Source organism: Caretta caretta, chromosome 17 (genome assembly GCF_965140235.1).
Source record: "Caretta caretta isolate rCarCar2 chromosome 17, rCarCar1.hap1, whole genome shotgun sequence".
NCBI lineage: Eukaryota > Metazoa > Chordata > Testudines > Cheloniidae > Caretta > Caretta caretta.
Window position 1 is genome coordinate 1,408,202 of NC_134222.1, and position 112,469 is coordinate 1,520,670.

Here is a 112,469-nt window from a genome sequence, read left to right on the forward strand (position 1 = left end):
TGGACTACTGTGAAAAAAGTTAAATATGTGTTGTTTCAGAGTAGCAGCCATGTTAGTCTGTATTCGCAAAAAGAAAAGGAGGACTTGTGGCACCTTAGAGACTAACAAATTTATTTGAACATAAGCTTTCATGAGCTTGCATCCGATGAAGTGAGCTGTAGCTCACGAAAGTTATGCTCAAATAAATTTGTTAGTCTCTAAGTTCACTCACAAATTTAATTAACGCATTATTTTTTTAACGAGTGTCATCAGTATGGAAGCATGTCTTCTGGAATATTGGCCGAAGCATGAAGGGGCATACAAATGTTTAGCATATCTGGCACGTAAATACCTTGCAATGCTGTCTATAAAAGTGCGATGGAAATGCCTGTTCTCACTTTCTGGTGACACTGTAAATAAGAAGAGCGCAGCATTATCTCCTCTAAATGTAAACAAACTGCTTTGTCTTAGGAATTGGCTGAATAAGAAGTAGGCCAGAGTGGATTTGTAGGCTCTGAAGTTTTACATTGTTTTGTTTTTGAGTGCAGTTCTGTAACAAAAAACATCTATATTTGTAAATTGAACTTTCATGACAAAGAGATTGCACTACAGTACTTGTATGAAATGAACTGAAAAAAACTATTTCTTTTGTTTGTAATTTTTACAGTGCAAATATTTGTAAGCAAAAAATAATATAAACTTTGATTTCAATTACAACACTGAATACAATATGTATGAAAATGTAGAAAAATATGCAAAATATTTAATAAATTTCAATTGGTATTCTATTGTTTAACAGAGCAATTAAAACTGCGATTAATCATGATTAATTTTTTTAAATCATAATTAATTTTTGAGTTAATTGCGGGAGTTAACTGCAATTAATCGACAGCCCTACAGAATTTCTCTGGAAAAAATACAAAACATTTTCAGCATGATTAGTACAGTGATTAAGAAAATGGAAATAAGCCAGATAAGATACTGGCATACCAGCTAAGGAAAAAAAAATCAGAAAGCATTTGCAATGCTGCATAACTAACAGGTAGTTGTTATTTTTCCTTTTTGTAGGTGTTTGTATTCATCCTATATATTTGTTCTTTAATAAACAGTGGTAGACCTTTCTACTATTTGTTTACAAACTCCTAGGTTTATAAGCAGAAGTCTAGATCATTCTGTTTTGGTGATAAAACTGGAAAGGGGAATTAAATCTATTATCAATTAATATTTTAAACAACCTTCTATTTTGCTAGCTCTACCGTTGGTTTAGGTATTCGGTATTCAGTGCAATTATAGTCTGGAAGTCCACCCTCTTTCCCAAGGAAGATAAAGGGTCTGCATGCACACCATATTGGCCCCTATCCAACAAAGGATAGGTTATAGTTGTCCCATATTGAAGCATTTACCCTCAAGACTTTATCTACTATATACAATGTGGGGTTTTTTTTTAACCAATTTTAAAAACAGGTGTGCAACTTCCACAGAATAAACCATTACACATGAGTGGTTTCCTGCTGCAACATTAATTAGTTGGGAAAAAGCACATACACTACTATCCCGAAAGTGAGTCATTTAATGACAGACAGCACTGAGAGCTCCCCTACCTGGACATTCAAGAGACTACGGTGTTTTACGTCTAACCACACTCGGCCAATGTGCTTTTAAGCTTTCCTTGGTCTGAGTAGACTGTAGCATGGTCTCTTTCCTTAGCACCTCTGGTACGCTTCCTGGGATAGGCTTTCTATTACTCTTCATGGAAATGGGACATTGCAGCCCAGCTGTCCTACGCCCCAAGCAAGGACCAGTGCTGACTCCCCAGTAACTTAAACACACCCTTTTCTCAGTGCCCAATCCTTGTGGACACTCTAGGTTTACAGTTCACACCTTTGGGAGCATATGATAGTTGAAGCAAACAGACACACAGATTTTGGAAGGGTTCCAAAACTGAATAACTTTTTACTCTAGCTGGCATAAGAAATATACTGATCTAGACAAAATAAACACCTACACACATTTCCCTGACTCAGTTTCCTCATCACTCTTGAGCACTCTTTGGGTTTAGGTCAGAATCCCCTAGGGAGTTCAATTTCCACCCTCCTGCACATGACTTCTCTGAACTCTCTCTCTCTCCCTCTCCTGTGCAGCCAGTTTCCTTCTTCCTCAGCTGGGTCCCATAGTTAAAAAGGGCCCCACTATTACAGAAGCAGGTTCCTCTCTCTCCTGTCCAAGCTTCCTTAATCTCTGTGAGTACCTCTTCGTTGTTCCCTCTCTCCCCCCATTCCCCCAATCTCGGACGCTTTGTTGCTTTTTACACCAAGCATTAACACCTGATCTTGGTTCTGCTTCTGGGGAAATTCCACTGCTCCAAACTTCCTCCCTGCGGCAAACTTGGTCTGACTGGTTTCCCCTAGGCTTCAGCCATACCATTATCCTAAGGCAGGGGTGCCCAGCCCATGGGCCATACATGGCCTCTGCCAGAGCATTTCATGAGGCCCACCACAGCCTGCTTCAACACAATATACTAACAGCAAATTCATTAGTATTTTGTCATGTTTACATCATTTTAATTTATACAAGGAAGGTATGTAGAATCTGTTTGGCCCACGCAAGGTCAGGTTTATGTGGCCTTCCTGTCTGGGTAATAAGGTTGGGCACCATTGTCCTAAGGTACACCCCCTCAGCAGTTAATGACCCTCCATTGTCCGTGGTCTGGAAGAGACCCAACCCCGACAGAAGGTGATTGCCTCCGCAGACACTCAGGCTTTGTCTACACTGTGGCTGTGCTGTGTAGCCACACTACCACCAGGAGAGAGCTCTCCCAGCAATAAAACAAAACCACCTCCAACGAGGGGCGGTGGCTTTGTTGCTGGGAGCGTGACTCACGCCCATGAAGCGCTGTTCACACCAGTGCTTTTTCTCACTAAAACTTTTGTCGTTCAGGGGTGTATTTTTTCACAAATGCCAGTGTAGACAAAGCCTAAGACATTCAACAACCATCACTCATACATTCTGCACAGGGAGATGTCCCCTCCCCCAAATTGTCACGCAGTGGTAAAGTTTAAATAAAGAAATGTTTGTTGGTAATCTTGGCAGTGCCCCTTTAATAAGTAACACGGAGCATAATAAGCAATATACTTTAAAATGCCAGAGCATGTTATCTGGTATAATGCATAGAGATGAGACTCTTTTTAGTCATCAGAGAAGCTTCAGACAACTTTCAGAGTTGACTTAATTTGATCTACCACGACTGTATTTTACTATTATTCCTAGATTTTAATTTCTTTTAATGCAGGAAAAGCTTCTGTTACTTATTTGCAGTATTACATAGATTCGAGTTAAGAGTTAAATTAATAAATTAGGCTCCTGGCCACCTATGAGAATTTTGTTTAATTGTACTTTTTTGCCTGTCAGAAAGGGATAGACAGAGGAACTGTCTGTTAATGTTCATTGTCTCTCTCCCACATAAACTGTTTATGTTGTCCATGAAGGAATTAAAAATAAATCTTAGCACTTGCACAGAAGTTTACATTTTCAAAGTGTTGTTTATATCTACTAATCCTCCCATTGCTACTGTGAGATGGCTAAATAAAGAAAAGGGGAAGATTTACTGGCACAAATTTGGCAAACGTTAGTAACGAGATGATAGGCCTGTGCGTAAGTTCGGCTGTGTCCACGGTACGGACCTTACAGTGACACGGCTATATTGCTGTAGCTGCACCGCTGTGAGGGCTCCCGTGTATGCCAGCAGGAGAGAGCTCCTAAACCCCCCACGACAAACGGCAGTAGCCATGTCAGCGGAGATGCTCTCCTGTCAACATAGCACTGTCCACACTGGCGCTTTTGTTGGTAAAACTTTTGTCGGTCAGGGGTGTTTTTTCACAGATTCCATTGTTTTTTCACACCCCTGACCCACAAAAGTTTTACCAACAAAAAATGCTTGTGTAGACAAAGCCTTAGTAACTAGGCTGAATTTTCCGGCATATCTTTCTAAATTCTGTATGAAATTTAATAAACTTGAGGTAATACCAATTATGGCTCCCTTAACTGCAGAGTTAATTCAAATTAACACTGCTTTGGCTCTGTCTGCACTTTGAACCGGGGTGTGATTCCCAGCTTAAAGCATACTTACGCTAGCTCTCATCAAGCTAGCCTACTAAAAACGGAGTAGCCACAGCAGGATGAGTGGCAGGAGGGGGACAGCAACCCCAAGTACATACCTAGTGTGTCTGGTGGGCATGCACTAGCCCCTCATGCCACTTATGCTGCCGTGGCTACATGATTATTGCAGTGCTAATTCAACAAGAGCTAGCACAAGTATGTCTCCTCGAGCTGGAAAATCACACCCTCGCCTTAAAGTGTAGACATACTCGGGCTGAGAGCAGCCACACTGCAAACCAAGGGAGATGCAGGGAGCGATGGGATTAGCAGCCCAGAGAGATCGTGTTAGCAGCTGGTAAATTGTGCTCATGTGGGCTTTAGGGAAAGTCTACTATACTACAAACAGCATTACAACCACACTCCGATTTGGCTGTCTACCAACAAACACAAAACACTGGAGTTACAGTAACATGTATTCATGCAGTGCTGTTCTGCTCTCTCTGCATGCTCCATTTTTATAAGGAGATTGTAACCGATAAGACTAATGTTTAAAGAAAGGAGCCAGCAACGATAGGGTTCTGGAATGCCTACTGTATTCTTGTAACAGTTAGCAATGGGGTGACCCAGCCTACAGAGATTAATAGATTCCACATTGTTTTAGAGCAGGGTTCTCAACCTTTTTCTTTCTGAGCTCCCCCCACCCCCCAACATGCTATAAAAACTCCACAGCCCACCTGTGCCACAACTGTTTTTCTGCATATCCAGAAGATTAAAAGCAAGAGCCAGCATTAGCAGGTAGCAAGCATGGCAATTGACCAGGGCCCCAAGCCCCATGAGGCTAAATTGCTCAGGCTTTGGCTTCAGCCCACAACCCTAGGCCACAGTGCGTCTAACACTGGCCCTGCTCTCTAGTTTATTTTGATGGACCCCCTAAACCCTGCTTGCCACGGAGCCCCGGTTTAAAACCTACCATCCTCATGGAGCAAACTATTTTGGACTTGACCACCTTGACCCTTTAATTTTCAATAAAAAGAAAAGGAGTACTTGTGGCACCTTAGAGACTAACCAATTTATTTGAGCATGAGCTTTCGTGAGCTACAGCTCACTTCATCGGATGCATACCGTGGAAACTGCAGCAGACTTTATATACACACAGAGAATATGAAATACCACCTCCTCCCACCCCACTGTCCTGCAGCAGGACAGTGGGGTGGGAAGAGGTATTGTTTCATATTCTCTGTGTGTATATAAAGTCTGCTGCAGTTTCCACGGTATGCATCCGATGAAGTGAGCTGTAGCTCACGAAAGCTCATGCTCAAATAAATTGGTTAGTCTCTAAGGTGCCACAAGTACTCCTTTTCTTTTTGCGAATACAGACTAACACGGCTGTTACTCTGAAACCTGTCATTAATTTTCAATGTGAGCTAATATGAAATGTCATATATTTGCTGGAACTAGGCAACATATACCCGTGCACTTATCTGACTGCTTTTATACGCAGATGATCATCAGAAAAAAGTTGAACTGTAAAATTATATATTTTTGTACAGGAAGTTCAGAAATAAAACATTGTTTCCTCCACCCTGCTCTTCCTCAAATCAAAATGCAGCTGGTACACAACATGAAACAGGAAGGAAGAAAAGAATCAGTTATGAAGTACTCCAAGCTGCAGAAGGCCAAGAGCAGCAGAAGCAGGAAAGAAGAGGTCATTATAAAAATGGACACTCACTTCCCTGCAGTTGCTAAATAAGTTACTTTCATAAAATGACAGAATTGATTAAGGACAAAACTTGGTTTTGGGAATTTTATTTTGTAGAGAGAGGGAGAGGCTTTGCCTTAAGAGTTCTGTGTGTGATTCATTTAGTCTCAATAACTGATTCAACATTTAGAAGTTGCATAGTTTAACCCTTAAATATCCTGTATTTGAGAACTTGTCCAAAACTCTTATTTTAAAGACTGACTAGTTTCTGAAATACACCACCTCACAGCTATTAGAAATTATTTACACGTGTATCGTTTCCCTGTGCGGAACAGAAAGTGGCAGATACAAAGCATAGGGACCACTGACAGCACAGAGCATGAAGGAATTCTGCAATCTATATTCCAAGTACCAAAGTCTCATATTAAGTAGTTTGTTCTCGGAGTTCCAGGATGTAAATTCTAATCTCTTGCTATGCCGGGTTTATGTAGTTAAGGCATCCTCAGTTACTCTGACAAATTAAAATGTACTACAGCGGTTAGATAGTCAAACAAAAATGGATTGTTTTAGCCTAACTGTTCCAAGAAATACTCAACTTCACTGCAGTTTATCCACCATTTCATGAGCAACACTGTTTGCACTAGGCCCAATAATGCTAGGATTAACATAGCTGGAAATGCCAAGAACTGAAATTAGTTATCCCTCATATTAGATAGGGTCAAGACTGGTGCCACACACCCACATACTGGCTACTTCAATTTCAGTTCAGAGAACCGAGACAGCCACTACAGCTGTATGCTAAATTCTGAATCTGATTCTACATGGTAAGCATTGCAGATTGCACAGGAGAGTATCCTGATGTAATAGAAAGGGAAGCTCCCAGTTCTGTATAATATACTCAGAATAACCTGTACCACAAAATACTCCCACCAACCTGATGTCTGAATCATTTTCCAGGTTACTGGTTTCTGGAGGTTACTACCCTCTTTTCAGTTACCATATTTTATTTCAAGTTTCTTTTGTCTTTCCTGTAATTTAAGCAATATTTAATCTTATTTAAAATGCATTTGTATTGCCACACCACTATTTTTGTCTTCAGATCTCTAACCAAATACTTGGAAAATAAAATCTTTTTCTCCAAATATTTTGAAAACTAATGCAGTCTTGCAACTATAAGTTTCAAAGTCCTTTTCAAAAAGTGAGTTAAAATAGCTTCAGGTACAACATATGCAACAAAAGTCCCCTTGCCAATTTTTGAGGTTATATACTTAAAAAAATGTCTTCCCTCTTGTTGTGTAGGAGAGCCACTCAAGCAAAAATACAAACTAAATAACTGTTCTTAAAGTACGGTCAAATGTAGGAAAAAAGTTTAATTTATAGTAATCTTAGGTAATTTGTAACTATATTAGGTAAAAATATTCACTTTAAAAAAAAAATTGTCTATATCCCTTCCAAAAAACACCCCACACACAGACCAAAAAACAGGCAAACTACAGAGGAAGTTTTTTGCAATTTTAAACCATTCACATACATGACCTAGCTGTTTCCTCACCAGACAGTTGATCATTCAGATCTTTTTATTTGACACACATTTTGCCTTTATTTCCTTTATTGTTCTTACTAATTGACATTAGTCCGTACTTGAACGTATGTTCCTCAAAACCCTCTTTTCCATGCATTGTGAAATGAAGATTCAGTGCCAGTGGAAACCCTAAAAAGAAAAGGAGGACTTGTGGCACCTTAGAGACTAACCAATTTATTTGAGCATAAGCTTTCATGAGCTACAGCTCACTTCATCGGATGCATTCAGTAGAAAACTTTATAACAAGTGTTTGCTGTGTGGTGAAGTAAAAGGGTTTATTTATAGTGTACTAGTGTCTGACCGACTTCCCTTTGTATAAACCGTACACATTAATAGGCAAATAATGAGATCCCCAGGTTAACTCTAAGGCTTGAGGATTTAATACAAGGACTAAATATTGAAGCAATGTTGTAATGTTTTGAAATAATCAGTTTTAAAAGCCAGTGTCCTTACCTATGTTACTATACTATTACCATCTGAGATTATTAAAACTCATTTTTTAATTTACTTTTCTTTTGTGCTTTGTAATGCTTCCATCATTAGTTTAGTTTTCTGGTAGTTATACATTAACAGAAGACTGGGCTGCAAATACTGTAACGGAATGTTTAAATCCAAACAAGTCCCAGCTCTTCATTAAAAGGTTTCATGCTAAAGCGGAATAATACATTAATCATACAAAATACCAGCATTCAATGCAAAGAACCAAACCATTTTTAGGATCAATAATTTACCTTTAATTTTTTTAAACATTTCGCAGTTTGTTACAAGAAACAAAATATTTGCTAATGAAAGATACACATTTTAACCCCTTTTCCAAAATAATAGAAATATTTAAGCATATTCCCTAACCTAAATACTGATGACTGAACTGGCAATATTAAATAGCTCTGAGTGAGCAAATTCACTCACTATTTTGACTCCTTGTGTTCATTACTTCTAACATCTACACTCCTACCCCCTATAGGGAGTCCTTAAAATCATATTCTAATTTTCTTTATTCTGAATTATTCTCATCTGTCTCCTCCCCCGCCGCCCACAATTCAGTCTCTGCAAACAAATAAAGCAAACTAAGTGCTCAAACCAATGCCAGTCAGGTGGATTGACTGCCAGGGCTTAAATTCTTCATGGCAACTTGCTCAGTTTCTCTCAATTCCAGAAGGAAAAACAATCCTAATTCTTCCAACCCCAGGTTCTCTGCATGGCAGTGCAATGCGTTTCTACTAAGTGAGCTACAGTGGATGTTCTTACTGCAAACTGAAGACAGACAACTAACAAGATACAAACATTTATAAAATAAACTTGATAAAAATGTTGCTAACATTATCCCAATGGAATTATGCCTACATTTTTACTTTCCTTCCACCAAAAATATATTTTTATTTTATAAATACATATTTTAATAGACAATCCAATCTGATTTTATGCAAAAAAAGTCACATTCAGATAGGTATTCTCAGTGTAGCATTAAAGTAAAAGCAGACATTACAGTAGGAAGGCATTAGCACAGTGATTCTAGGGAAGTGTTCACTAAATCATATAAATGGATCTACAAACGTACAGTACCATCTGTTTAGACTATGCCATGATTCAGAAGATAATGCATCTGGCATTTCATGCCCAGCATATCACTCTTGTGTTTGCATGTTGATAAAGAGCTGTCGGAGACTTTAAGTATAAATCTGATTTTAAAATTAAAAACATTTATGTAAACTTCACTAGTACTTACATTTGGGGTTCAGAAAAACAACTGCTAACAGAAGCTATGAGCTAAGGTTTTCCTTTAACAGAAAAACAGTTAAAGCTGTCAGGACCTTACAGTTCTTAGTTCCAGTTAACCAAAATCTACCGTGTAGTTTCTCAGTTGTTCCACTTCTGTTTCTTTCAAGTGGTAGCACTGGTTCCTGGAATCCAGCTCCTAGTCAGACCTGGTTAACTGGAGCTATTTGCCAATTCAACTTTTCACAGAGATTACAGAGATTTATCAACAGATTATTTTTACAATACATACGAGGCATGGAGGTTGAATGTCAGGAGCACCAACGAAACGATAGGTGCTGTTCAACCAAAAACAAACAGTTTCTACCAAGTGTTCACAATTTAAGAGGATAGTTCAATAGACACCCCTAGACATGCACACTCTTCAACAGTGTCTTTTATAATAGTACAGGGTCTTCAAATTTTACAACCAAGGGCAGCACTGGCCACTTCCCTGAGCCAAAGGATTGCATCTAATGGTCATAAAATGGAGCATGTTGCACTTGTTTTCTTCTTTAAGAAAGGTTTGACCCATGGAGACCAGGTTCTGACACACAGTGCTCCATCCTTGATGCAAGTGAGTAGGCAGTTTGGATTAAGATGAAGCTTGCATGTTGGAACTTTTAGCCTGTATCTCTATATTAAAGATATGTGCAGTTGCAGGTTGCACTTTTGCTACCCTGTACGAGCATTTTCAGTGGCTGACAGACAAGCCAAGCAGTTCCATCTTACTGATCTGCTCATACAAGACTTTTTATTACAAAAGAGACTGTGAGCAAGAACATTAACATAACATCTTGTTTTTAATCTTGAAATGAAGAGACTGCCTACATTTAATCAGGCTCAAAAATCCTCCCCAGTCAACAATGATAATGGAATAGTCAATTAATGCACAAACCATCTCACAGCATAAAGGACATATACTATATCTGCAGGAATCTTTTCTCTTGATCATCATTGGTCCAAGGCCAGAGCATATAAAAATGTATTGGTCTTGAAAGCATTTGTCCTGTTCCAACAATATGTTTCTAGTCTAGCAATCTGTGAAATATTGGACCATATAGTAAAGGTATTAATTTAATGTTATTTTTGCTATTTGAAAACCTCCCTATATTTCCAAGGAACTTAAATTATAAAGATCTAGAAAAGAGAAAGTCTAATACTTTGTCCACTTAGAATAACTAAATTGAGACATAATTGATTTCCTTATTTCAAGAAGAGTTATGTCAGTACAGGTCTGACTAGATGATTATGAGGGTCCCTTCTGGCCTTAAAGTCTATGAACGTTAGCAACAGCAGGAACTCCTACAGCATCAAACTTCACTTAAGTGAAGCACAGTGCAGGAAAATATTAACGTGTTCCCAGAGAGTACTAAGGGTTTTACAAAGTTAATTCAACAAATAAGAAAAGACATGATCAATATATTAATAATAAGGAACATCTAATCTCAAAGCTGGTCATCTTGATTACCCTCTTGCTCTTTTATCTCGCTTCAGTTCCAACATTTAATAGCCAGTGGCTTACAAATCAATAACATTAGAGATAATCCTTTATATCATTGCAAACTAGGGTCCCGACTCTCAAATGGTACTGTCATACATGGAATTCTCGATACAGTGGCTATTAAAATCATATGTGGGGCTGGCGAAGAGGGTAATTAGAACACCCCAATTTTAAGAACATTTTTGTTAGTCTCTAAGGTGCCACTAGTATTCCTTTTCTTTTTGCGAATACAGACTAACACGGCTGCTACTCTGAAACCCAATTTTAAGGTGTACTGTCTTGGCTTGACCTGCTGGGTGTAAAGTGAATGCAATACCTATCTGGAAAGCTAGGATTTCAGAGCCTGGACACAAAGGTAAACCCAGCATGGATTAATAGTCAATACAGAGTAAACAGCTACAGGGAGAGTAGCTAAGAGCCTTTTGGAAACAATGAATGAAAAATGTTTTAATTTCAATTCTACCTTTTGCCAAAAATAAGGCATCAGTTTTTAAAAGAAGTCATGGGCCTGATTCTAGAAGGGTGCCAAGTGCTTTTAATTCCCATTCAAACCAATGGTAGTTGAAGGCACTCAGCATCTTATAAGCATTTGGTTTTAAAATGATCTCTTATAGACAGTTTCTTTCATATGTAACTCTGCTTCTTCATATCTCAAAAAAAGTGACCCATCTTAAGATCAGAGGAAAGATTAGAAGTTTGTTACAAAATAAGCCCCAGAAGAAGGAAAAAAAAAAATTTTTGTCATAAAATTGCACTAAAACGATGAATATATTGGAAAAGCTCCTACTAGATTTTTCATGTATATTTCACAGATACGTGCAGTATAATTCGATGGATGTTGCATCAATATTACACAGCATATTTCTGCATGAGTAGCCAGAGTAGAAATGGAACCTGTCCATTAGCCAAGGCCTTTCTTTTTCTTTTTGTATTAATCTTAGATTATTTAAAAGTTGGAAACAATTTATGACAGCATACAGCTCTCTAGGTGAAAAACTGTTTGCAACTACAGAATGACAGTTACAGTGGACTGTAAAATTCTGTCTTCATAACACTTCTAGAGAAAGCTTCATACTGGTCTAAAGAATTCATAACTGTATCTCAGGCTGTCTTGTAACATTAGCACTTTGACAGTTTTTTTTCCACATTTGATTTTTGAAAAGAATAACTTAAAAAGCAGCCATTGAAAACCCAAAGCCAAAAGATAATCAAGTAATTTACTCCATTAAATGGCTGAAAATTTTTCTCCTCTATTTTAAAGGATATCAGCATTTTTATTTATAGGACTGGGCAAACTAACTAGCTGTTAAACATTTCTACATAAATCATGATTTTTTTCTAGCCTGAAAATATAACCCCCCTGAATATGGGTCATGATCAGTTTTCCAAACTAGTCCCAGAATCTGGTCATGAATATTTCATTCTTTTTTTACACTTAGCCTCTCACTTGCAATAAAATGCAGTGTACCAAGAAGCTCATTCTGTAACTTATTGCACTTCTGGGAACGAAGTACCTTTTCTCTAGCTTCTTGTTCCTATGATTTGATAAAAGCAGGCAACCCCACAGCATATTTTGTTTAGCCACTTCCCATTTCAAAAGATATAACATTTTTAATCCTATAATCAACTAATACTTCAAGTTTCAGAGGAACAGCCGTGTTAGTCTGTATTCGCAAAAAGAAAAGGAGTACTTGTAGCACCTTATTTATTAAATAAACCAATTTATTTAATTGGTTAGTCTCTAAGGTGCTACAAGTACTTCTAATACTTCAAGGGAATCTTTAAAAAGAGCAACAAGAGGTCGCAAAAAGAGAGTGTGAAAAGCAGCTGGGGACTAATGAATTTGAGTGTTTTCCAAATGGCTTGTTACAACATCACATACCAAGAGGATCCTTGAGATGACAACCCAATATATGAAAAGATAAGCTAAAAGGTGACATGGAACTGACACCACTTTCACAGCAGTGGACTGAGACATTAAAAGATGACATTTTAACTCTCTGCTCCTGGAACATGTATGTCTGCCAATGCTGGACAGGCACACTTGCTGTATGTAGCTGTTATAATTAAGCACAAAAGAGGTTAATATGGACAATGAATGAGTGATGGAAGATATTAGTATAGGGGAAGTATATGAAGTAATGGCTAAAAACACTCTACTGTCTCCAAATAACAGTGTATTTTTTATATATTAATACATATCGACTATTTCAAAAGCTGTTCAATATTTCCATGAGTTTGGAAAGTCTCTTGATTTGTAAGACGGTATAACAGCCCTGATGCAAAAAAATACAAAACACAATTTTAAATTGTCCAACGTTGTTTGCAAACTGTTTTTCATTTTTGGATGATTCACTGTGCTAAGATACATGGCTGATCAGACTTGAATATAAAAATAATTGGGAAAATTCCTTATAACCATCTTAAAATGGACAAGTCAGCCCTGGGCTGATTTTGCAGTTAGATACAATACAAAGAAGCGGTCATGACGACAGGTCTCATCTGGGTAGTATTTGCTGTTTTGTTATAGCAGTGAACTGTGTACACACACTTTGGCTACAGTTAATTTTTTAAACTAAGAATGATCTGTGTTGTGTCCCCACCTGCTGCAGTTGCCTCAGAAAACAATCAACTGTCCAACATAAAAAACAAGCCAACCAAGAGCAAACAGTGACCCTTAGTATTATCACAATCCCACTGATGGCAGCTTTCTCAGACAAGGCCTCCCTTTTCAGGTGATGGACGGTTACATTTGGAATAGTTTGCAATTTTCTTGGTTGACTAGGCTGTGACTGGAGGAAAGGTGTTAGTAACAACTGGAAATGGTATTTTAAAAAATTGTTACAATCGGATCTGTCTGAGGCTAATGTATAATGTTCCACTTAACTCACAGAATTAGACATAAAGAGAATGTATTCATAGAAATAGCTATAAACTGCAAAGCTTAATTCTTCTGATACCAGTGAACCAAATTTTTTGAGTGAGGGTTTCATGACCATAAGTCGCCTGCAAACAAAAGGAAGAAAGCTTTCATCCTTGCTTCTGTTCATTTTGGACCTTTTAATTGATTTTTATCTATTCTAATGTACAGTAGAGCAGATTCTCTCTGATTCATTAGCTTGCTTTTGCCTCTCCCCTCCACTTCCCTGCTCCAAAGAGCAGCATACTATGAGAAACTTGGGCAAAACCGTTCTTAAACGCCTTATGCGGGACTGGAAGGGGCGCAATCATTTTGGCTAACCTATGTTGTACACTGACCGTAGATGCACAGTGTCAAATTTACGCTCTCTGAGACATTAATAACTGGCCCAAAAAATTTTGGACAAAAACCAAACACACTTGACCATAAAATGCTTCAAATTCAGACATAAAAAGAAAAACCAGAAAGTCCATTCGCTTGAATCACCTTCGAGAAACAGAACTACTTTCCTCTGACAACCCTACTGAAGCATCTTGTCTCTAAAGGTAGCTAAAGAAGAAATCTGATTCAGGGAAGAAAAGCTTACACCAGGTACAGGCTGAAAATTAACTGCCTGATAATGCCAAGCTAAACTAAAAACATATCTACTTTCTTGACTGAAAGATTCAACAAAGAACACAGAAGCTGAAATGAAAGAGGACAACGCTTGTGCGGACTTGCAGACCCTCAATAATAGGTTTCTAACAGAGGCAGAAAAAAAGGGCAGTTTAAGACAGACCTGTCATTGAATTACTGTCCTTCAGGGTGAGTTTCATTGTTTCCAGGATACCTTACAGGAAATGTTATGTGGAGGTAAAACATGTGCTGAGTTATAGATTTAGAGAGGTGCTCTCTCTCTAAAATCACACTTACATTTTGTTTCTCAGGATTAAAGACAAGACATTTTTATGTGGATGTACAAATGAAGTTAGGATTAAAACTGTGCCCTTTGAAGCATTCATAAACAGAATCAGATAAAGATATGCATCTCTGTATTTGCATTAGACTTCTGCTTGTTCACAGGCTCTTCCACCCCACATTCTAAGAGAGAGTAATTGTACAAAGAGAGGCTTAATAATGAAAACATGGATCTGGAGAATTTGGGCCCAGAATTCCTGGATTTATACTAACTGGATGATATATCAGGACATTTTTACACAGAGCTATTTAAAGAGCCTCAGACTCTGGTGACCAAAGATCACTCATTGGAGTGGAACTGTGTTTAGAGTTCTTGAAGGACTGGGTTCTGCTTCAAAGCTCAGGGAAGATGAAAGACTTCAAGTTTAGTCATGAAACTCCTACAAGCAAAGAGTCCTTGGTTCATGGACCTGTGCTCAGCTGACCCTGGAAGTCAACTGCAGGAAGGTGGTAGAATCCCTGACAATTTCTACAGGAAAGGAAAGGCCAGCACGGCTCTGCTGTCCACTCAGTACTCAGGGTCCTCCACTGTACGAATAATCTGCCTTGTTGTGCATCACCAGCTTGTTGTCTACAAAGTAGAAACTGTCCGACTGTGTCTCATAGGGGTGAAGGATCATCTCTCGAACTGCAAAAGAAGTTGCACATTGGTAAATTTTTGTTTTTACCTCACACAATCGATAGACTGTAAATCTGGTGTTTTCTTCAGCAGTTATACCAGGATGTATAAAGATACAGTTTACATGGTTGTTCTGGTAACAACTAATGGCCATCCCGAAGCAAGTGACCAGGAGAAATCGTACTGTCTAGGTACTTACCTGCCCTCCATAATAACTAAGCGCCTCATGCGTAGGGTGCTGAGAAAAATCAAGGATTTGTTAAAGAAAGTTCACAGCAGTGTCATGGGTCCGGTACTGATTTTCATGAGATATGCATGGAATACAGTCAGCAACAGGTCACTGCTGCATTCTTTTGTATAAAACCGGCCACTGAGTCCCTCATGAATTGCTGCGATTTATTCTGGTGGCTGCAAATTACGATCTCCCTCTCTTCCTATCTCAAAAAGGAAAGGAGGACTTGTGGCACCTTAGAGACTAACCAATTTATTTGAGCATAAGCTTTCGTGAGCTACAGTTCACTCCATCGGATGCATACTGTGGAAAGTGTAGACGATCTTTTTATACACATAAAGCATGAAAAAAATACCTCCCCCCACCCCACTCTCCTGCTGGTAATAGCTTATCTAAAGTGATCACTCTCCTTACAATGTGTATGATAATCAAGTTGGGCCATTTCCAGCACAAATCCAGGTTCCCCCCTGCCCCCCCCCCACAAACCCACTCTCCTGTTGGTAATAGCTTATCTAAAGTGACCACTCTCCTTACAATGTGTATGATAATCAAATAAATTGGTTAGTCTCTAAGGTGCCACAAGTACTCCTTTTCTTTTTGCGAATACAGACTAACACGGCTGTTACTCTGAAATCTTCCTATCTCCTAGTTTGTGCCCACCCATCTGCTCAGCTGCTCACCTGCAGACGGTTTTCTGGAACATGAGCAGCCACAGCGTAAGTGGGGAGGTGAAGTGTGCACCAGCTGCCAAGTCCCCCCAAACGGCTGCAATTTTCCCATCAGCAGGCACTGGTCTCATGCTCAGTGTGACATCAGAACAGTAGTTTGGGGGGATTCAGTAACTGGCGTGTGTCTCCAGCTCCCCACTCAGGCCGCTCACATTCCAAGCAGTGGCCTTGCATAAAACTAGCTACCAAGTGTGCAGCAGATGAGCCAGATTGGTGCCCGCCCACCCGGCAGAAGAAAGGAAGAAAGGGAGAAAAAAATCTGCAGCTGGCTGAGGAAATGAAAGCAGTCGGGGGGGGGGGGGGAAAGCGATTTAGCAGACGATTTTACACAAGGCAGCACTGCTCCAACAGGAGGCTGCCACACACCATGAGCTGCGCCAAGCACCAAACTGCATATGCAGAGGCCCCCTCTCTGCTGTTGGAAAAATCGCAGTACTGGACTACTTTTGTGATTTCTGCACAGTCCATCGAACTATAGTTTCTCAGGGCCCTATTAATAAGCATTAATGTGCTTCTCCTTGCAACACTTCTGTGAAATGGGAAGAATCATCTCCATTTTACTGATGGGCAACTGAAGCACAAAAAAGCGAAGTGATTTGCTCAAGATCACACATGAAGTCTGTGACAGGGCAGGAAGTGAACCATGATCTCCTTGGGTTCTAGTCTAGTGCTTTAAGCATAAAGCCTTCCTTTCTAAGCACAAGGTTTAAAAGGGAGCCAGGGGTGAGGGGAGCAGAGGGGTGCTACGCTCAAAAAGTGACTAGGGACATGCCATTCTTACTCAGAATTTGCTTCCTGTGAGCACGACTGACACTCGAAAGTGGATACCATTCCACAGGCAATACAGAAATCTCTTCATATTAAGGTTCCACTTACAAGCTTTTCAATAAGCGACCGGTAGATGTTTTAATAAATGGGTAAACAATTATTAGTGTCGAACAGGTTGCTTATAAACACTTTCCACTAATATGCTGATAACCACCTATATATAAAACATACTTCTCAGGCCTGTTACATGCTGACATCATCTATCAATCATTAGACCCTGCACAGCCTGTTTATAACTGAAATTAATATAGCGCGACCAATACATCTACAGAAGAGTGAGCACTCTCTCTGTTGATCGTTTTCAGCGATGGTAAATTCTGAGTGCAGAATCTTATCTCTGAAGAAGAGGTAGAAAAAAAAATACTGCTCAATTTTTGAGTCCTAGGTAGTTTGCAGAGCTGGCATTTAGGCAGAAAAACTCAAAACTTGGCACATTTGACATGACTGTTGTTGAAAGAATAAACATGAAGCTACAACCCCCTGCCCCAGAGTTACTCTTTTGCTGATAGCCAAAGCCCCAGGGACTTGGGCCAAATAATTTACATCTAATGTGCAACAATCCTGATTTCTACAGCTCAGCTGCACTAAATTATACAGCAATGTTAAGTGATTTTGTAATTACTTAGGTCTTCACAGTTTGATGGAAATAATTCTAAAAATGCACCACAAAACGAAATGTTGTAGCCGCATCAATCCCACAATATTAGAGACACAAGATGGATGAAGTAATATTTTTCATTGGACCAACTTCTGTTGGTAAGAGACAAGCACAGCCATTTCAGCGGTGGTTGTACATCTGGCACAAGAATATGATTTCTCTATTAACACTGATGCTTCCAAGTGTTTTTTGTACTCTCCCATTCCCACTTCACAATAAATACATAGCTCCATTTGAGATGGAGTCCTCCAAAATACCGCCGTTTATCGTCCCTCCCTGGCAACCCATTGACTGGAAGAACTTACTGAGATCCTCCGAGAGCTGTGGGAATTCATAGATGTGTTCACAAGTGTTTTTACTGCTGGGGATGCAGAACCCAAATTCAAAATCAAAGCTCTTGAGCAGCTGATCCCGGAAGTAGTGCCTCTCAATCATGCGGAAGTTATTAATAGGCTTGTCCCCTACTGTGAACTCTACCCTGCAATGGAGAAAAAGGAAGATTGAAACAGGGAGTTTTGTTCCTGGCCAAAAGTTTGCTGCTCACCACCATGCACAACTGTGTCCTTTTAAACAATGCTGAAAATCTTAAAGTAACTGCTCCTAAAACATGCTTGTATAAAGGCACACAGTGTGATGCTACAAATCAGCCAGGAAACAAAGCAATCAGGATTACACAATGCACACAACTATTTTTCCTGCACAGAAGTGAAATACAAGTGTGAATTTCACAGTTTAAATCACCATCAGTAGAGGAAAAGCTGCTCAAACATACTGCATAAACAGCAGAGCATTCAGCACAGCTTCCTTGGTATAGGTGGATTTTTTTCAAAAGCCATTTTAATTAGGGCTCTCAAGCAATTAAAAAAATGAATCACAATTAATCGCACTAAAACAATAGAATACCATTTATTTAAATATTTTTGGATATTTTCTACATTTTCAAATATACTGATTTCAGTTACAACACAGAATACAAAGTGCACAGTGCTCACTTAATATTTATTTTTGATAAATATTTGCACTGTAAAAGAAAGAAATAGTATTTTTCAGTTCACCTAATATGAGTACTGTAGTGCCATCTTGATCATGAAAGTTGAATTTACAAATGTAGAATTATGGACAAAAAAAACTTGCATTCAAAAATAAGACAATGTAAAATTTTAGAGCCTGCAAGTCACTCACTTCTACTTGTTCAGCCAATTGCTCAGACAAACAAGTTTGTTTACATTTGCAGGAGATAATGCTGCCCACTTCTTGTTTACAATGTCACCTGAAAGCGAGAACAGGTGTTCACATGGCACGGTTGTACCTGGCATTGCAAGATATCTACATGCCAGATGCACTAAAGATTGATATGTCCCTTCATGCTTCAACCACCATTCCAGAAGACTTGAGTTCATGCTGATGATGGGTTCTGCTCGATAAACCAGAGCAGTGCAGACCAACGCATGTTCGTTTTCATTATCTGAGTCAGATGCCAACAGCAAAAGGTTGATTTTCTTTTTTGGTGGTTTGGGTTCTGTAGTTTCTGCATTGGAGTGTTTTTCTTTTAAGACTTCTGAAAGCAAGCTCCACCCCTCATCCCTTTCAAATTTTGGAAGGCACTTCAGATTCTTAAACCTTGAGTTGAGTGCTGTAGCTATCTTTAGAAATCTCAGATCAGTACCTTTGCGTTTTGTGAAATCTGCAGTGAAAGTGTTCTTAAAATGAACACCATGTGCTGGGTCATCACCCGAGACTGCTATAACATGAAATATATGGCAGAATGCAGATAAAACAGAGCAGGGGACATACAATTCTCCCCCAAGGAGTTAACTCACAAATTTAATTAACGCTTATTTTTTTAAATGAGTGTCATCAGCATGGAAGCATGTCCTCTGGAATGGTGGCTGAAGCACGAAGGGGCATACAAATGTTTAGCATATCTGGCATGTAAATATCTTGCAATTCCAGCTACAAAAGTGCCATGCAAATGTCTGTCCTCACTTTCTGGTGACACTGTAAATAAGAAGAGAGCAGCATTATCTCCTGTAAATGTAAGCAAACTTGTTTGTCTTAGCGATTAGCTAAATAAGAAGTAGGCCAGAGTGGACTGGTAGGCTCTGAATTTTTACATTGTTTTGTTTTTGAGTGCAGTCATGTAACAAAACAAAACAAAATCTACATTGTCATGAAAGTGCAACTTACAAAAGAGACGGCACTACAGTACTTGTATGAGGTGAACTGAAAAATACTATTTCTTTTGTTTATCGTTTTTACAGTGCAAATATCTGTAAGCAAAAATATACACACACTTTGATTTCAATTACAACATGGAATACATATAAAAATGTAGAAAAACATCCAAAATATTTAATAAATTTCCATTGATATTCTATTATTTAACATTGCAATTAAAACTGCGATTCATCGTGATTAATTTTTTTAGTTAATCGCGATTAATCAACAGCCCTTATTTTTAATGCTTTTTAATGGTGCTAGATGAAGAGCTCTAAACTAGAAACTCACATCCTCTGTCTACAAAACAATCCCAGAAGAGAGAGAAGCAGGAGAAGCTTCTGATCACGGCTCCCCACTGTGCTTCTATCCTGACCAGGGGGCATGACCACGTAGGGTTAAAAGGAAATTATTCATGTAGGCTCAGCTGTATGCAAGGTTGGCACACTTTACCCTGAGTACAATCAGATAGCATGTCCCCCCCAAATGAAAGTGAATATTTATTGCTTGAGCAGAGTAGCAGGCAATAGGATGAAGAGGTTGGCAAGCAACTTTGATTCTTTGTCCCAAACAGTGGAGGTGGATTCTCAACCACGGCACAGCGTTGGGGGTGCTTGTTTCAAGACTCTAGAGGCAGAAACCTTCACTTTGTTCCTAAACCTTCTGCCTCCAAGTTCTCATTCTTTAAAATTCAACCTTTAATTAGCATTAAATCAGACACCCTAAGAGCAGCAAAAATGCTGTTTGTCTTCTTTAAAAGTTAGATTAATGCAAACCCCTTATTAGAATAGCCCTGCTTTGAAACTGGAAGAGTTTCCCAAATTCCAGTCTGACATGAATCCAGATGAGTGACTTCTACACACGCGAAACATGGGATTGGTACTGAAACAGCAGCTGCTGTTTATTTAATTAAAGTATTGTAGACGTGATGCTAGAATACTGATGGGCATGAAGCACTTTGCTGTACTAATTTATACGTAAGTGAACATGGAGAAAACAAGGAAAACAAAAGGATCAGACACAGCCTGTTCTTCGAGTGATTGTTCATGTCCATTCCAAGCAGGTGTGTGCACACCGAGTGCACGCCAGCTGGAAGATTTTTCCCCTAGCAGTGTCCGTACGGTTGGCCTGGGCGCCCCCTGGGGTGGCACCTTCATGGCGCCCAATATCGAGCCCCGCCGACCCCCACCCCCTCAGTTCCTTCTTACTGCCCGTGACGGCTAGCTGGAACTTTGCTCGCTCTTGCAGCAAGCGCCTTAGCAGTGTTTTTGTTCTTAGTTTCAGAGTAGTAGCCGTGTTAGTCTGTATTCGCAAAAAGAACAGGAGGACTTGTGGCACCTTAGAGACTAACACATTTATTTGAGCATGAGCTTTCATGAGCTACAGCCCACTGAATGCATCCAATGAGGTGAGCTGTAGCTCACGAAGGCTTATGCTCAAATAAACGTGTTAGTCTCTAAGGTGCCACAAGTCCTTTTCTTTCTGTACTTATCACATAGGTAGTAGTGTTTGGTAGATCGTTAGTTTCCCCTCCGGGGGTATGCCCGGGTCTCCAGGGTTTAAACTGAGTCCTGTGGCAAGTTTATGCCCAAGAGTGATCCTCACTCATCCTGCCTGCGGTGCTTGGTGAGACTCACCAAAAGGACAAGTGCCGCATTTGCAAGAGTTTTCCGCCCAAGAACCTTTAAGGACAGAGAGCAGAGACAAACTCCTGCTCATGGAGGCAGCTCTGAGACCGCAGTCCGACCCGGGACCCAACAACCCGGCACCGAGCACGTCCTCTTCGGTGTGCAGCACTCTGGCGCCAACGGCGTGCGAACTGGGCCAGACGAAGGACTCTAAAGCCCACCGGCACCGCCACTCTTAGGGACATAGGGCGTTGGCATCAGTTCGGCACTGTTCTCCGTTTCTGGTGCCAGTAAAGAAGAAGAGGCCAGTGAGGGGCCAATCACCCCCCCCCCCGAAGCCTAAGGGGCCAGTGCCGTATGCGAGTGGCTCAGCACAGACCGCTTCCACCCAGGGTCTAGTCGACTCCTGCCCCGGCCGGGGTCCAGTCGAGGCCGAACCTTCCTCAGTCCCTGGACCATCTGGTGGACATACAACCACCATCAACGCCAGAGGCGTTCGAGGCGGCAATGGACCTGATGCGCCTCCCGGTGCCGGCCTCCTCCCAAAGGAGGGACAAGTCCCCGGCGACCGCACGGCCCGTTTCACTCCATGGGCAAGCCAACCATGATGGCTCGTCGGTCTCCATCTCCGGCACCACCTGCACAGACGCAGGAAGCGCGCCGCCCCCCGGAGTCGAGTCATTGTTTGTTGGCGATCCAGGGGACTGCTCCTCCGTGGTCTTCTTATTCGGAGACCTCGGAGTCGGAGGTAGACTCGGCTCGATTGAGCAGATCGCACAGCAGAAGATCCCGGTCCCGGCGCAGTCACCAATTATACCCGGCACAGCGGCAACAACAGTGGCAACCACCTGCTCAATGGCCCTTCTGGACACCCTGGGCGTACCATCAGAGCCAGGGTCAAGTCCATGGTCCACGCTCCAGAACGGCGTCGGCGTCCTCGGCGTCATTTGTGCCACAGTCAGTGCCGGCACAGATGATGATGGCGCCGCCCTCGACTGGAGTGGCCCTGCCGACTCACATGATTTCGGCACTGATGCCTCAGCCAGCCCCGGCTCCGGCTCCCCAGCTGATGGCACCGGTGGAAGCCTCAGCTCTGTCCCTACCAGCCTCAACGGTCTCGGTCCCACCAGTTTTACCTGCCCTGGCTGCAATGGAGAGTTCTTCATCGGCGCCGGTTCCTCAGACAGAGTACCACATGCCGAGGGATGCTGGGGGGCTGAAGGCAGTGAACTGGGTCCACCTCCGGTTCTCTCTTCCTCATCTTCACCCGACGAAGCGGTCGTGGGGACTTCACCGGCCCCAGCTTTGGAGGACAACCAGGTTCTTCAACAGCTTTTGAAGTAGGCCACCCAAAGCCTGGGGATTCAGGCAAAGGAGGTAGAAGACGACTTCGACCCGGTCATTGACATCCTGGCTCCCTCCGGCCCATCCAGGGTTGCACTGCCATTTATCAAGTCAATAACTGAAACATCTAAGAACTTGTGGCAAACCCCTGCTTCTCTGGCACCTACAGCCAAGAAATCTGAGTGCCGCTACTTTGTTCCCTCTAAAGGGTATGAATACCTTTATACCCACCCTCCTCCGGGTGGTCGACGCGGCCAATCAGAGAGAACGTCAGGAGTTTCAAGGCTCCACCCCTTAAAACAGGGATGCCAAGAACCTGGACCTGTTTGGCCGGAAGGTCTACTCCACAGCAGGTCTACAGCTTCGATTAGCCAACCAACGGGCCATAGTAAGCCTCTACGGACATAACACCTATTCGTCCATGGCAAAATTTACGGAGCTTCTGCCCCAGGAAGCTCAGGGGGAGTTCTCTGTGCTCATGGGGGAGGTGAAGTTGGTCTCCCGAGCGTCTTTACAAGCGGCCCTGGACGCGGCAGATGTGGCCTCTCGTACTTCAGCCACAGGGGTGGTCATGAGGAGAGGCTCCTGGCTACAGGTCTCTGGTCTTCCCCACGAGGTCCAACAGACCATTCAAGACCTTCCCTTCAAAGGTGTAGCTCTCTTCTCCGAGAAGACGGATAAGAGACTTCACAGCTTGAAGGACTCGAGGGCTACCCTTCGTTTGCTGGGGCTTCACACGCCTGCTACCCAGCGCAGACAGTTTAGGCCTCAACCTGCTCCTCGTCCTTATCAACCCCAGAACCGCCGGGACGCTCCACATAGGCGGAACAGGAGCACTCTGAGGAGGCAACGTCCTCCCCCTGGGCAAAACTCAGGCCAGCCTAGGGCCCACAGGGCTCTAGACCACCCTTTTGAGGGTACGGTCGAGGACAGCTTGCCAGTTCGACCTTTGGATCCTTCCCATCTTACTTTCTCATCCCGTCTCTCCCCTTTCTACCGTGCCTGGTCTCAAATTACTTCGGATCGCTGGGTGCTCCGCACAGTAGAGGTGATATTCCATCCAATTCTGTACCCTCTGACCCCCCCCAACCCCTTTCAGGGACCCCTCTCCCGAGCAACTTGTGTGTGAAGTGGTGCAGTCCCTCCTCTTGGTAGGGGCAGTGGAGGAGGTTCCTCAGGAGCTAAGGGGCAAGGGTTTTTACTCCCAGTACTTCCTAATACCAAAGGCCAAGGGGGGGGCCTCAGACCCATACTGGACCTGCGACAACTCAACAAGCACGTAAAGAAACTCAAGTTTTGCATGGTCTCGCTAACCTCCATTACCCCTCACTGGATCCAGGAGACTGGTACGCCACCCTCAACTTGAAGGATGCGTATTTTCATCTCTCAATAGTCGCACATCACAGACGCTACCTCAGGTTCGTGGTGAACACAGGCCACTACCAGTTTGCCGTCCTCCCATTCAGACTGTCGACTGCCCTGCGAGTATTCACAAAATACATGGCAGTCGTCGCGGCGTTCCTGGGCAAGCGCCAGATACAGGTCTTTCCATACCTCTATGACTAGCTGATCAAGAGTTGCTCGAGGGCCCAGGTGGAGGCTCAGGCCGAGTTTATAAGGAGGACCTTCCTCAACTTAGGTCTCCTCCTGAACGAGGAGAAATCCAATCTGTCCCCGATGCAGAGGATAGAGTTCATAGGCACAGTCCTGGACTCTACTCAAGCCAGAGCGTACCTCCCGGAGGCCAGGTTTCGCTCACTTCAGAACATCATACAAGGCCTCGGACAGTTCCCCACGATATCTGCAAGAAACGGTCTAAAGCTGCTGGGACACATGGCCTCCTGCACTTACGTGGTGCAGCATGCCAGGCTCAGGCTGCGCCCACTCCAGTCTTAGCTGGCGTCAGTGTACCGACCAGCCTGAGATGCGTTGGACAGGGTAGTAACCCGGCCCCGCCTGGTACTGGGCTCCGTCCTACGGTGGCTCAACCCTTGAATGGTTTGCACAGGGGTACCTTTTGCCAGCCCTCAGCCCTCGCTCACCTTGGTGTCAGATGCCTCAGATCTGGGTTGGGGAGCTCACCTAGGGGACCTCAAGACCCAAGGCCTCTGGTCTCTGGTGGACCTCGCTCTTCACATCAATGTCAAAGAGCTGAGGGCAGTGCGTCTGGCCTGCTACACTTTCAAAATGCATATAACGGGCAGATGTGTTTCAATCCTCACGGACAAAACCTCTGCGATGTTCTATACCAATAAAAGGGGGGGGTGCACATTCATTCCTCTCCCCTGTGCCGAGAAGCCTTTGCGCTGTGGGACTTCTGCACAGAGCACTCGATCCACCTGCAGGCCCCATACCTCCCACGGGTGCGAAACACGCTGGCGGACAGCCTCAGCCGCACCTTCAATAGCCACAAGTGGTCCCTTTGGCCAGATGCGGTGAGCTCAATCTGCCGGTTCTGGGGCTCTCCCCAGATAGACCTGTTCGTCACTCCGGACAACAAGAAATGTCAGACATTCTGTTCTCTAGGGAACCATGGTGATGGGTCCATGGGGGACACCCTCCTTCTCTCGTGGGAGGGCGGCCTGCTATATGCTTTCCCACCCATCCCGCTAGTCCACAGGCTGCTCCTCAGGATCCGCAGGGACCGGGCTCGAGTCATACTAACAGCGTCGGTGTGGCCGCGTCAGCAGTGGTTCACCTCGCTCCTGAAAACGTCCTCTCACCTTACCACTGGTTCCTGACCTGATCACACGGGACCAGGGCCATCTCCAGCACCCAAATCTGGAGTCGCTCCATCTTACTGTCTGGATGCTCCATGGTTAAGTGCCACAGAGCTCTCTTGTTAGGACCAGGTCAGGCAAGTCCTCCTGGGTAGTAGAAAGCCCTCCACCAGGGCTACTTACCTGGCCAAGTGGAAAAGGTTCTCCATCTGGGCAGAGCAACGTAGTTAGACACCGCTCCTCGCCCCCATGCCATTTATACTGGACTACCTCCTGGACTACCTCCTTCACCTAAAGCACCAGAACTTGTCCCAGTCATCAGTAAGGGTCCACTTGGCCGCTATCTCCGCCTTCCACCCGGGTTCAGACGGTCTCTCGGTCTTTGCAAACCCTATGGTCAGTCGTTTTCTCAAGGGTTTGGACAGGCTCTTCCCACACACGCATCAGCCTGTCCCTGCATGGGACCTCAATTTAATCCTCTCCAGGCTTACAGGCCCGCCATTTGAACCTCTGGCCACCTGCTCCCTGCTATCTCTCTCATTCAAGGTTGTGTCCCTCATGGCAATTACCTCGGCCCAACGGGTCTCAGAGCTCAGGGCCCTCAAGTCTGAGCCCCCTTACACAGTTTTTCATAAGGATAAGGTTCAGCTGAGGCCTCATCCAGCTTTTCTCCCGAAGGTTGTCTCCCATTTTCCCATGACCCAGGACATCTTCCTCCCAGTGTTTTGTCCCAAGCCACACTCCTCCGATAGGGAGCGCAGGCTGCACTCACTGGACGTGCGTAGGGCCTTAGCCCTCTACATAGAGACAACTAAGTCGTTCCAAAAGTCCGTCCAAGTCTTCGTAGCCATGGCAGACAGAATGAAGGGCCTTCCGGTATCATCTCAACGCATATCGTCCTGGATAACGTCCTGCATTAGGGAGTGCTACCCTGGCAAAGGAGCCCGCTCTGCAGATAACTGCTCACTCTACCAGGGCCCAGGCCTCCTCTGTGCCATTCCTGGCACAAGTCCCTATTCAGGAAATCTGCAGGGCAGCCACGTGGTCCTCGATACATACATTTACATCGCACTGTGCAATTACACAACAGTCCAGGGATGATGCAGCTTTTGGGCGAGCTGTGCTCTTTTCTGTGGATAACTCCCCACCTCCTGAGCTCTGGCTTGTGAATCACCTGCTTGGAATGGACATGAACAATCACTCAAAGAAGAAAAAACGGTTACTCACTTTCTCATAACTGCAGGTTTCAGAGTAACAGCCGTATTAGTCTGTATTCGCAAAAAGAAAAGGAGGACTTGTGGCACCTTAGAGACCAACCAATTTATTTGTATGCATCTGATGAAGTGAGCTGTAGCTCACGAAAGCTCATGCTCAAATAAATTGGTTAGTCTCTAAGGTGCCACAAGTCCTCCTTTTCTTTTTTCTCATAACTGTTGTTCTTCATGTCCATTCCAATACCCACCCTCCTACCCCTCTGTCGGAATGGTCGGCAAGAAGGAACTGAGGGGGTGGGGGTCAGCGGGGCTTGATATTGGGCACCATGAAGGCACCACCCCAGGGGGTGCCCAGGCCGACCCTACGGATGCTGCTAGGGGAAAAATCTTCCGGCTGGCGTGCACGCAGCGCACACACACCTGCTTGGAATGGAGATGAAGAACACATCTCGAAGAACAACCGTTACGAGAAAGTGAGTAACCGTTTTATCCAATATCCTGCCGGCAATCTCCGAGGAGAGCAGAAAGGGGCCTCCCACCCAACCCAGAAGGGAAACTGTGGGCATCTCAGCCAAAACCTGCACCTCTCAACACCCCACCACAGATACATTGCTACCTGTAAGGGAAGGACACATTTTGAGCGAGCTAGGCTCAGCTGGAATAAATTAATACACAACCAATTCCCTGCACCAGTTGTTTTTTTCAGTTTCAGGATATGCCCCCCACATACATGCACATCTGCACTTTACAATGTAAAAGTCAGTGGCGATATTCCTCGACTGAAGTTATACAGAAAAACCTGTTTTACTGGTGCTGCACATAAGCATCACTTATTGACCTGCACCAGGTCCTACCCAACCCACCAAAGGCAATGCAATGGTGCAAATGCTGATGTGCTTTAAATGTTCTCATTGGAATTCATGATTCCATTCGCATCCATGGAGTGATGCTGGGAACGAGGGAGGCTGCAGAGCCCTCTTTCAAAAGCTGAGCAACTGGGACAGCAACTGCCAAGCCACACTTCTCCAAAGAGCAGCTGGGATACCTGCATGTAGCCTGTTGGTTCTGCACCGCCGCATGAGACCCTAGTGTTAGTCTCTTAGGCCCCATTTCTTGATATGGTACAAGCACTGGGCAGGTTGAATGTTCAAACCTCAAGGTGTTAGGAGATCCTCGTCACAATCAGCAAAAAGCCCCTACGAAACTGACTTAAGTTGCAAACCTATCTGGTACCTACAGCAAACTAAAGTCACTTTCACCCCAAACAGTAAGAGTGCAACCGATTTCAGTACTAGGAAGAGCAGCACAATACCCCAGATACTTACGTGGCTCCAACCTGCCGAAGTCTAAGGAAAGCTGGAGTGAACTGATAGCGAACAAACCGTCCGGCATTAGGGTCAACATCCTTTTTATCACCATGTTCACGTTCTGGAATGGTACAAATCAAATCTTCATAATTGTGGACTGAGAAACAGGAACCTAAGGAGAGCACCTTTATGTGGTACCCTGAAGTCCGCCCTCCCCCTCAGAGATCCTCCATTCCTGATACTGCCTGTCTCCTCAGTTTGAAAGCCCAGCCAAAGACTGCATAAGATGTTTGTGGACAAGTCAGGCAAACTCAGGCACTGAAAAGTTAACTATCTGCAGACAGTGGCTAATGTTTACTTACCTACTAGGGGTCCTGTGCTGTGTATTTTCTGTAAAGAGCTTGGAGAGCTTCAGGTGGAAGGTAATACACAAGTACAGATTTAATAATTTTATTAAGGTAATGTTGAAGAAAAAATGGCTATGTTCAGTATTACACATCTACCCTAAACACTTCCAGGTCACTGATGCTATGTCAGCTAATCTATTTGCTAGTTTGTATCCCTAACGAGTATGAATACATCCAGAAAACTAAAGACAGATCTACCACCTGTCTGCTTCTTGAGGGAAATGTAGTGACAGAGATAGAGTCCACCTTTGCAGCAGGAATTTCTTTGTGAAGGAATCAAGTCAGTTGGGGCAGTAAAGAATGTGGGGGGCCTCTCTCTGGATCTCCTCAACACGTTCTCATTATTGTATTTTGGTTCTTCAGAGTTGATTTCATCATGGGGCTATCAGTGTGGGGCTGTAGTGTTGCTTCAGAGCCATAAAGTTTGGCTCTTCAGCTCTGTCCTTCTCCTCATGCCATTCCATAGGGATAGCATCCCTAGCAGAAAGGGGTAATGCGCACACTGGATTCCAGCTCTATAAACATGGAAGAATCTGAAAACAGTTACACAAAGTAAATGTTTGCAGAAGAACCTGGACAGTGGAGGCCAGATCACTAGCTTCTCTCTCCCTCTCTCTCAGGAGTTGGCTCACAAGTATAAGTCAGTCATACAGTTTGGAATGACTGGCAACCTCTGCTCAATGGAGACTCGCTGCTGGAACAGTAGGAGAGTTGAAGGCAAGGACCCAGGTGATTTAACAGTGGAAAGTAAGGCCCAGAACTGGAACCACCACTGGGGCTGCAAGTGTGTTAGCAAAGACACATATGGGAAGCTTGCACACCACCCCTGCCTAGAGTCAGACATAAGAAGCCTATTACTTTCCACAGCACCAAATTCAGTAACATTTGGAGGGCTTGGGGGAGGAGCAATAAACACACGATGGGAGCGGACATGCAGAAAAGTCCAGGAATGCTAGATTTCCCAATTCCCATTTTCCTTCTGAGTGGGCACAGACTTGCCACTTCTGCCACATCTGCTGTTGATTCTGTCCCTCACAGCATTAAGACTGCCCTGCAGCCAAGCACAGCAAATCGGCCTGCCTGCCACTTCTGAACAGCTCCCTCTATTCACTGGCTGCTGGGGAAACTGTTTACAGGTTACGTTCGTTCTCTGTCACTGAGCAGGTAAGAGCTTTACATTCAGGGAACAATATTTTAAGTTATTTATATGACTGAAATATAAAGGATTTGTTCCTCAAATGTAAACGTTGATCTCAATCCCAGCTGCAAAGTCATGCTGCTAGCCAGGGCTGCTCTACCCTGGCAGGGGGAAGGATGGATCTAAGTTACGCCATTTCAGCTACGTGAATAATACAGCTGAAGTCGACGTACGTAGATTTACTTACTGCAGTGTCTTCACTGCAGTAGGTCGACTGCTGATGCTCCCCTGTAGACTCCACCTACGCTTCTCACTCCAGGAGAGCGCTCGGTGGTCAATTTATCGCATCTTCCCTAGACGTGATAAATCGACCCCCACTGGATCAATCACTCCAGAGGCGAGAGTGTAGGCAAGCCCCCATTAGTGTCCCAACTCTTACACTTCTGTGTCAGTAAAGATTTGAGAGTGTTTGGAGTCACTTTGCTGTCTCCTGTAGAGCATAAGAACGGCCACACTGGGCCCGACTAGTGGTCCACATAACCCAGCATCTTGTCTTCCAGCAGTGACTGGTGCCAGGTGCTTCAGAGGAAAAGAACAGAACATGGCAAATATCGAGTGACCCATCCCGTCATCCAGTCCCAGCTTGTGGCAAGTCAGAGGTTTAGGGACATCTGGAGCATTGGATGTGTCCCTGACCATCTTGGCTAACAGCCATTGATGAACCTATCCTCCATAAACCTGTCTAATTCTTTTTTGAACCCAGTTATACTTTTGACTGCAGGACACTGAACGAGCCATTTCAGCTCTGTGCTTCACTTTCTCCATCTGTAACATGAAGAAAAAACTCCATTTCACGTGCAGGGAGACAGAGGTTCAAAGGGACACAACTTAAAATATAAGTCATGCTTCTGTCTGAATTGTCATTATCATTTATGGTTACAAGTAACACCAAAGAGTCGACAGAGATTAAACAAACCTGAGTGTTTCAGTTTGCTTACTTTGTGCCTTTGATAGTACTTCACATATACTCAGGTCCTCCTCTACAGACAGAGTCTCCCTTTGGAGAAGTGTCTCTTCACTGCTGCTGTGTGAAAGACATTTTAAGCGATAGGAAAATAGGGTTGTGAAACCACAGAAACTGGCAGGGGCACTGAGAAGCTGGTGTCAAATCTGAGACTACTGCTTCCAATTACGCGAACCAGTGTCACCAGGACCTCATACCGCCACGCTCTCATTTATGTGCGGCATCCACCTGTTGCCTCTTGTCACATGTAGCGAATTAAGAACACTGTGGAAGGGACCTGCTTTTTTATCATGTCCGTATTGGCACAACGGGCACTGATGAAGGCGAATGCCTAGAGCAGGAGAGGGCAATCTATGGCCAGCGGGACGGATCCGTCTGGTCAGGGCTTTCAATCCAGCCCGCAGGATTGCCAGCTGCGGTGCAGCGGGGCTAAGGCAGGCTCCCTGCCTGCCCTGGCCCCGTGCCGCTCCCAGAAGCGGTCGGCACCATGTCCCTGCAGCCCCTGGGGGAGGGGGGGACAGAGGGCTCAGTGTGCAGCCCCTGGGGGAGAGAGGACAGAGGGCTCTGTGCGCTGCCAGGCACTGCCCCCCGCAGCTCCCACTGGCCAGGAATGGGGAACTGTGGCCAATGGGCGCTTCGGGGGTGTTACCTGCAGGCGAGGGCAGAGGGCAGCATGTGGCAGAGCCGCCTGTCCCATCCCACCCCCAGGAGCCACTGCCGGACATGCTGGCCACTTCCGGGAGCAGTGTGGGGACAGGGCAGGCAGGGAGCCTGCCTTAGCCCCACTGCACGCCACTGCCACCCCGAAGCTGCTCGAGGTAAGTGGCACCGGGATGGAGCCTGCACCCCAACCCCCTGCCCTGAGCCCCCTGCCACACCCCTCCTGCACCCCAACCCCCTGCCCCCCAACCCCCTGCCCCAGCTCTACATTCATGGCCCTGCATACAATTTCCCCACCCAGATGTGGCCCTTGGGCCAAAAAGTTTGCCCACCCCTGGCTTAGAGGCCCAACTTCGATAGGAAGATCATTTTCCTTGAAGTGACTAGATTTCAAGTTGACAGTGTCTCTTTGCTATTTGGAAAGTGCTTGGAGTGAAAGAGGCCGGAGAAAGGCAAAGGTTATTTCTGAAGAAAGGTGTGAAGTGGCATTTGTTTATTAGTGACAACATTCTCTGCACTCACCTGAGGCAGGTGGTTTGGTGATTTCAAACAGTACCGTGCCAGACTCCATGTCTCGGATTTTAAACCTGGTGAAATCTATCTTGTACACATTTTCCTCAGGAGTGCACAAATAATCTGTGGAAGGAAAGCAAATTCAGTAAGGAAAGGGTGTGTTGCATTGGCTTGGACTTCAGACTGCTCTCTGGGATCACAACCAGCAGTGGGGGTGGCCAAATGCACCCCAAAAACCCCTTTTCTTTAATACAGAGCTGCAGCCTACAGAGGCTACAATTCCCAGTTTGCAGCACTCCATGTTGATCCAAATGGAAAGATGAAAAGATGGAAAAATGCCTTCTCCCAAGGCATGGAGGAGTCATTGCCATGCCCTGACCCTGGCCCTCCACCTTCTGGATCCCTTTTCATCCAGGGCCCTGAAAAGCAGGCAGCAGTCGATCGAGCTCTGGCCTTTTCCGTTTAAGAAGTCTGCAAGAGTGCAAATGCTAAACAGCTTCGCAGGCACTAAGCCGACTTCACCTAAACAGAACAAGTATTCCCAAGACACAATACTGCCTCACCTCGCCATTCACACTAGTCTGGGGGTGAGTTCTGCTACCTTTTCCTCAGGCCTCATGAAAGCTAATAGCAACCGGCCTGCAGCTATTTTTAACTAGAGGTGGATCTTGACTAGACTGTGGTCTGCTAATGGGGCCCTTTCCTGAGTCAATCACTGCTAAATTCTGTGGCTGAACACCACTCTTTCCAACCCTTGTCTTGCTTTGTCTTGGGACCAATTCCAACTCCCTGCCACTAGACAGCAACTTTACCTTTGTGCTGGGTGCGGGAGGGGAGATCATTAGTCCTGTGGTTACTCTCCATGTTACAGAGGCACAGAGCAAAGGCAGCTCTGAAAACCTATTTTATGCTGGCAAAATCTAAATTAATTTAGACCACCAATATACATAAGTGAACTTAGCTTGTAAATGCATGAGTGAAGAACAGTGTCTGGGGCATTTCTGAGAGACCTGCTCTAGAGCAGTGGTCCCCAAACTGAGGAGCGTGGAGGAATGTTCTCCACCCCCCAGGTCAGCTCCACCTCCTCCATCCCCAGTTCTGCCTTCAGCCCAAGCTCCTCTGCTGAGCTAACTGTGCAGTAATGGTGGTGGTGGGGGGGGGGGAGGGGCGGCGGGCAGACAGATTCCATTACTAGTTGCGGGGGGGGGGGGTGGGGGGGAAGTGACAGGAAAAATTTGGGCACAACAGGTCTGAGGTTTGAGCACAGCTGGAATCTAATTCCTGAGTTCTAATCCCAGCTCACCACTTAGTGGCTGTGCCTGCTTCCCCACTTCTAAAATTGGGATCATATCCACCTCCCAAGGGTGTAGTAAGGGTCAGCTAGCTAAGGACTTATCTATACTTACATTGGGAGGTCTAGGTTGGATATTAGGAAACACTATTTCATTACGAGGGTGGTGAAACACTGGAATGCGTTACCTAGGGAGGTGGTGGAATCTCCTTCCTTAGAGGTTTTTAAGGCCCGGCTTAACAAAGCCCTGGCTGGGATGATTTAGTTGGTGACCTCCTGAGGTCTCTTCCAACCCTGATATTCTATGATTCTATGAATGCTGCAGCTGTGTGCTAGTCCATAGTGAAGACTATGCCTATGTCGATGGGAGAGCTTCTCCTGTTGGCACTGGTACTCCACCTCCTGGAGAGGTGAGACCTATGTGGACGGGAGAAGCCCTCCCTCCCATTGACATACTGCTGTCTACACCAGAGATTAGTTCAAGTGTCGCACAAGGGAGTGGACGAAGTTATATCGACATATGTGTGTAGTGTAGTGTAGACAAAGCCTAACACATGTGAGGGAATTACTGTAGGTTTCAGACAGGAGGAGCGTGCTTTAGAGGAAGCACAAATGAAGTGCGTACACTAACTACTACGTTGGGCAAATCCTTGGATAGAAAATGACCGGTGTGATTCAAGACTGCCCCAGTACATTAAGAATGTGTCTTAAATCAAGCACATTGTGACTAGCAGGACAGAAAGATATCCTATGATCTCTGCACAACAAACTGTACCAGAAGCCAGACCACAAAGCCCTCAGGCTGGGATTTGCAATCACAGGAACTAGATCCCAGCACTCTAGAGCAGACACAGACATGTGTTTGATCATTCCCAGGTTGCTAGCCTGTACCATGCATGTAATCTGCGGTTTTATGTGACTATTTTCAGCTGTTGTGTTACTGAAAGTTAACTGCACATGCTGTGCCTTTCCTCTTCCAGGAGCCTCTTTGCAGATGCTCTATCCAGAGAACTGTCTGAGCACTCAACAGCATAAAGAACAGGAGCATTAGACTTACCCTCCACAGGATTTTACTGTGGGGTGCCATCACCAGCAGACAGTGGAAGTTCATAGGAAATGGAGTCCGTTAGGGATGCTATTAAGCACAAAGCTTTCTGTTGGCATGTGGCAGTGACATTTCCCTCTCAGAGTATCAGCACAGAACAAGTGGAAACACTAACAGCAGCTCTTTGATTGTTGGTTTGGCCAAAATAATTTTCTTCCTATCCAAGAGCTGTGCAGAAGCTCAACTATGTCAGTCATTGCTGGTTATCACAAATCTAGCTGAGGCCCACTGCTGAGAGAAGAACCCTATTAAAGCAAAGCACTCTTTCAGCTGCATAAAACCCCACATTTCCTGGTGACTCTTGAGGCAGAGATAGTCCAGGCATTTAAAGCAACACTCCATTCTGGACTCCAACAAGGAAACCTTAAACTTGAATACGGGGAATGTGTCATGTGAAGATACATGAGGGTTAAGGGTCAGCGCAGGGCCAGGCCAAACTGTTAGCAAGGCTGATCTGGCTGGAACATTCTAGGATACTTACGTAAGTTAATTTGTGCCCCATAGGCACATATTAATATCACTTCTGGAGGCTACTGCTGCCCACTATCAAAGGCTGTGCACCTAATTGCAGAGAGAGGCAGCTGCTTCTGAAAGGTGTAAGAGCCACAGTCAGTAACATGATCAGACCACATGCTCCAGACAAGTGAACTACTTGGTAACAGTCTGGAAGGGGGAGGGGGTGCGATGTGCAAGTCATGTTTGTCCACAAGTTAATAATTAACTGTTTTTCTTCTGCAGAATTCTTCCCCAGCTAGCACCATGGCAACAGTTATCCCCATCCTAGGCAGCGGTGGTTGCTATAGTAACAGTGTCCGTGGATCACCCAAATGAGAGCAGAGCTATGGGCAAAGAGCTACACAGAAGGCCGAGTGCTGGCCACTCTGTCTCTCTGGCACTGAAAAACCTTCACCACCTTTTCCAGCTCTGCGGGGGAAGTCTTTGAAACACCCTCATCTTTACCAGTACTCTGGTATCTAGCTGGACCACCCTCAGGCAGGTTAGCTGCCAGGGTGAAGGTGGGATTTGGTGTAATTGGTAACAGCTTTCCTGCCCTACCCCCTAGAATGGCATTGTCCAGTCTCCTAGTGGAGACGCACGCACTTGACGTGGTATCAACCCAGCTCCTCTCAGGGTCTGCACGGAGATATTTGCCTCCTCCAAGTCCTGCTCAGAAACAGGCTCTTTCCCAACAGCTCCCATTATTAATGATGGAGACACTTGCTAACTGCACAAACACTGCCTCCTCTCCCAAGGCCTGCTGTATTTAAGAACCACCTAGGACATTATGTAAGAAATGTGTTGTCAGAGAAGGAATCCAGCACCTCATGTAAACCACTGGTGAGACCCTACCCTGACCTTCTCTTTACAGATAAATATTTCTACAGAACCAGCAGAAGCCCTGTCCACAGCCTGCAGCCACAGAGTCTGAGCTTCGCTCACCTGCGAGCAGAAGTGTCAGGGTGCCAGAAGGCCAAGGTCATACCTAACTAGCCTAGGACAGAGCAGCCCTCCTCTCTACAGAGGTAGAACTGGAGACTACAGGGTCCAACCTGGCCTGCTCCACCACATTGAAGGGGGAGAAATGGCCACAGGCAACTTTGAAGAACTCTGTACGTTGTATTTGGCCTACAGTCTGACACCCAAGCTGTAGGGTACTGCCTCTGAGTCATCTACATAAAGTCTTCTCCCTCCCACTTAGTCACTTCTACCAGCTCCACCTCAACCTGTGTGGCTCTACAGGGGGAAGCATCACAAACTGACCAGAATCAGCGACTCCCATTTATAGACAGTCCGAGAGAAACATCTGCAGTCTCACTGCTGAGCGCTGACCACAGCTTAAGGCCAAAGGACCACGGCTAGAACCAGGCTCCGAGTCCAAGGCCTGTAGAACCAGAGGCAGCCCAGGGGACCAGCAGCGCTGTCATCGCCACTAGAACTAAGCTCAACTCCTGCAGCATGGTTCAATCAGCGGCCAGAGCCTGGTGGGAGAGGAAGAGCCACTCCTCCGGGGAGCAGCATGAAGTACGTATGTCCCAAAGCCCCACGTCTGAGGATGAGGGTAAAATGATCAAACTGCACCAGAACGGGCTTGGTGCTGAGCCAGCACGAAAGCCCAAAACAACAGGTGGCAGGGTGAAGGGACGCCAGCGGGCCAGGCAGCCCCACATGGAGGTTGTGTAAGAATAAGCTTTATATAAACTCAGGTAAAACAGAAAAATGTTTCTCATTCATGACTTTGCCTCTCCAGAGCCCCCCGTAAGGGCGAGATACATGGCCTTGGAAAGACAGGGTGGGAACACAGGCATCCAGAGACGTCTCTTTGGCTGGCAATCCACATGCTCTCAGGGTCTCCAGAAACAGAGTCCCATCTCGTCAGAGGAGAAGAGCCCACATCCAGGAATTCTTCACACAGCGCTTCACAAACTTCAGAGCCAAAATATTTAATTGGAGGCTTCAGTGCCCCCTACCAAAATAAAAGTCTTTGACTCCTTAAAGCCAGTGGTCGAGTATCCCGTCCCGTCTCTGGCACGGTTCATTATTTGGAATAGGACCGGGCAATACAGTTTGTGCTCCTGTGCCAGCAGCACCTTCTGCCCAAATCCAAAGGGGAAAATCCCCAGGGCAGCATGGTCCTGCGGTGTCGGCAGCCTCGGCACTTCCATGTGGGATTTCATTCTGATGTCAAGTGCCGACGCAAGAGGAGGCCATGGCTGGCTATCAGGAGAAGATGGCCGTTTTCACACTATGTCCTAGGGAATCAGCCCACAACTCGGAGCATTTGCATGTGCACACAGCACAAGAACCTGTACACTGCAACTAGAAGGTTGCAGACGGCCAGGAAATACTACAGTTAGGGGCCCAGCAGCAGTGATAGGCTGGCCATGTTGCAGGTCCTACGTGTTTTGGAGGATGCATTTTATGACCCCAATATATTGAGCTGCATATTTAACAAGAAAAGAATCAGCCCTTGAATATGTGCAGCATAGCTGGGCCAATGCTGCTCACTGCATTGCCAGTCTAACGGTACCAACTCAACATCGCATTAGCAGGGTTTTGCACCTAAACTCCTAGCTTTAAAATCCTGAGCTTGTCGGTTGCAAGGCTTACAGATCCCCAGGCCATGACCTGCAGAATTTGCAAGCTCCTTTCTCTACAATACATTATACAAGCTCTGCTCGCTTCATAATCAGTAGATAAGCTCAAAGACACAAAATTATAATGGTTTAGAAATAAATGCAGATCGAGTAACATACAGAAGAAGGGGACTGCTCATGCATCAAGCTAACTGGTGTCTTTACACAAGATGAGAGCTTCCAATCTTATCTGCAAGACAATTCAGTAAGTCTTTGCTACATGTAACAGATGAATGGCTAGACACACAAGACAGCCCAGTCACCATCAAACTTCCAGCTGCAAGCTCCTCTCCTTCCTTCTACAGAGTAGGGAATAGATAAATCACTGAAAGAGAAGTTCAGTGACTTTTGCAGTCCTTCCCCTTCCCCTGGGAGCAGGGCAGGATTGAAAAATTGCTTTCTGCCTTGCTTAGGAAACGCCAGCAGAGGACGCGCACTCTAGCCTGTAACACACAGATCCTGGTGTAAAGTCAGATGTCAGACATCATTAATGGTGAGAGAGCTCTTGCATCTTTGAGAAGGGAAGCAAAACAACCCCTTTGGGAATGACGGGTGTCTGGTGCCATTGCCCCTCCCTGCCCCAATCCCATGCTGGCAACCAGTCACCACAAGTCAAACCCGAATAGCACTCCTCGAGGCCTGAGTTATAAAATCCTGCACAAGTCACAAGTGAGATTAAATTTGGGGATCTCTTCTTGATCTAATGTGAGTGTTTGTCTTGATTGTTGGTTGGTTCTGCCTGGGTTGAGGAGACGTTCAGACAGCAATAGCAGCTGCCGCTCAGTCGCTGGCTCCCTCTGGAACGAGGAAGGGAGAAACACAAAGCACTTGTGAACCAGAGTTCACCTCTGCAGCAGAGGCTAGAAGAGGGTGTTCTACCGGAAAGCCCAAGGCTGCATGGGAGCCAGCGGCAAAAGAGGCAGCATTAACTTGTGTCTCTAATGCTATTCTGCACATCGGAACTGCTGGCAGCCTGTATCCAGAAAACCCCCAGAGCAGCAGGGATTTCAGCGCCAGGGGGGCAAGCCTGGCTCGTTGGAAGGAGCAGAGTCAGTTTCACAATGGCAGTTCAATGAAGCACATACACATTGTGAAGCCAAGCAGGGCACAGCTTCTGCATCCCCACTCAGCCAAAGCGCTGCAGCGAGCAGAGGAGAGACACACGTCACTGCCCATCCCAAGGAAGTGAACTTGGTACCCCTTCCCCACCTCACCCGCAGACTCGGTCCGGCTCGGGAAACCAACCAGGTGGGGACTGGAACCCTTGCAAGCCTGAAGCGAGTGCGCGGAAGGAGAGCATGTTGTTTTCCTCCTATTTCTTCAGAAAGACGCAGTTCCCCAAACAGTGCACGTGCAAAGGTGGAGACACACAGCCTCACTGCACCAAGACAGTGATGTCCTCCTGCTACCCATTGAGCAGTGCAGAAAAGAAGGTGACTGAGGACATTGCACAGAGGACAGGCTACCTGGCATGTCTGTACATCCCAGTGACTAGCGCGAGAGAAGCCTTAGAGCCCACGGGGGCGTGCCTGGCTCTGGAGGGAAGTCAGTGGGCCGGGCAGCAGGTGGAGAAGCACTGGTCAAATGTAAGGGCATTCCACGTGCTTTACACACGGAGACCCATGCTGTCAGCGAAATGGTCCACAAGGGGAGGGTAAAAGCCCCACAAACCACCCTCAGGGCAGCCTAAACATGAATGTTCCCTCTCCCATGGGCGAGCTGAGGACGGGAACTCCAGGGAGGGGGCTTGGATGGAACGACCCCATGGCAGAAGCAAAAAAGCAGGAAAAGATAGATAAGCGGGTGGCTGGAGCATCTGCCTGGGAATGCTGCCAGTTACCACTTGGTCCCGTCAGAGGGGCAGCCTCATCCCCATCAGAATGCACCTGTCTCACGGCAACAACCAGGCACAGCTACCTTCTATCCCTAAGTAGCTAAGAACAAAATGGCAATAGACAAGTTAGTATGTGCAGCTACACAAACACTGCCTGTCCTCACCTCCCCTGGGCAATGGTAACCTTGCTCCGGTTCTCATTTCAAGAGACACACTAAGAGCCCTGACGAGGGCACTTCTGCATTCTCTAAGAGATTTGTTCCTTTAGTAACTACTCATTTTAGTCAAGTGGGTGCCATAAATTAGCATGAAAGGCCCCGGCTCCCAAGTTCAGCCTACTGTGCTGGTGAGAGCATTTCCTCCAGCATGCACTTCTCAGTGGGAGAGGGATGGGATTACACAGCATTCAGTGCCAACAGTCGGGGGGAGAGAGTAGAGAACAAACATGGGGCCTCAAGGTCAGCCAAACAGACGTAATTCTCCCATAAAGCCCTGCAGATCACCAGAGCACATTGGCAGACTGCCTCCATTCCCAGCCTGGTGAAAGGCCACACTGGACTTCGGCACCAGCCTGGCCAGAGCACCTTTTATTGGGGCAGCTTCAATGAATTAGTGGGGATCAGGTTCGGGGGGGAATGCTCCCAGCAACCTCCCACTTAAGATCGGGGCCACGAATTTACAGTGCCCTCCATGGGGGTAAAGGGAAAATCCTCTAGCCTCACCAACATTTATTTATAGGCATCTCATCCTTAGAGCATCTGAGCTCAGCTTTGGCAGATTTTATTCTAAGCCTTTAATTGTCTGGGGGTGGGGGAGGGGAAGCAGAGTGCCAAAAGGAGGAGGAAGGTCTTAGAATCTGAGAAGGGCCCTTGGCCATACAGACAAGGGAGGCAGCAGCAGTCACCTGGGGTGAGCCTGTCTTGCCATCAGGAGCTGGAACAGAAATCGAGAAGAGGCAGGAACCCCCTGGCTAGCACATGGCTGTTTCCTAACATGCTTTAAGAAACCAGGTCAGAGGCTATTTCGAAACCTGCTCCCAAGAGGTAAGCCAGGTGTAAGACGCAGACACTGATGCTGGACTGCTTGGAGCTGGCGATTAGGAGATTATCAGATTGGAGATTCTCAGGAGGAGGGGGGCAAACATAGCACAGACACACTGAACATGCAGGCTGGTGACCCAGGGAAAGGCACCTTCTGTCTCCCCAGCCCAGAATACACCCCCCCCAACTCCACGGGAAGGGGGTGACTCAGAGCACTGGGGTACTCCTGGCATCCAGAGCAATGCAGAACAAGGAAGAGGAAAGAAGACTCACCAGATGGAGCAACATTAAAACCCCCTAGAGAAGAGGGCAGGGGAGACCAAGGAGCAGGATCCTAACAAAGCCCTGGAGCAAAACAATGGGTCCTAGGTGGTTCCAAGCCTCTTGTTCTGGGCTGGGCTGAAGGCTGCCCTGCCACTTGATTCCTCTTGAGTTTATTGTCTTGTAGACAAGTGCGCAAACACTGCCCTGTACGGGTATCTCACGCCCTCCGCCCCACCCCAAGCCCATGGCAGCCCAGGGAGGGGCACGTTTCAGTCCCACATGGGGTGGGGAGCGTGAGGGAAGAGGAACTGACAGATGTTCTTGGGAAGCGTAGCGGGAACGGGGATGGAGGAAGAGGAGGATTTTGAGAGGAAAGGGAACCAGTGCCGTGTCCCAGCTAGCACCATGGTAAGGAGGTGGCATCATGGCTTCCCGGGGGACCAAATCCTCACTCCGGCTCCGTAAGAGCAGAGCAGCTGCTGCAGGCTTCCTGCGGCTGCATGTTTCGTGGCACTACCTGCTTGAGAGTACCCTTGGGCCTGCAATTCCACTAACGTTCCTGATGCACTCAGTCCTCCCTGGGGTTTGTCTCAGCCCTTCTGCAGCACCATATAACGGCAGCCCAAGAGATCCCCCCCCAACCTCTGCAAAAGGCTTTGCTGGCCTTACAGCTACGTCTACTGGACCGTGGACACACCAGGACATGCCAATCTCACCCACGCTGGTTTCGATGGAGGCCCCGAAGACGTAGATTGTGGCATTTCTCGTCCAATCATTCAAGCAGCAAGGCCTTGCCCAGGCAGTGGGCTAGTGTGCGCCAGGTGGGGTGAACCGGGCCTACGGCCGGTTTTGTGGGGGAGACACACAGCTTCACACACCACTTGGAGGGTGTGTTCAGTATTTGTCTGAATAAAAATCCCTTCCCCTGGATTCATAGCTTGAGACCTGTAATGTCTCAGTCCTGCCAGCTTCCACGGAGTCTTCCAGGCTAGAGAAGGCAAGCCCTGAATTACTAGTGTAAAGAACCTGCAAGAGAGGGCCCCAACCAACCAGACACCACAGTCCCACCCAGGGCCCCTCCCCACGTCGCCCCTACCGCTTAGGGCTCATCTTCACTCGAGAAACAACAACTAACTGACCCTACATCTCAACCCAGGAGTCCCTAAACCATGCCTCAGTCGTACTCTGAGCCCTACTGAGTCTGCTCGGCTTCCCCAGAGGGGAAATCTGAAGGGACCCCGCACTGCGTCACGAATGCTCCGGGTGGGGATGCTGTGGATAGAGTTCAGGCTCATGCTACGCCAAGCAAGGTACAGCAGTCCTCCAAGGGCTATCCCACAGTGCCCCAGCCAAAGGGCCTCTCTGAAAAACTAACCTCCACTGCCAACGGTCAGGCTGGCCTGACACCACCTCCCTGTATTTGCTGCCCAACAGCATGCAGGCGGGCCTCTGCTACAGGCTCCCTAGAGGTCAAATCGCCTCTCCCAGGAAGACGCTGCCAAGCCAGGCTTGACCACAAGCCCCTTACACAGACACGGCTCACTGGGAAGGAACAATAGATTAACAAACCAACGAACAGCAGGAAAGCAACCCTAGCGACTCGCCATGCTGGAAATACAGCGTCCCCTGCCGCCACCAACCAGGTTTGCCGGGAAAGGTGCTGCAAAAGACAATGCAGCAGCAGCCCGGACAGCCTGTGATAGGGCACAAGGCCAGAGAGGACAAGATGCTACGACCACCACAGAGAACCCGTTTTACTGACGAGTCAGACCCTTCCAAGTGCCCTTCGGGGCCGCAGTCAGCCAGCCCAACCAATTCCTCCTGGGCAAGCTCGGTTTGTTAAACTGACCGTAAACCTGCCAGCAGAGACGCGAGTTCGCCTGCCTATTCCATAGAATGCACCATGGTAGCTAACAAAGTCACCAGTGGATGATCCCCAAGACAGACAAAGCCTTAGACCTTCACTTGGAAGAGGTGAAATGCTACAGAAGGGAACTAACGGCACCCTGCCTAGATACACATTAGCCCCTGCAACCTGTGTATGCACCCGTCTTCATTATTCCCAGCACCCTGAGCACAGTAGAGCTAGGGTGTCCCCCACAGGCATGGACACCTTTCTGGGCAGACAGCATGGGAAGGGCAGTGCCCTCCTGACTCCTTGGCCAACCCAGGCTGTGTTCCCAGAGCGGATGTCGGCCCTAGATTTACAGAGGGACCTTTCTTCCCCTCCAGCTGCGCTTGTAATTAACTGCAATCTGAAATTAGCTTTGCCCTCTCCCTGGTAATCCCAAGTTAATCAGGCTGCAAGGTTTTCCTCTTGTTGTGAGTGTGGCTGTAAGAGCAAGTGACAAATCCTGCTAATAGCAAAGCGAATGCTACACTCGCCTTCTGTTTAATCCATCTAGAGCTATGCCAGAGGTGAGCTCATGGAGGAGACGTAACTGCACCCTGCATTTTCCACACTGCCAGCCCTTGACAGCTCTGGTGCAGGGCAAGGCAATGGAACTTGGGGAGAGTTTCACATGAAGAGGGCACAACACACCCAGGAGAGTTTGGACAGCATCTTCCTCCCTTAAGCTTATTAGGGGCAGGGAAACATTGAGAAGACAGGCCAGCCAGATTTCCTGGCTTCCTGCATACATCAGCAGACAGAAGAAGCTTCCATGAATTGGAAGCAAGTGTTCCTTTGCCACAGGGTTCACCAAATGTTGTTCACAGCACCTCTCACCACAGCCAGCAGCTGCCCTGAGCCATATAAAAGATTTACCAGTGTCCCCTTTGGGAGCAGAGACCTCCTTCCACCCACGTGTGGTTCCATAACAGGGCTCCCACAGTGCACTCGTGGCCGGCTCAGCACTAAGCCGGTTTCTAATGTCAGTGGGTATTTCTGTGGTAATTGCTGAGTAACCAGCCTGGACGTTGGAGAGAGCAGCTGTTCCTCTTACATAAAACCACTGCATTTTAGACACCGAGTTCTGACGGCTCCACCCCCAAGCTGCCAGCTCCACCACGCCAGCCCCTTCCTGGGGGGTGTTTCAGTGCCAATCCAAAGGGCACTCAAGTCTGAGGGCTTGGAAGAGCAGCACCATGCATCCTGCATTCAGACTCATGATTTTTCCAACCCAGGGGCTAGGGATTCCGAGTTCAAAACACCCGCACACAGCAGCTGGGAGAAGTCCTGGGGCCTGCTTCCCGCCCCCAGCATCACAGGACATTAACGCTCAGGGCCCTGGAGAACTGGCTCTTCCAGCCTTTGCCGTGGCTGGCAAATTTCACAAGTGCTTCAGGAAACCCGGCAAGTCTCTGCACAAAGCCGAGTGGCCAGGGAACGAACAAGAAGGGGCATTGCTGGCATGCGACCACAGAATTCCAGACATGTCGCCTAGTCTCTAAAGCGCGTGTCACTGCAGCATCTCAGCACCTAAGCCAGTCTAGCCCATGCTGGGCCTGGACCCGTTAGAACCGGGTTAGCAGAAGACTTCTTAGCCTTGCTCTGCCATAACCAGCATCCCTCAGCACAGCAGACGAGCGAATCTCCACAGGGCACAATGGAAGGCCCATGCTTGGACCGGATCTACCCCAGGCTATTCACGCTGATAATGGCTCTGTCCCAGGTGAAAGGCTGATGCTCCGAAGTGCCCCAGATGAGGAGGCATTTCAATCATCAAAGGGTTTGACTTATAAAGGCCTGCACAGCCTCTTGCTATAGCCAGCAGTCACCATCCCCACACCCCCGACCTGCACTGCCTGCACTCGGACCAGCGGGCCTTGGGCCTCGCCACCGTCTCGGAGAAACAAGAGGAAACTAAACTGCAAAGCACTGAAGGCCCCATAGCCCGAGGTACATTTGTAGCAAGGGATAGCTCAGTGGTTTGAGCATTGGCCTGCTAAACCCAGGGTTGTGAGTTCAATCCTTGAGGGGGCCATTTAGGGCTCTGGGGCAAAAATAAGGGATGGTACTTGGTCCTCCTGTGAAGGCAGGGGACTGGACTCAATGACCTTTCAAGCTCTATGAGCCAGGTATAGCTCCACATATATATATATATAAAATGCCTAATGACAGCGTGTACTGTGGTGAGTCAGATCCCAGGGCCACAACACCGCAGACAGAGCTCCAATGGCCAGACCAACACTGTTTCAAATGACTTCATGGAACAGGAACTTAGGCCCTCAAAGGGGTGGAATCAGTTCAGTATTTTTCCCCTCTGGAATCTGGCTGATCACGCCATCTCCCCCGCTGCGGCTCAACACTCCCCCCAGCAAAGCCATTGCGACTCACACGCATTAGCAAACATACGTCACTGGGCCAGAATGGAATTGTTCCTTGCTAGAGTCACTTGTTCTCCTGACCCTGGAGCTCAGGCCGGCAGAGCCCTGTTTGCTGACCTCCTTTCTGAGGAGCAATCCCCATTATCTGGGCCCCTTCCCTGTTTTAGGGCTTGCTGGGCCCATCCCGTTTGCCAGGGCCAAGCCATGCACCACATGCAGGATGGTACCCTGGCTGAGCGCCCCAAGGCCAAGTCACCGCATCCACAGGATATTAACAGAGTATGGGGGCTGGGGGGGAAGAGAGACAGCCTCATGCTTCAGGGTTTAAGTCAGTCACTAACTCCTAGGGGTTAGGCTGAGACCTTCACAGGACAGATTATCCCACATCTCTCTACAGGGGGTTAGTTCTTGTACCTTCCTCTGGAGCATCTGGTGCTGGTGACTGGGTAACAGGACACTGGAGGAGACAGACCCCAGGTCAGGTCCAGTCTGGCTCCTGCTGCATGCGCTGGGCCTGCATGAACACTGCACACTTCATGGACTCCCTGGGTTTGGGATTTTCCAAGCGTTACGCTAAAAACATGGGAGGAGAGTTCACCTAGTATCTAGAGTCAGCTCTGGACTGGGACAAGCACCTAAAGCAACAAGGCTGGTCCACGGGGCCTAGGGGAGCTTAACTTGAGAACAGCTAGGACAGGAAACAACTGCGAGCACTTGCGTTTCATGCTTACCCTCAGAGGGCCAGAGGAGCCCAGAGTAAGTTTCCCTGCCAAACCGGCTCACCTCAAGAGCCCCACCAGCAGGAAAGGGCTGAGGCTGGACAAGCTGTCAGCCTCCCTCCCACAGCCAGTGCTCCTTCCCATCCTTGCAGCGCCTTGCACAGAATGGCTGGATGTTTTCAGCATCTGCTGAAAAGGAATGGGCCCTGAAAAGCGCTCTTCGAAAAACCATCCCTCTGCACTTCCGGGGGCCAAAGGATGGTACCGCAGGCAGGAGCAACGCACCAGGACCTGAGTCTGCAAAACCACTACATTCCACATGTGCCTTCACTGCAGCCCCAGCCCTGCAAAGACACTGCCCAGCACGCTCCTTAGGTGCTCATGGCAAGGCCTGGCACCAGCCAGCTACAATATTAGTCCCACATCAGATCAAATGGCGCATTCACACAAACTGGGGTCAATCTGCACAGCCTAGCGATGAAGAAACAAGGCCCTGGAAGTGAGGGTGGGCTCCTGCCAGACACAACACGCCTCCGGAGCCAGGGACGGGACCAACCATGCAGCAGTTGAGCTTTTCCTCTCAAGCTGGAGCACCCATCCTGCCACGTGCGCAGTGACAGCACCCTGAATGGGAGCCAAACGAGGGAAGGGGAGCCTGTCGCGGAGTGTGGGGGAGTCCAGGCCCTGCACCCCTCTTCCTGGGATCCACTGAGACTCTCAGCCAGCCAGTAAAACAGAAGGTTTATTGGACAACAGGAACACAGTCCACAACAGAGCTTGTGGGTACAACCAGGGCCCCTCGATCACGTCCTTCTGGGGGAGCAGGGAGCTTAGACCCCAGCCCTGGGGTTCCCTGTGTTCCTCTCCCCAGCCTCCAAACTGCCAACTAACCCCACCCAGCAGGTTCCCTGCTGCAGCCTCTGTTCACATTCCCGGGCAGAGGTGTTACCTCCCCCTCCCCCTCCTGGCTCAGGTGACAGGCTCTCAGGTCTCCCATCCCCAGGGCACATTCCCAGGTCAACACTCCCCCCTCCCTGCTGAGTCACTTCGTCACATCTCTCCCCCCTTCGAGACTGAACTGAGCGGGGTCACTGTGACCAGTGACCTGGGGAAGTTCGGGGCCCCCTCTCCGGGACAGCGCATCCGCTATCAGGTTGGCACTTCCCTTCACGTGGACCACATCCATGTCGTAATCCTGCAGGAGCAGGCTCCATCTCAGGAGCTTGGCGTTGGCTCCTTTCATCTGGTGCAGCCAGGTCAGGGGCGAGTGGTCGGTGTACACGGTGAAGTGCCGCCCGAAGAGATAGGGCTCTAGTTTCTTGAGGGCCCACACCATGGCCAGGCACTCCTTCTCGATGGCCGCGTAGTGTTGCTCCCGGGGTAGCAACTTCTTGCTCAGGTACACGATGGGGTGTCTCTCCCCCTTTTCATCCTCCTGCATTAACACCGCCCCCAGTCCCGTGTCGGAGGCGTCGGTGAACACCACAAAGGCCTTGTCAAAGTCCGGGTTCGCCAGAACTGGGCCACTGACCAGAGCCTCCTTCAGCGCCCGGAAAGCCACCTGGCACTGCTCGGTCCAGACCACCTTGTCTGGCTTCCCCTTCTTGCATAGCTCAGTGATGGGGGTGGCTATGGCGCTAAAGTGGGGCACAAATCTTCGGTAGTATCCTGCCATCCCAATAAAGGCTTGGACCTGCTTTTTGGTGTGGGGAGCGGGCCAGTCTCTGATCACCTCCACCTTGGCTGGTTCCGGCTTTAGGCGGCCGCTCCCCACCCGATGGCCCAGGTAAGACACTTCCGCCATCCCCACCTTGCACTTCTCCGCTTTTACAGTCAGCCCAGCCCCCTGGAGTCGGTCCAGCACTTGTCTAACCTGGGACACGTGGTCCTCCCAGGTCTGGCTAAAGACACAGATGTCATCAATATACGCCACGGCAAAACTCTCCATCCCCCTCAGGAGCTGGTCCACCAGGCGTTGGAAGGTGGCCGGCGCTCCCTTGAGGCCGAAAGGCAGGGTCAGGAACTCATAGAGCCCCAGAGGGGTGATAAAGGCCGATTTCAGTCGGGCATCTGCATCCAGCAGCACTTGCCAGTAGCCCTTTGTAAGGTCCATGGTGGTAAGGTACCGAGCTCCTCCCAGTTTGTCTAGGAGCTCGTCCGGCCTGGGCATGGGGTAGGCATCAGATACAGTGATGGCATTGAGCTTCCGATAGTCCACGCAGAACCGGACCGACCCGTCCTTTTTGGGGACCAGCACCACCGGCGAGGCCCAAGGGCTGGCAGATGGCTGGATCACCCCCAAAGCCAGCATGTCCCGGACCTCTCTTTCCAGGTCCTGAGCAGTTTTCCCTGTGACTCGGAAGGGGGAGCATCTTATCGGCGGGTGCGACCCTGTCTGCACCCGGTGGACAGTCAGATTAGTGCGTCCAGGCTGGTTGGAAAACAGCTGTCGGTACGGATGCAGCACCCCCCTGACCTCAGCTTGCTGGGCAGGGGTTAGCTGATCCGAGAGGGGGATTGTTTCCAGGGGGGAACCAGCTCTGGTCCCAGGGAATAGATCTACTAAAGGGTCATCTCCCTGCTCTTCCCACTGTCCACACACGGCCAACACCACATTCCCCCTGGCATAATATGGCTTCATCATATTCACATGGTACACCCGGCGGTGGTGCGCCCGGTTCGACAGCTCCACCACATAGTTTACCTCATTGAGCTGCTTGACGACCTTGAAAGGGCCCTCCCAGGCGGCCTGTAGTTTGTTCTTTCTCACAGGGATGAGAACCATCACCGGATCCCCGGTGGCGTAGGCACGGGCCCTTGCCGTGCGGTCATACCAGACCTTCTGCTTCTTCTGGGCTCTGGCCAGATTCTCCCTGGCCAGGCCCATGAGTTCAGCCAGTCTCTCTCGGAAGATCAGGACATACTCCACCACTGACTCTCCATCGGGAGTGGCCTTCCCCTCCCACTCGTCTCTCATCAGGTCCAGGGGGCCCCTCACCCTCCTTCCATATAACAGTTCGAAAGGCGAAAATCCGGTAGACTCCTGGGGCACCTCCCTGTACGCGAACAGCAGGTGAGGTAAGTACTTGTCCCAATCCTGCGGGTGCTGGTTCATAAAGGTTTTCAGCATCATCTTTAGCGTCCCGTTAAACCTCTCCACCAGCCCGTTGGACTGGGGGTGATAAGCTGAGGCCCAGTCGTGCCGGACCCCACATTTCTCCCACAAGCACCGGAGCAGGGCCGACATGAAGTTGGAGCCTTGGTCTGTCAAGACTTCCTTGGGGAACCCCACTCGGCTGAAAATGGTCAGGAGCGCATCGGCCACGGTGTCTGCTTCAATGGAAGCTAAGGGCACTGCCTCGGGGTAGCGGGTGGCAAAATCTACCACCACCAGAATGTATTTCTTCCCCGACCGGGTCGTCCTGCTGAGAGGCCCCACGATGTCCATGGCCACCTTCTGGAAAGGCTCCTCTATGATGGGCAAAGGTCTCAAAGCCGCTTTCCCCTTGTCCCGGGCCTTCCCCACCCTCTGACAGGGGTCACAGGATCGGCAATACTGCCGGACCGTGGTAAAGACCCCGGGCCAGTAAAAGTTCTGTAGCAACCTCTGCCGGGTGCGCCGGATTCCCTGGTGCCCTGCGAGGGGGATGTCATGGGCCAGGTACAGGAGCTTGCGGCGATACTTCTGGGGGACCACCAGCTGCCTCCTGATCCCACAGGACTCTACTTCCCTTGTGGGAGCCCATTCTCGGTACAGGAACCCCTTCTCCCACAGGAACCTCTCCTGGCAGCCTCTCCTCATGGTTCGTACCACACCGAGGTCGGCCAGGTCCCTGAGCTTCCGCAAGGAGGGATCTTTCCTCAACTCGGCCTGGAACTCAGCGGCTGGGGAAGGGATGGGGACCGGTTCCCCCTCAGTGGCCAGGTCTGAGGCCTCAGCCTCTCTGAGCCGTGCCCCTCGGCCCTCCCTTCCCACCAGGGTAGGGTCCTGCGCCTCCGGTGCGGTACCCTCCCCGAGGTCAGGGAGCAGTGGCCCTCGCCGGCTCTGGCTACGGGTCACAACCAGGGCGGTCTGGGGCTTGCTTGGCCAGTCCTCTAGGTCTCCCCCCATCAAAACTTCAGTGGGCAAATGGTGGTGTACCCCCACATCCTTGTGGCCCTCCTTGGCCCCCCATTTCAGGTGTACCCTTGCCACGGGCACCTTAAATGGGGTCCCGCCCACCCCTGTCAGGGTCAGGTAGGTGTTGGGCACCACCCGATCTGGGGCCACCACCTCGGGCCGGGCCAGCGTCACCTCCGCGCCCGTATCCCAGTATCCATTGACCTTCCTCCCATCCACCTCCAGGGGAACAAGGCACTCTCTCCGGAGGGACAGCCCCGCGCCCACCCTGTAAACTGAGCGCCCTGAGTCCAGAGCCTCCAGCCCTCTGGTGGAGCTGGCCTGGGGTACTCTTCCCTCCTGAGCAGGTGGTAAACTGGTAGGCCCCCTTTCCTGGGTCGTCTGCCCCTCGTCCAGCTGGGTCCCTACCCAATTAACCCTGGGTAGGTTGGGTCTGCTCAGTTTGTCCCTGAGCCCAGGGCACTGGGACCGTATGTGGCCTCTCTGGCCACAGTGATAGCAGCTCAGGTCACGTTGGTCCCCTCGAGCGGGTCGGAGGGGCCCGACGCCAGGCGTTCCCCTTGGGAGGGGGTTCTCCCTATTTCCCCGCTGGGAGGCCCCCTGGTGACTCTCTCTCTGCATCGGGGGGGGCCTGTTCTTTTGGGACTCCTCCCCGCTACCCCCTGACCGACTGTTCACAAACTCGTCGGCCAGCTGCCCTGCGTGCTGGGGGTTCTCGAGCTTTTTGTCCACCAACCACAGCCTCAGGTCGGAAGGGCACTGTTCATACAGTTGCTCCAGTACAATTAGGTCAAGCAGGTCCTCTTTAGCTCGGGCCCCAGCTGTCCACTTGCGGGCATATCCCTGCATCCGGTTGGCCAGTTGTAGGTAGGTGACCTCAGGCGTTTTACGCTGACTCCGGAACCTTCTCCGGTACATCTCGGGGGTCAGCCCAAACTCACGGAGCAGGGCCTGTTTGAACAGTTCATAGTCCCCTGCCTCCGGCCCTGTCATCCGGCTGTACACCTCCACGGCTTTGGGGTCCAGTAAGGGGGTGAGAAACTGGAGCCTGTCTGCAGGGTCAACCCTGTGCAGCTCACAGGCATTCTCAAAGGCCGTCAGGAAGCTATCTATGTCCTCCCCCTCCTTCCGCTGGGCCAGGAAGCACTTATCAAAGTTCCTTGCAGTCTTGGGTCCCCCCTCATTCACCACAGCCGGGGCCCCACTGCTCTTCAGCCTGGCCAGCTCCAGTTCATGCTGTCTTTGTTTCTCCTTCTCCTGACGTTCCCTCTCCTTCTCCTGACGCTCCCTCTCCTTCTCCTCCTGCTCATGTTGACGTTGTTTCTCCTCATGTTGACGTTGTTTTTCATGATCCTCCAGCTCCCTCATTTTCATCTCCCTCTCCCATTCCAGCCGCCTCCGCTCCAGGGATGGGGAGCTCCGCCGGGAGGATCCCCTGCTGGGTGCTGGGGTCAGGGTGCCCTCGGTATTTGCTGGGCTTCCCCCAACCCCTCCCCCAGGCATAGGTAGGAAGGGTCTCGGGATGTCCTCGGCAGCAGTCTGACCCCTCCCAGCCCGGTCAGGCCCCGGGGCCCACGCTGCGTCTGCCGGGCGGCTCCCCTCAGGGACAGGGATCGGGTCATCCAAGCGATCCCTCTCCTCCAACTGGGCAATCAGTTGTTCCTTGGTGGACCTCCCGATGCGCAGCCCCCTCTGCCTGCACAGCTCCACCAGGTCACTCTTAAGGCGTTTAGCGTACATCTCCCTGCTGGCCACTCGCAGGCCGGGCAGCTTCCCACGGTTTCCAGGAAAAGCCCTTAGTGTGCCAGTCCTTCTTGAGGTCACCACCTCTTTGCCAGGGTCGAGCTGCAGACTCCTCCGCCCCTGGGACCGCTCGCTGCAATCCCCCGGGGGACCCTGTTACTGCAAAAGTCTTTCTCTCTGGTCACACATTCCCAGGGGTTAGCCGCCCCCCGAAACCGTCTCTCTCTGAATCTTCAGCACGCCTGGTCCCCGTCAATTCCCCTTCGTTTTACTGTTCCCCAGTCACTTACTGCAGGAAGCGCCGTTCACGGGGTGCAGTAGATCCCACCGCTGCCACCAGTTGTCGCGGAGTGTGGGGGAGTCCAGGCCCTGCACCCCTCTTCCTGGGATCCACTGAGACTCTCAGCCAGCCAGTAAAACAGAAGGTTTATTGGACAACAGGAACACAGTCCACAACAGAGCTTGTGGGTACAACCAGGGCCCCTCGATCACGTCCTTCTGGGGGAGCAGGGAGCTTAGACCCCAGCCCTGGGGTTCCCTGTGTTCCTCTCCCCAGCCTCCAAACTGCCAACTAACCCCACCCAGCAGGTTCCCTGCTGCAGCCTCTGTTCACATTCCCGGGCAGAGGTGTTACCTCCCCCTCCCCCTCCTGGCTCAGGTGACAGGCTCTCAGGTCTCCCATCCCCAGGGCACATTCCCAGGTCAACACTCCCCCCTCCCTGCTGAGTCACTTCGTCACAGAGCCACTCTCTCTGACTGTTAGCAGCCCCTGCCTGTCTGCTCTGGAACATGCCACCAGTATGCAAGGTTGGGAACCCCTGTGCTGTGCGGGGCCAGGGGAAGCCGATGGACACAGGGAGAATACGCCCTCTCTACACACTGATGCATGGTGTCGAGACGGGAACGTGCACATGGCCCACAGTGCAGCAGGGTTCTGGCACGTGGACACCGGGGGGATGGCAGGGGAACATTCTGCAAAAGTAAAGCTCTCAAGGTCTCCCAGGGACCTGCTCAAGAAGCATCAAGGGACAAGGCCATTGAAGGAGGTAACTAAACGGTTTGTTTCTGGGACTGCTGTCCCGTAGTTAGAGAAGGTGACTACAAGTGTGGGCTCATCATTCTGTTCCCAGCTTGATATGCAACCTTGGGCAACTAATTAAAACTTCCCAACATTGCACTAGGCTGCTAGATCTGGGAGAGAAGAACACTTTACAAGCGCCAGTCTACAGGGGGAAGGATCATTTATGTTAGTGTCAGATTGCAATATATGTTCATGTGTATTCCCTTTAAAACTCTACGTGAGAGAGCATGCATGGACATGTCAACCACAGATACACCCAGACGTGGCTACCAAGCAGCAGCACCAGTTACATGGCCTATCACAAAATATTTTAATGCTTGTCCAAACACCAGCACACTTATCTGGAGCAACTATATCGGTGTTTGCCAAACCACACAATGCACTTCATCCTGCATGGCACAGCTGCTCTTACCATAGGACGCGAGAGCCGTCCTCTGTGCACAGCATGAGAGGTCGGAAAGTCACCCACAGCACTCCACCCAAGTGTCTTAGCTGGGCACTGGGGAGGAACCTTTCCCCCAGTGCCGCAGAGTGTTAACAGCCACGCCCCAGAGGAGCCTCGAGACCCCAAATGCTCCTCCCGCAAGAGCAGAGGATGTGGGCAGGACCTCTCCTTGTCCCTACCCCCTACTGCCCAGGGAGCACTCACAGGGGATACACCCCACCCCCTGCACAGCCTCCCAAACCCTACTTCCCCAGAGCCATTGACAACACTCAGGTGCCGTTTTAGCGCCAGACTCTTCAGGGCTCCTGTTCCAAACGCCATCAGCCAGGCACAAGGCTTAGCATGGAATACCAGGAGTAAAGTGGCAGATTCTTGAAATTACAATGTACAGCCGAGATCAGTAGCAACGTAGCGATTGTGAGAAATGATTGTTTTCATTTCTTGCAAAGAGAGTGAAGCCCACCTGAGCTGGGAAACAGCACACCCTTCCCTTGGGATCAGCCTCCAGCAATGCCATCATGAGCCCCACTGTGCCCCCATTCTAGCTACAGGTGTGGGGGTGGCCTAGTCCTGCGTTATAAAACCACTCGCACATTGGCATTAGCTGGCCCCCGTGAGGCAGAGTCAACAGAAGCCAAGGAGACCGAACCCCCAAGTCCCATCACAACATGCTTGAGGCGTGCTGATGGAGAGCACAGTAGCCTGTTCCTCGGAGAGAAAATGTCAGTCAGCAGGGCTAATAATTCAGTACCTTTCCCCAGCTCTAATGGGGGGGGGGAAGAAGGGGGGGGAGGTCCTTGCAAATCTGTTCAAGGGGAGACCTGGAAGTACTCCCCTCCCCAGAGGCCCCTGCTAGAGAGACCTGCAGCCCCATGGACCCTCTCAGTACATGGAGGAACAGAAGCTGGGACAGCAGAGACTCCCTTCCACAGCCACAATCTGCCCCCTCCTCTTGCAGCAGTGACCCACCTGGGGCGTGACGGCTCCCAGCAAAGCCAGCTGTGCGGGAGAGGAGTGTTTAAGCACAGACTCTTTATGATAGAACCATAAAATGATTCAGCAGGCTCTGAAAATCCCACCTGAATCTATTTTAAGAGACAGTCCTGGGTTAGGAGCTCAGCAAACAGTGTTTCATTTTCAGCTCCTGCCCCTCTTCCCCACCCGAAGCCGAGTGGAAGACAGGGCAGTTACTCCAGCTGCCCCCGTGCAGAGACCTCCATGCCTACGCTATAAGAAGTTGCAGAAGTGTCCCTAGCCTCGGACTAGCAAGGGCCCCGACTCCACAGCCAGGCACGCTGGTGAGAGGTACTCCTGCCACTCAGCAGCACCCAGGGCACTCCGCCACCCACAGGGCTGGCTCACGTGGGGGCCTCTCGCAAACACAGAAACCAGGCCCCTGAGCTTCAGACCAGGGCTGGCTCCCGTGCTTGCCTGTCTGGGTGCCGAGCTAAGGAACATGCAGCACAAAGCCACCAGCTTAAGCTGTCCCACAGTCTGTCCACTGGGGCAGAGGCCCATTGTCGCCCTGCTGGAGCGGTCCTCCGCCTCTGACAACGCTAAGTGGCTGAAGGACCAGGGCGCTGCTGAATTCGGAGACCTAGCTGGCCCTGCATTTTCAGGTTCAAGCACCAGGTCGTCAGTCTATATCAGTCAGTGCCCACTTCTCGAGAAGGCGCTGTCCTGCATAGTCCTCAGACGGCCCACCCAGCGACACAGACCCACAGCGACGTGGCCCGCGGCCTGAGCCGGACGCTGGCAGTAAAAAACCACTGGTGGGGGCTGCACCCTGGGGAGGGGCGGCAGAGAATGGCTATGGAGCTCAGACATGCAATCCAAGGGGTCTCAGACATCCCGCCCCGTCCCCAACTGCACAAAGCAGGGGCTCAGCCCAGGCACAGAACCCAGCAGATGAAGAGCAAATACTGCGACCACCCCCCTGCCCAGGCAGATCTCAAAGCGAAGGGCCAGGCCCCAGCTGCTGAGACTTTAGGGAACAAGGGGTCACTGGAGCCTGAGCAGAGAAATAGCCCCGACTCCCAGATAGGGAGTGGTGATGGGGCAGGAGCCCTGGACAAGCACTGCATCCCTGGGCCACAGACAGACCACTGTGGGATGGACATACCTCCCCCTTGGAGGGGCTGGGACCTCACCACGGCAGGGAAAATGGAGGGCCGGGGCCCCTCTCCAAGGGCAGGCCGGGACCCCACGGGGGGAGACAAGACCGGGGGGCCGGGCCCCCCCCCGAGGGGAGGTCGGAGATCAGAAGCGGGGCCGGGGCCCCCCCCCGAGGGGAGGTCGGAGATCAGAAGCGGGGCCGGGGCCCCCCCCCGGGGGGGAGGTCGGAGATCAGAAGCGGGGCCGGGGCCCCCCCCCCGGGGGGGAGGTCGGAGATCAGAAGCGGGGCCGGGGCCCCCCCCCCGGGGGGGAGGTCGGAGATCAGAAGCGGGGCCGGGGCCCCCCCCCCGGGGGAGGGGGGGAGGAGATCAGAAGCGGGGCCGGGGCCCCCCCCCGGGGAGGGGCTCAGAAGCGGGTCCGGGGCCCCCCCCGGGGAGAGGGGGGCAGCTCAGAAGCGGGTCCGGGGCCCCCCCGGGGGGGAGGGGGGCAGCTCAGAAGCGGGGCCGGGGCCCCCCCCGGGGCGGAGGGGGGCAGCTCAGAAGCGGGGCCGGGCCCCCCCCCCGGGGGGAGGGGGGCAGCTCAGAAGCGGGGCCGGGCCCCCCCCCCGGGGGGAGGGGGGCAGCTCAGAAGCGGGGCCGGGCCCCCCCCCCGGGGGGAGGGGGGCAGCTCAGAAGCGGGGCCGGGCCCCCCCCCGGGGGGAGGGGGGCAGCTCAGAAGCGGGGCCGGGGCCCCCCCCGGGGGGAGGGGGGCAGCTCAGAAGCGGGGCCGGGGCCCCCCCCGGGGGGAGGGGGGCAGCTCAGAAGCGGGGCCGGGGCCCCCCCGGGGGGAGGGGGGCAGCTCAGAAGCGGGGCCGGGGCCCCCCCGGGGGGAGGGGGGGAGGAAGATCAGAAGCGGGGCCGGGCCCCCCCCCCGGGGGGGAGGGGGGCAGATCAGAAGCGGGGCCGGGGCCCCCCCGGGGGGGGAGGGGGAAGATCAGAAGCGGGGCCGGGGCCCCCCCCGGGGGGGAGGGGGGCGGCTCAGAAGCGGGGCCGGGGCCCCCCCCGGGGGGGAGGGGGGCAGATCAGAAGCGGGGCCGGGGCCCCCCCCGGGGGGGCAGATCAGAAGCGGGGCCGGGGCCCCCCCCGGGGGGGGAAGGGGGAAGATCAGAAGCGGGGCCGGGGCCCCCCCCCGGGGAGGGGGAAGGTCAGAAGCGGGGCCGGGGCCCCCCCCCGGGGGGGGGCAGATCAGAAGCGGGGCCGGGGCCCCCCCGGGGGGCGGCTCAGAAGCGGGGCCGGGGCCCCCCCGGGGGGCGGCTCAGAAGCGGGGCCGGGGCCCCCCCCCGGGGGGGGAGGGGGGCGGCTCAGAAGCGGGGCCGGGGCCCCCCCCCGGGGGGGGAGGGGGGCGGCTCAGAAGCGGGGCCGGGGCCCCCCCCCGGGGGGGGAGGGGGGCGGCTCAGAAGCGGGGCCGGGGGCGGCTCAGAAGCGGGGCCGGGGCCCCCCCCCGGAGGGGGAGGGGGGCGGCTCAGAAGCGGGGCCGGGGCCCCCCCCGGGGAGGGGCTCAGAAGCGGGGCCGGGGCCCCCCGGGGGGAAGCTCAGAAGCGGGGCCGGGGCCCCCCGGGGGGGAGGGGGGCGGCTCAGAAGCGGGGCCGGGGCCCCCCGGGGGGCGGCTCAGAAGCGGGGCCGGGGCCCCCCGGGGGGGGAAGGGGGAAGGTCAGAAGCGGGGCCGGGGCCCCCCTCCGGGGAGGGGCTCAGAAGCGGGGCCGGGGCCCCCCCCGGAGGGGGAGGGGGGCGGCTCAGAAGCGGGGCCGGGGCCCCCCCGGGGGGCGGCTCAGAAGCGGGGCCGGGGCCCCCCGGGGGGAAGCTCAGAAGCGGGGCCGGGCCCCCCGGGGGGGAGGGGGCGGCTCAGAAGCGGGGCCGGGGCCCCCGGGGGGCGGCTCAGAAGCGGGGCCGGGGCCCCCCCCCGGGGGGGCAGATCAGAAGCGGGGCCGGGGCCCCCCCCGGGGGGGCAGATCAGAAGCGGGGCCGGGCCCCCCCCGGGGAGGGGGGGAGGAAGATCAGAAGCGGGGACGGGCCCCCCCCCCGGGGGGGAGGGGGGCAGATCAGAAGCGGGGCCGGGGCCCCCCCCGGGGGGGGAGGGGGGCAGATCAGAAGCGGGGCCGGGGCCCCCCCCGGGGGGGGAGGGGGGCAGATCAGAAGCGGGGCCGGGCCCCCCCCCCGGGGGAGGGGGGGAGGAGATCAGAAGCGGGGCCGGGGCCCCCCCGGGGGGGAGGGGGGCGGCTCAGAAGCGGGGCCGGGGCCCCCCCCGGGGGGAAGCTCAGAAGCGGGGCCGGGCCCCACGGCGCGACACGGGGCCTCTCCCCCGGGGCCGGGCCCGCACTCACCGCCCGTGACTTTCTGCAGCCCCAGCACGTCCTCGGGGCCGATGAGCGGCTTCCGCAGCAGCTCGTCCTCGGGGCCCGCGGCCGCCGCCCCGCCGCCCTTCTTCACCCTCATGGCCGCGGCCGCGCCGCCCCGCCGGCCGGAGCGAGTGTGGGCGCGGAGAGCGGCCCGGCTCATCCCTCGCCCGCGGCCCGCCGCCGCCTCTGCCTGCAGGGCCCGGCGCCTGGCTCCGCCCGCGCGGGGAGGGGCCGCCCCGCCCCGCCCCGGGAGCCCCGGCCTGGCCCTGGGCTGCGCGCACAGAGCCGGGACGGGCCCGCGGGGCGAGGAACACCCCCCGCGAGTTCGGGCTGCAGGGGGCGAGGCCCTGCAGGGCACAAACATCCCGAGGGGGCAGGATCAACGGGCTTTCTCCGGCTCGCAGCCAGCGCCGAGCACGGCGACAGCGGCAGCACCTTGCCCTGCAGCCTCAGATGTCCAGAGGGCTGAGTCAGGTGCGGAAACAAGACAGAAAGAACGGGAGGCCTTGTGGCACCTTCCAGGCGAACCAACGTATCTGAGCATAAGCCTTCCTGAGCTACAGCTCACTTCATGGGATGCATGCAGTGGAAAATACAGGGGGGAGATTTATATACACAGAGAACATGAAGCAATGCGTGTGACCATACACACTGTAAGGCGAGTGATCAGGTCAGATGAGCTATTACCAGCAGGAGAGAAAAAACACCTTTTGTAGTAAGAAGAAAAGGAGGACTTGTGGCACCTTGGAGACTAACCAATTTATCTGAGCATGAGCTTTTGTGAGCTACAGCTCACTTCATCGGATGCATACAAATAAACTGGTTAGTCTCTAAGGTGCCACAAGTCCTCCTTTTCTTTTTGCGAATACAGACTAACACGGCTGCTACTCTGAAACCTTTTGTAGTGATAATCAAGGTGGGCCATTTCCAGCAGTTGACAAGAAGGTCTGAGGAACAGTGGGGGGGGGGGGGGGGAATAAACATGGGGAAATAGTTTTACTTTGTGAAATGACCCATCCACTCCCAGTCTCTGTTCAAGCCTCAGTTAATTGTATCCAGTTTGCAAATTAATTCCAATTCAGCAGTCTCTCTTTGGAGTCTGTTTTTGAAGTTTTTTTTGTTGAAATATTGCCACTTTTAGGTGGCCAGAGAGATTGAAGTGTTCTCCAACTGGTCTTTGAATGTTATAATTCTTGATGTCTGATTTGTGTCCATTTATTCTTTTACGTAGAGACTGTCCAGTTTGACCAATGTACATGGCAGAGGGGCATTGCTGGCACATGATGGCATAGATCACTTTGGTAGATGTGCAGGTGAATGAGTCTCTGATAGTGTGGCTGATGTGATTAGGCCCTATGATGGGGTCCCCTGAATAGATATGTGGACACAGTTGGCAAGGGGCTTTGTTGCAAGGATAGGTTCCTGGGTTAGTGGTTCTGTTGTGTGGTATGTGGTTGCTAGTGAGTATTTGCTTCAGGTTGGGGGGCTGTCTGTAAGCAAGCACTGGCCAATCTCCCAAGATCTGTGAGAGTGATGGGTCATCCTTCAGGACAGGTTGTAGACAAAGGCTACAAAGTGCCTGAGACCTCCCCACTCCCACAGATTTTATTTTAAGCAGTGGGGAGTTGATGGAATTTTTAATATAGAAACTTTTCTTGTGCTTCTAGTTCTCAAAAATAGCTTTGTTTAGGCCCCCAAGGATGCTAGCCCACCTCCTTATTTGAAATTGGATATATCAAACCGAAAGCAGAAATAGGCATTCCCTAAAATGTAATAGGAATAAGTAAGGTGGATACATCATGACACTCCCAACTAGCAGAAGGTGCACGTTGTAAAGAAGCAGATAGAGGTAGTTGCAGGTTAGCTATTTCACGGTACCCACACAAACACGCTGCCTCCCTTAGCCGTTCAGCTAGCCCCAGCACCGGACCGGGCCTGGAGTTAGAGACTGCAGATGCAGGGACTGCACAGGCCACACAGCATCATGCTGCCCTTCAAAAAGCACTTGCTGGTGGTCTGCCATGAAGTGAGGGGTACATGGCCTTGGCTCCTCCTTTTCAACAGCTAAATGGTACTAAGTATTTTAACAGACTTCTCGCTGCTGGGTCAGCTCATGCGGGAGGAGTCAGCTCCGTTCTAGACTAACACCCAACACTTCAGACTAATGGAAATACACCAAATCGCACGCTGATCCAATTCACCCTCCCCTCTCCCAGCCTTCCCCATTATCGAAACAGAGGTGGGGTTGGCTTTTGGCAACAGGGCTTCTCGTGATGTCTGAGCCTGGAACATCGCGGACATATGGAAACTCACTCTGCCTGGGACACTCAGGCCCCGTCCAGAGGGAACAGTAAGAGGTGCAGCAGGGCAAGGTGTTTGCAAAACTCGGTGAGGGGACCAGGTGGGGGGTAGTGGCATAGCAGGGGGGGATCTGGGAGGAGCTGCTGCCTGTGGCTGAAGGCCCGGTGCCCCTCATTACACCTTACTACTCGAGAGCAGCAGTCAGGGTACATCATTAACTTGCCCACATTGCAGCACGGCCGCAGCCCCACGGGGATGGGGCAGCGTGGGGAGAGCTCTCCCAGCAATAAAAAATAACCACCCCGCCCGAGGCTCCTGGCGCTACGGCACTGTCAGCAGCGGGGCTCTTCAGCGCTGACACTTTTGTCGCTGGGGGGGGGGGGTTCACACCCCTGAACGACTGAAGTTTTCGCGCTGAAAGTGGCAGTGTGGACCCCGCCTTCGGTAAGCACCATCCCAGACAGCGCTGACCCAACAGCAATGGCTTGAGACACCCTGCCTGCCACAGCTGCCACTTTCCGGTGAACGTGCTGGCGAAGGGGAGCAGACCAGGGTGGCTGTTACGCTCAGACAGTACGAGGGGATCTATTTGCTGACATGTCAAGAGGATTTCACGCTCAAAACCAAACAAAACAAGACTCTCTAGTCTAGCGCACTGCCTGGTGCCTCGGAAGTGCCTGCTTTGATTGCCCATTTAAAGGAAGCTTAGTTAAGGTGAAGAGCCGGCAGCCTGGGGCATGGAGAGAGGAAAGGCAAGGAAGGGGCTTCAGGACAAGGAGAGTGACAGCTCAGACTGTTAGTGCAGAGAGAATATAACCAAGGCAGGCAGCAAGCTAAGGCTCACACATGACACTTGAAAACCTACCCGAGACCGTAGCAAGAGGGCAAAGGGTTACGTTAGAAGTACTGAAGGGGGCTGTTACAGATGATGGGGCTCCCAGCAGAGGAGGGGGAAGCCAAGCCGCAGTGACATATTTAAGCAGAAATGGAACACTGATGTGAGAATTTTATCAATGGCCAGGGAGCTCATGGTCACACTTTGGAGGACCGGGGCACTCTTTGGGAGTCAAGAGGGAATTTAGTGCTGAGCATGTTCCACCCCGGATTGGCTATGGTGGGGAGTTTGCCATTGCCTAGTAGAATGCGGAGAACTGCACAGTCAGACCCCTACTGCCCCACAGGGCTCCGAGGCCTACTGAGCATGGTACCTGGTGCTCTCTGGTAGGTCAGTGGACTGTCCTTTCACCCGGGTTTTCTTGCCCACAGACAAGGCCTATCCTGTTGCAAGGTCCCCGGAACCACTGGTTGCAGCTCCTGAGATACAAGCAAGTAGTGCAGAAACCTCTCAGGCCCTGCTCTCATCTCCAGGGAAGCACTTCCCCACAGCCAGCTCAACGCCCAGCAAATGCTTTCCCTCCCGCTCCACTTAGCTGGCACAGAATTGGACAGCTTCCAGCGGCACCTAGCTCCCTGCAGCACTCCTCTCCCACAGCACAGAGCAGCCAGCTCCTTCTCTTTGAGAAGGACAGGGACAGATGCTGGGCAGGAGAGAGACTGGAGCGAGGCAGCTGGCCAGTGTGAGCAGCACAACACTCTCCACACTGTCGGAGAACCTGATTTCCCAGAACCTAGCCCATCTGACAGGAAACCTTCCCAGGCCGATGCACACACAGGAGCCATCCCGTGGGCCACCCTGAGAAGCTCCTAAGGGGCAGGATCTCCCCCAGGCCAAGCCGGCCAGGGTGGCACAGGCTGCTTGAATTCCCAGGAAAGGCACACTGCCCCTCAGCAGAGTCTGGCTTTTACTTTTATTAAAAGGAAACCTTGTTTTGTTCAGCATTCATCAGTGCATCACTCTCACGTCTGGTCCCCACCCAGCCCTCTTGCAACACAAGGCCCCAGGCTCCCTCCACAGAGACCCACAGGCTGCCAGCAGTGGTAGGAAGCTAAGAAACCCAAGAGCCACTTTCTGTACCTCCCTGAAGTACGAGCAGCACTCACTTGCTGCAGACGCTGCAAGGAAGCCCTGCCCCAGTGCACAGGCTGGCCTGTATATCCCCCTACGTTGAGGAAGTTGGTAGGGTCACACTTGTGGATCAATAGCTCACTAGGGGAGGGACCTGGGTCCAGGCATGTAAGGGGGGCCCTGCCAATACCAAGGCTCCCAACAGGAGTAAAAGGAAGGTGCCCCACCAGTCTCACTCCTGCTAAACTAGGCAGTCCCAGGGGCACATCCTGTAGTGGCTGGGCAGGAAGGGTGCACTTCAGACTGCTTAAGCACTCAGAGGGGACAGAGAGACTCCAGAGCATCTCCCAGAAGCTAACGCCAATCCTTTCAACTCAAAGGAGAGCCCCTTAATCCAGGCACCTTGGGGGGGCGGTGAGTGAGCTGAGCGGGGAGAAGGGAAATGCAAGCTTGATTCATGCCTCCTCTGCTGTCTGGTGGTGGAGCTGGCTGCAGTAACTAGAAAAAGCAGAAGTGGCCTGAGCTCATCCACCGTGGACCCAGCTGGCAGGGGCATTTTGCTCAGGTGGCCAGTCACATGCAGCTGTAGCCGCTCTACACTCCTTGGGGGAGGTCTACACTGCAGTTAAAAACCCACAGCTGGCCCATAGCAGCTGACAGACTTGTGGAGCTCTTGCTAAGGGGCTATTTAATTGAGGTGGAGACATTCAGGCTTGGGCTGGAGCCCACACTCTAGTCCCCTCCCATCTTGCAGGGTCCTGGAGCCCAGGCTCCAGCAGAAGCCCAAAGAGCTACACTGCAATGAAACAGCCCCTTAACCTGCGTTGGCTGGCGCGGGCCAGCCACAGGTGTCTAAACGCAGCACAGATGTCCCCTTTAGAGTCCCCGCTAACCCCTAGGTAAAGGCGAACCCAAGAGCTCCATGCTGGGAAGTAGCCGTGGTGGTTCTAAGTCTTGATTTCTGACCCAACACCCTATTTTTGCCAGACTTTCCACTCTTCCAGGATTCATAAAGAATCATCCGAGTCCAAGCCCTTTAACTGGGCCCTGACTGTTCCTACAGACAGGCTGTCACGAGCTGGCTCTGAGCTCCCCTGCCCCATGGGGCAGCTGCAGACAGGCTCAGTCAGTTTTCGTGGGCTCCTTCTTGCTCTGTTTGGCTTCCCGGAGGATCTTCACCAGGGACAGCAGGATGGGCACCGCCATAGGCAGGAAGAGTGGGATGTAGATGGCAAATTTCTGGTCATCAGGGAAGTAGAGGAGATGTAGCAGCGAAGGGTCAAAGAAGGCCCGCTCCGAGGAGGTGACCGCCTCTTTACTGGCCTGGAATGCTGAGCCCAGACGGCCAGAGGCCAGCTCCAGCATAGCAGTCTGTGCTGATGCTACTGCATGGTAAACCTGGATGGGACCACACAAAGAGTCAGTGCACAGCAGCCCCCTGTCTGGCCCAGGCAGGTCAAGGGAGCTCCAGGCACCACACCTGAGGCCTAGGAGTGCCAGAAGCTGAGCAGATCCTGGATTGTCAAGTCTGGATCTGCTCTAAGAAGTGACACTGACCTCTGCATATTCCTTTTCGGCACCCCACAGCCAGGGGGGCTCTGAGTGTCAAGCCACCTACTCCTCCTCCACCTGTTCAACCCCACTGCTTTCTACGCTCTCAGCTACAGCTGTGCAGTCCCATTCTCTTCAGTGGCTCGCACACTGAGTAACCGGGGCAAGACGTGGGCCTGCACCAGGAACTTAGCAACTGCTCCATTGACGCTGCAGGGGAAGGAAGGGCTGGAACCCACTCGCTGCCCCAGAGCTGCGTTGGCTCCAGGGTTACGACATACCCCCAGGGAGCAGATCTGCCATTTGTACACTCACTTTTCAGCGCAGACTTTCACTCAAAGGCATCAAGGGGTCTCAGCCCAGAGAGAGGGGGGATGGGAGGATTTAGAAGGTCTCTCCCCAGTGAGGCTGTGGCCATTTCTATTAATTATAGGCCCAGGGCATAAGGGGGCAGTGATGCTGCAAAGGCAGAATTCTCAGCCCGGGAGGGGGCGCCCTCGTGTCCTCTAGCTGACTCAAGCAGCCAGGCCCTGGCCAGCCCTCTAGGTTAAGGGCAACAATTTTCAGAACCCTTCCCCCTCCCCAAGAGGGGAAATAAATACATAAGTCTGGGCAGACAAGGTCCCCAGCAGCAGCATGTAAGGCCCCTATGTGATGCTGGCAGCCCCCAACCTCTCATGGGGACCCTCCCAACCCCCACTCACCTCAGAGGCAACATCATCCTTGATGACGATGTTCCCGATCTTGTCTAGCAGTTGGGCCAGGGAGGTGAGGGTGGTGGACACCGTGGCGATATTCTCAACTGTCCGGGTCCACAGCAGGCGGTCCAGCTCCCAGTCAGTCAGCCCGTCGTTCCCAGGGCTCTCCAGCAGGAACTCCTCTGGGAGCGACACCTGGGAGATCCCAAACAACAACCTGTGGGGGAGAAGGGGCAGATCAGGTCTGAGCTGGCAGGGAGGTCACCAGGCCAACTCTTCCCTGTGCTCACACCCCCTGCAGCAGAGGAATGGAATGGGCACGTGGCAGAAATGTTCTCGTTTGCCTTTCCTGACGCAAGTTCAGCCCTGGCACAAGGTGCAGGTCTGAGTCCTGCTGCCCAGCGGGGTAGGTGCGAGTCAGGCTTTCCAAACACATTACTGCCGAGCTAGGGCAGAAAGAGGACGGTCCATGACACCGTGGCTGAAAAGGGGCAAGTTAGTGGGATTGTGGGCTTTGTGGTCACCGGGCCTTGGTCCAACACCCACCAACACTACTGAACAGCCGTCAGACAGGACAACTCCAGCTGCCACCACCACCCTAGGCCAGACTGACCCAGCAGCTAAGGGGAAACTGGAGCCACACGCCACTGCCGACCCCCCAAGCCAGCCAGTGACCCAGAGAGTCTAGGAAAAGCACAGAACCAGCCTCAGGCTGCCAGAGCAGGGGGAGCCAGAGAGGCAGCGTCTCTGCCCTGGCACACACCTCCCAGGGCAGGCACAGCCCCAGGGGCCACAGCCTCACGCTGCTCTGGTGGAACCGAACATAAGGAATGCAGAGAATGGAACGGCTGGGGCGGGGCAGGGCAGAGAAGAGAGCAGTGTCCTCACCGTAGCTGGGCCAGGAACACCTCCATCACTCGCACCATGTCCACGTCCACCCAAAGCGGGAGAGGGGCCTTGTCAGGAACTGGGTGGTCAATGTTGTACACCTGTCAAGAGAGTGTGTCCAGGGCAGGCCTGACACAGGCTATGCCTCACCACACAAGGGTCCCCCAGTCCCTGTTCTCCAGTCAGCCCACAGCTCTGGGCTACCCTGCAGTGCTGAGCAGCGCTGTCTCATTCAGGGAACGGCCATGGGGCTCAGGCCCAGGCCCCATCCAGCCCAGCCTTCCATCTCTGAGAGTGGCCAAGACCAGCTGCATCACAGGAAGGGGCAAGAAACTGGCACCAAGTAGAAAAAGCCCATAGGGTGCAGTGGGCATTGTTGGGGCTCTGGCAGGATGCTGCGGGGGCTGGAGGAGCTGGACCAGGAGCTCCCAAACACAGCACAGGGCTCCAGCTGGTCAGCCCCTGCCAGTCACAGTCCCAGCACGAGGGCAGGGGACCAAAGGGACTGCGGTGCTTTCCTCATACAGGGCAGGGCTGTGCCAGGCCAGGCCCCTCCTCCTTACCATGATCCCACCCCAGCGAGGGCTGTGGAAGGCGTTGGTCCCCACAGCGGCGCCGTCCTTGTCCTGGATGTAGAGAGGGGAATGGACGCGCTCTGGCACGTACAGCAGGAAGTTCAACACGGGGTAGAGCGAAGTGGCGCTGGAACCTGCAGCAGTGCACAGTGAGCACCACACATTTCCGGGCAGACCCTGGCCTGCCAGACACTGACGGCAACAGGGAGGCCGGGAAGCTGCCTGCAGGAGCTCAGCACCTGGAATGTTACTGGGGCAGGGCGGGACCGGACCCTCTCCTCCCCTTGCCAGGGAGGCCAGACTCCACCTGCTCCTGAGAAGGGGTCAGTGGCCTGGGGGCTACATCGGTGCTTTCAATATGAGCCGTATGTTGAGATCCCACCCGGGTCAAACAGCACGAATTTTGCTGGATCTCAGCCTACACCTCTCATGGGGATCTGCCCTTCTAACTAGTCAGCAGTATGGCAGCCTCCCCGGAGGGCAGTGCAGGGCTGGTAGCGAGGGCTCTGGGGGGGGCAGAGCCTGTGCTGTGTCTGCCAGCACAGGTCTCTGCCTTTACCCTCAGCAACACTAAACTCTCAAAGCAGCCACCACAAGGACGCAGGGTGGCACTTACCCAGCCTGGCTTCCACCGGGTTAATGACGTGGGGGAGACTGAGCGCGCTCAGGATGAAGCTGGAGGCGGCCTTGTCAAAGCGGGGCGTGACCCCCAGGACAGCATAGTACAGGATCTGAGGGGATCACCAAGGAGATGGATGTTGTGGGAAGACCACCCTGTGGCCAGCCTGGGTGGGGGCACCCTCCCCCCTCCTACCGCACCTCTCACCTGGGAGTCCACAGAGAAGTTGGCCACTGAGCCCAGCTTGTCGAGGAAGGGCTGTACGTAGCTGCTGACAGCGGCCTCGATGTCCCAGTGCACGTTGTGGGACTTGGGGTCTGGGTTCAATAAGCTGAAGGTGATTTCGTACCCTGGGAAGAGCAGAGAACAGAGGCTGCCAACAACATCCCTCTGCAAGGAGAAGCTGCCAACTGCCCAGGATCAGTCTGGCCATCCACAGGGCAGGAGTGCATGAGCAATGATTCCAGAGCAGAGCAGATGCCAAGTGGGACAGAGAGAGAACAGAGCAACGTTCCAAGGAATAACTGTGGGACCCAGTCTCATGCTCCTGAGCTAAGGGGCTCCCGGGCAGTGGCACAAAGCACCAGCAGATGGGTTGATGGGGTGCACAGAGGACCCCAGAGAGTTGGTTACTAAAAGGGAGGGGGTGCCTGGGAATCTGAGGGTGGGGGAGAGGTATGTGGCCCTGTGCTGCCCCAGCCCTGCCCAAGGAAGACAACGTGCTGCAGAGAACCATGGGAACAGCCTCTCCTGGCAGGCACCCAGCCCGTCCTACCCAGGCTGGATTTGAACGGGCGCCTCGTGTCGGTGCCGAGCTGGTCCATGGGAACGCGATCAGACAAGGCGGTGGCGATGGAGTCAGTGGTGAAGGACATGGCCTGCACAATCTGCTGCACCCAGGCACTAACAGCAGCCAGGACATCCCCGGGGCCCTGCGTACACCTCATCACGGCACTGCGGTGCTTCCCGATGTACACGCCAACACCCTGCAGAGAAGGCAGGGCAGTGAGCCAGGAATCTGGGGAGGGGCAGGGTGTGCACACCTCCCCTGCTCCTGGGCACAGAGCAAACAGAGCTCAGCGCTCCCAGGGCAACATGCTCAGCCCCTGGCAGGGGTTGCCCCAGACTGACCTAGGGAGGTGGTAGAATCTCCTTCCTTAGAAGTTTTTAAGGTCAGGCTTGACAAAGCCCTGGTTGGGATGATTTAATTGGGGATCGGTCCTGCTTTGAGCAGGGGGTTGGACTAGATGACCTCCTGAGGTCCCTTCCAGCCCTGATATTCTATGATTCTATGACCCCTTCTTGTGCCTGGACCCAGGATAACAGGGCTGGGGAAGCTCCATGGACAGCAGCCTCAGACAAAGAGGGTCTTGGATTGTTCTGCAGCCACCCCACTGAAAGGCAGGGGAGAGCTCACAAAATACACAGGAGAGCCATGCCCCTTCCTGCCTATGGGGCAAGCAACATGGGAAGCGTCTCTGTTTCTGCAGAAGGGTGTCCCTTCCAGCAGTGCCCCCTCCCACTCAGATCATCCACCTGCCAAGGCCCAGCCACATGACTCTGCCCTTTGTGCTGTGCCTGGAGAAAAGAGCGCGACAGGGGAATAGGGCATCTTTCTGGGCAGGTCTCTGTCCAGCACAGTCTCTCTGGGGGGCATCTGCCTGCTTTCTTACTCCAGGGACACAGCTCTTTCATGGGAAGCAGCAGGCAGCCGCAGGACACTCCAAGCCACACTACTGGTCCCAGAGCAAGGAGGTGGGGCACTCCCAGCAGAGGATGCGGTACCTGAGGCAGTAGAGGGGAGGTTTCCGGGATCACGTACACAGTCAGAGCGCCCAGCGAGTCCTGCAGCGGGAGCAGTGCAGCGTCTGCCTCTGAGGAAGAGAAGGGAGAGAAGGCATGAGCCAGGCGGCATCCCATGGGGGGATGGAGCAGGCATTACCAGCTGCCCAAAGGAAGTATTCCCGAGAGGGGAAACCCTCATCTCTCTCCCAGCCCATCTCCAGCCGGGATCACCGGGCTCCCTCGCAGCCACCACTACAACACAAGTCCGTGTCCACAGTCACCCCTAGGTCCCTGCCCACCCCGCCAGCTCCTGGAACTCCCCCCTGCCCTGGAGCAGCCCATTCCTGTGCTCCAAGAGCTCCATGTGGTAGTCAGCAGCAGCAACCCAAACAGCTCCCCGGATGACACGGAATGCAGGCCCTTTGCTCCCCACAGCCAGTGGTGTTTCTGGGCAGGTACACAGCAACAACTTCACTGGCTGCCAAACTAGCACCCACCACCTGCATCCCATTCAGGCCTGGAGACCGCAGAGTGGCACCCGCAGGGCACGGCCAGCTGCAAGCATCCCAGGAGAGCCAGGACTCCCTGCTCTTTGCCAACTCTACCCCAGGGCAGCAACCTAGTGTGTCCTACAGACTCTGTACCTTTCACTGTGGCCAAGGCCAAGGCTGCCTGCTCTGTGACGGTTGCACTCCGATAAGTCGTCTCATAGCGAGACGTAACGCTCGTTTTTGCTGCGGGGAAGGGGGGGAGAGAGAGAGCAGGTGAGGCCAGCTGGCCCTATGTGCTGTGCTCTCCAGCACCAGGGCCCTGCACTGGTACCCCGATAAGGAACCAGGGATACAGGGAAAGGGATACAGCAGCTTCTCCAAGCTGTGCGCATGCCATAAGCCTCCCCTTAGGCCAGTGCTGAGCCCCAGCTCCCAGAGCTGAGCAAGGCCTCATGGTCCGGCTGGTCCATCCCTATAGGCAGGATGGTTCACTGGTCCGTGTTCCCTAGGGTTTGCCCAGTCTGATGTGTCACAAGTGATGAGGCTCCCCTCCCTGGGAAGATAACTTCAGCGTGACCTACCTAATGGGCAGGGAGCTTCCTTCCCTTTGTTTCCTCTGATTCTCGTTACCCTCCCATGTGCTCCCCTCCCACCTCATGGTGTGCGCCCCCAGACACTCGGAAACATTGTGCTCCCAGCTACCCTCAGCTCTCGGAACCTTCCCTCCTCAGTGGCTCCCCCCAGACCCGGGTGTTTGGGCTGGGAAGGACACTTCCTCGCTCCAACGCTGCAGGTTGGGGTGCAGCCCACAGGGCAGAGGCGGGAAGCAGTCAGTGCCTCCTGATCGTCACCCTCCATGCCTATGTCTCACCAGCCAGCCCCTCTCTAGCCCAATGCCTAACTGCACTGGGGTCACAAGAGGCTCATGCTTGGAGGAGAGTTGCTCCAGCCTTTCACGGCTTGGAACAATGTGAGGAACTTGTATCATGACTCGCCACCATGACTAATCTGTGGGGGACAGTCCCAGCCCCAGCCCCAGCCCCAGCGCAGTCTTAGCTCCTGCAGCTGGAGGGGAGAAATGAGGACTCGGCTTGCCTACTTGAGATGGTACCTGCAGCGCCATGGGGGTGTGGGTCCTGGTGGACAGGGCTGCTGGCCTCCACTGCAGCAGCAGAAAGCCATCTGTAGGGGGCAGCGAGTGCAGCAACAGCCATGGGGCAAGAACAGGGACAGTGGGGAGAGTCACGAGATTAAAGAAAACAAAAGGGGTTACAGCTAAAGCACAAGCCCCCCAGCAGCCAGAGGTTCTTACAGTTTAACAGGCTCTCCTCCTCCTTTGTGTCTGTGAAAGGGAGCCTTCTCTGTTGAGCTCCTGGCAGAGCCCCCTTGGCAAAAACCACTGAGACAGGCACAGTCAGCTGGAACTGAGCAAAGAGCCGCATTACCTGGCAGCGAAAGCCACGTCCCCTGCCACCATCCCAGCCTCCGTCAACCCCCCAGCACCTCCTCACAGCCCTTCTGCGAGCCCCAGAACCACCCACAGCCCTTGGGGCCCCCGAGAACTTTAACAGTATCTGAACCCTGTGAAGGGAGACCCATGAATTGCTGCTGCCACCAGCTGGAAACTCCTGTGCCTGCATCAAGAGTCTGTGCCAAAAAGGGCTGACAGGTGTGGGACAGTCAGCCCTTCCCAATGGGGAATGGCCCCCGGCTCTTCGCCAGCCCCGGGCCCGGCTCTTCCCCAGCCCCGGGCCCGGCTCTTCCCCAGCCCCGGGCCCGGCTCTTCCCCAGCCCCGGGCCCTGACCCGCGGGCCAGCCCTGAGGCCGGAGGCGGAGCAGGCTGCAGCCGGCCCAGGCTGGAGCGAGGGGCTCCGGGCTCCACCAGGTCACGCCTCGGGCCCCTCCCCGCGGGGCGCAGCCCTACCCGGAGCGAGCCCAGCGCGCTGATCCCCGCGTAGGGCAGCGAGGCCCGGTACGTCTCCGTCGTCTTCCACCACAGCGGCAGCCCCAGCACCAGGGCCACGGCGGCGAAGGCGAGAGCAGCGCGCTTCCCCCGCGCCTCCTCTGCGGGGCACAGGCGGGCAATGGCGCGGGGGGGCCGGGAGCTCACTGCCCGGCCCCCCTCACCGCCCCCCCCGGCTCCTCCCAGCCCGCCCGCCCCCCCCCGGCTCCCGGGCCCCCCCCGGCTCCTCACCGCCCGCCTCCCCCCCTATGCTCCCGGTTCCCCCCCCCGGCTCCTCCCAGCCCGCTTCCCGCCCCCCCCCCGGCTCCTCACCGCCCGCCTCCCCCCCTATGCTCCCGGCTCCTCACCGCCCGCCTCCCCACAGCCCCCCTCACCGCCCCCCCCGGCTCCCCCTCACCGCCCGCTTCCCGGTCCCCCCCCCGGCTCCTCACCGCCCGCCCGCCCCCCCCCGGCTCCCGGGCCCCCCCCGGCTCCTCACCGCCCGCCTCCCCCCCCCCGGCTCCTCACCACCCGCCTCCCCCCCCATGCTCCCGGTTCCCCCCCCCGGCTCCTCACAGCCCCCCTCACCGCCCCCCCCGGCTCCTCCCAGCCCGCCCGCCCCCCCCCCCGGCTCCCGGGCCCCCCCCGGCTCCTCACCGCCCGCCTCCCCCCCCCCGGCTCCTCACCACCCGCCTCCCCCCCCCATGCTCCCGGTTCCCCCCCCCGGCTCCTCACAGCCCCCCTCACCGCCCCCCCCGGCTCCTCCCAGCCCGCCCGCCCCCCCCCCCCGGCTCCCGGGCCCCCCCCGGCTCCTCACCGCCCGCCTCCCCCCCCCCGGCTCCTCACCACCCGCCTCCCCCCCCATGCTCCCGGTTCCCCCCCCCCGGCTCCTCACAGCCCCCCTCACCGCCCCCCCCGGCTCCCCCTCACCGCCCGCTTCCCGGTCCCCCCCCCGGCTCCTCCCAGCCCGCCCGCCCCCCCCCCGGCTCCCGGGCCCCCCCCGGCTCCTCACCGCCCGCCGGCTCCCGCTTCCCCCCCCCCCCCGGCTCCCAATCCCACCGCCCGGCTCCGAACCGCTCCCGGTCCCACCCCCGGACCCCGCACCTGCCCCGTCAGCCACCATCCTCCCGTCCGACCGCTCTTCCCGGACCTCACGGGGCGGGGCTAGAAGCCGGGAAACCAGCCGGCGGCCAATTGGCGCAGGCCAAGGACCGGAAGACGGCGTAGACCGACAGCAGCGCTGACCAATCAGAGCTGACTAAGCGCGCCGGGGTGGGTCGCGAAGGCACCAATCTGGTACGGGTCCCTCGGAGGGACAGCGCAGGGGGGTGCCCCGTCCCGCGAAGGGGCCCGGCCGAGAGGGAGGTGGGCGGGTCCAGGGCTGCGCACAGAGCAACTGCACCGGGCCAGCGGCGGCCAGCGAGCCCTGCACCCCTCCCCCTCGGCACTGCACCCCTCCCCCTCACCGCACCCACACCCCGGCCTCCCCCTCACTGCACCCCTCCCCCTCGGCACTGCACCCCTCCCCCTCACTGCACCCACACCCCGGCCTCCCCCTCACTGCACCCCTCCCCCTCACCGCACCCACACCCCGGCCTCCCCCTCACTGCACCCCTCCCCCTCGGCACTGCACCCCTCCCCCTCACTGCACCCACACCCCGGCCTCCCCCTCACTGCACCCCTCCCCCTCGGCACTGCACCCACACCCTGGCCTCCCCCTCACTGCACCCCTCCCCCTCACCGCACCCACACCCCGGCCTCCCCCTCACTGCACCCCTCCCCCTCACCGCACCCACACCCCGGCCTCCCCCTCTCTGCACCCCTCCCCCTCACCGCACCCACACCCCGGCCTCCCCCTCACTGCACCCCTCCCCCTCGGAACTGCACCCACACCCCAGCCTCCCCCTCTCTGCACCCCTCCCCCTCACCGCACCCACACCCCGGCCTCCCCCTCACCGCACCCACACCCCGGCCTCCCCCTCGGCACTGCACCCCTCCCCCTCGGCACTGCACCCCTCCCCCTCACCGCACCCACACCCCGGCCTCCCCCTCACTGCACCCCTCCCCCTCGGCACTGCACCCCTCCCCCTCACCGCACCCACACCCCGGCCTCCCCCTCACCGCACCCACACCCCGGCCTCCTCGGTACTGCACCCCTCCCCCGCACTGCACCCACATCCCGGCCCTGGACACTGCACCCACACCCCAGCCTCCTCAGCACTGCACCCCTCCCCCGGTACTGCACCCACACCCCGGCCTCCTCAGCACTGCACCCCTCCCCCGGCCCCGCACCCACACCCCGGCCTCCTCGGTACTGCACCCCTCCCCCGCACTGCACCCACATCCCGGCCCTGGACACTGCACCCACACCCCAGCCTCCTCAGCACTGCACCCCTCCCCCGGTACTGCACCCACACCCCGGCCTCCTCAGCACTGCACCCCTCCCCCGGCCCCGCACCCACACCCCGGCCTCCTCGGCACGGCGCCCCTCCCCCGTACTGCACCCACACCCCGGCCTCCTCGGCACTGCACCCACACCCCGGCCTCCTCAGCACGGCATCCCTCCCCCATCACTGCACCCACACCCCAGCCTCCCTGGCACTGCACCCCTCCCCCGGCACTGTACCCACATCCCGGCCTCCTCGGCACTGCACCCCTCCCCCGGCCATTGTACCCACTCCCCGGACCTGGGCACTGTGCCCCTCTGCCTCCACTGCACCCATACCCCAGCCTCCTCAGCACTCCACCCCTCCCCCAGCACTCCACCCACACCCCACCCTCCCCAGCATTGGGCATTGTGCCCCTCCCCCAACACTGCGCCCACACCCCGCCCTCCCCAGCCCTGGGTACTGTGCCCCTCCCCTGACATTGCACCCACACCCCGGCCTCCTCGGTACTGCGCCCCTCCCCCGTCACTGCACCCACACCCCACTCTCCCTGGCATTGGGCACTGTGCCCACACCCTGCCCTCCCCAGTACTGGGCACTGTGCCCCTCCCCCGGCACTGCACCCACACCCTCACTGCACCCCGTCCCCGGGCACTGCAGCTCTCTCTCCTCCTGGCCAGTGTCCCCTATCCCCCCGACCAGCATCGGGCACTGCACCCCTCCCCCAACACTCCTAATTAACTCAGAATCCAGCACCAGTGCCTTAGTGACTGAACCCTGAGCAGAGCCTGGGGCTGGCCCCACTCTTCTCTCGCTAACTGCCACTCAGACCTTGTAGGAAGGAGGCATTTGACCTTTCTGCCTCCATTTCCCCAGCTGTAAATCACAGCTACCACAGCTGCAGGCTGGCGAAATTGGCAAGAGCCCTGTGACACCAGAGGATTAACACTAGTTCCCTTGGTGGTAGAATGGCAGAGATCAGGAAGATCCAGCCCCTTAAGGAGCAGCCAGGTCAAGAGGTGCGGATGGCTGGCCAAGGAAAGCACCAAGAGAACTCAAGAAGAGTGGACTGGAGCACATTACAGCTCTACCACTAAGGACAGGCAGACCTTGCAGTAGGAATGGGGATGGAGCACGTGCCACCGAAACAGCTTAAGGGGAATCTCAGCTGCACCAGAAAAAGCTGAACACCCCAGTCCTGTTTTACTACAGTTCCGGAGTAGGCCCCACTCCACCCCTACAGGAGGGCAGCAGCTTCCTTCCTTGCACAGGGACGGAAGAGTTCTACTGAACTGAGCATGCAGCAAGAGACTGGTAGAGCTAGCCCTGGGCAATTGATGGAGGAGCTTCACCCACCACTGAAGCAGCGCCACCTCTGGGGTGGAACTTGGCAGCTGTTTTAGCAGCACAAGACAGTTCAGCAGAGGAAGGGAGGAAAGCACCAGTGTCCAGCTGAAGCCGTAGGGGGATGTGGAGAGGAAGTTTGTAATGGACAACAGAGACCCGGAGCTTTGGGAGAGGAAGGGCGGGATTTGGAAGAAGTCTCCATGTGGGTTTGTTGCTCCAGAGTGCGTGGCTGGAAGCAGCTACTTTGACTTCTTCACCCCAACTCAGAATACCCATGTTGAACAGACCGCCGCCCCCTGGAGAGAAAGCAGCTAGCCCCCATCCCCACCACCAGATGGAAGTAGCAGTCGCTTGTCACTTTCTCTAGGATTTATTTGTTAGTCTATTCGGTACATCAGGTGCATATGGAGAACACAACACACAGCAGGAACTGGCTCCCCTACCATCGGCTGCTCCCGCCTGACTCGGCCAGACACAGCGGTGGTGGCACTATGGGGGGGAGCACACAATCAGAACTGCAAAGCTACAGCCGCACACCAAAGTGCAGTCTAATGCAGCGTGGGTCCCACGCGGCCAGGGTGCGTGGAGCACCAACAAAACGGAACGTTTCCTGCGCACAAGCACCCCTCGGGAACGGGGCCTTCTGCCACAGAGCCAGGCCTGGGCCCAAGGGACATCGCCCCTCCCCACCCCTGCCAGCCTAGCTCCCCTCCCACCTCCAAACAATACCCTTTAAGGAGAACAGGAGAATTAAAGGGGAAGGGACGGGGTCTGCAGCCTGCCTGCACTGTCTGGCCAGTCCCTCACAGGAGGCTCTGTCAGGGCACCTCCCCCTCCTCTTTCACAGGCACAAAGTCGGTAGCAGTTGAAAGAAAACACAAGACTGGGGCAGTACGTCCAGGTGGGGCTCGCTCCTCCTCTCCCCCGCCCTGGAGGCGGCTACTTGGCTCCTGTCGGCGGCTACAGTACAAAGCTGGGGGTGACTTGTGGCTGATATGGAACGTAGCAGAGTGGGGACTGGTTGGTCAGTGGGGCTGGAACGCCCGGCCGGGGCTCCAAGCCAGGGGCTCAGTAGGCATGGTTAGCCACGTAGAGGGACTGCCCGGCAGCACCGGAGTCATCTCCGCTGCCCTCGTACTTGCCAAGAGCGGCCAGACTGTTCACCTAAGACACAGGGAGAAACCAGTTAGCATCCTCGTCACTGGCTGTGCCCCCAGCCGTGGCCGTGGCACGACAGGAGACATACCAAGTGCCACACTGGGGAAGAGAGGAATGTCCCCCACCCACCCCACCATTCCCGTTTTCACTGCTCCCTTCACCACGTGTGCCAGACGCCATTTCTAGCCTGGACGTGGAGATTCCAGACACACAATACACACGCACTCCCTCCTGGCGTCTCCCGGCAGCCCTGCCGTGACGCACTGGGCTCATCCCAACACTTTGCTGGACACAGGGGCTTGAATGGACAATTACAGGAAGCTTTAGATTGCAAGTGGCCAAACAGATCTTTCACCACGACACCCTCAGGCTGCGGGCAGGGCACCTCCTGGTCCTTGCTGCCCAGGAGTTTCCAGGGCAGGGAACCAGGGAAAGGACCCTTCGCAGCGCACCCCGACCTCCGGCTCAGTACCTCGGCACGCTTCATAAACGCCTCAGTGGCAGAGCTCTCATTCTCCCTCTGGCCACGCCAGGCGTTGAGCGCCGAGGCCTGCAGGGCACGTCCGTAGGAGAAGGTCAGAGCCCAGGGCCTGGCCAGGGGGCAGTTGTTGATGGCGTTCAGATTAATGGAAGCTTCCTCCTCACTCTGCCCCCCAGAAAGGAAGGTGACACCTGAAAACAAGGCCAGGACATTGAGGGAGGGCTTGAATCCTGGGCTCAAACCCAGATACGTGGACACCCAGGGCCTTCCACACCCACCTCCTGCACAGCCCCGAACCTCCACTACAGAACAGACTCCGCAGCACCCACAAGCTGAGAGAGCCGGGCTCTGCCTGGCCCGGGTAGCAGCGAGCTCCCCTCTCCCAGGCCTGGCCTACACTTACAAATCAAATCGAGCTAGCTCCGTCGCCCAGAGCACCAAGGATGCCTCGGTCGCCAGAGTAACTGCCTCGAGGGGGCCATTTACCACAGCAACAGACACCGCTTCTGTCCACGCAGGACACGTGTCCACACAGTGCTACCAGGGTGCAGCGGTGCTGTGCAGCGTGGACAGCCTCACACACCCTGCTCTGCCGGCGGACGAGGCAAGTGTGGCTGTCCCAGCCGTGGCCGGGATGCAGGGAGCATCAGCCTCTCCCCTAAGCTCAGCACTGTTCCCTTCCAGGGCCGGGAACCTCGGGACCAAGCCACTCCACCATCTGGGAATGGGGAGCTCAAAGGCAGCTGCTCTGTGCCCTGGCTACCTGGGACGGCGGGAGGCACGGTCCGGCGCAGCGCGGTCACCGTGGCCATGGCGATCTCCTCGGCGCTGTACTTGGTTGGGCAGGCGTGCCCTGGGGTCACCATGTTGGGTTTCAGTAGCGTGCCCTCCAGGTAGACGTGATGGTCACTCAGGGCCTTGTACACAGCCGCGAGCACCTGAAAGCAAGGCAGCAAGTGCCTAGGTCCCACGTCTGCTCTGCACCCTGGGAACCCAGGTTCTAGGGTCTCCCACGAGCCCAAACCGTGGCCCGAGCCCTGCTCAGAGCCCAAGAAGCTGCTGGGGATGTCCCACGTGCCCCAGTGCCAGGTGCAGGGCAGGGCCTGGAGTGCTGTGGTGACGTCCCAGCATGGCGCCTTCTGCCCACCAGGGTGGCAGTTAAGACTGCAGAGCCCTCTGAGTGCAGGCGACCTGCATGGGGGATAACGGGGCACGCAGAACAGCGGCTGGGGTGGGTACATTTCTCTAGGCAGCTCCACTGACACATCGTCCCCTGGTCTCACTGTGCACCATGCCCCCCAACGCCCTGGCACTGCTGGGGCAGGGCTCACCTTCTCGGTCACATACTGGCAGCGCTTCAGGTCATGGTCTCCGTCGGGCAGGATCTCCGGCTCCACAATGGGCACGATGCCGTTCTGCAATGGGGAAGATGTTACGGGTAGCACCGTGTGGCGGAGCAGGAGGGAACATGCCAGACAGGTCTCCTCACCCAAGGGTGCTCTGCAGGGGACGATGGGGCGGGCAGGTTTGCCCTGCAGGGCAAAGGCCTCGCCAAGCTTTCACCCCCTGGCACCAGTGCACACACGTTCCCTGGTCAGAGAGGGGCCCCACAGCTGGGTCTAGCAGAGCCATGGAGCGTTTAACGCAACTGGGCCCTGGGATCCGTGTGAAAGGTGCCATCCAAAACCTCCCCCAGCTGGCGACGGGGACACCTCACTGCCCTAGGGACTGAGCGCCCGGCCTGCCAGCCAGAGGCCTCCTGGCCCCCCCGAGCGAGCCCCTGCACCACCGGGGCTGCTCAGTGCTGGGGCCGGGGAGGGGGAGAAGACCCCGCAGGGCTCAGGTACCACGGACCGGATGGGGCCAGCATTGCGCCCATCCCCCTGTGACCCGAGTGGAAGCTCTCTGGGGCAGGGCCCTGCACAGCACAAGGCGCACAGTCAGAGCGACGCTGGGCCCCACAGCCCCAGTCTGGAGCCCCACCGCGCTGCCCTCACCTGCTGGCAGATGCTGGCGTAGCGGGCCAGGACGTTGGCGTTCTCCAGGATGGCGAGGGCCGAGGGGGTGTTCTCACTGATCTTCAGCACGCAGCGCCACTTGGCAAAGTCCGCGCCGTCCTTCTTGTACTGGGCACAGCGCTCAGACAGCCCGTCCAGTCCTGCCCCGACACACAGCTACCCTCAGCCAGGCTCAGCTGAGGCCTCTGGACCCCACCCTGCCCTCTGGTGCCAACCACTCCCCGGGCAAGTGGGAATCCCCATGCTGAGGGCACGTGGCAGCTGCCCCAGCTCCACCCATCAAGACGGGGAATCGCCACCGTTTTCAGACAGGTCTGAGGGGTTTGTTCAGCATTACAGATCTCAGCTCCCCCAGCCCACGCACCGAGCAGCGTCTCATACCTTGGGTCGTGGTTTCTCCATCTGTCCCAGCCAGAGGCACAACGCCCTTGTCCACCTGCAAAGGGAACGGCGGGGCACAGGTGAGGCCAGACCGCAGCGCCCCGGTAGCCCCTCCCCGGGACTGGCTGGAAACCCAGACACACACCCGCCACAGGGAACTCAGGGCATGCCCAGGAACAGGACAGGGGCCTCGGTGTCTGGGAAAGCAGCCCCGGCCTGAGCTGAGTGAAGCCATGGCAATGAGAGCAGAGCCTCTGAGCTGTCAGGGTGAGCAGCTAGTGCGCCTCCCCGCTGAGTCCAGACACCCCGAGGGCAGCAACGTCCCGGGGCAGCCAAGCGCACGGGGCCTGCCACACCCCGGCATCGGCCACCAGAGGGTGCAAGTGCCCCACACCACCCCAAGCAGAACCGCTCACAGTAGCCCCCAGCCACACACCTTGATGCCCACCACGATGCCCTTGTCTTTGATCATCCTGACGAAGGGGGTGCCGTCGTCCCCCTGCTGATACATGGTCTCGTGGAAGAAGATGACACCTCCGATGCACTTCTTCACCCGGTTGTCGGCACTGAACAAGATCTGGCGGTAGAGCCGGCGGTTCTCCTCTGTGTTCTCCACCCCAATCTGGTTCAGACGCTTGGCCATGCTTCCTGGAGGGACAGAGGGGGGCACGGATGACGCATGGGATGCGTTTCCCTGGGGGAAAGAGGAGCCCAGGGGAATGCTGCATTTGCCACTGAGCACTGGGTCTCAGCACCAGCCACCACCCACACCCGATGCCCGGGGAGCGAGTGGCATGTGCGGGCAGCAGCTGCCTGGGACACCAACTTTCTGGCTGCAGCTCTGCGAATACCCATGAAGGAGCAGCAGGCGCAAAGGCTGTTGTGGTTCTGAAGGGAACGTCACCATCTGAGGAGAGGAGATAAACAGCCCCCCAGTGATCCCTGGACCACCACAGTCCAGGACCCCTTGGCGTGACCCTTGGACTCTGGGATCACGAACGTCTTTGGGGCCAGAGGTTGCAGCAGGAGTTGTACAGAGGGAGCCTCTAAAGAGAGCGCAGCATGGCACACCGGGTTTTCTTCCTGTCAGCTCCTGAGCCAGCTGTGCTCAAGCCTGGGATGTCAGCCATGGAGCCGCCAGCTCAGCACCATTTCTAGAACCTCAACGCCCCCCGTCACTGATGTGCCAGGCCAAACCCCAAGCTGGATGCCGAGACCAGCATGGGGGGCTGCAGGGAGGGAGCAGGAGCCCAAAGGGGTCATTCTCCCCAGCAAGGAGTTATTCAGACCAACCTACGGACTCATCCGCTGCCAGGATCCCCTTGCCTGGGGCCACGATTTGCAGTGCGATGTCAGACAGCTCCTTCTTCTGCTCAGCTGAGAGCGCGGGATACTGGTGCGTCATCGTTACGGATAGCTGGAGTCTCCTGAACCGGGGGTGGGGTGAGCAAGGAGTTAGCCCATCCCCTGCTCTGGGGAGCAGGGACAGATGGAAGTCTTCACCTCTGCCACGAAGGCAGAGTCCTGGTCCCCGTTCCCGCCCCCGCAGCACTGAGAGCACTCAGCGGCCTTCCCCACTGGTCAGCGTGCACCATGACCCCCTTCAGGTCTGTAAGACACCCACTTGCCCACCAGGAGGCACTGCGGCAGCTCACCGACTCCAGTCCCAGGCTCTGCATGCAGGAGTGTTGGCTGGGGGTTATGTTTGTGCCAGTCCCAGGCTTCCCGGAGCAGGAGTGGACAGAGTGCTGGCTGGGGAGCACCTGCCCCCTCCATCGCAAACACCGCAGGAGGCTCCCGCCCAGACCCAGCAGTGTTGCTGCTTCCAAAACTCCAAGGTCATTTGCTAAACCTGGTGCCCCCCCAACGCAGGGGCACCGAGTCTGCAGTGACCCCTCGGCTGCCCTCTCCCTGCACCGATGGGGGAATTGAGCCCATCCAGGCTCCCGAAACCAGCTGAGACCCCCCCAGCCCGGCATCCTTGGGAGCGGGGGGGACGACCAATCCCACCCTCTCCCTCCGTGGCTGTGGTACAGCTGGGTCAACACGCCAAACACAGGGAAGCAGCCCATTGCCACCCTGCCTGGGTCAGCAGCCATCTGGCCAGAGGCTTCTCTCCGATTGTCCCGGAGACAAAGGGCTGAACCCACCCACCTGACTGTCCTAACCCGTATGGGGCCGGTTATGTAACGGGTAGTGCTGCCACCCCAGGCACGGGCCCAGCCTCGTGTAGCACGGCCCAGCCTGCTCCTCCCCTCCCCCCCCCCCCCCCGCCATCTCAGGGCTCTGCTGCGCACGCGGAGAGCCAGGATTAGATACTGGGTCCATTGTGCTCCTGGCACGAGCCTCCCCCACGCAGGGGAGATGCCCCCCCCTCCGCACAGCGTGGGGCCTTCTCTAGTCGCATCCCCAGGTGGGGGCAAAAATCAGACCAGACCTGGGAAACCCCCAGCCCAGCCGGACAAGGTGGGCTATCAGCTCTCGCACCACCCCTTGCACTCCAGGCCAGGGGCAGCGTACCAGCCCCCTTCTACTGTGGGAAGCTGGCCGGGGAGACTCACACTCACAAAGCAAGACTGAGGCAGAGCCAGGAACAGGAGCCCCGATTCACAGTCCTGAGCTCCAACCCCGGGGAGAAGGGAGCCTAACAGCATGAGAGTCCGTTTCAAGCTCCCTGTAACCCCCACGGAGGCCCGGTCACGGGGCTACAGGGGCCCCCAGTGCATGCAGCCGACTTCCCATGCAACCCACAGAAATGCTGCTCCAGCAGGGAGCAGCCGTGGAAGCCCATGTGCAAGGTTCCTATGGGCTGCAAGTGGGGCCTGGCTGGTCAGGACAAGCCTGCAATGCACCATAAGCCAGTTGAGGCCGGTTACAAGCCTGTCTGCTCCAGCACAGCGCCCAGGCAGCCCGATGAGCTCAGATGCTCATCACGCAGCCAAGACCCAGCCAGGCTTGTCAGCTGGGTGCTGGGGTGACCACTCTGCAGCCAGCTGGGGCCAAGCCCCCTGCTCCCAGAGCCAGACGGACCCCTCCAGAGAGGGGCATGAGCCAGGGTCCCCAGCCTGTCTGCTGAGCCTGGCACCAAGGTTTGCCATGGGGACAGCAAGCACAGAACTCGGCTGCTCGGGACCACGGACCCTAGGGTCTTCTGGGCATCTGGGGGCACTCAGCTGGTGTCAGCAGATGGCCTCTGGGCAAAGGCCCCCCCAGCAACTGCCCCCACCAGCCTCCCCCCCGCACCATCGACCCCCCAGCATCCCCCTGCACCCAGCCCCCCCAGCATCCCCCCCGCACCGCTCCCCCACACCACTGGCCCCCCAGCATCCCCCCTGCACCGCCCCCTCAAGCCACCGACCCCCCAGCATCCTCCCCCGCACCACCGGCCCCCGAGCATCCATCCCGCACTCCCAGCCCCCCAGCATCCCCCCCGCACCGCCCTGAGCCACCGACCTCCCAGCATCCAGCAACCCTTCCGCCCCACCCCCAGCATCCCCCCGCATCCCCCCCGCACCGCTCCCCCGCACCATTGGCCCCCCAGCATCCCTCTGCACCTCCCCCCCAAGCCACCGCCCCCCCCAGCAACCAGCAACCCTTCCGCTCCCCCCAGCAGCCCCCCGCAGCAGCCCCCCCAGCAACCCTTCCGCTCCCCCCCCAGCAGCCCCCCGCACCGGCCTCCCCAAGCCACCGGCCCCCCGGCATCCCCCCGCACCGCCCCCCCAAGCAACCAGCCCCCCCAAGCATACCCCCCGCACCGCCCCCCCGCATCACCGGCCCCCCAACATCCTCCTCCCCAAGCCACCGGCCCCCCAGCATCCCCCCACACCGGCCTCCCCAAGCCACCGGCCCCCCAGCATCCCCCCGCACCGGCCTCCCCAAGCAACCAGCCCCCCCAGAATCCCTCCCCACCGCCCCCCCCGCATCACCGGCCCCCCAACATCCTCCCCCGCACCCCCCCCCCAGCAACCAGCAACCCTTCCGCTCCCCCCAGCATTCCCCCGCACCGGCCTCCCCAAGCCACCAGCCCCCCCAGCAACCAGCCCCCCCAGCATACCCCCCCAAGCAACCAGCCCCCCCAGCATACCCCCCGCACCGCCCCCCCGCACCACCGGCCCCCCAACATCCTCCCCCGCACCACCGGCCCCCCAGCATCCCCCCAAGCCACCTCCGGCCCCGAGAGCCACCGGCCCCCTCAGCATCCTGCCCCGCCAGAGCCGGGGGCGGCGACCTTGTTTCGCCCTTCGGCGCGCCCCGCTCCCCGGCCAGGAGCCCCTCGAGCCGCCCCAGCTCCGGCCCGGCGCGGGCAGCGTCCCGGGCCGCCCTTACCGGCTGGCTGGGCTGGGCTGGGCTCGGCTCCCGGCGCGGCGGCTCTGCGGGCTGCGCGGCTCGGGCGCCGGTAAATGAGGCTGGAGCAAGTGCCGCAGAGCGACGTGACTCCGGCGGGCGGGGCCCGGTGACTCAGCCCCGCCCGCGGCGCCGGGGGGCCCGCGGGGGCGGTTGCGAGGCGGGGGAGGGGGGCAGTTCCTAAGGGGGGGCAGGGGGCAGTTCCCAGGGGGGCTATGGGACCAGAGGGCAGTTCCCAAGGGGGGAGCAGGGGGCAGTTCCCAGGGGGGCTATGGGACCACAGGGCAGTTCCCAAGGGGGGAGCAGGGGGCTATTCCCAAGGGGGGGGGCAGGGGGCAGTTCCCAGGGGAGCTATGGGACCACAAGGCAGTTCCCAAGGGGGGAGCAGGGGGCTATTCCCAAAAGGGAGGCAGGGGGCAGTTCCCAGGGGGACTTTGGGACCACAGGACAGTTCCCAAGGGGCAGGCCATGGGGCAGTTCCCAAGGGGGGAGCAGGGGGCAGTTCCCAGGGGGGCTATGGGACTACAGGGCAGTTCCCAAGGGGGGGGCAGGGGGCTCTCTCCAGCACTCCCTGCCCTGGTACCTGTGCCATGGCTGGGGGCGCAGGGCCTTAGGCTGGAGAACGCTTGTGGGCTCCAGCACCCGACCCAAGCCGAAGCACCTGACCCAGTACGTGACAAGCAGGGAGGGAGCATGGGGCCTGGCTGCCAGGGCACCCCCACAGAACCCCCGGGTGGGGGGGGGGGGGCTGATGCCCTCGAACTCCAAGGGCCCTGGCACTTGCATGGACGCCTACCCCCATGCTGCTCTTACGCCTAAGGCAGGGAGGCCAGGCAACCACCCTGTCCTCTCGCTGTCCAGGCCCCCCCTGGACCCCTCGCAGTACCTGACCCTGCCTTTCCCCCTTCCAGGAACCACTGCCAAGTCCTCTCCATTCAGTCTCCCATTGTCTGGCCCTGAATGGCTCCTCTTAGCAAAGGGGAAGTTTAGAGCCGTAGGCCTTGCCCGGCACACACAGCCCAGCTCTTCCCCATGGAGATTCACAGCTTCTCTCTGCTGCTGGAGGCCTGAGCCAGGAGCCAGCCATTGGCCAGTCAGGCGTCTCCTCATGTCACCCCACGTGACATGGGGCCTCCATCTTCCTCTAGAGCTGCAGCCCAGTCCCCTACAGCAGCTCCCAGGCTCGAAGATGAAAATGGGTCTCTCTACTTGCTGTCCTAGGTAGGGCAGAAGCGGCTCTGTGGGGCCCATGGTAGCATGCGGCAGGGAGGTGGTTCGAGGGAGAGGAGCACAATGCTGAGAGAGGGAGTGGAGGGACAGGCCCCCATGCTGTCCTTAAGGCCACTCAGCCTTCACAGGGAGTGAAATCGCAGCTCCCTGCTGTCCCTCGAAGCAGCAGAAGAGGGATAAGGACCAGGCCATCTGCTCTGTACCCTGCACTGCAGGGCAAACATACCCAGCTGGGTTAATTTTCCAGGACCGGGGGCTGAGTAGCAACATAGGTGGTATCTGCTCGCAGCAGGTCCTAGAGGCTCCTTGGCAGGATGTCTAGGCACTGCATCGCAGCTGTTCAGAGGCTGCTGTTTAGGAGACCTGTCCTTTAAGCTGAATACAGGAGGGGGAGGAGAGGGAAGTGAGCCTGTTTCCCAGCTCCTCCCATACTCCCCTCAGCTACAGCTAGGGGCAGAGGCAGCTGTTCCACAGCTGAAGAGAGAGGCAAGGTGACCCTGCCACCCAGCTGAGAGGCGGGGACAGCACCAGGGAGTGAAGCCATTAAAAACCAGAGCGTTTTGTTTCCATATAGCTGCTTTTGGGCACATTATGGTTAGTGTGGTCACAAGCAAGTGCTGTCCTGGCAGCAGCTCTGCCCTGGGAGGAGATCAATAGACCCATGCAGCTACAACCCACCGATCCAGAGCAGAGGACAGCATGGCCCATAGGAGCCAGCACAAGGCTACGTCCTGCAACAGCATGGAAGACTCCAACTCAGGGCTTCCCTCATGCTTTCAAGGCAAGGAGATCCTGCAGATGTTTGACAAAGGGGGGAAGGTGGGAAGGAATCAACATTTGAGCGAAACAGAAAGAGGTTTTCAAAACAAGCCCCGTCGCAGATCTGTGCTCAGGGAAGGCCCAGCATGCGTGCTCCCCCCTCCCCAGCAGGGTTGCTGGGGAGAGGTCAGGAGTGGCAAGGGGCTCTGCTCCTGGAAGCCCTGGGCTGGCCAGAGAGGGACAGTGACAGGAGGTTAGCCCCAGCTGCGTGGTCCAGCTCTGCTGCATGCTCACACCACCAGACAGCTTCCCCTTCTCACCAGGCCCAGGCTGCACTTCCACATCACCCCATTACTGCTGGGTCCTGGGAATCTCTCTCACCACCCCCAAGAGCCGGGGGTCCCAAGGACAAAGCAGCCTCAGGCTACCACCTCTGCAGGAGGCTCTCACCCTAAGAAAGGATCACCGGAAGTTAGATCCGAGGAGCAAGGAACTGAGAATCTAGGACACCAAGAGCAGGAGCTGCCTCTGAGGGGAAACTAGGTCAGCCCAGCCTTGCTGGGTTCATGTGTGTGCAGTTCGCAGGAGCCCTGGGAACGCGAAGATCAGCAAGGCTGCATACGAACTACAGAACACCAGGCAGAGGAGTGACCCCCTGCCAAGGAAGGGGGGGCTGTCACAACACAGGGAGAGGAGACAGTGGTGGGGAAGTCATCTGCCCTGTGATAAGCTCAAAGGAGTCCAGCTGCTCTGACCAGGGGCAGCAGGTGTCATGCCAGGTGCCCTCAGACAGTTACTATGAATGCTCCCATGGCAGGCAGCAGAGAACCCAAAGAATGAACTCCAGCCTACCTGGGCAGTTAGCCTGTTAGTGAGCCCCAAGAGAGGCCCCCCCAGCCCCACCCCCAAGCTTGGCTCTCGGATCAGGCAAGAGGCAGAGCAATGCAGGGTGTCACAACTTTAATAAATATATATATATATACACACACACACACACACACACACCCCAGTACTGCTACGGAGCCCAGCCCACCTGCGTTCCAGACACTCAACCGGGCTCAGTTAAAATACAGGGGAAGCTAAGCAAGGAGGCTTCCAAACACTGAGTGAATCACACCTCACGGCTATGGTGTGTCCCCAGAGCATCTGCCGCCATCCACCAGCTTCAGCCCAAGGTAGTGCAGCAGGTTCTGGAACTCCCAGGAACCGGCAGTCACCGCAGCAGGGATGGAGGAGAGCACCTGGGAAAGGAGGAGGAAGAGTTCGAGGAGCTGCAGCCAAGCTGGAGGTAGGGGAGCAGGACTCCAGCAGCTAGAAATGGGACAGGCAGGCAATGCCAAGTGAGGGTCTCCATCTATAGCTCTCAATCCTAACACCGAGGGCCAGGCAGCTGTGTGAATGGTTCTGGCCCTCCAGCCGGGGCAGTGCCTAGGCCTTGGCAGGACCCAGAAAGACAGGACAGGGAGCAGCCGTGGGTGCAGAAGTGGTCGTTTCAGTGACGGCACACAAGCCACTTACTGCCCTCAGCATGGGGCAGCAGGTGGGGAGCCCCTCAAAGACAGTAGCAGAATAGGATGGAGGGGCTCTCCCTGGGCTGCAATCCCACCACACTCCTGGGCCCCAGCCCTTCCACAGCAGTCACATCACTCATGTCCTTTGCCAGACCCCTGCAGCTAGACCAGGCCCTTCTGAAGGCAGCCTCACCTGCGATGCTTTCAGGTGGGGCTGGGCTGGGCCCATCCCTGAGACGCAGCTGTTCTCCCAAGGGCTTTGTGCATGGCAGTGTGGAAACAGGCTGTGTGATGAGGGGAAGGGGGGCAGCCCTGGCTGTTTGTCAGTTAGCCATGCCAAGAGCCTTATCAATGATACCATACAGGTGTAGTGAGAGCCCCGCCCCAAAGGGCCTCACCTCTTTGATCTTCTCTTCCATTTCCTCACGGCTCCTTAGCATCATCTGGGCATGATGGAGTTTCCCCTCCAGGATTCTTCTCTGCAAAGGAGAACACAGAGCTGTGCAGAGGGATGGGAGCAGAGCAAACCCCAGAGCCCACATATTTTAATGGCTTACCACAGGGGCAGGCAAACTTTTTGGCCTGAGGATTGCATTGGGTTTTGGAAATTGTATGGAGGGGTGGTTAGGGGAGGGGGTTGTGGCCTGGCCCCCACCTCCTATCCTCCCCAGAACCCCTGCCCCATCGAACCCCCCTGTTCCCTGACGGCCCCCCCGGGACCCCTACCCCATCCACATACCCCCCCCCCCGCTCCCTGTCCCCTGACTGCCCCCAGACTCCCGTTGCCTCATCCAACCCCCCGCCTCCTTCCTGACGGCCCCCCCGGGACTCCTTCCCCAATTCAACCCCCTGTTCCTGCCCCCATCCACATCCACCCTCTACCACCACCTCCCCGAACTCCCCTGCCCTCTATCCAACCCCCCTGCTCCATGCCCCCTTCCCACGCTGCCTGGTCACGCTACAGCCGCCCTGCCCAGCTGGAGCTGGGCCAGGTCACCACGCAACACAGAGACCGGGTCAGGCCAGGCTCTGCAGCTGCCCTGCCCCAGGAGCTCGCCCGCAAGGTGAGGCTGCGCGGGGGGGGGCCTGGGGCGAGCCTCCCGGGCTAGGAGCTCAGAGGCCAGGCAGGACAGTCCCGTGGCCCGCGGGCTGTAGTTTGCCCACCTCTGGCTTAGCAGCTGGGTGGGGAGAACGCCGAGCAGGAGCAGGCATGAGAGAGGCTCCATAGCAGTCAATCCTGAAGCCTCCGGTGAGGGGACAATGCAGCCAGACACCCCGCCCCCCCCAACACACACACACACGCGGCACCCTAGGCCCTGCTCCTTACTTGGTCCTGGTAGTCATGCTGTGTCTCCAGGAGTAGCTCCCTCAGCTTGTTCACCTGCAAGACAAGTATTGGCACAGGGGCACAATGCAGCTGGATGCCCACAGCCAGGGCTAGAGCCTGACTCAGGGATGGGGAGAGAACAGACCCCACCAGCCCCCAAAGAGCTGGCTCCCTCCTTGTGCCAGCCGCTCCCAGCCAGGGCACGTACTGCCTCCCCTTCCCTGCCATTAGCCAGCCCATGGCCAGCATGCAGACCATCTCGGGCCTAGCCATGCCCAGCACTCCCCCTCCTGCCGCCAGGCTGGAGCGCCCACTGTCTAACCCACTACTGAACCACCAGCAGGGCTGCAGGGCCTCTCCCTGCTCCCTCTCCATAGCACTAATAGAAAGGAGCCACAACGTAGCAAGAAAGGGCCCATGGGTGGGGGAAAACACATGCCAACAGCCCCGGGGCACCTGTCTCTTGGCAGTCAGCCCCATGCTATACAACTGCCCTAGGCCAAGAGCGACCCCCCCACCAAGCCCCTCCCTTCCTGCACCAGAATCTGCCCCTGCCCAAGCACTGCTGGCTTCACCTCCTGCCGTAGCCAGACTTTCTCCTGGACAGTGTCAGCATCCAGAGGTGTCGTGCTGGGGTCTCGTCCCCTCACCTCCTCCCACAGCACCTCAGCCTCCGTCTCCGCACGCCGGAGCAGGTGCGTCAGGTGAGAGACCTCTGCCTTCAAATTCTGAGGGGAGAGAAGCCAGTGAGTGGGGCAAAGGACTCCGTCCCAGCCTCTAGGGGCCCACAGGGCAGCTCCTGTCCTGTACGTGGCACCGTACTGAGCACAGTGGGCAGCAGGGCTGAGCCCATTCCAGGATCTAACCCGACATGCCCCCAGCCTGCAGAGGCGGGTACCGTGACTTCCCGGCTCCGGTCAATGAGCTGCAGCATCTTCTCCTCCTGTTGCCGCACAATGTCCTGCAGCTCCTTCTCGGTCTGAAGAGAGAGAGGGCGGCAGCATTTAGGACAGAGCCTCCCGGAGTGGCACCACCCTTGCAGCAGAGTCATGGACGTGCTGCTCTCCCAGGAAAGGAGCAGGCAAAGAGGGAGCCCAGGCCCAGTACCGAGGGGAGGCAGCTGGTGGGCTTTTGTCTGTTGCAGTCACTGTGACAACAGCTGCTAGCAGACACTCAGCGGGACATGGACAGTGAGGACAGGGCGGGGGCAGGCAACAGGCTGGGCACAAGCCCCCAGTTCACCAGCAGCTTCAGTCAGGTGAGTCCCAACACCATTCCCCTGCCACCAGGCTGCACACAGAGCCGGGGTTATCCTGCCCCATCACCAGAGGTAGCGAGGGGTCAGTCACACCAGGGTCCCAGCCTGCCCCAATGCAGACATTACATTTGGACCTGCACAGCCAGATGGGGGCAGTTCTCTTAGGCTGGAGCAGTCCTGACCCAGGAACACTCAGGACCCAGCCAGTAATGTGCCCTCAGCCTGGGACACTGGGGAGCCACACAAGTGCCGCATTAGATCAGGCTAGCGAGCAGCTGCAGGATATGGAAAAAACCAGTTACCCAGATTCTCCCGTGTCCTAGAATCTGAGCCTGCCTGGTCCACGTCCCAGATCAGCTCTGCCCTGGAGTTCACACCTAACCCAGTTCTGGCACCTGCTCACCTGAAACCTGACTCCCAGGGTCTTGTTTAGCTTGGCAAGATTTGCATCCCGGGCATCAATCTCTGCCTGGAGCCTGGATTCCAGGCTCTCCAGCTGGTGCTGATGGTCAGAGCTATGAGAAGAAGAGCCAAACTGAGTCTTCAGAGGGCACAAAGCAGATGGAACGTGGGCTGCATAGCCGTGCTCTCAGGGTGACCCTGCCTCCCCCTGACCCTGAGGCTGGAGGTTGACAGGGTTAGCTCCTGGGGGGTCGCAGTCCTAGACGTGCTGCTCAGCTGCACAGGGATTGGCAGTGGCCAGTGGCGGTGGGGGAGCGACAGGTCAGCAAGCAGCAGTGGCATTGCCCAGAGCCCGCTGGGCATTCCCATCACCTCTCCTTTGACTCAAGGGCCAGATGCTGAACTCACAGTTTAGCCTGCAGCTCCTGAACCTCGTGCTGTGCCGCCTTCTGGCTCTGGAAGCTCACAGTGACGAGATGAGAGACAGCAGCTCTCAGCTCCAAGACAGTCTCCCGCAGGCTCTCCTCGATCTCTGGGGGCAGAGCAGACACCAGCCATTTGCATGGCAGGGGAGCAATGGCTCACAGTGCACGGTGCTAGCCCGCAATGCCAGGGTTAATGGAGAACCCCTCACAAGCCAAAAGGAAACAAACCTGTGTGTTATACTGTGCTCAGGTTCCAATTACCCAGCAAGGTCCAGGGCAGCGCCAGGCCAGGAACAGACACCAGATGCTATGCCTGGAACAGCAGGCAGCTTTAGCCCACCTGCATAGCCACTGCCCCCGGCCCAGCCCCCTGGTGCTCAGCAGTTACAAGAGGGAACCTCTTGCTGAGTCAAACCTGGATGAAGGAACAAGCCTGGTTCCCTGGGAAAGCCTAGTGCACTCACATGTTTGCACCTGCCCTGCTCCAGGGCACCTCCTGGAACCAGGCCAGTGCCCTTTGCACTGGGGCCCAGCAAGGCCACGTTAATTGGCAAGGGAGGAGAGGGCAGACACCAGGCCATTACCTGCTGGCATCTGAGGAGTAGCAGGTTCAACCTTGGTGAACGTGGTCGAGCCTTCAGCAGCTTCTTCATCAATGCCTGTAACAAAGTAGGTCAGAGGGGCTTGATGCTGGGTTATCAACACAGGTTACCCCTTTCTATGACCCTGACCCACTGCTAGGCCATGGTGCCTGCATAGATCCGGGAACTTCCCTTCTCCTCTGGGGAGTCCCTGGGGCTTGGGCCCTGAGAGAGGGGACTGGTGCTGAGGCCCCGTTCACATCACCCCCTCGCCACGCCCCATGGGATGGCCTTGTCCCAGGGCTCCTCACAAGACAACTATGGTTCTGTGCTTTCTGGCCCTGCGGTGGGTGATCCTGGCAGCCCCGGGGAGGAACAGCACCAGCCTCGAAGAGCTGAACCATCCCCTGTCTGCAGGCTGCGTGGGAAGGAGGCCTAACCGGAGACAGGAAGCCCTGGGCATCGAGGGTCCTGTTTGCCACGGAAGCGCCGACACTCCTCACTGAAGCAATCTGGCTCCGGGGTCAGAGACAGCCCACGAGGCAGCCGAGGGCTGTAGTGTTCTGGGCAGAGCTGGTTTTCTGTGGCAGGTTCATCAGAATTCATCCACCACCCCGGTGGAGGACTAATGCAGCCCAACCAGTCACAGGAAGGGAGAGCAGAGGCGCAGGATTCGATAATAAAGCGGGGGGCACTGGAAGCTTGACGGCTCCTTCCCAGACACGGGAACAGCCTCAACCACTGGCTGGGAAGCTGTAACCACTTCTGCCTTGCTTCAGTGTCAGCAAGGTACTTCTGGCTCCTGAGCACGCGGCAGAGCAAAGCATTATGGGCAGGTCCCCCACTCACTGCAATGGTTGCATCTCCAATACCAAGGGGAGGGTCACTGCATGACAGGCCTGCACAGTGCAGAGGGAGGCCCCCCATGCTGCAGGGGTGATGGGAGGCTCAGCCCCGGGTTTGGCTGGTGTACAGAGCACTTCACGCCCCTCCTTGTCTGTGAAGCACTAACCAGCCCCCTCCACACAGGCAGGGTTTCTGGAGCAGCAGACAAGAACCAGAGCCAATAAACAATTTCTGGCAGCCACATCCTACCTTTTCCTGCCATAGCTTTTAAGACGCTGCCCACAAAGGAGCAGGGAACGCTGCGAGGGGTACACACTCTGCTCCTCGATGCAAGATCAGCAGCCTTCAATGACAAAAGAAGGTCAGAGTGGCTGTCCCACAGATGCCAAGGCAGCATTACAGACATTGCTCTGCTTCCCCAGGGCAGACGGGCTGCAGAAACCCATGCTACAGAGGGTTCTGTGATCAACAGCCAGAGGGCAGTTCCCTGGACTCCTACCTCTCCTGGCAAGGCAGCTTGGAGAGCATCAGCGAGGTCCAGCAGCCTCTCCTTGGTCTGAGCGAGCTCCAGGGAGGACTTCAGGAGTTTGTCCCTGATGAGCTGCAGGCCCAGGGCCTCTGCCTTGCTGCAGTCGAGCTCCTCGCAGAGGGTGTCCCGCTCCTTCCTGGGGAGAACAGGGGGAAGTCAGAGCTTGCTCAGTGCCCACCGAGGCCCCATCTTCTCAGGGTGGGGAGGGGAAAGGGGAGGCATGTCATGGCAGCCTAATGGCCTGGCTGTGATTGACTTCCTCGGTTCGGTGGCCAGAGCACAGGGGGACACTTGGAGGTGCCTTTTGAATAACCAGAGGATGAGACCAGCTGTGCCCAGCTAGAGTGCCTGTGGGTTTGCCACAGGGACTGGGACAATCAGGGATGTACTAGGGTGCACAGAGGGGCTCGTTCACTGGCACCCTTTGCCTCCCAGCCATGGGTGAGGTTGGGAGGGGACCCTGCCCGTCAGGAGCTGAACAGAGACATGCCAAGCTCCTTCCCCCAGAAGCAGGCTTTCCAGACACAGCAACGAGTTGCGGTGGGAGGCACACGAAGGGCTCAGAGAGGCAGAGTGGAGCTGCTGGCTCACTGGAGGTGCTGGTAGGCGTCCTTCAGGTCCTCGTACTGCATGCTGCGCTCCCGCAGGACTGCAAGGGTGGCTCTCAGCTCATTTTCTGTCTCTGTCAGCTGCTCCCGGGACACACGGTTCTCCTGGTCAATGAACTGCGGCGGAGGGAAGATTTACTAGGGAGGAGTGGGAGTTGGTACAGGGGGAGGTGCTCAGCACATGCAGGCCAGGAATGGCTAAGGAGGGCCATGTTCACACCAGGAGCTGGGGAGCAGTTAGCTCAAATCCCACTCTACTTTCCTGCAAGCGCCCAAGCGGAGACTCCTCCCCGACCCTATTCTCATTTGAGGGGCTGGTGAGGCCTGCCCCCGGGTATTAGGGGGTCTTTCATCTAACAGCCCTCAGAGCCCAGCAACAGCTCTGTAGTCTTCCCCCCTTCTCACCAGAGTGCTTGGCAGATCAGAGTTCCACCCCCACACCTCACCTGCCAGCAGACTGCTAGGAAGTACGGGATGGTCTGACTCGCCCCGCACTGGGGTGTGCAAAGGCCAAAGCTGCAGCAGCCAGGCCGATTCCCCAGGGGGATTGGGTCAGGCATTCAAGTGCATGGAAAGGCCCAGCCAAGTCTCACACCCAGAGTAACTGCACAGAGATGGTTGGGAAGGCTGACCACAGGGATCAAAGGACCGAGCACAGGGTCAGCAACAGGCAGTTGCTCCCCACAGCATTTATACACTTGTTCAGCCCTTGCAGCTTGTGAAATACCAGACCTTCCAATGCCCATCTTGCTTTCGATGCTCAGCCAGTTCTTCCATGACTTCAGCCATGACTTTCTCAAGAACTGCTGGAGCGGGAAGTCTGCCCTTTGTACTTGGAAGTCACCTTGGGACTCCAGCCTCCACAGCATCACTAACTGACGCACCTGGAGTATCGGATACCAGAAGGTTAAGGAGTGAAAGAAAGGGCAGGATGAGTAGCGAGGAGGGCTAGGATCCAAGGCAGAGAGAGAGAGTTCCTTTGAGAGATTTAGCTGCCGGGGGTTTTATGGCACGGGTCTGGCACCGCATATAGCAACTCCTGGGCCAGTAGGATTTGCACCCGCAGTTAGGATGCCCAGCTTTTTCTGTGTCCCTCTAGGAGGGGTTTTGGAAAGGACATTTGAGCGGTCAGTGGGGCCTGGCAGCTCCAGGCCTACATGCAGGGAGGAGGCAACGTTAACTGGTCCTGGTCTACGGTTTAATATCGTGGTGTGTGAAGGCTGCCATAGGGGTCAATGGGATGGAGCACATGCCATTAGCACAGCAAGTGTCCTGTGCCCCTAACAGAAGGGTTAGCCCATCCCCCACAGCGTCTACCTCGTGGCACTCGGTCATCTCACGCAGCTCCTGACGCACCCGGTCGTGCTGCTGCTGGAGAAGCTCCTGCTCTCTGGTCAGCCTGAGATAGGAAGGAGGGAAGCAATTAGTGTGCAGTTCGGCTGCCAGCTGCAGGCTCTGGGCGCAGGAGGGGCAGCTGACAGGATCTGCCCAGGAGATCCACTCCTCTTACAGTTTGTATGGCAACTTCCACCTTCTCTGTGTGTATATATCTCTCTTCTTACTATATGTTCCATTCTGTGCATCTGATGAAGTGGGCTGTAGCCCACGAAAGCTTATGCTCTAATAAATGTTAGTCTCTAAGGTGCCACAAGTCCTCCTGTTCTTTTTTCAGAACAGAAGGGGAAGCAGCAGAACGAGGATTGTCCAAGAGCCCCCCTTAGGGCATCACCTTTTGTTCCTCATTATTCAGTCACTGGATTGCACAGCACTTTGCTTCTATGCCCCCCAGCCTCAGCACCCGGAGGCTGGAGACTCACCGCGCCATCTCCTCCGACAGGTCTGCATGCTTCTCTCGCAGCTCATCCCGCTCGCACTGCAGGCTGGCCAGGTCCCTCAACAGCGTGCTGAGATCTAGGGCACAGTGCACAGCATGGAGGTTAGCTGCACAGTTGGCACCAGTGAACGTGCAAAGCTGAGAAGGCAGAGGAGCCCTTGCCTGCCCATCCCCCAGAGCAGGTCTTAATCAGCAGCCCAGATACTGGAGTATGGTGGGGGTGCGCACGTTAGTCTGATCCAGCTGTTGGAGCTGTCAGCAAGGTGGCCTCCAAGAAATCTACAGGGCACTGACATGCAAATGGAACAGGCAGCTACTGCTACAGGAGGAGCCCTCTAGCCAATGTTGGAGGCTCGGGATGCTCAGCTCCGTCCTCAGCATAGCAAGACATGGTCTGGGCGTTGTGCCCTAGCACGTGACCAGCATGCAGCAAGGTGCAGCTGTACGAGTGTCTCCCAGTCTCTTACCGCAGGAAGGGCCAGCTGCTGCCACCTCTTGGGCCTTTGCACATCCACACAAGACACCGAGAGACCCAGCCTCACATGCAGGCATACCTGCTCCCAGCCGGGAGTTTGTCACAGTCAGCTGATCCACCTGGGCTACAGAATCTTGCAGCTCTGCAGTCACTTCCTCCAGCCTCCCGAAAGCCGCCTCCAGCTCCCTGGAAGCCTGCAACAGAGCACAGCACCTGGCTCACTGCTCAATCCTGCCCCTTGGGGGCTTCTCTGGCCCAGCCCAACAGGCACCGAGAGCTGGACGCTGCTGGCATCCACATCCCAAATGGGACAAGTGCTCAGGGGTTTCTAATGCCCTCCCAAAGATACAGGAGGGGGCAGGGCAGCAGTTCTGTACCAGACTGCGATGCTGGAAAAGGGGCCACGTTCTGACCCCTGGATGGCAAATGCCCACCGTGCCCCACTCATCTGCCTCTTGGCATCCTCAGGTCTGCACCAGACATCTGACAGACAGGCCTCCTTGCAGCTACACTCCTGCCATTGGCTGCTAAACATGGCATTGCTCACATGGCCATCTTCCACCAGGGTCATCCTGGAGGAAGGAGGTGCTCAGCCCTCGGCATTTGCTAAGCACCAGCTAGCACCAGGGAGCCCTGACAGCCCCACTGCTGAGGGATGGTGCAACCCCAGCACACATTAGCAGCAGGACCCACCCGTGGGAGATGCAGCTGTTGATGTGGCGTGGCTGCCGCTGAGCTGCAAGGCTCACCCCCGAGACACCAGCAGCATCCCCAGCCCTGCAGGGCTTGCAGCGAGAGTGGGGCTGAAGTCAGCCCTGGCATGCAGAACCCCGACCACCAGGCCCAGGCTAACCAGTCCTGCCAGCTGCTCTTGCTCCTACCCCACTGTTGGGCAGGGCAAGCTCTGGGCTCAGCACCACCACAGCCCTGCCCTGCCCTGCCCTCTGAACTGCATCCCACAGGGGTCTGAGCCTATTACCGCTTCTTTAGCCTTGAGTGCCTCCGCCGCTCGGCTCCGCATCTCATCCCGCTCCGCCAGGCAGCTCTTCAGTTTGGCTGCCACTTTGTCCAGTGAACTCCGGTTCCGGGAGAGCAGGGCTCTCATCTGGTCTTGCTACAAGAGGAGGAGGAGAGCACCCCTGAGGACAGCCTAGAGTCCCTGCGGAATCCCAGAGGTTCCAGGCCCAACACAGGCCTGCCCCATGCTCCTTCAGAGGCGCCGTTCAAGCGGCCCGTGCATTGGGCACCAAGGCTGCCAGGCTGGACCCCCTCCCTGGGGGACCCACCCCACCCAGAGCCTTGGCAACACATGGTGAGACCAGCTCCACAGGGACAAGTCTCACGAATTAGAGCCGTCTGACATCCCAGCCGCTGAGTGCTCCAACGAACCCGGGGCACCACGAGCCAGGCCTGGCCCTCTCCAGGGTCTCTCTGAGCACGGCTGTTGGAAGAGCCGAAGGCACTTTCCGAGGGCTGACATACGCCTGCTAGCGCTCAGAGGCTCAGCCACAGAGCCAGACAATCTCACCTGTTGGTTTAGGGTTCCTCGGTCTTTCTGCAGATTCCGCAGGGAAGTATTTGCGGCGTCCAGGAACAACTGAGACTCCACGGTCCAGGATCTCTGCAAGACAAGAGGGGCGTTAGCATTGCCAATGCGGATGCTGGGACGTGGGCAGTGGCCAAGAGTCCAAGACCTTCTGGAGAACTGATGGTGTAGTCAGTCGCCCGCAATGGAAGCGCAGAGGAACTGGTCTTAGGCAGCCTCATGCCTTGAGACCAGGCCAAAGTAGTGGCAGGGGAAACTCCCAGCATCACTAATGGCAGAGACAGGAGAACACTGCCCCAAGCTGCAGCATATCAAATTGAATCACAAGTTCAGCAGACCCCAGGCTGAGCCCGTGCAGTGGGCAGCACACAAGGTTTCCAGCAAGCTGGCTGGGCCCACAGGCTAAGAAGATCAAGAGCAGGGCCAGACACCCACGCAGAGCTCACTACCCTTCCTTACCTGGTGCTCACGAGCCTCCTCAATAAGGGTGCAGAGCTCACACTGGGATTCCAATCCCTGCTCTAGGGTTCTGATCCGAGCGCTGGCATGGACACGGAAGGCCTCCAGAACCAGATCACTCTGGGGAGGGGGAGACACGTGCATGTGGGGATTTTAACAGTGATCCATCAGCCTAGTGCCACCATTGCCAGGTGCCCCAGGAGCCCTGACAGCCCCACTGCTGAGGGGTGGCAAGCTGCAGCACACATTAGCAGCAGGACCCACCCGTGGGAGATTAAGATGTTGATGTCATAGAGGAAGCACCAGCGCTACACTCAGGCTGCAGGGCAGGGCTCTCCCTCATGCCCCTCTGCTGAAGCACTGGGGAGGCCTCAGCCAAGTCCTTAACCCTGCCCCCTTGTATACGCTGGCCCAGGGCACAGCTCCCTGCCAACAGGTCACCCAGCACCCTCTTCAAGTGCCAGTGGGACTGGCTGAGAGGGGGCTGTCCAGCACTCCCGCAGAGAGAGGCAACCCCACTCGTCCACTGACGTGGCTGCTGCTGAGCTACGAGACACCTGCCCCCCGGAGACACCAGTAGCATTCCCAGCACTGCGGAGCTAGCAGCGAGAGTGGGGCTGAAGTCAGCCCTGGCATGCAGAGCCCCGACCACCAGGCCCAGGCTAACCAGTCCTGCCAGCTGCTCTTGCTCCTACCCCACTGTTGGGGCAGGGCATGCTCTGGGCCCAGCACCACCACAGCCCTGCCCTGCCCTGCCCTCTGAACAGCATCCCACAGGGGTCTGAGCCTATTACCGCTTCTTTAGCCTTGAGTGCCTCCGCCGCTCGGCTCCGCATCTCATCCCGCTCCGCCAGGCAGCTCTTCAGTTTGGCTGCCACTTTGTCCAATGAACTCCGGTTCCGGGAGAGCAGGGCCCTCATCTGGTCTTGCTACAAGAGGAGGAGGAGAGCACCCCTGAGGACAGCCTAGAGTCCCTGCGGAATCCCAGAGGTTCCAGGCCCAACACAGGCCTGCCCCATGCTCCTTCAGAGGCGCCGTTCAAGCGGCCCGTGCATTGGGCACCAAGGCTGCCAGGCTGGACCCCCTCCCTGGGGGACCCACCCCACCCAGAGCCTTGGCAACACATGGTGAGACCAGCTCCACAGGGACAAGTCTCACGAATTAGAGCCATCTGACATCCCAGCCGCTGAGTGCTCCAACGAACCCGGGGCACCACAAGCCAGGCCCGGCCCTCTCCAGGGTCTCTCTGAGCACGGCTGTTGGAAGAGCCGAAGGCACTTTCCGAGGGCTAACATACGCCTGCTAGCGCTCAGAGGCTCAGCCACAGAGCATCGCAGAGCCAGACAATCTCACCTGTTGGTTTAGGGTTCCTCGGTCTTCCTGCAGATTCCGCAGGGAAGTATTTGCGGTGTCCAGGAACAACTGAGACTCCACAGTCCAGGATCTCTGCAAGACAAGAGGAGCATTCACACTGCAGATGTGGCTTTGGGAACCCTATCGAAAGGCCACTGCTGGGACTTGGGCACCAGCCAAGGGTCCAGGACCCACTGGAGATCTGGTGGTGTAACCAAATTGCCACCATTGGTAGCAGAGGAACCTGTACAAGTGACGACCCTTGTTAGGCAGTTTCCTGCCTTCAGAGACAGGCCAAAGTATCTGAATGTGCAGATGAGCAAGTAGACAAGCCATCTGTCCCTAGAGTGGCCATTCTCAGAGGACCCACTGTAGGTGGAATCGATCGCTAAAGCAGGGGCCCTGCTTGTTACAACACCTGGGATGGGGAGCAGAACGTCCCACCTGTGGACTAGCCCTGCCTCCCTGTAGTGGATGACTCGTTGAGGACCACAGGGAGGAGTCAGGAGCCCATTTTGCTTAGCCCCACCAAGAGACAGCCCTGCACGTTTAACCAGCTCCAGCTGTTCTCACTGGAAGCCGCACTTGGACAGCCAGCCCTGGAAGCACCCACCCCCTTGAGGACACTCTACCCTCCTTTCAGAGTAGCAGCTGTGTTAGTCTGTAACCACAAAAAGAAAAGGAGTACTTGTGACACCTTAGAGACTAACAAATTTATTTGAGCATAAGCTTTCGTGAGCTACAGCTCACTTCATCGGATGCTTCATCTGTAGCTTACGAAAGCTTATGCTCAAATAAATTTGTTAGTCTCTAAGGTGCCACAAGTACTCCTTTTCTTTCTACCCTCCTTGTACACAAACCCCTCCAGGACCTACCATTGCCTCCCTGGCCTGTTCCAGCTCCTCTTTCAGAGCCTGCTCGTCCTCCTGGGTCCGCTGCAGGGCCTTGAGTCTCTCTCTGGTTGCCATGTAGAAGTCATGATAAAGCTGCTCCTCCTGGAAGATATTCCATCCCCAAGCCATTGCTCACAGGGCTAGGAGAATTGTTTCTCACAGGGGTAAGGTGGGCAGGGCTTGAGCCAACTCTGCCCGTGCTCTGGGGGCTCAGCAGAGCCAGACAGGCTGAACACCTCGTCTTCTTCCCCCAGGATCACGTGCACCAGGCTCAGCCTGAGAAGGGGCGCCTTGGGCAGCATCTCTGCCCAGCAGGGCTAGATTTAAGCAATTGCTATGACATTTGCATCACCATTAGTTCTGACAGCTGCAAGCTTCCCCCAGGTGCTGCCTTTTCCCAACCCCCCCTGCCACCCAGCAAAGGATGCAGCCCACACACTCCCACCCACTGGCTGCAGACATGCTCGTTTGCAGCTTCCTTCCTGGACGAGCTGGTGGTCAGTGGTGCAGTCAGGCGAGTGTAATCAGGAGGCCAGGAACAGCAAGGACTGCTGCAGTTCTCCAACTTGGCAAGAGCTGGACCAGCCATGCGCATGATTTGGTTAGCCAGTGCTGTAGCAGCAGGCGACCATGGGACCAGGTTTCATCAGCTCTGAACTCAACAATCGCCATTCAGCCCACATCACTTCCGCTCCATTTACCCTCAGTGGGACCTTGTGCACTTTGAGTGGCCTGTTGATCCGAAACACTGGAGTCCATGTGCTAGCTGCAGTGGGGGGTCACACCAGCACTGGCCAGGGAGCGCGCAAGACCTTGACGGCTCAGCACTGCCCAGCTGCATACCTAGCAGAGGTTCTGGACACCCCCCCAGTACTGCAGAACCTCTAGCTAGCTAATGGATTTGTGCGGCCCCTACCTCTGCAGCACCTGAGCACCTCAAAACCTTTAGTGTTTCTCTCCTGCGAGGCAGGCAGCGCTATTGTCCCCATGGCACAGCTAGAAATCAGAGGCACGGAGAGGGTAAGTGACTTGCGCAAGGTCACACAGGAAGTCTGGCAGAGAGGGAATAGAGCCTGGGGCTCCCAAGTTCTAGGCTAGCACTGCATATGGGGGGCTGCTAAGCACCCCTTTGCCTGACTGCAGTCACGGGCTCCACTACTGTCACGGGGTCCCCGGGCGATGCTCGGGAACTGCTCCCCACGAAGCCAGTCAGGACTCTGGGGCAGTCGCCTTTCTGTGAGCAGCCTGTCTTCAGGACACACAGCTCACACAGCTTCCACCTTCCTGGGTCTGACCTCGGAGCATTCAGCCTCCTCTGCCCCTCCGTGCGCTTCCCCCAGCGAGTCCACCCAGGCAGCGTCCTGAGGAAGCCAGAGGGTCCTGCACCCCAACTTCGCAGTCAGACGTGACTCTCAGCCAGCCAGTAAAACAGCAGGTTTATTAGATGGCAGGAACTGGTCTAAAACAGAGCTTGTAGGTGCAGAGAACAGGACCCCTCATCTGGGTCCATTTTGGGGGGCAGTGAGCCAGACAACCACATCTGCACTTCACTCCATGTCCCCAGCCAGCCCCAAACTGACTCCCCCTCCAGCCCCTCCTCCTCTGGGCTTTGTCCCTTTCCCAGGCCAGGAGGTCACCGGATTCCTTTGTTCTCCAACCCTTTAGCTCTCACCTTGCGGGGGGGGGGGGCGGGGGGGGAAGGGGGAGGGGGGAAGAGATGCCATCAGTTGCCAGGAGACAGAGTGTTGCCATTTATGTACACTGGTCCTTTGCTCTGCAACAATTACACCCCCTTATCCCACCATCTAGAGACTTAAGAAATGCACAGGGGAAACTGAAGCACCCCTACAGTATTCTGAGGAAACATTAAGAACAGTCCCGCTTTGTCACAACTACCTAGTGCAATTAACTGGTAGGCAACAGGGGAAGTTTCTGATCTACTCAGTCAGAAGGGAGGCAGGCACAGCTCATGGCCACACCTGCCATCATCCTCTGCTTTGGAGCATCCCACTGCAAACCAAGACGCACATGATCTCATCTCTACAGTGGGCCCCTCTTACTGCTTTGGGGTGGGTGACGTCAGTCTGCGTGAGCACGTCTCTCTGGTCTGCCGGCCCCAGACGAGGAACTGGCCACTGGCTCTGCTGCCAATCCCGCAGCTGGCACGAGAGGGCTTCAATGATGATAAGCGTGCTCTCCAGCCGCCCCTCCAGCTCCGCCCGGGACAGGGCACTCAGGTGCTCTTGGGAACAGCTGGTCAGAGGAGAAGATATTTGTGAGGGGCTTCAGGAGCACAGACCCCCTGTGAACTACAGAAATGGCTCCCGGCTCAGGGACATCGACTAACCCCAGGGACCTGGGGATGTAAGGATAAGGCCTTTTCCTATAGCCATATTAGAAGAGAAGCAGCCATTAGCTAAGAAGCAGGAAGTTGGATCCTCACATTCCATCTAAATTACATTAAAACAATGTAATATCGGGCTGTTAAGAAGGTCCCTGTCCTAATAGCACCCACCATCACCAGATAAAGAAACAGATCTTACGATGATTAAAGAAAACTTAGTTTGATAGCATTCTGTCTGGCAAGAAATCACTTGACAGTTATGGTTGTGAAATCCTCATTTCTTTATTGTTTTATCTTTATAGTCCCCTTTTCTCTATTGTTTGGCTGTATGGTCTGTGTGTTAATTAATTTTGTTAGGTGTAAATTAAGGTGATGGGGTATGACTAGGTTAGAAAATTTTGTTACAATATGTTAGGATTGGTTAATGAAATGACTGGTTATGGCACAGCTAAGCAGGACTCAAGTTTCACTGTATAAACTGGGGTCCAAGGAGGAGAGCAGCAGAGAAGGAAGAGGAGGAAAGACCTGGAAGAATTCACCCCCAAGACACAGCCCAAAGCTGCTAAGAACCCTCAGCACAACCATGACGTGCAGCAGCCAGAATCCAGACGAGACCGACCTTGCCTGGCCAACAGGAAAGTCTGCCTGCCTGGCCAGAACTGGGGAGCAGAGCACTTTATGCTTAGCATGGGTATTCTGCCTGGTAATCGTTGAGAGGATAAGGGTATTACTGTGTAAGGCTCTTTCATTAGTAAAATGTCCTGCAAACCCGCAAAGAGTACGCCCCGAGCCCTAGGAATTGCGTAAAGGTGGGTGCCCCTAGAGTGTGAGAGTAACAGAATTGTGTGTGGATAACAAGGAAACTTACTGCCAGAGAAGAGAATCTGTTTCTGCAGCACTGTCCTTTGCGCAGGCAGGCCATTCCGCAGAGGTGTTCATGCTCTTCTCCAGCAGCGCTCGGGGAGTCATCCAGGTCCCCGCAGAGCAGGTGGAGATTGGGGTGACACTTGTGCCTGCATCTTGCTGCAGAGCTGGCAGCGGCAGGCTTTGCCTCAAGGACTCCATCACAGCAGAGGTACCCATGTTCTTCTCCAGCCATGCCAGTGGGGTCATCCAGGAGATGGTACCAGCCACGTTGCACCCAATCTCATGAGAGGGCACCGGGGTTGTGAGAGCTGCTGCTCCTCCCTGCAGGGAAGGCTTCTGAGCAGAACTTGAAGCCACATCCTTCCAGACAGAAGCCTGAGGGGAGCCCTCTTCAGTCACCAGCAAGCTGGGCTGGTCACCACCAAAAGGGAGGGGGCAACTTCCCGATTCTGCTCCCTGTGGGATAGGCAGGGTACTGCTACATCCTTCCGTTTCCTTCAGGGTGGCCAGGATGCTGGGAGGCTGCAGAGAATCAGCCTCAGGAATCACGTCCCAGATGCCATTCTCCTCGGATAGAGGAGGGCTGCCAAGCGCCTGTGTCGCTGACAGCCGCTCAGGATCACACCCCTCTGCAGACCCTGCTAGGAGCAGGCACGGCCTCTCAGGAGAGCACACAGAAGGGACTAATGAGATCATCGTTACAGCAGCATGGCTCTGCTTCTCCTGCACGCCCAGCTCAGCAGCAGTGTCTTGGATGGCCCTGGCGTCCGAAGGGTCACTGTCCAGGCAGGGCTCGTTCTCTGCCATTGTCACGTGGGCCTGATCCTCATCCTGCCTCACTGTTACTTTAGAAGCCTGAGACGTCTCAGGTGTACATGGCCAGTCTGCCTCATCCTTCTCCACCTCTCTCTCCAACTGGGAAGTGTTTGCAGCATCTGCACTCCTCCCCAAAAAGTTGTCCTGCAGGGTCCCGACCTCCCCCAGCACAAGCTCCCCCCCAGGTTCAGCCCCAGGAAGAGAGCCGACAGATATGGCACTTTCCCCCTGACCCATTTCCTGGGGGCTACCAGCTGCCTCAAAAGCCTTTGGTGTGGAGCTATTTGGAGCCAGACCCAGCTGTTGCTCTTTTGTATTGGACCAAGCTTTGTTTTCCTCCACAGTTTTGGGGCTGAATGTTGTGTTTGGCAGGGAGTCTGCCCAGATTTTTATAGCTGGTGACATCTGTGAGCCAGGCAATGGGCTTCTGCCATCCTGCATGGAGGGGGAAAATAATGAGGTCAAGAACCGCAGAATCCCTGCCCCCTGCTGTTCCGCACCCCCCAGACACATGGATGCCTATCCTGCATGTTGGGCTTTGACTGGCTTGACCCCAGAAGGCCCCTTTCCCAGCTTCCTTCCTGTCTCCAGAGACAGCATATAGGGAACATCCTTATGTTCAGCGCAGAAGGGGGGGCGGCAGGAGAGCCCCACTAAGCTCTCTAGGCTATGTGGAGGAACCCCCTTGCCTTCTTCCATGGCAAGACACCAGCCCCTCCCAACTGCTGTTTCTCCCTCTCCCACCCAGCTCTGTGGGACCCATGGAGTCAGAGCCATGGTGCAGATGGGTTCCAAGAACTAGGCTAGCCAGCCTGACTCAGGAGAAGGCTCCCTTCACCCCGGGCCTACAGCTGCGTGGGGTCTATGGGGTCAGTGCCCCGGGAGACTCCGGACTCTCGGCCCCACTGGGGCTGTATTTGGCCATTGGGGTCAGCGCTCTCCAGCCCCACAGCAGCAGCCCCCACCTGCAGCCGAAGCCTGCAGAACAGCGGCGTAAGAGACGAGGGTTTCGCAGACTCCATCGCGCTTTGAGAAAACTTCTGCTTCTGGGGAGTAGCCAGCTGCTGGAGCGAGAGATCCTGGAGCGGGGCCCGGGCGGCTGACTTCCGAGGCTGGACACAAGAAACCGCGCGTGTGACCCCTACAGGCTGCACCCCCCCCGCCAGGCTCTGCTTGGCCAGGGGCATCTTGGGGGGGGGGGGGGGGAAGGAAGAGACAGACGGACGGACGGACGGACAACGACACTCAGGGCGCAGGGGCGGGAAGGAGCCCCAGGGTGGGAGTGGCTGGTGCCAGAGCCCAGGGGAGAAGGAGACCCAGGGCGGGGCCCAGGGGGGAGGCCAGTGCCCGAGGGTGGAGCCAGGGCCTGGAACGGGACAGGACAGGACGAGCCAGGGCTGAGGGGGGGGGCGGGGAGGAAGGACACCCAGGGCAGGGCCCTGGGGGCAGGGAGGAAAGACACCCAGGGCAGGGCCCTGGGGGCGGGGAGGAAAGACACCCAGGGCAGGGCCCGGGGGGGGGGGGGGGGAGGAGGCCGGTGCCCAAGGGGGGAGCCAGGGCCTGGAACAGGACAGGGGGGGGAGCCAGGGCAGGGCCCTGGGGGGAGCCAGGGCTGGTGGGGCAGGGAGGAAGGACACCCAGGGCAGGGCCCAGGGGGGGAGGCCGGTGCCCGGGGGGGGGGAGCCAGGGCCCGGAACGGGACGGGGGAAGCCAGGGCTGGGCCCTGGGGGGAGCCACAGCTGGGGGGGGAAGGAGACCCGGGGCGGTGCCCGGGGGGGGGGAGGCCGGTGCCTGGAACGGGACGAGGGGAGGGGGGGAAGCCAGGGCTGGGCCCCGGGGGGAGCCAGGGCTGGGGGGGGAAGGAGACCCGGGGCGGGGAGGCCGGTGCCCGGGGGGGGGGGGAGCCAGGGCCCGGAACGGGACGAGGGTGGGAGCCAGGGCTGGGGGAGGAAGGAGACCCGGGGCGGGGACCGGGGGGGGGGGGAGGCCGGTGCCTGGAACGGGACGAGGGGCGGGGAAGCCAGGGCTGGGCCCCGGGGGGAGCCAGGGCTGGGGGAGGAAGGAGACCCGGGGCAGGGCCCGTGGGGGGAGGCCGGTGCCCGAGGGGGGAGCCAGGGCCTGGAACGGGACGGGGGTGGGGAGAGCCAGGGCTGGGGGGAGGGGGAAGGAGACCCGGGGCGGGGACCGGGGGGGGGGGGGGAGGCCGGTGCCCGGGGCGGGGACCGGGGGGGGGGGGGGGAGCCAAGGCCCGGAACGGGACGGGGGTGGGGGGAGCCAGGGCTGGGGGGAGGGGGAAGGAGACCCGGGGCGGGGACCGGGGGGGGGGGGGGGAGCCAAGGCCCGGAACGGGACGCACGCGGGCGGGGCGGGCGGGGCAGGACCCCGGGCGGAGCTGCCCAGCGATCCCGACACGGGACCCAGGCTCGGGGCCGGGGCCCCCCCTCACCTCGCGCGCGGCCGCGCGGGGCCCGGCGGTCTCCATGGCGACCCGGGCGACCCGACCTGCTCCGCGGCCTCTAGCCGCCAGCCGCTGCACCCGCCATTCGAACAGCGCGCGCGAACGCCATTGGCTGCAGCGCCGGCAACGTCATCACGCCAGGGGGCGGGGCGACGAAGTGTCTCATGCCAGCCCCGCGCCCCAGCGCGCAGGGACTAGGGCTCCCCCTAGCGGTTCGGTCTGGTTCCCCCACAGACGCCACGCAGACAGCCACGGGAAATGCCCTTTATTGCTCAGCCACGTGCAGCCCCGCGCTCCCGTCCAGCTGGGGGTCCCGCCGCCAGGCCCCGGGGCATGCACGAGCCGGGCCCGGGGGGGCGGCCCGCTGGCCCAGCCTGAGTCTAACCTGAGGAAGGGGGGGGGCACAGCCTGGCCTGGGAACGGGGCGCCCATGAGGGGAGCCACGTCCTGGCCCAGGCAGGAGCCACTGCTGGGGAGGGGGCTGGGTGCCCTTTGCTGCTCCCCCGGAGACGGCTGCAGCTGGGCTGGGGTGCTGCACAAGGGGGGTTCCTGAGCACGCAGAACGGTGCCCCTGGCTGGCCCACGTGGGGCCTGGTCACAGCCGGCAAACAGGAAGGAGATGGAGCCTCCAACGGGCCGGAGCTCCAGCAGGGCCAGAGGAGAGGGTCCGCTCTGCCTCAGCCAGGCCAGGGGCGGCTCAGGGAGGCCAGGAGGTCACAGTCAAAGTCTGCAAAGGCGACGGAGGGTTCCAGGGCCGCCTGCTCCGCTTGCCGTGCGGCCAGGACGCTGTCCACCGGGTGCTTCTGCAGGAGCTGCGCGTCCCAGGTCGCTCCCCGGAAGAAGAGGTGGCTCTTGAAGTGGTGGAGGTCGTGCAGGCGCCGCAGGGGGTTTCGGCACAGGAGCTGGGGAGGGAGAGCCTGACCGTGAGACCGGGCTGCATGTCCAGGGATGGACTCGGCCAGCCTGCCCTGCTGGAGGGGGGATGGGCCAGCGAAGGGGCCGCAGGAGACCGGGGGCAGGAAGGAGTTACCTCGCTGAGCAGGAGGGACAGCCCCCGGCTCAGGGAGCTCGGGCTCTCGTAGCTGCAGCGGTTCATGCTCGCCAGCATGGCCAGGTGGTCTCGCTCGGGAGGAACCGGGAACTGGGGGAGACAGGAGCGGGCTGTTAGTCCCCCGGAAGAACGCATTCCCAAAGAGCGGCGGGCGCAGAAGCGGGTGCTGCCTCCCTGCCTCTGCACAGGCCCAGCAGCTGCAGCAGGAGCCCAGCCCCAAGGTCCAGGCTGGGGCAGCTTAGGGCAGGAGCCAGGCTGCCACATGAGCACCACATGTTGGATGCAGGTACCCATCAGCCACCCCTACACCATCTTCCAGCCCTCAGCAGGCCCAGGCCCCTCTGGGCTCAAGTCCTTCCCTGATCTATTGCACAAGAGCCACAATCCAGACCATGGGATAGGGGCTCCAATGCACGCGCAGGGGATGGGAAGCAGGGAACCCGCCAGCAGTGCTGGTGGAAGTGACGCAGAGTGGAAGCAGCCTTTGGACAAGGAGAAGGGGGGCCCAGTGACCCATCCAGCTGGGATCTGGGAGAGATGAGGAACACAGGTTTCTCCTCTGCCCCCGGACCCTCCCACTGGCCAATGTGGCTCAAGGGGATAGCAGGGCTGTGTGCCCAGACCAATAGGGATGCTGCCCCAGCCCCTCGCCTCCCAGTGATAGAGAATCTGACCGCTTAGCATCTCTCCCCGGCCCCGTCACCTCACCTTCCCAGTAGCCAGGGTAAAGAGCAGGATGCCCAGAGACCACCAGTCAGCAGAATGGCTGTAGGGGCCTCCGCTCAGCACTTCTGGGGCTGTCAATCCCAAGAGAAAGCAGAGTCAGGGTTTGTGCAGTGCCCCGCCCCCCAGCCCCATCGCCCAGCAGCAGCCCGTGCCAGCCTTACCCATGTACTGCAGGGTCCCACAGATGGTGTAAGCCCGCTCCCCTCGGCGCAGGTGACGCGAAAGGCCGAAGTCTGTCAGCTTTAGGTGCCCTGTGCACAGACACACACTGTATCTCTGCCCTGCAAGAGCCCTGCCCACATGGAGCCATCCTGCTGCCCCCAGACTGCCAGCCCAGTATCCCCCCCCACCCAAGCCCTGTACACAGACACGGCCAACCTGGCATTCCCCCCACCCCAGACGCTGCCAGTCCAGCATCCCTCCTACCCAGGGAACAGAGGCCCAAGTCCATCACATTCCCAGCCCCTAGTGCGGGGGGTGGAGGGGAAGCAGTGCACCTACCATGTTCGTCCAGGAGTATGTTCTCCATCTGAAAAGGAGAGAGAGGTCAGAGATCACATTACATCCTCGGCCAGGGTGTACTCAGCCCAGCGAGGCTGCCCGGCCAGGACACACCAGCTGGCCTTGCGGGCCTGGAAAGGGCCATATTCCATCAGGCTGCTTGCGAGGGCCCCTGCGGCTCACGCTCCACGTCTGCCTGTGTGAGGACACCAGCCCCGCCTCTAAGAGCCGCCCAGGGTCCGCAATGGGCTGGATCAGGCCTCGGGCAGCGCTCCCCCAAACTAGTGGGGGAAAGGGCAGCTGCCCACTCCCGCCACTGAGCGGAGCAGCTGAATCCAGCTCCCACCCCACCAGATGTGAGTTTGGGGTCTGGGGGGGTGAGGTCCCCCCACCGCAGAGGAACTTGCCACCCCCAGCTCCCCTGCTCCTGCCAGCCAGCACTGACTCAAACCCAGCTGCAGAGCAGCCGCCCAGAGCCTTGCAGTGGAGCCCATCGCCCCAAGCACGTGTCTGACCAGAGAGGGGCAGGACAGGTCAGACCCCCTCTCCCAGGGCACTCATACCTTCACATCTCGGTGCACAATGCCCAGGTCGTGGAGATAACCTGGAAGAGGAGAAAGGAGGAGAGTCACCAGAGTCCCACCAGGTATGGCGAGGAGGACCCAGTCCAGGGGAAGCTGTCTGACCAGCAGTTCCTAGCAGGCAGGGAGGAGCTCACATCTGGCCCCTCTGCCCCACACAGAGCCTCCTCCCCAGGGCCCAGAGATCCCAGGGTGCTGGCAGCATCAGCCACACAGCACCAGGGGAACCTACAGGGACTCCCTGCCCCAGCACAGGTTCCCATGCAAGTGTTTCTCAGCAGGTCACTTACCCAGCACCAGCACCAGCTCCGCTGCAAACAGGCGAATGGTGGCTTCCGCAAAGCGCCCCGCAGAGGCCCAGAGCGTGTACAGGTCTCCGGTGCTGCAGTATGTACACACTGCAGAGGGAGACAGACACTGTAGCTTGGGGGGGCCAGCACACACAGCCCAGCTGGGGAGAGCCAGGGCTCCAGGCAAATGCCATCCCCTCTCCCTCCCCACAGATCTACAGACCCCGCCTGCAAGGGGCCTCACCTGCTGGGGAGGCAGGGCACAGAGCGGGCATGGCCTGGGCTGATATTTACAGTGGGGTTGCTTCTCTTTGCTGCCAATCCCTTCATTGCCCGAGGGCCGAGAGAACCGTACCAGCCCAGGCCTGCCAGAGGGAACTGCCTTTATCCTGCTCTCATGACCCAGCCACGGTGGACATGGGGGAGGGGAGCGAGCCGCAAAGCAGCTCCTAATCCACAGGGGATTGCGGGTGGCAGAGCCAGGCTGCACTCCAGCTGCCAGAGAAGAGGTTTAATATCAGTCAGATGCACGGGAGGAGCCCCTACTCTAGGGAGACCCCAGGGGGGCAGATGGTGACTCACTAATGAAGAGATGCCGCTGTCCCTGCCAGCTGTCCCCTAAGCAGTGAACAAATGGGTGGCTGACCTGCCTCTGGGGACAAAGAAAAACAGGACTCATGAGTATCTGATCTGGGGATGGGGACACCCAATGGGAGAAGTCGGGGAGGAGGAGAAGGGGATGAGGCGGGGAGGAGCAGGAAGACTCAGGACATCCCTCTTGCCAACGCGCCCTAACCCACCCCCTCTGGGATACAGCCCCGACCCCCCCGGGCATCTCTGGAGAGGGCTCAGAAGAGCCAGCCAGGTAGCTTGGGTAAGAGGCACATCTGCAAACCAGATGCTGAAGCTGTGGTGCCAAGGAAGGTACGGTGCTCCTGGGGCCCTGAGCTGACGGGGCCAGGTACGGCCTGCCTGGGACTCTGAGCCAGGAAGGCTCGGTGACAGAATGAGCTCAGGGCAGCTGGCCAGGCCCCAGTGGCAGGGCAGCTTCAGCAGTCTCTTCTCTTCCCCAAACCATCCCTCCCAAGGGATCCCCCTACCCCTCCTACGTGCCCCATGCCCCCAAGGAGAGCGGCAGCTACCTGGATGCTGACCTCCTCTTTGCACTGCTTCAGGGTGTCACGCCGCAGCACCTCCACTTTGGGGACCACCTACAAGAGAAGGAGCCATGGCCCCAGTGAGTCGACACAGGAGAACGGAGCAGCGCCCTGGGGAAGGGGGGCAGTGTGACGGGCACCCACCTTCACAGCAAAGACCTTCTCCCGCCCGCAGTCCAGCACTTTCAGGACCGTCCCGAAGGAGCCCTTGGCAACAAAGCCCAGAATCTAAAAGGAAGGAACCAGTGAGTGTGGGGTGTGACTGCTCCTACCAGCAGGGCCAGGTCCCATGAGAGCAGCATGGGACTCAGCTAGGACAAGCTCCAGGGACTACGCAGGGCAGTGTCTCCTGGCCAGGCTGGACAGAGCCCTGAAATAGGTGTGCGGGGGAACCACCCAGCCTCCCGTCCCCTTGCTGGGATCTAGATGGGCTCCCAAAGGATGGGGGGGTGGGAGAACCCCAGGGGCCTTTTCTCTTTCCAGCATACTCAGAGAGGAAAGGCGTGTAGTCGCCCAGGGGCCGGAGGGAGAGCAGGAGGCCGGGGAACAGATGCTACCTGAGTCCTAGTTGGAGACCGGAGCTTGCCGCGACACTCCCACGCGTGGGATCAGCACTGGCAGACGTGTGCCAGCACTCCTGGGCTCCTCGGCTCCGGCTTGGGCCCCCAAAGGGCCACAAGAGGCCAATGGGCCCTAGCCACGTCTTGTTCCCAGCCCCAGCCACCCCCCAAGGGCTCAGAGCTGGGCATCGCACCTTGAGCTGCTGCTGTCCCAGGGGGGGCCGGAAGGGGAACTCCGGGAGGAAGAGCGAGACGAACTGCGGGACTGGCCAGCCCGTCACCACCTTCTCCCCCAGCCGGGGCAGCTTCTGGCCCGGGCCGCGCTGCTGCTGGAGGCACCTCCTCGCGGCCACGTTGCGCTCCAGCCCTGACAGCGTCACCCCGATGCCAGCCAAGACGCTCTTCCAGCCCCGGGCCCAGGAGGCCTGGGCTGCGAGGCCACCACCCTGCAGAGCCAGCAGAAGGATGAGCCCCGGCCCCGCTGCAGCCAGCTCTGGGGCAGGGCACAGAAACCACAGCTGTGCGGGAGGGGCGCGCCGACTCCTTGGCAGGGAGACCCGCGCAGGCACCCCAAGGCCGGGCGGGGGGAGCCCCGCTGCCCCCCGCCCCCAGCCAGCTCCGCCCCCGTGACACACCTTGAGGGGCCCCGGCGGGGGCTCGGGCTCGCTGCTGGCAGCTCCCATCGCGTCTCCTTCCTGCGCCGGCCCCGGCCCCGGCCCCGGCCCGGCGCGTCCTGGCAGCAGAGGCCGCTGCGCCCGGCCCGGCTAATCCCCTGCGGGCCGGTTACATAACCAGGCGGGATCTCGACCCGCTTCATTGCCACGCCGGCCCCGCCCCGCCCCGCCCCGCCCCGCACAACGCAGAGAGCCCGCTCCCCCTCCCTGCCCCCCCGCCCCCGGACAACGCAGAGAGCCCGCTCCCCCTCCCTGCCCCCCGCCCCGCCCAACGCAGAGAGCCCGCTCCCCCTCCACTGCCCCCCGCCCCGCACAACGCAGAGAGCCCGCTCCCCCTCCCTGCCCCCCGCCCCGCCCAACGCAGAGAGCCCGCTCCCCCTCCCTGCCCCCCGCCCCGCCCAACGCAGAGAGCCCGCTCCCCCTCCCTGCCCCCCGCCCCGTCCCGCACAACGCAGAGAGCCCGCTCCCCCTCCCTGCCCCCCGCCCCCGCACAACGCAGAGAGCCCGCTCCCCCTCCCTGCCCCCCGCCCCCGGACAACGCAGAGAGCCCGCTCCCCCTCCCTGCCCCCCGCCCCCGGACAACGCAGAGAGCCCGCTCCCCCTCCCTGCCCCCCGCCCCCGGACAACGCAGAGAGCCCGCTCCCCCTCCCTGCCCCCCGCCCCGTGCCGCACAACGCAGAGAGCCCGCTCCCCCTCCCTGCCCCCCGCCCCGTCCCGTCCCGCACAACGCAGAGAGCCCGCTCCCCCTCCCTGCCCCCCGCCCCGTCCCGCACAACGCAGAGAGCCCGCTCCCCCTCCCTGCCCCCCGCCCCCGGACAACGCAGAGAGCCCGCCCCCCGCCCCGCCCAACGCAGAGAGCCCGCTCCCCCTCCCTGCCCCCCGCCCCGCCCCGCCCAACGCAGAGAGCCCGCTCCCCCTCCCTGCCCCCCGCCCCGCCCCGCCCAACGCAGAGAGCCCGCTCCCTCTCCCTGCCCCCCGCCCCACGCAGAGAGACGGCTACCCCTCCCTGCCCCCCGCCCCACGCAGAGAGACGGCTACCCCTCCCTGCCCCCCGCCCCGCACAACACAGAGAGCCCACTACCCCTCCCTGACCCCCACCCACGGACAACACAGAGAGCCCGCTACCCCTCCCTGACCCCCACCCCGCACAACACAGAGAGCCCGCTACCCCTCCACTGCCCCCTGCCCTGCCCGCGGACAACGCAGAGAGCCCGCTACCCCTCCCTGCCCCCCGCCCCCGGACAACGCAGAGAGCCCGCTACCCCTCCCTGCCCCCCGCCCACGGACAACGCAGAGAGCCCGCTACCCCTCCATTGCCACGCGAGCCCCGCCCTGCACACGGACAATGCAGAGCCTGCTACCCCTTCATTGCCCCCCACACACGCATAACGCAGAGAGCCTGTTACCCCTTCATTGCCATGTGAGCCCCGCCCATTTGCTTGTTCGCTCCTTATGGGACGCACCCAGTGGCTGTTTCTTCAGGACAATTTGCCCTAGGCTATGCCCACCTCCTGGATATTAATCAGTTTCCAGGAGCCAGGCCAAGCAGGGCCATAAGGGGCCCCAGGCTGATGGGCCCCAGGGCAGGCATGGGCCCTGCTGGCTCTGGCTTTAGCTGCCCCAAGCACTGCAGCAAGGGCAGGGACATTGCTCAGGTCATGCTGTACAGACTGAGTTCCATGGTTCATCCTCCTCCCTCAGCCACCAGCTGCTTCTGCTGCTCATCGCAACGAGGGTCTCAGCCCCTGTGGACACAGGACCCAGCCAAGGCCCCCGGCCCACAGACAATAACCAGCCTCCGGAGCTCATGCTCTCTCCTGGGTGCCTGCTGGCAGGAAGATACTGTGGGAAGGAGAGCCTCTGACCACCGCGATAGATGGGAGGGATGGGTGCCACTGAAAACAGAGCTGCAGGCTAGTGCGGCCCCAGCAAGGTCTGCGCCCAGCTGCCCAGTGCAGCATGGGGCTTCCCTAGCCAGAACAGCACCGAGAGGCCCAGCACAGAGCAGGGGGAATGCACTGAAAAAAAAGCCACCAAGCTCCTGTTTATAAAGCAGCCGGAGCAGAGGCAGGTGATAGGGACAGCACCACAGCTGGGAGAATGGAAAAGTTACATACAAGCAGGGTGAAGCCCTGTTCATGTTTACTAACCCAGGGGGCAGCTCACAGGAAAGGTTCCTACCCCTAGGCAGTAATCTGGACTCAGGCTGGATAA

The 112,469-nt window shown here is 55.9% G+C and overlaps 5 protein-coding genes across 6 annotated transcripts; all 5 read right to left on the reverse strand.

Moving 5' to 3' along the window:
* Positions 1-8,065: 8,065 nt before the first annotated feature.
* On the reverse strand, positions 8,066-57,459 carry UNC119 (unc-119 lipid binding chaperone). Its single transcript, XM_048823843.2, has 5 exons — positions 57,248-57,459; positions 31,738-31,851; positions 28,005-28,107; positions 17,862-18,034; positions 8,066-15,119 (listed from the first exon to the last, which is right to left on the reverse strand). The coding sequence occupies exons 1-5, from the start codon at positions 57,420-57,422 to the stop codon at positions 15,007-15,009; spliced, it is 678 nt and encodes a 225-aa protein (XP_048679800.1). The 5' UTR covers positions 57,423-57,459; the 3' UTR covers positions 8,066-15,006.
* Positions 57,460-61,357: 3,898 nt separating this feature from the next.
* Positions 61,358-71,286, reverse strand: PIGS (phosphatidylinositol glycan anchor biosynthesis class S). The gene is made up of 12 exons (XM_048823681.2): positions 71,183-71,286; positions 70,061-70,200; positions 69,449-69,560; positions 68,290-68,379; positions 67,646-67,734; positions 66,636-66,846; positions 66,068-66,210; positions 65,858-65,972; positions 65,230-65,375; positions 64,667-64,767; positions 63,785-63,995; positions 61,358-62,927 (listed from the first exon to the last, which is right to left on the reverse strand). The coding sequence occupies exons 1-12, from the start codon at positions 71,199-71,201 to the stop codon at positions 62,652-62,654; spliced, it is 1,653 nt and encodes a 550-aa protein (XP_048679638.2). The 5' UTR covers positions 71,202-71,286; the 3' UTR covers positions 61,358-62,651.
* A 2,877-nt stretch (positions 71,287-74,163) lies between these two features.
* ALDOC (aldolase, fructose-bisphosphate C) lies at positions 74,164-82,331 on the reverse strand. Its single transcript, XM_048823680.2, has 9 exons — positions 82,177-82,331; positions 79,144-79,277; positions 78,287-78,498; positions 77,851-77,905; positions 77,449-77,609; positions 76,783-76,866; positions 76,215-76,389; positions 75,443-75,642; positions 74,164-74,976 (listed from the first exon to the last, which is right to left on the reverse strand). The coding sequence occupies exons 2-9, from the start codon at positions 79,253-79,255 to the stop codon at positions 74,881-74,883; spliced, it is 1,095 nt and encodes a 364-aa protein (XP_048679637.1). The 5' UTR covers positions 79,256-79,277; positions 82,177-82,331; the 3' UTR covers positions 74,164-74,880.
* Positions 82,332-85,126: 2,795 nt separating this feature from the next.
* Positions 85,127-104,832, reverse strand: SPAG5 (sperm associated antigen 5). The gene is made up of 24 exons (XM_048823673.2): positions 104,704-104,832; positions 103,223-103,369; positions 101,443-102,692; positions 100,291-100,483; positions 98,213-98,332; positions 97,338-97,430; positions 96,779-96,913; positions 95,985-96,104; positions 95,508-95,600; positions 94,959-95,093; positions 94,059-94,173; positions 93,488-93,581; positions 92,988-93,069; positions 91,654-91,787; positions 91,033-91,198; positions 90,783-90,876; positions 89,691-89,765; positions 89,090-89,213; positions 88,683-88,794; positions 87,920-88,000; positions 87,597-87,749; positions 87,022-87,075; positions 86,093-86,173; positions 85,127-85,424 (listed from the first exon to the last, which is right to left on the reverse strand). Exons 1-24 carry the CDS (start codon positions 104,737-104,739, stop codon positions 85,308-85,310), a joined length of 3,804 nt encoding a protein of 1,267 aa, XP_048679630.1. The 5' UTR covers positions 104,740-104,832; the 3' UTR covers positions 85,127-85,307.
* A 133-nt stretch (positions 104,833-104,965) lies between these two features.
* Positions 104,966-110,421, reverse strand: RSKR (ribosomal protein S6 kinase related). Of its 2 annotated transcripts, none has more exons than XM_048823679.2 (12): positions 110,217-110,421; positions 109,776-110,027; positions 109,166-109,249; positions 109,019-109,075; positions 108,447-108,516; positions 107,865-107,972; positions 107,557-107,597; positions 106,994-107,021; positions 106,654-106,743; positions 106,475-106,563; positions 105,746-105,856; positions 104,966-105,617 (listed from the first exon to the last, which is right to left on the reverse strand). In XM_048823679.2, the coding sequence occupies exons 1-12, from the start codon at positions 110,262-110,264 to the stop codon at positions 105,393-105,395; spliced, it is 1,203 nt and encodes a 400-aa protein (XP_048679636.1). In that variant the 5' UTR covers positions 110,265-110,421; the 3' UTR covers positions 104,966-105,392. The 2 variants fall into 2 exon arrangements, with proteins under 2 accessions (XP_048679636.1, XP_048679635.1); XM_048823678.2 differs by having other exon boundaries at positions 109,007-109,075.
* Positions 110,422-112,469: the final 2,048 nt, after the last annotated feature.

Excerpts from the sequence above, each read along its gene's own strand:
- ALDOC (XM_048823680.2), bottom strand. The coding sequence starts at position 79,255 with ATGACGCACCAGTATCCCGCGCTCTCAGCTGAGCAGAAGAAGGAGCTG. Across the intron at positions 76,867-77,448 it reads ACGCCAGCATCTGCCAGCAG|AACGGCATCGTGCCCATTGT; the intron begins GTGAGGGCAGCG and ends TCCCCATTGCAG. Across the intron at positions 74,977-75,442 it reads CGTTTATGAAGCGTGCCGAG|GTGAACAGTCTGGCCGCTCT; the intron begins GTACTGAGCCGG and ends CCTGTGTCTTAG.
- SPAG5 (XM_048823673.2), bottom strand. The coding sequence starts at position 104,739 with ATGGAGACCGCCGGGCCCCGCGCGGCCGCGCGCGAG. Across the intron at positions 95,601-95,984 it reads AGGAGGCTCGTGAGCACCAG|AGATCCTGGACCGTGGAGTC; the intron begins GTAAGGAAGGGT and ends CTTGTCTTGCAG. Across the intron at positions 88,795-89,089 it reads CAGGAGCTGCAGGCTAAACT|CTCTGACCATCAGCACCAGC; the intron begins GTGAGTTCAGCA and ends TTCTTCTCATAG.
- UNC119 (XM_048823843.2), bottom strand. The coding sequence starts at position 57,422 with ATGAGCCGGGCCGCTCTCCGCGCCCACACTCGCTCCGGCCGGCGGGGC. Across the intron at positions 28,108-31,737 it reads CACCAAACCACCTGCCTCAG|AACGTGAACATGGTGATAAA; the intron begins GTGAGTGCAGAG and ends GTACCATTCCAG. Across the intron at positions 15,120-17,861 it reads ACAGCTCTCGGAGGATCTCA|TTCGAGAGATGATCCTTCAC; the intron begins GTAAGTTCTTCC and ends CTTCTTTTGCAG.
- RSKR (XM_048823678.2), bottom strand. The coding sequence starts at position 110,264 with ATGGGAGCTGCCAGCAGCGAGCCCGAGCCCCCGCCGGGGCCCCTCAAG. Across the intron at positions 107,022-107,556 it reads TTGTGCACCGAGATGTGAAG|ATGGAGAACATACTCCTGGA; the intron begins GTATGAGTGCCC and ends TCTCCTTTTCAG. Across the intron at positions 106,744-106,993 it reads CATACTCCTGGACGAACATG|GGCACCTAAAGCTGACAGAC; the intron begins GTAGGTGCACTG and ends GTCTGTGCACAG.
- PIGS (XM_048823681.2), bottom strand. Across the intron at positions 67,735-68,289 it reads GGCCTTGGCCACAGTGAAAG|AGGCAGACGCTGCACTGCTC; the intron begins GTACAGAGTCTG and ends TCTCTTCCTCAG. Across the intron at positions 66,211-66,635 it reads CCCGTTCAAATCCAGCCTGG|GGTACGAAATCACCTTCAGC; the intron begins GTAGGACGGGCT and ends TGCTCTTCCCAG.